This window comes from Aethalodelphis obliquidens, unplaced genomic scaffold (genome assembly GCF_003676395.1).
Source record: "Aethalodelphis obliquidens isolate GAN/ISIS:26980383/991018 unplaced genomic scaffold, ASM367639v1 scaffold40, whole genome shotgun sequence".
Taxonomy (NCBI): domain Eukaryota; kingdom Metazoa; phylum Chordata; class Mammalia; order Artiodactyla; family Delphinidae; genus Aethalodelphis; species Aethalodelphis obliquidens.
Window position 1 is genome coordinate 15,585,298 of NW_020837984.1, and position 142,679 is coordinate 15,727,976.

The window sequence follows — 142,679 nt, forward strand, 5'->3', positions numbered from 1 at the left end:
TACTTTAAGTTTGTTGAGCTTCTTAAATGTGTAGATTAATCTTTTTCAACCATTACTTCTTCAAGTATTTTTTCTGCTCCTTTCTCTCACTTCTCATCCTGGTACTCCCACTATGTGTATGTTGGTGTGCCTAATGATGTCCCATATGTATTTTTCTTTTTTTTTGAGGATCTGTTCATTTTTCTTCACTCTTTTTTTAATCTCTGTTCTTTGAATTGCATAATCTCTATCCACTTATCTTCAAGTTTGCTGATTCTTTTTTCTGCAAGTTCAAATCTACTCTTGAGAATTCCTAGTAAACTTTTCATTTCAGTTATTGTATTTTTCAATTTCAGAATTTTCATTTGGCTCTTTTTTTAAAAAATAATTTCTCTTTATTGATATTCCTTATTTGATGAGACACTGTCATACTTTCTTTTAATTCTTTTTAGTATGGTTTCCTTTAGTTCTTTGAAAATACTTATAATAACTGTTTTGAAATCTTGGTTTGTTAAGTCTGATATCTGTGCCCTTTCAGAGACAATTTCTGTTGTATGCTTCTTTTTTTCCCCTGCTTATGGGTCGTACTTTTTCTGTTTCTTTGTATGTCTCATAATTTTTTGTTGAGAACTGGACTTTTTAAGTAATATATTGTAGCAACTGTGGATACTGATTTTCCCGCCCCCTTCTCCAAGGTTTGTTTGTTGTTGTTTTCTTGTTTATTCATTTAGTGACTCGGATGGAATATTTTAGTGACGTATTTTTCCCCATCAACGTGAAGCCTCTGATATGACTGCTAAGAGGATGCAGCTCTGGATATATGCAGGTAACTCTGGGATGGCAGTAGTTTTAGCAGGACTCTCTCAGACTGTCTCTTTCCGAGTCCTCTGTTAAACTGGCTGTCTCTGCTGGTATCATACCCGACTTTTAGGCTCCACTAATTGTCAGCTTATTGCTCTATTGTCAACAATGCCCTAGGACATAAATTGCTCTAGGGTCCGATTCAATTAAACTTGGGTCCCTTTGTGAAGGTAGTTTTTAAAGCCATTCTTTGAGGTTTGTTCTGACCCCAGGAGGGCTCTTCTAAGATTTCTTTTTCCCTGGTTCTCTCTGGTAAACTAGCTGGCCTACAGCTTGTTGTTTTTAATTGCTTACCACCAGAATCTCCATTGTTTTCAGAGCACTCTTAAGTTTGAATGTCCCCATGCTCTGTTCCAAATAAAGTCAGTGATTTTTTTTTTTGTGGGTTTGTGGCTTGTGGGATCTTAGTTCCCGGAGCAGGGATCGAACCTGTGCCCCCTGCAGTGGAAGCATGGAGCCCTAACCACTGGACTGCCAAGGAATTCCCTAAAGTCAGTGGTTTAGGGAAGAGCTTCAGAGCTCTTAGTTTTTATGGATTGACTGGGCATAATCTCTGAGTCTCTGTTGAGGAGCTGAGGGCAAGGACAGTGGCTCATATCTCTCAGAATGACATCCGGCTTTGAGAGCAGGGTTCTGGGCACTGGTGGTAGCCTCTGATCCTGTTGATGGACATTTAGGTTGCCAGTAAGCCTCTCACAACACAGAACCCCTGCCCCATGAGCATGTAAGCTGGGACAAGGGTGATCAGTATTCTCAGACTGCCATGCCTGAAATGAAGCCTCTGCCCTGTTGGTGAGGGCTGGGTGAAGGAAGGGAGCCCCAATCTTTTGGCTACACTCACCAGGAATTTAGCCTCTACAACTTGGAGCAGAGAAAGGAGGCATTGGTGAGATGCCGGCAGCCTGCTCCTCTCAGTGAGATACCATATCTCTTGACTGGGAGCTGAGGGGAAAAGGAACCCCATTTTCTTGGCCACACTCATCTGGATCAGAGCTTCAGTCATTGCTCTGAGATGGAGAGAGAGGAGGGAGGGAGCAGGTTGTAGCTTAAGTGCCACAGACTCTCACTGTTCTCGCTGAGATTTAGTAGATTTTCTTGAATAAGTTTCTTCATTTGCTGTATGCCCTTAGGAAAATTTCCAGAGACTTTTACAATTGATTTGTAAAATAATCTTTACCAGTTACGGTAGGACAGTGGGTCAACAGAGCGCCTCATGCTACCATTCCAGAAGTGGAAGCTGGGCATAGGGATTTGAGACAAACTCACTCTAGCTCTCAGCAGTTCAAGAGACATTAGAATTACATTTTAGATCCCTTCTGGGGTTATTAGACTTAAGCATGATACGCAGGTGCTAGCCTGATTAAATCATCTCCCTGTTACTGAAAGCTTCATGATAACCTCCAATCTCTGAGACACTCGGTGGTGGGTTGAAAACACCAGCCCAGCTATGGTTCTGCTGATCCTTTGGAATTGCTCTGAGGCTGAAGCAAAGGATTCATTCAGATTTGACGCCTTCATTGAGAGTACTAGGGAGAACAGATAAGAAAATGGGCACACAAATCTGAAAGAGGCCTCACTCTGTGACCATCTTTCCTCAGGGGTTCCTGTCCTGAACAGACTCTACCTCCATGCTCACAATGTAATAGGCACCCAGATTCCTGTCTTTCTCCAAATCTGGTCTCAAGAGGCAGGCATTCCCTCTCCTACCTCTTAGGACCTGTCTTCCAAGCTTCCTTTCTACTGCAGATGGGAGTGTTTACCCCATCGAGGTAGCGTTATTCCTCCCTCCCACAACTACAGCTCAAACTACCTCAAAATCAGTCAGCCCTGTTTCCTATGCCATTACCACCATAGCCAGAAACCAGACCCATCACTCGAGGACTTCAAGTGCTTGCAGCCAAGATCCCCTGTCCTACGACCATTCTCAGACAATGTGCTAGCACCGGCCAGGCACAGTGAGAGTGCCAGCCTCCCCCGCCCTAGCCCAAGTGAGTGTGCCGCTGCTCAAACCCACCAGTCCTGGCGTCCAAAGCACACCCACCCCTTAGGAACTGGTCCCAACGTCCTCTGGGGTTCCACAGTGCCCTGGCCCACACAGCATCCTCCAGGGACCACCCCACTGGTCCCAATAACTTGTTCCTATGGAGAATTTAACCTCAGGAAGTTTTTACTAGTCGGGCTTCAGTTAAAAGCGATAGAAACAACCCGAACTAGCTTAAGCTTCGGAAGGATCTCGGAGCGGCTTCGGGAGCAACGAGGCGCGGGCCTTGGGCATGGGACCGGGGTGCGGAGACGGCAGGCTCTGAGGTCCTGCCTCCGCTTCTCTCTGGGTTTGCCTCTTCCCTCTGCCTTCCATCACCCTTGCCTGGAGGCTGTCAAACCAGTTGTTCAGGAGATATACCCTCATCATCCCCTTCCAGAGAGGAAATCCACCCGCTCTGGGCACTTTCTGCCCTCTGCCCTCCCCGTGGTCTGGCTTCTGTTTTTCCATCAGGCACTGTCTGCCCAGCCGCATGGCTCTAGCTCTGGCCAAGGGGTCTTTAGGGTAAAAGCCATCCTCTCCTCCCATCTCCTCCTGCCTCACTCTGTGACCTTCTTTCCTCAGGATCATCTGTAGCCTCTGGCCTCCTCAGGAAGAGGACTGAGGCAGGAACGCCTCAAAGTCCTTCTCAACCCTGGCCGCATGTGACAGTCACCTAGAGAAATTTACAAAACGCCAACTGCTCAGGCTCTAAACCAGATCAATTAGTTGACCCTTGAACGACGTGGGGGTCAATCCTCACCTAACGTAGAGTTGGCCTTGCATAAACGCGGTTCCTCCTTATCTGCAGATTCAACCAACCAGGGACCATGTAGCATTTACTATTGAAAAATATGCACGTATGAATGAACCCACGTTGCGCAGTTAAAACCCGCGTTGTTCTAGGGTCAACTTGTAATTTGAATCGCTAGGCACAAGTCCCCCACATTGATATGCACCCCCCCACCGCCAGGTGATTCCAATGTACAGCCAGGGTTGCAACCACCGCTATAGAGACCGCAAGATACCCCAGGTGAAGATAAAGAGCGTTTACTTGAAGAGGTCCTGAGATACACCCTCCGACCCCTAACACAGACATAAGGTCTTGCTGCCATTGTTTGGATCCTCATATTCCAAAAGCAACAGCCCAAAGAATCCCTCAGCTTCCAGGAAATCCTCAAAATCTGTCCCTGCAAAGCACTGTCACTTTACCTTACTTTGAAGCCAGTTGCTAAGGCCCCACCTGGGGCAAATATCCAGTAGGAGTTGCTGGTTTTCAAGGTGCTCAGGAGAGGTGCTGACTCCTTCTGACCACTGGGATTGGAAGGCAAGTGGGCTACAAAAGGAGGTTTCCCTGGAAAGGGGGAGAGGTCCTTCTGGTTGGAGAATCTGCATTTTTGTCTCTCCTTGCAGGTCACTGTGGTCATAAGAGACCCTCTCCCCTCCATCACAGACCTTCCCAGTGCAAACACTGGGAAGTCCGGTGCAGAAGGAAGAAGGTCGTTAGAAGTGGGTCGTGTGGCCAGATAAGCCTAGAGTCGACCCTGGGGCCTCAGTAGCCCTCTAATAAGCTTGGGGTCTGTTTCCCCTGAGAAGGGGTGAAAATGTGGATGGTTCAGTAACACTAACACTGATTCAAGCAACACTTATTGCTTGGCTACTTGACCAAAGTCTCGCGGCTGATTTACAGTGCACCTGTTTCGCTTCAGGTGGAGTGTAAGGGCATAGAAAACCTTGCTGGAGGGCAGTTTGGAAACGTATATCAACAGCTAAAAAATGTTCATTCTCTTTCACTTAGTAATTCTACTCCCAGGAATCCATCCCAAGAAAACAACCAGAAGTGAGCCATTTAGTTTTCCGCAGCACATGTGAAATTGACAGCGCACCCATCACGATGTCGGGCTCTGGTTGCGTCATAATACACGTTTAGTACGTGGACTGACAATGGAAGCTGGCTCATAATTCAGCGATGAAAGAAAAGAGGCACAAAAACGTATACAATATGCATACGCATAGAGTAATAGACCGTGATTTCTGTGGGTGGTGGGATTGATTTTTAATATCTTCATTGTCCTTTCTGTTTGGTACAATCAGCACTTAACCAATTTTATAATCATAAACAAGAGGTACGCGTCTTTCAGTGTGCGGTGTGTGCGATGTCGGGTCTCCAGGACGACTGGGCCGCGGGGGTGGGGTGGCAAGCTGGGCGGCGCCGGGGCCGAGGAGGCGAGCGGGACCGACACCGCGACCCTCGCCCGAAAGCGCCCGCCCGATCCCCGGAGCGCGAGCTGGAACCTCGGCGGGCGGGCGGCACCCCGCAGGCGGCGGCGCCTCTCAGGGGTCGTCCCCATGCAGCTGGCGGAGAAGGTGTCAGCCAGGTGCGGCGACTCGGCGGCCCGGCGGCCCAGGTGGGCCTGGGAGCGGGTGTGCGGGCGTCGGGGCGCGGGAAACCGCTCGGGCCTCCCGGAGCGGCCGGGCGTGGAGCGGCGGGGGTCGGCCGGATCACGCTCGCCTCCTGAGCGGTGCCCGGGGCCTTCGACGACGGTCGCGTCCCCATTGCCCTGCCGCGCAGCGCGCCCTGGCCCGGCCTCCAGAAAGGCCTTCGTGCACGTGGGGGCCTGGCCCGCGCGGGCCCCGCAGGCCGCCGCTGCCCGGCTCACTCCCGCCTTCCTCCCCGCGCCTGCTCTAGCTCCGTGAGTCTCGCCGAGGTGTGGGACCAGAGGGCGATCGGGAGCTACCACGAGCTGTTCGCGGCCTCGTTGGGCAACCTGGAATGGTTGCGGTTCTGTCTAAATCGGCACCGGGGGAAAATCCCGGCCGATGACAAGGTAAGGCCTCGGAGCTCAGGGGCGGGGACCGAAGTCGTCTCCACCCCACAGAGAGCTCCGTACGTAGTAGTTACCTGGCGAAGAGTGACAGTGGAGCATCCGGAGATGTCCTTTTCTGGGTAGATGGTCCTAATTCACCTTCCGACCGTCTGGAAGGCCATCTTGGGGGAGCGAGGAAGGGTGAGCGATATGGGAGTGGGAAAGGGGTACGTGCGATTCCCCGGGGGCACAGAGAAGAGGGGGAGGGTAACCCCAAGAAATTGCTCTCTAGGTTAGGTTGTGGGCCCTGGGTGCCAGTCCTGCTCAGCCTCTTCCCGCCTCCTCTGGCCCCCACAGGGTTTCACTGCCATCCACTTTGCAGCCCAGAGCGGCAAGCTTGCATGCCTGCGGGTCTTGGTAGAGGAGTACAAGTTTCCCGCGGACCTGCCCACCAACAATGGCCAGACACCTCTACACCTTGTCATCCGCAGTGACAACAAGACCACGGCCCTGCCCTGCATTCACTATCTGATTAAGCAAGGGGCGGCCCTCAACACGTGAGTCCAGCCTATGAGGGGAGAGTGGCTTGGAGCCTGGGCAGATAAGAACCCCACTTCCAGGCAGGCAGATCCAAGCAGGACAGGCAGAGGGGCTGTGGGGTGACAAGGATTGATTCCCACATGAACAGTCAGAGAGCCCACATGGTGTCATGGTTAAGAGATTTTGGGAGAGGACAGACCTAGTTCGTGTCCCAGCTTTGCTACCTGCTACCAGACAGAAAAACCTCAGGCAAGTCACTCAACCCTAAGCCTCAGTGCTCTGGTTCCCAAACCTGTCTGGACACTGGAATCACCTGGGGACCTTCAAAAATACCAATGCCTGTGTTCCAATCCAAAGGCTGTCATTTAATTGGTCTGAGGTGTGGCCTGGACTCTGGAAGGCTCAAAAGATCCCCAGCTATTTCCCATTTGCAGCAGTTTGGGAACTACTTGCCTCAGTGTCTTCAACTGAAATTTGGGGGGGATGACAGTGCCTATCACGTGAGACTATTGTGATAATTGAGAAAATGCATGGAAAGTGCATGGATGGCATATAGGAGACTGCATTCATTCAAAATACTTATTCAGCATGTAATGTGCTAAGCGCTGGGCCAGAGCTGAGGAATACAATGGTGAACATACAGCAATGGTCCCTGCCCTCGTAAAGCTGATATACTAGCGCAGGAGCAGACAGCCAATTAACAAACTAATGAATGAACAAAATGACAGAGTGTGGTAAGTGGTTATGAAGGGTATAAACAGGGTGGTGGGGTGGTGAGTAAAGAGGGCAGGGAGAAGATCTATCTGGGAAGAGCAGTTACCTCTAAGGAGAGAATGGAGAGGTGAGCCAGCCTAGCAAAGCCAAGGAAAAGTGTTCCAGGCAGAGGTGTAAAGGCCATGCTGGGAGAGAGTGGGGCAAGGTCAGAGGGCAAAGTTGGGGAGGAAGCAGGGCCCCGGCCATGCAGGCCTTGTGGGCCATGGCTAGGTGTGGGGAAGGGGCAGGAGGGCTGAGTGGTTTAAGAGGAGATGAGGTTAGTGGTCTCTGAGCTCCAGCCAACCAGCTCTCCTTCTAGCATTTCCTCACGGTCACACACCCCATAATCAGACTTTTGCTGTTCATTTAGTACAAACCCTCCTTCTACAGTTGAAGAAACTGAGGTACAGAGAGGAGAAGGGACATGCCAGGGTCACCCAGTGGACTGGTGGCAGAGCAGGCCTGGAAGCTGGTTGGCTCACCTATCTGACAGGCAGATGCCCTTGGTCCTTCCTTTCTGCCCTCCTCCCACCCCCACCCCGGCGGGGCCCTCCACAGTCAGACATGCAACGGCTCCACACCCCTGCACCTGGCAGCCCGCGAGGGCCTGCTGAGCTGTGTGAAGGTCCTGGTGCAGAAAGGTGCCAATGTTCATGCCCAAGATGCCATGGGCTGCAAGCCCATCGACTACTGCAAAATATGGAACCACCGCATCTGTGCCCGGTGAGGCTGTGAGAACCAGCCCTGCCTGTCACCCTTCCCCAGGGCCCTCACCCAGAGCTGAGCATGTAAGAGGAGGGTCTGGGGATGAGCCTGCAGAGGGCGCCTCTCCCCAAGATGCTATTCCCAGGGCTGTCCACAGGGCCTCACCCCTGGGGTTTAGCACTGCCGTGAGGCCCCAGCTCCTCGGCAGGGGGGTGGTGATCCATCAGACGCTTTAGCCAGAGGGGCCTCGGGCAGTGGGGATGGGTCATGTTGCTCATCTCACCTCTGGCAGCTCTGCCCACTCCCACCCAGGCCCTCGGCAGCAGCCAGTCTTCCCTGCCCAGGGCGAAGCTCAGTCACTGGGGAATGACACGCCCCCGCCTCGACACCAGGTTCTTGAAGGATGCCATGTGGAAACAGGACAAGAAGGACTTTGCCCATGAGATGGGGAAACTGAAGAGGCTCAAGAACCAGCTGGCCCTCATGGAGGAGGACTACCTGACTGAGTATCAAGTAAGGGGTAGGGCCAGTAGGACGGGCAGCGGCACCGGCCATCCAGGCATGTGAGCAGGGGAGGCAGGGACCCACATGCACAGTTGGTTAGAAGAGTGGCTAGAAGTGGTCCCACCCAGAAGGAGCCTCCCTCACCCCCTCCTCTGAGGAGGAGGGCTCCAGGAGGGTGCCGAAGGGATGATGCTCAAGAGGACGCTTTAAAGGTGGGCAGCAGTTGGCCACATGAAGAATCGGGAAAGGACTAACCTGGTAGAAGGAACAGAGAGCCCTGCATAGGGGCATAGGGGCACATGAGAGCGTGGAGTTTGTCAAGAAGTGCAAATTCAGTACAGCCAGGGGATCAGATGTGAGCTGGAGACTGACAAGCGAGAGACCCGGCAGGGGCCCAGATCAATGTCAGACCTCAGCTGGGACAGACAAGGAGAATAAAGGATTTTAAGCAGGTATAACGACACAGGATGTAAGAACCAGAAAACCTCAAAAGAAGATGCTGGGACTCCTAAGCGGATCCGGGAGTTGGGAGGGCTTCGGTGCTGGCAAAATCCGGTACTCCAGCTCTGTTCCAGCTGCATTCCTCGCCAAGCTGCCCTGTCCTACCCTCCGTTGTCAGTGTCACCCAGCCTTCACAGTCATGTATGTATCCAGAGGAGGCAAAGCCCATCTGTTCCCGTGGCTCTAAGATTTCCCAGAAGCCCCTTGAAGATCTCCCCTTATCTCTTATTGGCCTCAACTGGACCACGTGTCCATTCTTTTTCCAATCCCTAGAGCTAAAAGAAAGCCATGTGTTGACTGACTTAGGTCTGGGGCGAGGCTGATGGAATTACTATGATTGGCTTGGCCTAATCAGAGCCTACATCTGAAGCTGGGTCAATCTCCAAACCACCTGGCTGCTTAGCAACAGTCTGGCAAGTGAGACACTGAGATGGGGGGGGGAGGGATCGGTTCTGTGACAAGGAGTTGAAGGTTCAGCTCTAGTGGAGGCAAGGACAGAGAGCATCACCACCCAGCCTGGAGAGACAGCCAAAACTGTCTCTCTCCCTACACTGACCACTCAAGGCCCACCACTTCCAAGAAGCCTGCCCAGATTAGCTCCATCCAGTTCCTAGCCTTCCAAACTTTTCTGCTTTCTCCTTCCAGGGTCAAGGATAACCCTACATCACTCATTTGCCTTTTTCCCCATCAACCCAGAGACTCTCTTAGGGCAGGCATGTCTCCACCACCAGACTGGGAACTCCTTTAGTGGGGGTGGAGGCTGGTCTCCCCCATTAAGACTCAAGTTTTTCCATAGGGCAGGGACTGTGTCTCCGCCCTCAAGTTGGAGACCTCACCTAGGGCAGAGGCTGTGTCTCCATCAGATTGGAGGTCTCTCCTATGGGAAAGGCTCTGTCTGTCCCATGAGCCCAGGGGCCCCCTCCAGGCAGTGGCTGTCTCCCCAACAGAACAAGGGCTCCCACAGGCAGGGGTTTCTCTCATCAGACTCCGGGCTCCCCGGAGGCAGGAAGGTATCTACTCAGTCAGGAACCTGAGGTTTCCAGGGCTGCAGCCACAGGGCCCCCTTCCACAGAAGCACACGGGGGTAGCCCTCCAGAACTATCTTGTGCCTTCTGATGTTGCAGAAAGAGCACCAAATTCTGAGAGAAGCTGCCTTCAAGAAGTGGCTCCATCGCAAGCTGCCGCCCCAAGGCCCATCCCTGAGCCGCGACACTCAGGGAGAGCCCCATCCTCCACCCCAGGCCACCGTGCTCTCCAAGACCCCCAGGCACGGGGCACTGCGGCCTCCCAAGAGTTTCTACCCCTCCCAAGAGGCGCGCCTGCAGCAGGCACTGCAGCCCAGTCAGCCCTCGGTGATGCCTATACCCACCTGCAAGCAGCTCATGGTCAGGCGGCCCAAGGTGTGGAATCTCAGCAACAGCCCTGTCAGGTCCCCCGCCGCCCAGATTGGCTACCCGCAGGGCACCCGCCTGGGCGTGCATCCCGACCCCAGGCCGGAGCACGACTTCCGCTGCTTCCTCGAGGTGAGGTCCGACGGGCACGGCGGTGCGCTCCTGCGCACGGTGGCCGGCAACCAGGTGGCGCCTGTGCCCCGGCTGCCTTTAGAGGTGATAATCCGTGAGCTGTACCCGTCGCTGCAGCCGTGCAGGATGAAGGTACCCCAGGGCTTCTGTTCTGTCACCATAAGAGAGGTGCCCCGGAAGCGGCGCCTGGGCGATGGCACCTTCTGGACCGACACTCTGAGCATGAACCTGCGAGAGACGTTTGACGAAGGCTTCCTGGCAGCCGTGCGAGCCCATCAAGGGCTCCCCACTCTGCCCTCCCCCAAACTACCCCCCACTTAAACTTATTTTGGTAGCCTCCCGACTGGAGGCTGCCCAGTGAAGGCTGAGGTGTGGTGATTCTGTATGGATGGGGAGGAAGGGGAGTGCCCACAGGCTGCCCACCCCCAAGCTCAAGGATCGGAGCCCCCTCCCTGACAAAACCCAGCTCCCAGGTCTCCCTTCTCTCCACAAAGGAATCTCTTGGACCCCCCAGGAGATCCAAGTTAGGGCAGTAGCCCAAGGCTCAGAGTGGGGATCCTCCTCTATCCTGGGCCTTACCATTGTAAAAGTGACACCTTGGTGTCCCCATTTCCCTTCCTCACACCCAACAGCTCACCAGGGACAAGGATTCCAGGATGAGGGACCACTGGGAAATTCTGCCTCTTGTTCATATTAAGTCCTTCCTGCTGCAGGTTCTAAGCCTCACTCTGCACCTCCAGAACAGGGAGGAAGACAGCTAATGTGTCACCCTGCCATTGGCTTCCCTGCCACTATGGGCTGCCATCCTTCATACCCAGCTGCCACTGGGGTTTCTGCAGCACAGGGAGGCACAGGCAGCCTTTCTGGAGAAGGGAGGGAGGACCTATGGCTTCAGTTTGAGACTGAAAGCACTTGTACTTTCTCCAGGAAGCTATCCTGGGTCCCCTGCTATCCCCTGTACACACCACTACAAATCATTCATTAAACAAACATTTATTGAGTACTTTCTATGTGCCAGGTGCCAAGCTAGGCACGGTTGATACAAAAACTGAAGGACGATTCCTGCCCTCGAGGAGCTTACAGTCTAATGGGGAGATAAACCAGTAAGCAGGCAAATAAGCCCAGAGTGATCTGTGTGGTGTGCTGGAGGGAGAGGGGACATTCAAAGTTCCTTGGAGGAAGTGAAATGTAAGTTGAGAACTGACAGAGAAGGTACTCAGGCGAGCAGAAGAAAGGGAATTAAAGGGCATCTCTGGATACAGGAGGCTGAAAATCAGAATGCAAGGTGGCAAGTGACGAGGCCAGAGAGGCGAGCGAGAGCCGGGACACCGCGAGCCTCACGAGCCATGCTCAGGGGTCTGGACTTTATCCTGACGGGGGGAGCCGTGGAAGGTTGTAAGCCAGGGAGTGACTAGAACAACCATGCATTAGAAAGACAACTCTGGCTGTGGGATAGAGAAGCAGAAGGAGGCTGTCACAATAATCCAGGTGAAAGGTGCTGACAGAGGGACTGGCTCAAATCAAGAGATGTTAAGAAGGTAAACTTGACAGTTGTTAGAGATTGGATGTCAGGGCAGAAGGAGAAAGCAGGTTTCTGGTCGGGCTCCTGAGTGATCTTGGGGCCAAGGCAGGTACCCAGAAAAGGCAGGTTGCAAAGGGTGGCACCCAGTGCAGCGGAACTGTGGTTCAGAGGACCGAGAGGGATGCTGGGGCTGGCTGTCGGCTCTCAATTCCTTGAAACCATCAGCACGGATGGGCTCCTCCAGGGAACACACGACCGAACCCTGAGAAACCCCACTGCGCGGGGGGTGAGTGGAGGGGCCTGCACAGGACCCGGAAAGGAGCAGCCAGAGGGAGAACCAGCCACAGAAGTGCTTGGGACGCTGGGGGCGACGAGCCCTGCCCGATGCTGCACAAATCCAGAAAGAGGAGATAGGAAGAGGGTCCGCTGGACTTAGCACAAGGCCACTGGCAGCCCCCAGAACACTGGCAGTGGAGTGAATGGAGGGCAAAGCCCCACCATTGGGGTGAGAAACAAAGACATGGACAGCAACGGAGGGCAAGGCCAGCTGCTGGCCAGCAGTCAGGACACTGGCCTCCAGTGTCCTCCACCTTGTCCTCCCTTGTCTGCATAGGACAAAAGGGCCTGGCAATCTCAGTGCCACTGAGAGAAGGCCCAAATGTACTGCTCCTCCCCAGGAAAGGGGAAGGCTGGTATTTTTAAGAGAACGGGAATGCTAGACCCAAGGAAATGAAGGGCTACGGTGGGACTTGAGGCAGGATGTAGAGGTAAGATTTTCAAGCACAGAGGTCTTCCCTGTGGCTGAAAGGTACCACATGCGTGCAGTCCATCTCTGCACCTGTCTGCTTTGCTGTGAGGTACAGGACATGTCCGGTGATGGCTCTCGTGGGGACCTCATTCGCATAGGTACTGCTGAGTACTTGTAAGGCACTGTAGTTGGAACGCAAGGTCAACAAATGCGGGCCTGTGCCCAGGACCTGGCCTGCCTTTTTAGAAGACTGATCACCTCCCCAGGAGCCAAGAGCACTCAGAAGAGAGGGCCAGCCCTTGTGTGCTCTTAGAGTGACAAACAGCTTCTCTCACCAGCCCTGTTTCTTACAAACAGGCTGTAGCCCGGGCTGCCAAGAAGCCAATTTTTAATGTTTCTCCTCGAGCTTGAGATAGAATTCAGCCAGAAACCACTCTCTTCCCTAGGCGAAGACTTATAAATAGGACACTGTACATGTTCTCCTGAAAGATCTAACCCAGGCCCACACCATCCCCTCTCTGCCCCCAGTCTGACAGTCACGGAGCCCTGAGGAAAGAAGAGATGCAAGGAGAGAGAAGGGCGTTAAGAAAGGCCGCATCCATCCCCACTCCCCCGCCTTCCACTCCAGGCTCGGCTCCTCATCTCTGTCCCCTTCCCACTAAGGGCCACAAGAACAGTCCCTTCGGAAAGGCAAGACCCAAACCCAGAAAAGGAGCCCCTGGCGCAGAAAAGCCAGTCCAGGCGGAAGGTCAGCAGAAGAAAGGAAGATGAACTTTCAGGGTATTAAGGCAAACAGGGCCACCTAGAATCTTTATTCAAACGGGAATCAGCACTTGGACAGAAATCACAGTTCAACAGCAAAACTTTCTCTTGCAAGTGCTAAGCCACGGCCCCTCCCCACGGCCATCTGCCCATAGCAGTTATCACTGTCTGCTCTCCAGCTTCACGGCCCCTGCCCTGCCTGCCCTGGGAGAGCCAGAACTCCGGACCCATCACAGGAAGCGGCGGGAGGGCCACAGGAGCTCAGCTCTGCACACCCAGGTGGGCCACGGCCTCCTGGCTAAGCAGGCACCGCATCCTCCCTGGCGCCCTCTGAGGTCTCAGCCTCCGGCAGCATCACATCTGAGCCAAGCTGAGCCTCCTGAGGACGGTGGGGATAGGGGCTTCCGGGGGAGTCGAGGGAAGGAGGGCCAGCGCTGGGGGAAGGTGCCTTCCAGCTCCCGGCACCCACCTACTGCAGAGGCCCAGGGGCCTGACTCTCCTGATCTTGCCCCAGCATCCCCTCCGCAGAAGTTCAGTACATCTTCTGCCGACTGGGTAGAATGGCCTCTTTGATGAAGGAGAAGACAACCAGGATCCCTAAGCGTTTGCCCCGCTTGCCTTTGGTGAAGTAATTGGAGACCACGTCATCTGTGGAGACACAGGCAGGGAGATGAGAGTGTGTGTGTGTGTGCAGGGAGATGAGAGTGTGTGTGTGTGTGTGTGTGTGTGTGTGTGTGTGCAGGGAGAGAGTGTGTGTGTGTGTGTGTGTGTGTGCGCGCGTGTGTGTGAACACAGCTCTGCCCACCCAGAGTCCAAGTGTCTCCATCACAGGGCGGGCTCCAGCTCCCCCAGCAACTCAGGCCTTGCTGGCGTCCTCCCACCATGCCTCCCACCTTACAAACCCCTTCTCACCTCCAGGCTGCATGGTGGAGGGCAGGACGTTCTCCCCAGCCGACAGTGACACAAAGAACGCAAACGGGATTATCCACAGACAGAAAGTGAAATAGGCCAGGACCTGGCAACAGAGACACTGAGATGAGGGTACCCCTGGAGATGCCAAGGCTGGGCCAGGTGTGCTCACCATGTATCTTAGAGAGGCGGTCAAGCGTACCCCACACTTGATCTCTGAAGGGGACCAGGGCCCGGGAAGCAGAGACAGGACACCCCCAGACATGGAGAAAATTCAGTGGGGAAAGGTGGAGACCAAAGATGACTGTGTGGCCACCATCCCCAAATCGTGGTCACTAGGACAAGCAACTCCTCTGAACCAAAGGAGGCAAATGGAGGGCAAAACCATGAATGACCCATGTTCCCTAGAGAAGCGACCTTGTTCTTCCCCAGGGGTTCAAACTGGAGTAGCAGGGTTCAGGGTTGTGGCCCACCCCTGCCCTGTGAGGTCTGCGTCAGACCAGGCCACCCCACCGCCCCTTCATGACCTTAGGATGCTAGGCTGGGATGCTGGCATCCCCAAAGGACTCACTGGGAGACAGCAGTGTCCTCCCCACCGCAGCCAAAGGGGTCCCTGCTTCTCATCCTCACTGCTTTCTAAAATCACCTATACCATTTTTTTAAAAAATGTGTCATCCCTGAATAAACTCAGTTTCAAATCATAGTCAAGTTCACAAAGGAATCACGCAAGTCCCTTTTACTCGCTCTGTCCCGGTTAGTAGTTTGATGACGTACTGAATACTTCTTACCTCTGAGAAGGGATAATATTCCTCTGCAAAAAACTGAAACGCTAGGTAATGATTCACCACCACTAGCCCTGTTGAGGGAATGAAGAGTCATTTATTCTGGGGTGGATAACATAAAGCAGACTTTCAAGCTTCACAAGGCCCCGGAGGTTGGAAGCCGACGCTTAGTCCTGACCTCACACCCAGCTCAGAGGACGGCTCCGTGCCAAGCGCACTACTCTCCAGAACCCAGTTTCCCGTCTGTCAGAACGGAAGAACCAGCCCCCACCCCACCTGCCCGCTGCAGAGGGCACTCATGAATCCAATTAGAAGTAGGTAAAACACTCTTTGAATATTATAAAAATGAGACTCCAGCGCTACACACTCCAAAGCATGGTGCCAGTTGACCTGGCCTTTAGCAGCCATGAGTCCTGAAGAGAGCTCCGCAGGGCTGTGTGGAAGGGTGTCACGGGCGTGCAGAGCACACGCTCCCAAGGAGTCCACTCCACTCAGGGCAGCAGGGAGGAGGCTCTCACTCCTCAGGAATGAAAGGGCACAGTTTGCTAGACGGTTTGCAGTGCAATCTTAGGGTTCCTCAAAATTCTGGGGGAGGGGTCCGTCCTCAGAATAAGGTTCACTGGTGTGAACTGGTATGTTCTGGATCCCACCACCTCCTTAGCATGAGCCAAATTCAGAGAGAGATCCCGGGGACTCGCTGCTCCGAGACAGGCATTCCTGCCGGTTCCCACGGTGAGGTGAAGGGCAGGCACCAGAACAAGGCATTCCCTCACACCCAACACCCCTCACATACACCTCACAGCCAACTGCCACGAATCTTTCCTCTTTTCTCCTCTCTTGCCTCTCCCCTTCTAAGGCAGACAACCACAGCTCTGCCGCTCCTAGCCGCGCTCTAGGGCGAGGGCATACTGGAAGATAGGATGGTACCTGACACCCACAGATCTTCAGAAAAACTCTCCCAGGCATCTTGAGGGCAAGTCAGGGGAGTGACAAAGGGAAGCCAAGGGAGCTCCCCAAGGGGTGGGGGGATTGGGGAGCACCCTCCCCCCTGGGAAGACGCAAGAGGAGCCTGGTCTCCAGGGAAGGACTCCTCACACCAATCCCCGCAGAACAAATCCTTTGGTGGAATCACACCAAGGCACTCAGTCCTGGCTTTAACACTGTGCCCTCCTTGTGAGTAACAGTCCCTTTCCAGATTCTCTCACAGAAACAGAAAAGCAGCTCTAAGAAACCCCAATCAATCTGATATCTTGACCAAAGGCTACGATGACCAGTAATGACTAAAGGGAGAAAAGGCAATCCCGGTAACCAGACACTGTCTAGAACCTTTTCCGAGAATAACTATAGCATCTATGTGCCAAATGAGTCTCCTAAACATCACTGAACAGATGGAGAAGCTAAGGCCAGAGAGGGGAAATGACTCCCTGGGGTCAGAAACTGGTGGCAGAGCAAAGGCAGGAAGGCCAGGGTCCTCCAAACTGGGTCTGTCAACCCCAAGGCAGCTGTCTGCAGGGACCCCCAGAGCCCCAGGAGGCTCGTCTTAATCACGACTTTGGGCCAGAGGACTGGATGGGGAGCTGCCTGCAGGCCAGGGAAAGGCTTTGGGCTTTTCCTGGCCAAGTGGTTTCTTAGGGGCTACAACTGCTCAGCCAACCCACCTCTTTTCCCTTCTCAAACCCTTTGTCAAACTTACCTCCCTAGGAAAGCCCTCCCTTTCTGAGTATCCCAGCCCCCCAAATTCTAGTCATTAGAGCCAACGCGGGCTCTAGGCTCCTCATGTGTGAGAACCCCAACCTCCAATCAGCCTGGCCTCCTGGAGGACCTCAGTGGTTTGCCTCTTTTCTTTATATCCCCTTCAGTGCCCTAGACTGAGCTGGGCACATCCAACCAACTCAGTTGCCTCCCCAACTATGTCCCCTCTCACCGCACGACAGGATGAAGTTAGGCGAGGTCAGCATGATGAAGGGGAAGGTCTGGAGGAGGCCAAAGTAGACAAGGTTGGTGAAGAGGCCCACACCAATCATGTAGGTGGGGAAGCGCTCAAAAACGTAGAGGCCAATCAGCACAGCTGTGGAGAACTGAAAACAACCAGAGGCACACAGTGCGGGGAGCTTCTTCCAGGCAGCCTTTCTGGACTCACTGACCCCCAGCCTACTCAGGGCAACACTCTGTTCATGTTTCAGTCTCTCCTTGTTTCACAGCCACAGTTCTGACCTCCCCAACTAGTCTCTCAGCTCCCAAAGGGCAGCACTTTTCAATCTCAAAGTTTGTTTGACAGCAACCCACAGTAAGAAAAATAGTTTACACTGTGACCCCAACACATGTACATATACGTGATCAAAGTTCAGATTTCAATTCTAGTCTTTCCCATTCCTTTTTTTTTTTTTTTTTTTTTTTTTTTTTTTTTTGCGTTACGCGGGCCTCTCACGGTTGTGGCCTCTCCCGTTGCGGAGCACAGGCTTCGGACGCGCAGGCTCAGCAGCCATGGCTCACGGGCCCAGCCGCTCCGCGGCATGTGGGATCTTCCCAGACCGGGGCACGAACCTATGTCCCCTGCATCGGCAGGCAGACTCCCAACCACTGCGCCACCAGGGAAGCCCTCCTTTTTTTTTTTTTTAATGCTGATAATGATCTACTGAATTGATTGCACAACCCAATAACGAATCCTTCCTGCAGTTTGAAAAACATTGTTCTGAAGGACTTATAGCTGTCAGTGCTCAACAAAAGGCAGGCAGTTGGTTGAATGAAGGTCTAATTCCTGTACCAACACTCATGAGCTGGGCCTCTGAACCCAGAGCTGAGAGCTATGGTCTTGTCTCCACCACTAACTCCCTACCCCAGGCCATGCCCAAAGTGGAAGTGGCTTTTGACAGCAGGTGACTTGAGAGGCACTGGGCTCGTCCTGTCCAAACGTGCCCCCAGACCCCCCCCCCGCCTTTCCTGCAGCTGCAGAAATCTATCCGCCAGCAGTCACTCCTGTGGCTTGGACATCAACGGCAAGGATTGTGTCTTCAGGAAGAGAAGCCTTCCACAAGCCCTGAGCAGGCAGGGCCTGGGGCAGGGAAGGTGTCTCCCTCTTAGACCAAGTCACTTGATCCAGTTAGAAAGAGGGCAAAGAACAAGTACTCAAAACTGTCCTTAAGGTTCCTCTCAGTTCTAAATGCTGTAAGCAGAGCAAGGGGCTAAGACCACTGAAGGTGGTCAAACAAAGGCAAAGCCACGGTCCTGTCAACAGAGAATGGGCACTCAGCTCTCGCCTTAAGGAACCAAGAACGAGGCCTGCAGTGAAGCGATGCCACTTGGGGAAGGAGGCCAGGGAAGACATAGGCCCAGGAGAGCAGACCCAGGGGGACAAGGTACAGGGCAGGGAGGTAGGGGGTGGTACCCTCAGGAAACAGCAAGGACACAGGTCTCATCACCCAGGCCAAACTTTCCCCACTTCCTCCTTCTGAGGCAGGGCAAGAGTGAGGGGGATCCTGGGGAAAACTGCCACTTACCCAGATCATGTATTTTATGATCCTGCTGGTGGCCACTGTGTATTCTTCTATCAATTCTGCCAGGTAATAGAGTCCGGCCGCTGGCGGGGGGAAGCAAGCAGGGAGAACATTAGCCAGTGTCACTCCCACCATGCTGATCACCCCTCTCTCTGCAGCTGGATTCCACTCAACCTTTCATGATTCCATTAGGTAAGAAACAAACCAAACAATCCGCGTGTTACCCTCCCAAGTCGGAAGTAAAACTTTGTCAGGGCAACTAAGGAGAGATTTCATAAAAGTGAATGGAAACCTGTATCTGATGCCTCCGCACAAACCTAACCTCTGGCCCATAAAAGGGAATTTCTTTCGCTCATTCAGTAAATATTCGCTGGCATTTAGTATGCGCCAGCTGCTGGGCTGAGAGCTGAGTACAGCACGAGACAGACGAGGTCCCTTCCCTGACCAGCTTTGCGGGGGTGCGGGGGTGTTGAGTGGGAAGGGGAGTCAGACGACCCCAGTAGAACAAGTCAAACCCCATAAGGAGTGCTTCCCGGAGGAGGTGAAGTCTCAGCTGAGATCAAGAGTAGGAACTAGCCAAAAAGGGAGAGGCCGTCAAAGTCAGAGTGGGAAGCACCAAGGGCCCGAGGTGCAAGGGCGGGGGTAGGTGTCTGGGAAAAGTTCGGTGCGGCCAGCCCCGCGACGGAGGGCCGGCCCCGCGACGGAGGGCGCGGCAGCGGTTGGCCATGCGCGGGCAAGGGGCACTTGAGTCAACCTCCCCTGGGCACCGCTGGGGCGGACTCTGTGACTCCTGGAAGGACCCGAGGTCAGGCTAGGCTACTGGAGTCAGGAGGAGGGACAGGACCAGGCGGGGCAGGAAGGGGGATGCGAAGGCCGGAAGGAACGGGCGGGGGTCTCCCGGCTCTCTCCGGCGCCCTCGTGATGCGACCCCCGGCGAGCACAGATGCCGGAGCTGGAGCCCGCGCGGCCCGGGGTCGCGCACTCTCACCGACGGCCAGCGTGATGAAGGCCACCTGGATGAAAAGCGACAGCCAGCTCAGCACATACATGAACCACATGGCGCCCCCGCCCCGGCCGCCCGCCAGCCCGCCGGGACGGGCCTGCGCGCTCGGGCTCCGGCAACACGGAGTCGCCGCCACCGCCGCCGCGTCCCCGCCCCGCGGACGGTCGTGCGCCGCCGCCGAGAGCAGCCCGGCCCGAGCACCGCCCCCAGCCGGGTCCGGACTAGCGCCGCCCGCCGGCGCGGAGGGCCAACCGCCGCTGCCCAGACCGGCGCGCGACCGCGGTCCGCCGGGCTCCCGAGGATGCAAAGAGGGGGCCGGTCGGCAATGCAACCACGGGGAGGCGGGACGGTCCTGAGGCGCGGGGACGCAGCGCTAGTACCGGAGCTTGGAACGTAGCCACCGGCCCCTCCCTGTGCACTCCTGCGCCAGCCTGGAGTTGACCAGGGCTTTCTTTTGCTCCCGCAGGTAACAGGAACAAAACTGTTGAGTGCCTAACGAGTGCCAGGCACTATGCTAAAAGCTAGGCTGTAGGTTCATGATGGAAATTAATCCGATGATGTAGATCAATTTATGGATGGGAAGCCAGGGCCTAGGAAGGTTACTTTGCCTCAGGTTATTGTACATCTAGGAAGAGGCACAGGTAGGAATTGGGGCACCTTTGATTAGTCATCCTCAAGCCTAACTCTCCCTCTCTGTTGACTTCGCCCATTAGGCGCTGAATGCATTTACTACACCTCTGGAAGAGCTAACTGAGGGGCCCCAAGGAGCAGGGCAGCCCTCGTCAAGAAGTTCCCCATCTGGTGGCCGAGACAGGCATGCCAAAATAATGTATAACGGGCCCCTGGTATGTTTCTTATCTCAGAATTTTTTCATGTATAAAAATAAATAAATATTCCTCAGAAAAATTAAACATAGGATTACCATGCTATCAAGAAATAAAGAAGCCCTTATGTATTTTTTAATCGTGGTAAACTATACATAACATAAAATTTACCATTTGAACCATTTAAAATGTACAGATCAGGGCTTCCCTGGTGGCGCAGTGGTTGAGAGTCTGCCTGCCGATGCAGGGGACACGGGTTCGTGCCCCGGTCTGGGAAGATCCCACGTGCCGCGGAGCGGCTGGGCCCGTGAGCCATGGCCGCTGGGCCTGCGCGTCCGGAGCCTGTGCTCCGCAATGGGAGAGGCCACAACAGTGAGAGGCCCGCGTACGGCAAAAAACAAAAAACAAAAAAAACCACATAAGATTACAAAGCAAAGAAATTACACTGAAATACAGATACCAAGAAGTTTTTTAGAAAACTGTGTGATATAATAATATATATGTTTCTTTATTAAAGCGTAACATAACCCAATCTAACAGAAAGTCTAATAACTACCTCCCAGTGACATAATAAGAAACATATATTTGGTCTCTGCCCCCAGTTCCTGACACAGAACTCCTAAATTCCTCGGAATTTCCTGGGTGATAGGAGCATCTTCTGTTCTAATGAGGTGACTCTTGGTGGGTCCTGGTTAGCTTCAGTAAGGGGGCCGGTCACCAGATTGGAAGCTTGGAACGGTTTCTTCTTTGGCCACACTGCGTGACTCGTGGGATTTTAGTTCCCCGACCAGGGACCGAACCTGGGCCATCAGCAGTGAGAGCGAGGATTCCTAATCACTGGACCATCAGGGAATGCCCTAGAAGCTTGGAACTCTCAATCCTACCCTCCATCCTCCAGGTAGGGGAGAGGCACTGGAGATTGACTTAATAATCATGAGGAAGCCTCCATGAAAACCTCGAAACCATAGGGTTCGGAATGGTGAATACATCCACATGCTGGGAGGGTGGTGCACCCCACCTCCACGAGGACGGAAGTTCCTGAGCTCAACCCTTCCAGACCTCACCTCTTCTCTGGCTGTTCATCTATGTCCTTTATAATATCCTTTACGATAAACTGGTGAACTCAGTAAATATTTCTGAGTTTGGTGAGCCATGGTAGCAAATTATCGAACCTGAGGGGAGGTATGTGGGAACCCCCAATTTTGTAGCCAAGTCAGACAGAAGTATGGTACCACAGGGGCCCATGACTGTGACTGGAATCTGAATTGAAGGCAGTGTTGTGGGACTGGGGTCTTAAAGCTGTGGAGTCTGACGATACCTCCAGGTAGATAGTCTCAGAATTGAATAAAATTATAGGACACCCAGGTGGTGCCCAGAGAGTCGGAAAATTGATTGATGTAGGGGAAAAAACCACACATTTGGTGTCCGAATTGTGGTGAGTAAAGACACAGTTTTCCTTTACTACCACAATGACAAAGGAGGGGTGAGTGTAAATATTTTCAAAATATCTTCAATCATATAAGAAGAGAGAGTCACAGATACTGCCAACTACTGAGTTTGTTGCCTGCATTCATAATGGAAGGAAATGTTAAATTTCAGTTAGACCCTAGTGTAAATAAAGAGGGGAACTTTTTCCCTTCCAACTTTCTAGAGTCCTTCAGTTTGTCTCCCTGAATTTTATATCTGCTGACTTCTTAGGGGTCCCCACACCCCTGGTTAAGAATTTCTGAGGGTTGTGTATAAGGAGAAGTGGGACCTTAAATGACTGTGTGCTTGGACTTCCCTAGTGGTCCAGTGGTTAAGACTCCACACTTCCACTGCAGGGGGTGCAGTGGGCGCGGGTTCAATCCCTGGTCAGAGAAGGGGAAGTTCCTTGTGCCGCCATGCGATGCGGCCAAAAAAAAAAAGACTGTGTGCTTACTTACAAGGCTCTTCATTACAGCACCGGGAGAGACTGAAAACAAGCTAAATGTTCATTATTAGGAAACTGGACAAGTACGTTTTGGTACATTATAAAGCAGAGCTGTAAAAACAATTGAGGAGGGCTTCCCTGGTGGCGCAGTGGTTGAGAGTCCGCCTGCCGATGCAGGGGACGCGGGTTCGTGCCCCGGTCCAGGAAGATCCCACATGCCGCGGAGCGGCTGGGCCCGTGAGCCATGGCCTGCGCATCCAGAGCCTGTGCTCCGCAACAGAAGAGGCCAAAAAAAAAAAAAAAAAAAAAAGAACAATTGAGGATGTTCTTTAGGTACCCATAGAGGAGGATCCTCTTTTGAAAAAAGCAAAAGAATCTGCATAGATATTTCTTTATATGGAATATCTCTGGAAGAGTCCATTAAAAAATGGTAACTTTGCTTGCCTCTTAGGAAGAGAAAGAGTGGGGTTCAAGAGTAAGAGGGCATTTCCTCCATATTCCTTTTTATATCCTTAAAGCATTGAACTATGTAAATATATGTAAATGTATTACCTATTCGTGAATTAAGTTTAAAATTTAAATGTTTGTAGTATGCTGGACCTGCCAGGATGTCTCAAGTTGTCTGTCGTGATAATCAGTCCCTTTGTGAGAAAAGCATGTGGCGCCTTACAGGTGAGTCAGCTAACCTTGGATCACGTGACCTGGCCACCAATGATTGGCCCAATAGGGGAGCTTCATGGTTAGGTCTTTTCTGTTGGGGAGTTTGTATTTGAGACACAGAAGCATCAGTGAGTAGAAGCACAATAAAATCTCAATTCGTCTTAGTTTTTCCTAAACATTATCCTCCCAAGGAGGAAGGAAAATATAAAAGTATTCTCCCACGCCTCCCCAGAATTGTCGATAAGGGAAAGTTGAGGCTGGAAAATGTTAAGGGCATTCAGATGGCTGACCCAGGACGGTTATTCCAGAGCTGGGCATTTTTACTTCCCCACAGTCTCAGAGCCAAAACTGGCCCCAGGTACCAAGGCTGAGGATTCATGTTTCCTCTGGACAGCAGGAAGAAGCCATGATTTCCCAAGAAGGGGGGGCAGGGCTCATGAAGGCTCTTTGGGACCTGTGCTTAGGCAGGAGGTCACCAGGATGAAAAAAAAACCACCTCTCTTGAAGGAGGGATGGGGTGAAGCGGAAGGGCTCCCATGCTCAATTCAAGGAACTCAAGAGTGAAAAGATTTGTAGATTCAAAGGTTTGTTGATTTACATATTGACAGACCTCAGTAACTACATACACTTATACCAGTGTTACACATACTCCTTTAACTTGTACTGATTCACGAGCTCATACGTTACCGTTTGATTTCCACGTGTGTGGGGGTCAGTTCCCATACATCTCATGATGATGTTCTAGGGAAACTAGCTCTTTCAGCATCACGTGGATCTCTTCCTCACAAGACAATCATTTCCTTTTGTTTCTTTTCATAGTTTCTATAAGTGCACTCTAGTGCGCATATAGTGTTCTTACTCTGCGCCAGACACTGTTCTGAGTGATTTGTATGTTTTAACCCATTTAACGCTCACATCTAGCATAGGACATAATGCTATTACTGTCTCCATTTCACAGATGAGAAACCGAGGCTCAGAGAGGTTCAATACCTTCTCTAAGGTCACACAGCTAGTACTTGGAGGAGCTGGGGCTTGAATCTGGACAGTCTGGCTCCAGACCCACGTGGTTTTCTCTGGCCTCTTTAACTAACCTGCTGTCAGGGTGATTCTGCCTGCCTGGTCGTGGGCTGGGCCCCGCTTTATCTCCCTGAAGGCTGCCTGGTCCCCTGGCTCTTCCTTGTATCCCTCTGCCTTTATCCTTATAGGAGCTAATGAATACACATCAGGGTTCTGGCTTTGGCCACCTCTGTTCACCTCTGGTCCCCATCAGCATCTTCCCTAGCTAACCTTCTCACATTCTCACACACTTACACCTTCACTGCACCCAAGGCTGGGGACTGGCTTTAGTTTGTTCTGTGATCTCAGTGGTTATATGGCCGGGGCCTGAGCATCTCTAGGTGCTCAGAAGGGCGGGGAAGCGTGGAATGAAGAGGCTGGGCAGTGCGGGACCCTGCAGCTCCAGTTCCCCTGACCTGGCTATGTTCGCTGCCGCCCTCTAGTGGCGACCAGAGGACCGGAAGAGGACCAAAGCCAGGGCCGGTTAAAGAGAGAGCGAGCGCACACGTGCACACTTACACCACACACAGTTGGAGACAGGGTCTACCTCAGCATCCGGGCCTCTGCTGCCCCTGCCTGGATTGGCTACAGACAGTGATTGTTGTGTGAGAGACACCATGGAGTCAGAGACAGGCAGGGACAGGCCTGGAGATCCAGGCCCCTCTTCCGTCCTCTTCCTCTCCTCCCGCTGTGTAGCTCTTGCCCCTTTCCTGGCCAGCTCCCCGGTGCCAACAGAAGCACAGTGTTGGGGTAGGTACCTGTCGCCCCCCTCCCACTCTATCCCTAACACGTACAAAGTCCCCTCTCTAAGGAGCCCACACCGTAGAGGAACACCTTTCCTGTGACAGTCCATGTAGTCAGCAGGTTTCTCGTTTGGAAGCTCACCTCTTAGGCCTTGGTTCTGCAGCAGGTCAGCCAGAGGAAAATTCTAGGAAGAGACGAACCAGAAACAGTGAAAAACAATGGCCACTCCTATGTCCCCATAATCCACAGGCCTCCTGACCCTGTTTCTCTGCTATGCCTCTGCCCCCACCCAGGCAGCTGCCCTGGTGTTCCTTGCACCCCTCCCCCATCCCTGTCACAGGCCTGGGGCCCCAATTCAGGTGGCTGAGTTAAAGAGCTTTCTAGTGACAAGTCCTCAAAAGGCTCTGTTAATTGCCTCAGCATTGTCTTCAGCTAAGCTGCCGGGCCTGCGAGCTGAGAGGACCGGATTGGGGGTGGGGAAGGGTGTGTGTGTGGGGGGGTGTGTGTGTGTGGGGGTGTGTGTGTGTGTGTGTGGGTGTGGGTGTGTGTGGGGGTGTGTGTGGGTGTGTGTGTGTGTGGGTGTGTGTGTGGGTGTGTGGGTGTGTGTGTGGGTGTGTGTGGGTGTGTGTGTGGGTGGGTGTGGGTGTGGGTGTGGGGGGGTGTGGGTGTGGGTGTGTGTGTGGGTGGGTGTGGGTGTGGGTGTGGGTGTGTGTGTGTGTGTGGGTGGGTGTGTGGGTGGGTGTGGGTGGGTGGGTGTGTGTGTGGGTGTGTGTGTGTGTGTGTGTGGGTGTGTGTGTGTGTGGGTGTGGGTGTGGGTGTGGGTGTGGGTGTGGGTGTGTGTGGGTGTGGGTCTGGAGAATGACAGGAAAGAACAAGGCAGGGGAAGGCAATACTCTGGGATTCGGCACATAGCAACTGAGACCCTTGCAGATGTCTCCCTCTCCCTCTCCCTCTCTCTCTCTCTCATACAAACACACACACACACACACACACACACACACGCACAGAAGAGCCCCTGAGCAGGGTTGTGGGACCTCCTCTGATGGAAGTCCAGCCAGAGCTGCGAGCTCCTCTCCAAGGAGAGGAGGTGGCCCCAGGAGCCCGGACAGCAGCCAGCCATTCACATTCACTCCACCTTTACCCACACAGATAGCTGGAGTGCCTCCCTGTCTTGATTCAAGCAGCTCTGAGTGGTCCCCCGTGACAGGAAATCCTGATTAGAAGAAGAGGGACAGCTGTCTCTGACGAGCTAACTCCCCTCGTGGGGGGAAGGAGGAGGCTGAGATGAATATATCAAAGGACTAAGAAGGGCCAGGGCCAGGAGGAAGTTCTACCTCCCACTTCACAAAGCAGGCCCAACATGTGCCTTTATTTGAACACCTTAAAAATTCACTACCCCATGATCTGTGAGGAAATATTTCTTTGTACTGAAGAGAGTGGTCCAGTTTTCCCCTTTGGGACTACCCAGAAAAAGTCTATACACCTGCTGTGATATTGTTATTAATGGCTAAGATTTGTTGAACATGTCTTTGTGCCAGGCATCAAGCTAGGTCCTTTATACAAACTCTCTTGTTTAATCCTCACGAAAAGTCTTTAAAGTAGGTATTATTTTTATACCCATTTTACGGAGGAGGAACCCAGGGCACAGAGAGGTTAGGTAACTTTATCAAGGTCACACAGCTAAGAAGCCCCAGATTGGGTGGCCAACCATGCTGCTGCCCAGGACACAGGACTTTCTGGGCCACAACCAGGAAAGTCACGGGCTAACTGGACTGAGTTGGTCACCCCCAGTCCCTCGTCTTCCTGGCACCAGTACCCGCGTGCTTAACCCCAGAACATCTTGTACCCGTAACCAGTGCCAGAGGAGGACTCCAACTATGGGGATCATCACAAAGGTCATCACAGCGTCAGCCACTGGAACAAAAGTCCAAACACTTCTGCCCGCTGCATCTGGGTGTTGGAGTTGCCAAGGAAAACACAGCGCGGTCAAGCACTGAACGCCCAATGCTTTCTTTACTCGTGTGAAGACAGAGCAAGGGCAGCTTCAGCCGTGGGCCTTGGTTCCTCGTGGCCAGCGGGTGGCCCTGATGGCAGGTGCAGCCACCACGGGGCAGCTGGCCTCTGTGCACCCCTCTTGTGCTGAAGCAGAAGCATCCCAACCCCTCCTTCCTGGAGTCTGGAATCCTGAAAGCTGGGGGCGTGCCGGAGGGGCACTGATGTGCACGTATAAGTGGGACAAAGGAGCACACGCTGAGCTTGAAACGGGGAAGGATATTCCCACACGAGGCGATAAGCCCCGCACAGGCTGTATGAGCTCATTATCTCTTGGGGAGGAAATGTTCCAGGCCCAAGGCCTGTCCTTAGGCCCAGTTAGGGTAGAAAGACTGCACACAGGAGAATGCCTTTCCCAACAGATACACTGCCTCCGAATAGCCACTCTTCAGATATTTCACACACACACACACACACACACACACTCCCTCCAGCCCTCTCCTTCCAGTCGTTCTCACATGGAACACTTTCGCCTCCTATGCCAGCCTCCTCCGCTTCCGCAGGCTTTTCGTATCACCTCCTGTGATGGGCAGAGTCAGGTGCTTACCGTACAAGGGAACGAGGATGTGTAGACTGAAGGGCTGCTGCCCGATCGCCCTCTTTTCCTTTTTCCTTCCTAACAGAACATCTATTTTGCTTAGGGCGGCGATGTGTCCTGCTTTTCAAACAAAACAAAACAAAGCTCTCTGCTATCAACTTCAGCCCAACCATTGGGGGATTGGGTGGTAGCAGTAGGCAGGGGAAATACGGTGCATATCAAACCCAAACTGCACCTTAGCGCGGTGCCCCATTAAGGGTCCCTCCTTGCGCAGGCGTCTCTCTCTGTTCACACAGAGTTAAGGGAGTTGGAGGTTCCTTCTCTTTCTGTGGTGTTCTTGCCTGAGACGCAGACTCCCCAGCCTCACCCGTTACACCCTGTCCCACCTTTCCACCTGGCAAACTCCTACTCATTCTTCAAGACCCAGCTCAAATGTTTCCTGAGACGGCGATGAGCATGTGCTCATTTCCTTGTCCCCAGTGCCCAGCACAGGGCCTGGCACGCAAGAACCATCCTGCCTACAGGGCTGGCCCCTGCAGCAATATTTAGCCAGATCACACTACAGATCACACTAGGGGTGGATCCTTAAGGACAGCCAGATTCTCTTTCCCAGAAGTGGAAAGGCGGCCTGAGAGAAAGCGGGGCCAGCCTGTGTGTAGCACGTGGCACTTAGCCAATAAGATGTCAACCTGAGAGCCCGCTATGTGGGTGACAACAAAGGAAGCTAGGCTGTGGTGAGAAGGCCCCGGGCTGATGTGTGAGAAGATATGGTCAGTGGGGTGTGGCTTAGTCTTTCCGGATCCCAGTTCCAATCCCTTCCCATCCCAGCTTCCTCTTCTCGAAGTTTCTGTTTCTTGCAACTCAAGAGTCCTAACTGCCCCAGGGGAAGAGGTTACCAGGGCTCAAAAGACACTGATGCGAAGTTTGCCCCCCCCGCCCCCCCGCCTTCTCCGATGTCAGCTGCATCTACTCCCCCCTCGTTGTTTAACCCTGAGTCAGGGGGTTCTTGGTCCGGCTGCACAGCATAATGACTTCAGACCAAGTGGGATCAGACTCTGGGCTGGGGCCCCGGCTGCAGCAGTTTTTCAAATGCCCCCTTTGCACCGGATACCCCACTGTTTGCACAGGGCTTCCACAGGGCAGCCAGGATGGGATCCACTGCCCTGGGGGAGAGAAGTACACAGGGCACCAGAGTCTGGAGTACCCACCCCCCTCAGGTAAGACAGCAGTAACGTTGGCTGTGGAGGGGCCTGCCTGTGTGGCCAGCCGTGCCCAGCCTCCCCTTCTTCTCCCTCCCCTTCCTTCCAGCCCCTACTCAGCAAAGGGCAATCCCTGAAGCTTTCCCGGCTCTATCCCCCAGCCCTACATGACACTGAGTCATGGCCCTGGAGCCCTAAAGGACCTTGCTCCTCCTGGCTGCCTGCCCTGCACAGACCCTCCTCGCCCCACTCACAGTGCTCTTCCTGCCCTTTCTCTCTGCCCATCCAGTCCCTACCAGTTTTTCAAGACCCACTTAATATTCCTCCTCCAGGAAGTCTTCCTGAGTGTTCCAGCCCATTCTAGCCCCCATCTTCTCTGGCCTCCTGTTTGCATCCAGAGTCCACGGTCCTCACCGGGCTCATTTACTGCCTCCTTGTGACTTTTCCAGGAGCTGACATTTTACCTCCGCAGCCAGCGTGTGAGACCCACGCCTGCCCTCCCCCAGTCTGGCCAAACCCCGGGGAAAGCACGTGGACAGGCTCAGAAGCCAGGGCCCTGGTTGCCGCCCCCAGCCCCTCCCTCTCGCCTCCTCACTCCTGAGTTTCAGTGAGGGCCCACCCTTAGGAGGGTCCAGAGAGAGTCAGGTTGGAGGGGAGTACACAAAGATGGAACTGTGCCGCTGCGTGGATACACTGGGGAGGGGCTCGATTCCCTCTGAATTGCCTCCCAAATCTGATATCTCTGAGCCCCGCCCACCAGCTGTCGTCCAACCAACCCACCTCCTCTCCTCGCCGCCACACTCCCGTGCCCCTTCAGGGTCGGCGGTGGCAGTGACGAGAGTCTGAAACCACAGCCAGAGGTTAGTAAGAGGCCACGATCAGTGCGGGACTGGTTTGGGGGCCGCCGGTCTGGCCAGCCATGCAGCGGCGGGTGACAGTGACAGCAAAGGCAGAGCTAGGTGCGGGCCTGTGCCCACCAGCCCAGCACTGCCGCATCCCCCAAGAGCTGCTTGTCTCCCACCACCCAGGCCACCGCCTGGACCAGAACGCAGGAGGCGGCTTCTCCCCGAGAGCTTCGGGGTCATGCTAGGGAGCAGGGTGTTACAGCTTCAGAGGCTGACAGGCGACATACCGCAAGACCCCTCACACACTCACACCCAGAAAGGTACGTACCCAGAGAGGCCCCCACACAGCTGGCACGTGCGGGGGCCACGGAGGTGCTCATGGGCGCAGAGGCACGGGTACTCGCCCACAGACACACAAACAACCAGGAAGGACCCAGACTGACCCAGACACCCGATGCGCACCTGTACACACACACACAAACAGACCCGCAGACGCAGCTTCCCAGCAAGACACACGGACACGGGCCCCCCGCCTGCCGTCATCCCGAGACACCCCAATCCGTCTGCCCCCCTGGAAGGAAGCCTTTGGCTGGTTTGATGGGGTGACAACAGTTTTCCCACCTAACAACCTCCCTTTCCTTTCATCCACCCAACCTCTGCCGGAGGCCTTCTGCAGCGGGCCCGCTAAGCTTCCCCTCCTGGGCCTGCGAGGCTCTCTGGCCAGGGCTGCGGGGTTTGGGAAATGGAGGACAAGGTCCGAAAGCAGCTTCTGGAACCTTTGCTGGGGTCTAGAGCCTGCCCTTCCCACGGAGCGGCGGGGTGAGGGGCAGTGAGGCCTCCAGCTTTCCCAAGGTCCAGCCCTGGTTGCTGTACCCGCCAGGCCTCCCAAGGGAAAGTCTGGGCTGAGAGAGCCTGGTCCAGGGTCTCCAGCGTCCCCAGCAGCCTCTTAGCAGTCCCATCACGCCATCTGCCAGTGGGCTCCACACATCAGGGCACCCACAAGCAGCCTTGCCTGGTCACTAGGATGCAGCTTCAAGGCCAGTGTTGAGCCCGGCTGTGAGAGCCCTGTTCTCTTTCCCTGGGCACTGGCTTCTCCTGTTGCTGGTCACCATGCAAACACATCGGCAGAGCTGAGGGGCCTGCCTGGGGATGGTGCCTCGCTGTGCTGGACAGTGGGATCGGAATTAGGGAGGGTGTCAGAGCCGCCCCTCAGAGCCGAGTCGGGCAGGTAGGTTCTCGCTGAGGGAGGTCCCCAGGCCTGGTCCATCAGATGTCATCCCAGCCGTGCAGTCTCCCTTTTCCTCCCATCCACACCACGCCCACTGGCCACGTGGTGGAATTCCAGCTCCCTCACTCTGGCTCCCCCTCTGCCCTCTGTCTAAGGCCCTCCTCCAGATATTCACAGGATGCCTCCTCCGCACTAGGTCAAGGTCACGTCCACAGGGGGCCCTCCCTGACCCCAGTGCAAAATAGGAACCCCATCCCATTTCCTGCTTTGCCTCTCCTCGCAGCACTTTCCACTCCACGTCAATATAGTAGGTGTTTACTTGGTTCTTTTCTGTCTCTCCCACTGAAATGTAAGCCCCGTGAGGACAGGGACATTGGCTGGCTCAGTCCTCGAGTTCCCAGCTTTTGCCAGGTAGGCCCACAAAGCACGCACTAAACATGCTGAAGGAATGTGAGCAGGTGCACACACGCACACTGACACACGAGCCCTGGGTGACGCATGTGTCACACGCACCACGTGCATGTACACACACAGGCAGAGGCACACGTGCTCATGCACCTCACTTGGCCCAGCTCCTCTGAGCCCAGGAGAAGTGTTACCACCCACACTCCCGCATGCAGGCAGCCTCCAGCCAGATTCCACTCAGCCCTCCTGGTGCTAACTTGGCCTGACGTGCCAGTTGCACGTGGGGGTTCTCGTGGAAGCCGGGGCAAGCCCACTACCACTGTGGTGGCTGCTAACTGGCTCTGTGTTGGGCCCTGGGTCACCGCTCGGTCAGCCATGGCTGATACCTTCTTCCCACTTGTCTCAGGAAAGGCGCTGCTGTCCCCTCTGCTTAGGCCTCAGACAGTCACTGAACCGCACATGCCCGGCCGTGTGGGACTTCTGATGGTGGGCCCTGCCCCTCTCACTCTTGGGAGAGAGCAGAGATGGCTCAGCACACAGGACTGCCCTGGGGAGGGGTGAGGTGTGATGACAAGGGTATGAGGAAGGCCCCGAGCCCAAATATCTATGTAGGATGACCTGTTAACAGTGACCTGTTACAGGACTTCCAGGGAAGTCCCTCTTCCAGAGTTTTTCAAGCTGGAATTAAGAGAAAACCTGGGGACTTCCCTGGTGGCTCAATGGTTAAGAATTTGCCTGCTAAGGCAGGGGACACGGGTTCGAGCCCTGGTCCAGGAAGATTCCACATGCCGCGTAGAAACTAAGCCCGGGTGCCACAACTACTGAGCCTGCGCTCTAGACCCATGAGCCACAACTACCGAAGCCCGTACATCTAGAGCCCGTGCTCTGCAACAAGAGAAGCCACTGCAGTGAGAGGCCCTACAGCAAGGAGGGGTAGCCCCCGCTCGCCATAACTAGAGAAAGCCCATGTGCAGCAACGAAGACCCGATGCAGCCACAAATAATTTTGTTTAAAAAAGAGAGAGAAAATCTATGTGTGTGTGTGTGTGTGTGTGTGCGCGCGCGCGCGTGTGTTGGCAGGGGCAGATGTATTAGGGGCTTAAAACCTCTTGTGAGAAAAGACTCCCTTGTTGCCACCTTGTTTATCGAGCCATTAAACAGGACAAAACAGGTTTCTCTCCTTTGGGGCTTTTCTGAGCCTTAATGTACTGATGGGCAGCCGGACTCTCCAAGAAGGGTGGAGCAGGAAGACTGAAGAGGACTCAGCCCAGGGCACAGGAACCCTTTGTTCTGGAAGCACCAATTAAACCTTCCAGGAAACACCATTTGGGAAACAATGCAGAACTGATCTGTGGAACAATACCTCATTCTGTTATCTGCAGTGACAGGTAAATCCCGCTCAGAAATTATTGGAGGACAGTTTTATAGAACTGAAAACCAAACACTTCTCCTTCTAAAGACACTTGAGCCATATAACCTGTCATGGGTCATTGGGGCGACTGACAGAGTTGCCCTAGGACTCCTCTCCAGAAGTGATTTTTTTTTTTTTGCGGTACGCGGGCCTCTCACTGTTGTGGCCTCTCCCGTTGCGGAGCACAGGCTCCAGACACGCAGGCCCAGCGGCCATGGCTCACGGGCCCAGCCGCTCCTCGGCATGTGGGATCTTCCCGGACCGGGGCACAAACCCGTGTCCTCTGCATCGGCAGGCAGACTCTCAACCACTGCGCCACCAGGGAAGCCCCCAGAAGTGATTTTTTGATAGAGCAACCAATTCATCCCATTTTTAAAGCTGAAAGTCCCATGTCACAGGAACTCCGTCAGTCCTGAGCAAACCAGACCATTGGTCTCCCTATTTCTTAGCAGGTATTGAAATAGGGGGGATTGGCTCCAAAGAGCCCTTGGAGACCTGCAGGACACCATGAAAGGGACTGTTTTAACTGATTAAGCTGTTGCAGGAAAGAACGTCAGGGGAGAGAAGACGGTGGGAGAGAAGACGGTGGTGTCCCAGGTCTCAGGGCCTGGGACGGCCGCCACATGTGAGTTCTTGGCTTCTTGCAGGAAAGAATTCAAGAGTGAGCCATAAAGTACAAGAAGTTTTATTCAGGGAGATACACACTCTACAGACAGAGTGTGAGCCATCTCAGAAGGCGAGAGAGGCCCCCCAGATCTGAAGTGGTTAGTTTTTATAGGCTGGGTAATTTCATAGGCTAACCGAGTGGGAGAATTATTCCAACTATTTTGGGGAAGGGGTGGAGATTTCCAGGAATTGGGTCACCGCCCACCTTTTGGCCTTTTATGGTCGGCCTCGGAACCGTCATAGCGCCTGTGGATGTGTCGTTTATCGTGCTGATGTATTACAATGAGCGTATACTAAGGTTCAAGATCTAGCGGAAGTCGACTTGTCCACCATCTTGGACTTAGTTGGTTCTAACCCGTTTATGTCGTGTCCTCAACAGCTATGTCATTCTTTTAAAGGTTGTGCCCTGCCCTCTTCCTGTCTCAAAGCTACCAGCCGGCCCTTCCTCTTCCATCTGTCCAGTCTCCCACCCTGCCGGTCACACTGGCCGGGTCTCCTGGGCAGGTGGAGAAGAAAAGGAAAGCTGCCTGGCTCTACCCCTTGCCCCCGCACGTGACACTCTGAGTCATGGCTCTGGAGCCCTAAAGGACCTTGCTCCTCCTGGCTCCCTGCCCTGCACAGACCCTCCTACCCCCAATCACAGTGCTCTTCCTGCCCTTTCTCTCTGCCCAGGCTTTCAAGACCTACTTAACATCCCTCCTCCAGGAAGCCTTCCTGGGTGCTCCAGCCCATTCTCACCCCTGTCTTCTCTGGCCTCCTGTTTGCACCCGGAGTCCACGATACTCACTGGACTCCCTGACCACCTCCCTGTGACTTCCTGGTGAAACCGAGCAGGACCATGTGGGGCTCCCGGGCATAAAAGTCTCTCTGTGTCCCCCATTTCTTGTTTGTAGGAAGTAGGCTTCGGCCTCCATGACCTTCCCTGAGTTCCAAAGGGCAATTTTAAATGGTTGCTAATCAGGGAAGGGAGGGGACGCAGAGACAAGGGAGGGGCAGTCAACAAACAATAGTGCAGCCTTGGGGCAGGGTCCTGGTTCCCCCTCAAGGGATATATATCACTGTATCTTTAAAACCACCTGACTCTGGGTGATCTCTGGATTGAAGAAATGCAGGCCCTGCAGGTACCCTGATCCTTATCAGCAACCCATCCCCTTGACTATAAAACTCCTCACAGCACCAGGAATTCCCTGGTGGTCCAGTGGTTAGGACTTTGCGCTTCCACTGCAGGGGCTGAGGGTTCAATCCCTGGTGGGGAAACTAAGACCCCCCCATGCCGCACAGCACGGCCAAAAAGCAAAACAAAACTCCTCACAACACCTCCCCATATCCCCCCCCGTCAGGACACACAGTTTTGTTTTAATATTTATTTATTTGGCCGCACCGGGTCTTTGTTGAGGCGTGCAGGATCTTCAGTTGAGGCATGCGAGCCCTTAGTTACAGCATGGGGGATCTAGTTCCCTGACCAGGGATCAAATCCGGGCCCCCTGCATTGGGAGCATGGAGTCTTAACCAATGGACCACCAGGGAAGTCTCGGGACACACAGTTTTGTGGGCATTAGCCCACCATGGCCCCCTTTGCCTGACAAAGCAATAAAGCTGTTCTCTTCTACTTCACCCAAACTCTGTCTCTGAGATTCAATTCCGTGCTGGTATACAGAGGCCGATTTTTGGTATCACTGGCTTATTGAACTCTCCAGGGGTTGACTCCTTGCCTCCCCAGCCCGTCTGGGAGACCCATGTCTGTCTTCCCCCAGGCCTGGCCAAACCCTGAACGAGGCACCTGGAAAGGCTCAGAAGCCAGTGCCCTGGTTGCCCCTCCCAGCCCCTCTCTCTCACGTCCCTGAGTTTCAGTGAGGGTCCACCCTATGGAGGGTCCAGAGAGAGTCAGGTTGGATGAGAGCACACAAAGATGGAATTGTGCCACCGGGATGGATAAGTTGGGAAGTGGTTTGCAAGCCCTCAGGATTCTGGGAGGAAGGCACTCAGCCTGGAAGGAGAGTCTTTGGGGCATGTGGTAGGGAGTGGCAGAGCCAGTCGGGACAGCGGTGCCCTGAGCAAGTCTCCCAGCCTCTGATTTCCTCACACACTTTTTCTCCCGCAGGCTCCAGGTCCCTTCTCTCAGCTGGGATCTCCCTGGGGCCCTGACCAGTCCAAGACTCCAGCTGCCTGCATATACCCAAAGCAGAGACTTAGTGCTTGCTAAGGAAGTCCTAGCCAGGATCAGCTCCAGGAGCTGAGGATAAAACTTCAGAGGTGTCTCTCCTGATTTCCCACCTCCTCCAGGGAACCCTCCTGGCAGAGGTCTGTCTGATCCTGGCACTGCCTCTGTGCTCATCTTGCCCCTGGTAACAGATGGTGCTGGAACAGGTGGTGACCTGCGCTGAGAAGAGTCTCTGCCCAGCCCCCACCAGCAGCTGTCTGCTCCAGCCTCTTCCCACCACAGGTCTGAGCATAAAGGGAGGCCCTACTCTAGGCAGGCACTAGTCTGGCCCCAGGCCCGGTTTGCCTCCTCTTTTCATCCTGAGGCTCTCATCAGCCCCCTCTCCCTACAGACAGTCCCTCCAGACCCAAGGAGGGATTCTCACATGCAAGGGCTCGAAGGTTGGTACCGAAAGAGAGCTGCTCCTCATTTCCCAGGTTCTTCTGTGAGGCTCAAGAGTTTGCAGATAAGGATCCATGACTTTATAACCTTTATGTACATTGCATAGATTTTTGTATTAGTGAAATATTTAACTAAAAGGAAAGACAGCAGCACTATTTACAATAGCCAAGACATGGAAGCAACAATAGTGTCCATCAACAGATGAATGGATAAAGAAGATGTGGTGTATATATACAACGGAATATTACTCAACCATAAAAAAGAAACAATGCCATTTGCAGCAACATGAATGGACATAGATACTATCATACAAAGTGAAGTAAGTCAGACAGAGAAAGACAAATATCATATGATATCACTTATATGTGGAATCTTAAAAAATGATACAAATGCACTTATTTACACAACAGAAATTGACTCACAGACATTGAAAACAAAGTTATGGTTACCAAAAGGGAAAGGAGGGGGGATAAATTAGGAGTTTGGGATCAACAGATACACACCACTATATATAAAATAGATAAACAGCAAGGACCTACCATATAGCACAAGGAACTATTTTAATACCTTGTAATAACCCATATATATATATATATATATATATATATATATATATATAACTGAATAACTTTGCTATAGAATCACCTGAAACCAACACGACATTGTAAATCAACTATACTTCAATTAAAAAATAAATAAGAGGGCTTCCCTGGTGGCACAGTGGTTAAGAATCCGCCTGCCAATGCAGGGAACACGGGTTCGAGCCCTGGTCTGGGAAGATCCCACATGATGCGAAGCAACCAATCCCGTGTGCCACAAATACTGAGCCTGCGCTCTAGAGCCCGCGAGCCACAACCACTGAGCCCACGTGCCACAACTACTGAAGCCCACGTGCCTAGAGCCCATGCTCCGCAACAAGAGAAGCCACCGCAATGAGAAGTCTGCGCACCTAGACGAAGAGTAGCCCCTGTTCGCCACGAATAAGGAAAGCCCATGTGCAGCAATGAAGACCCAATGCAGCCAAAAATCAATGAATAAAATAATAAATAAATTAAAAAAAAATATATATATAACAACAACAACAAAAAAGAAATATACAATATCCACACCATGGAATACTACTCAGCAATGAAAAGGAACTATGGGACATGCCACAGCTTGGATGAACCTCCAGGGAATTATGCTGCATGAGAAAAGGTTGCGCACTGCCTGGTTCTATTTACATCCCCTTCTTGAAATTATAACATTTTGAAAATGGAGAACAAATTATTGGTTGCCAGGAGTCAGGGGCGGGGGTGGGGGAAGGGAGGGCAGGTATCAAAGGGTGACTTGAGGCATCCTTTGCAGATGGAACTGTTGTGTCTCATGACTGAGGTGGTAGATACACGAACCTATACATGTGATAAAACTGCAGAACTAAACACACACACAAATACTTGTGAAAACGGGTACAGGTGAAACAGGAGAAATTGGAAAGACTGATGGATGGAATCTGTCAACATGCGGGTTGTGATATTGTACTATAGTTGTGCCAGATGTTACCTCTGAGGGAAATTGGGACCTCTCTGCAGTATTCCTTACAACTTCATGTGAATCTACAATTATCTCAATAAAAACAATTATTTATTAAAAAAGAATAAATTTTATAAAAGGGGAGCTCTGGTTTCCTCACACTTGCCAAGGGGCAAGACAGGAGCCTGGGAGAGATGAGGCTCCTCCTCTACATGTCTGTCCAACCTCCCTTGCAGGGGGACCTCTTCCAGAGGAGGATTCTGGGAGAATCCGGCCTCCGTTCTGGTCCACATAACCCACCCCACCTTGAGTCTTTGGGCCCTCTTTCTTAGGACATAGACTGTTAGTAGCTCAGAAAGTTCTGTGTCCAGGGCTCCAGCTAGGCACCAAAAACAAATCCTGATAAAGGAGCGGGACAAGCTGGGTAGGAGAAGTTGGTGAAACTTACGCCACTGGCTTTACATGTGACAGACTTCCTAGAGGAGGTTCAGCTCACAGCCCTCCCTCCACACACACTTATTTCTGGCATTCCCGTTGTACCGCAGTGTCGGGAGCAGTACCTGCTGCTACAGGGTCAAACGATGGAATTGGGAATTCTATGATTACTTAAGTACCAGTGGCCTAACCCATCATGATCAAAAGCTTGTACCAACTGCCCCTAATCCACGGAGAACTGGGGAAGTCTGGTAGAGTGGAAAAAGCTTTGGAGTCAGAGAGAATTGAGTTCAAATCCCAGCTTGGCCCCTGACCTCTGGGAATTTCAGCCTCTATAAGATTTATCTTATAGGGTACTGTGCTGTGAGGGGATGTGACACTGCTTCTCTTCTTCTGTGACTCCTGGAGGCGGCAGACTGGAGGGAGTTCAGGAAGAGGGAACCAAAATCTGCCCTGACACCTGCCAAGACTACAGGTTTCAAAAATGGCAACGTGCACTGGGAAACTGGATTCTTCACAGGGCCGAGGGAATCTCAGGAGATGTCCGGAGACTGGATGCGAATAGGCAAAGGCCTGGATGGGAAAACCGCACCGTCTCAGCAGATGCCTGGAGCCGCCCCTCCTCACTGCTGCTGCAGTGCCCTTTACACCTGGCCCTCAGACACAAACACAGGGAACCAAGAGGCGGACGAGTGTTCGATCTAAATTGAACCTGAAATGCCCGAGTTCCCCTATAAGTGACTAGATTAAGAGCAGAGGGTTGAGACAGAAATTACTTTTAGTTGTGGGAAAATACTTAGTTGCATTTTTGCACCCCTGAGTCTGTGGTCTATAAAAAAATTGGACACATTACACAAGACACGCTTTCGTATACGTACTTCTGCACTGATATACACAGATCACCGACATTCTCACACATGACAAACATCTATCCAGTGTGTGCTGGTAAATGTTTAACAGTCAGCTTTCTGGGAAACAAAAATAACAACAATGTGATTGGTACCAGTTGCTGATTTCTATGGTATAAATACTCACACCATGGTAAGTTAGAGCTACCAACACCATACCACTGAACAGAAGTTAGAAAGATGTGCACAATTAGCTCTCTGTGAGCTAGTGCAGGCCAGCTCCAGCACAACCTGCAAAGTTACACTTGTACATCTGTGCATCTGCTCAAAGGTGCCTAGCTATGCAGGTTGCTTAGGTTCCTTTAAGAATTAAAATGCTGGTACTTCCCTGGTGGCTCAGTGGTTGGGAATCCGCCTCCCAATGCAGGGGACACGGGTTTGAGCCCCAGTCCGGGAGGATCCCACCTGCCACGGAGCAACTAAGCCCGTGCGCCACAATTACTGAGCCTGCGTGCCACAACTACTGAAGCCAGCGCACCTAGAGCCTGTGCTCTGCTACAAGAGAAACCACAGCACTGAGAAGTCGGCGCACCACAACGGAGAGTAGCCAAGTGGCCCCCGCTCGCAGCGACCAGAGAGAGCCCGCGAACAGCAACCAAGACCCAATGTGGCCCAAAATAAATAAATTTATATAAAAAAGAATTGAAATGCTAATTCTAATTCTGTACATACACTAGTACAAAAGTGCATAAAGATATTATCTCAGGGTCCTCCCTGGCGATCCAGTTGTAAGACTCCACGCTTCCACTGCAGGGGCACGGGTTCCATCCCTGGTTGGGGAACTAAGATCCCACATGCCTCCAGGGGTGGCCAAAAAAAAAGATATTATCTCAAATCATGCACTTGTAGACACGTGTAGTCACTTAGAAACATATACAAAGACGAGTTCAAATATATAAATAAATGTACACACATCTACATATAGCTGACACAGCCAAAACATGCGTATAAACACATACATAAACACCCACATGCCCAGTAAGAGGGAGAAAACCAACAGGATTTTCTGGGGTAGCTGCCTTGGCCCAAAGCCCCCCTTTCAGAACCACTTCAGATCAAGGCAGAGGAGACTTGAAGGGCAGACTGTGTATAGCCAGGTATCCACACCTGCTTCTGTGTGCACCCCGCCCCTTCTGGATTGTTCCTGGGGGACCTGCAGGTCTGGAAGAGCTCTTGCCTTACATCAACCAGCCTCAGAGTCCCACCTCCACCCTTAGCAAGGCAGCCCCTCACCTCTCTCTCTTTCACTGTAAGAAAGCCAACTCCAGCCTCTGTCCCTGCCCTCATCCTCGGTCAACAGAGGACGAGGTCAGTATGATCCGCACCCCAACTTCAATCCCTTCCCATGACCTCTGCCCTGTCCCTTATCACTTCCTTGTTCATCTCTTGCCTGGGCCATTGCCCCAGCCTTCTAAGCGTCTCCCTGCTCCAGGCTCTTCCCTCCCCGTTGTCCTGCTACAAGGAACCTGCCAGATTAATTAGCCTAAAGTGCAGTGCTGAGGTCACACATGTACTGGCACTTTCCCAATGCAGGACAGATTAGGGCGAGATCCCTCTGAGGCCCCCTGACCACTTGTCCAGCTCCCACTTCCCCAATTCGCAGTTTCATTTCTATTTTCTCCAAACGTCTTTCTCTTCCCCAGTCTGTTCTGCAAATTGGCTCTGCCGTAGAATCTGCTTGCTTCGTTCTTTAGTTCACAGTAGCATTGACTAGCTCTCATGTTTGCGGTACAGTGCTTTATAAGTACTCTCAAAACCATTCATGGACCTCCTATCTTGTGCCCGATAGTGAGGTTAGCCCTGGAAATACAGTGCTGAGTAAAAACAGATGTGGTTGTGCTTCCATGAACCAAGTCAACACAACCTGTTGAGGATCTTGGGTCACTAAATCCTCTGTCCCAAAATCGTTAAGTGGATTTGGGAGGGGAGATATTTTTCCCTCCTCTCCCTCTTACCTGACCCCTCCAACCCCCAGGAAATAGGGCCTCTCTGGAGTCGTGGGGACACACTAGAGAAGACAGAAAATGAAACTGTGGCTTGCAGATACTTAGAGGACTTTACCAACCTCGTGAGCTTCACAGGAGCAGCTGTCAGGATGCTGCAAGTCCAGTACAAAGGGGCATTAAACTTTTACAAGCTATACAGTGGTGAACACTTGTCTGCCTTGCAACATCTTTATTTCCTTCCCATTACGGGAACTACCCACACACATTTTAAGCAACATCTCTTATTGTGTGAGCCTAGGCTAATAACTTTGATTTCAGAGTTTCCTCACTTGTAATATGTGGTTAGAAATCTGATATTTTCATGGGGTTGTTAGAATGATCAAATGAGATAAATGTACCTAAAAGAGCTTTATATAGAACTTTAATGTACAACACAAATGTACAGTCATTTATTCAATGCAGTTTTCTTCTTTAAATCAATCATAGTTCATAAACAGGTACTTAATGACCGAAATATTCTGGCCCAGACGTCTAGGAGACAGGATATAAAATAGCACCGTGCAATAGAAATGTGTGAGCCACATGTATAATTTTAAATTTTCTAGTAACTATATTAAAAAAGATAAAATAGACTGGCAAAATTGATTTTAATAATATATCATTTTAACCCATGATCTCCAAAATAATATCATTTCAACATGTAACTTGTGTAAAAGTTATTGGAGATATTTTACATTCTGTCTTGGTACGAAATCTTTGCCATCCTGTATTTTACACTCACAGTGCATCTCATTTTGGACCAGCCACACTTCAAGTGCTTGATAGTCACATGTGGCTACTGTGTTGGATAGCAGACGCTGATTAGTAATGCCAATAAAAATTAGTTAAGATCTATGTAGTACTTTACAGTTTTCAAAACTCTTTTGATGGTTAAATCCTGTGTTAGCCTGAGTAGGCGGCTGTTTATCATCTCCATTTTGTAGAGGAGAAGCAGCAGCAATTATGTGTAATTCACCCGAGGTCATCCACTAGTAAATGGTGAAAATGCTTATCTTCACACCTTTCTCTTTTACTTCCTTTTCTAACAAGAAATACAAAGGGAAACTTTAATATTATCGTACACATTGATCCCAAGACTCATTGCACTAGTGCATGGAAAGGTACAGTCTTTTCAAAATCCACCTACATCTCCTTTCCTTCAAAAATCCTCCCTGTTTTGGGACTTCCCTGGTGGCGCAGTGGATGGGACTCCACGCTTCCAGTGCAGGGGGCCCAGGTTCGATCCCTGGTCAGGGAACTAGATCCCACATGCTGCTGCGGCTGAGAGTTAACATGCCACAATTAAGGAGCCTGCGAGCCGCAGCTAGGGAGCCCATGTGCCTCAACTAAGGAGCCGGCGAGCTGCAACTAAGGAGTCCACCTGCCGCAACTAAGGAGTCCACCTGCCGCAACTAAGACCCAGTGCAACCCAATAAATAAATAAATATTAAAAAAAAATCCTGCCAGTTTAATTTCACCAGAATCGATTACTTCCATTATTCTAAAAATATGTGTTTGTTGGATTAAGCACCTTCCAGGTCTGATGTGCTATGGATGTAAATGATATAGTGGGCATTAAAAAAAAAATCCTACTCCTCTCTCCAATATTCCCTATGATGCAGTGCTTTACTTTTTAATTATTCTTGGGGCTTAAACTGAAGTGTTTCAGTGTCCCAAATATGTAAGAACTGAAAAGACTCCTCTCTTCTAGTTTAAAAAGTACATATACACCAAATGTTCACACCAAAGCATAACCAGACCCAGCTGGCTATCAGGGAAAGAGGATCCTAGTGCAGGGTTTCTCTTTAAGAAGATGGGAGTCCCATCCACTGCACCACCAGGGAAGTCCCCAAACTGGCAGTTTTGAAGGAAAGGAGATATAGGTGGATTTTGAAAAGTCTGTACCTTTCCATGCACTAGTGCAATGAGCCTTGGGATCTCTGTGTACGACAATATGAAAGTTTCCCTTTGTATTTCTTGTTAGAAAAGGAAGCAAAAGAGAAAGGTGTGAAGATAAGCATTTTCACCATTTACTAGTGGATGACCTCGGGTGAATTACACATAATTGCTGCTGCTTCTCCTCTACAAAATGGAGATGATAAACAGTCACCTACTCAGGCTAACACAGGATTTAACTATTAAAAGAGTTTTGAAAACCATAAAGTACTACATAGATCTTAACTAATTTTTATTGGGCAGGTTGATGGGGGTGGGGAGTGGGGACAGGCCAGCTTGAGAATGGCCCTGCTAAGGACCCCTCCCTAGCCTGATGTTCCAGAAGAGACACCAAGGGCAGCTGACTGTCCTTCCAGCATGAGTTGCTGCCCTTTACGGGCCCAGACCGCCTAGAGGAGCCCGCAGAGGCACGCAGGAGCCCCAGCTTGACTCCCAGACCTGGCGTCTTTCCCCTTTGTCCTCCCTTTCCCTGTCACGACCCCGTGTAAGGAAGGAGAGTGCAGTGGTGGCTGGAGGGCAACAAAAGGCTTGTAAAACCTGTCAACAAAAAAGTAATCAGTTGATCTAAGAAAGAAATGGAAAGTTTTATTCCAGCCAAATTTGAGGATTATAACCCAAGAAGAGCATCTCAGAAAGCTCTCAGCACTGTTCCACCTGTTAGAAGTCAAAGCACAGTAATAACAAGTTTTTTGAGAAAGATGGCTGTACATTAAATGATGTATTATTGACAGTTTACATAATCCAGATCTAAGTGCCACGTGACCGCTTATCAAGAAGGACTGTTATCTTTAAGGAGTTGTCTTACCGATGTTAGGAGAACGTTGCTCTTTATGATTAAGCTGGTAATTCTGCCGACGGAGGTTTTGTTAGGGGAACCACTGACCGAAACCACCCACACTGGCCAGCCTCCAAAGTAACCATTTGCACAAGTAGTTTTATGGCAGGAGGTCCTGGTAAGGAACACGGAACTAACAAGCCACCACCAAACCAAAGAATTTGGTAAAGGTCAAAAAGAGACTCCAGTCCATATTGTCCTACCAACCTTCCAGAATCCTCCTCACTGGAATCCATCTTGGATGAGCGATGCGTGCACCACCACGAAGGACCCTGAGTCAGAATGATGGGCCAGAGACAACCTGGAAACCAATCCCATCACCATAAAACCCGAGACCACAAGCCACGTGGCAGAGAAGTCCTCCTGGGTTCCCTTACCCTCCTGCTCTCCACCTGGGCGCCCCTTCCCAATAAAGTCTCTTGCTTTGTCAGCACGTGTGTCTCCTCGAACAATTCATTTCTGAGCGTTAGACAAGAGCCCACTCTCCGGCCCCGGAAGGGGTCCCCTTCCTGCAAGAGTTTGAGGAGGCTTGGTCGATCCATAATGCAGATACACAATGCACAATAGGGGGGAGAGAGGAAGCCAAAGGGGAGATAAAACTTTTCATGTTTAAATTTTTGTCTTGCCATAAAATATGAATTTTATTTCACAAACTGTATCTGCTAGTTCGCCTGGCAGTCTACAGCCCCCAAATACCCTCTACAAAGAACCCAACTTTCTTTGGAAAGTAGTGAAAGCTGAACTCTTTCATCTCTAGGCTTACAAGGACAGCCTGGGGAGCTTTCTCCTTTCCCAGCCTGCTTCTGGTTACTCCTGGTTACACATATTCACACAAGTCCAGTGTAAAGTCTTAGTGGGTGCTCGTGTGCCCACGGTGTGACTCTGCCATCGCCAGGCAGGTGTTGGGTTGAACAGTGCACTTTTTTAGGACTCCCAGTGGTCCCCTGGCTTCGTGCAGCTCCCCGATCCCACAACCCAGTGGGGGTCTGGCCAGGTGTACCTCACTGTCCTGTTTCACCCAGTCTACGTGGCTCCCACGCATTGCGCACGCGCGAGGCGGAGCTGCCAGCAACTTCCGGGCACTGAGGGGAGAGCAGGGCAACGGGTCTAGGGGATCCGGCCCAAACACCCCTTCCTGGCTCCTCCGCTTGGGATCCCGTATCCATCTCCAGAAGCAGGGCTCAGGAGGCGGGGAGGCGATCTGCAGGAGCCGCTGAGGACCGCACTCACCCAGCCCGGTGCCATAGCCAGACCAGCAGCCCTGAGGCTTGGGGCGGGCCACGGTGCCACGCCCCGCGCACGCGCACTGGGAGTCGGCTGGACCGCACGGACGTTCACGTGACGCGGGGCGGTGCCCAGCGGGCTGGAGGTCCGGGATCGCCGACAGGAGGAAAGCAAACGGCGGGATCCGCGGTGGCGGTAGCAGCAGCATGGCCGCGCTCTATGGGGGTGTAGAGGGGTGAGTGCGGTCCGGAGGAGGGAGTCCGGAAGGGGCGGCCTGGGCCGCTCTCTAGCCCGAGGGCGGGGCGGAAGGCCGTGGCCAGGTCGGCAGGCTGGTGACCTCCCACCTCAGTCAGGGTCCGGCCACTTTGGGCTTTTGGGCTGCGGGGTCTTGTGGAGGAGGAGTGTGTGCCCGCGCGACGGTGCCCTTGCGCGCGCGCTCGTGTGCTTTGTAGGCACTGTGTGCCACAGCCACACCCCGGGGCAGGTCCTTTGTGTTTAGCGGCGGAACCACAGCCCTTTCTCCCAGGAAAGACCCACTCCACAGTGCTCCGTTGGAGAAGCTTCTTTTTTCCATTCCCGCTCCGGAGAGAGTTTTGCAGAACAGGTGTCGGGTGTGAAGTTGCTGGACTGGGGGTCGGGAGCGGGGGTGTGGTGGAATCCCGGACAGCGATCTTTGCCGGAAAGTATCTGGGACCTAAAGCTGGGGGAGGCTGAAACCCCTCCATTCTTGGTACTCCAGGCTACTCACTCTAGATCCAACCCTCTGTTATTCTTGCTTATTTCCTGTTCGGAAGCTTGTCTGCAGGACTTTTTGTAATAGCTGTTCCCCTCGGTGTGACTATGGGCAAGAGTTTTGCCCTGTCTGGGCTTCAGTTACCACGTGTGTGAAGTGATAAGAGGGATGAACCGAATGATCGCTAAGTCCCCTGCATGTGGGTGTGGGTCCCCTGGGTGTGTCAAATCAGGGCACAGTAGAGGGTCTGAGCCAGGGCACTTACTTATGAATCTGACATTGCATTACTTCAGTGGCAGTCACATTTCACTGCTGACTCATGGACCCCAAAGCCTTTTTTTTCACATGCATTGTTATGATTGATCTCCCCTGCCCTGTATGTATTGCACTGTTTTTTTAAAAAAAAACTACAGAAATTTGCGTTCATCCCTGTTATATTCATGTGTAACATATGACCCATTTTTCCAGTTTGTCAAGAGGTTCTTTGGGACGATAATCTGCCGCCTCATGCATTAACTACCCCTTGAAACTTCTTGTCATCTTTGAGTTTGATCAGCAGGTCTTCAGTGTCCTTTTGTGATATTCCTAAAAGTACTGATCAGTAAAGAAACACACATCGCACCACCACAGACCTCCCTCCAAACTACCATTTCTCCCAGTAATGAGCATTTGACCCTTTAGTTGCTTAAGCAGGTATTAACTCTTCCTGTCATCTGGCCAGCATTTCTCACAAGGGTGTCTTGAAAATCTTGGCAGCTGGAGCTGCTAAAAGCAGCCTTTAGCTATTGTGAGAGAAGCAGAGAGACGTGCCATTCTTTTTAGTCACGTTTACTGAGTGTTACCTGTGCCTGGAATGAGGGTAAATAAATGATCCAGAGCTTGACCCAGTGGAACTTGTAGTCTAGTGAGAGGCAGACAGGAAAACAGCTTAACGCACTTCTAATACAGAGGAGTCCGTGGGGGCACTGACATGGCTGAACTAATGGAGCTGTAGTGGTGGGCCACACATCGGAGGTTTCAAGGACGAGGTGCTATATGAGTAGGGTCTTGCAGGATCAGTAGGATACCCCCAAGGGAAGCTGAGCGGGAACTATGTTTTGGAAGTCCAAGAGCCCAGCAAACACCCAGCCACAGAGGAGGGTTTGGGAATGGTGATTGGGCTTGCAGAAGCTGTCCCCCTCACTCTGGGCTCTGCCTGTGACAAGGACTGCACAAGTTTAGCTGTATCTGCAGGTTTTTCTGAGCAAGACTGAGTGCCCCCTTGTGTTCTGTAGGGGAGGCACACGATCCAAGGTCCTTTTACTCTCAGAGGATGGGCAGGTCCTGGCAGAAGCGGATGGACTCAGCACAAACCACTGGGTAAAGGCCACACTGAGGGGACCAGTGGGCTTGACTGTGGTTTTATTCTCTGTAACTCCTGTTAAGGTGGGGGCTGGGGGCTCACTTGGCAGCCTGTAGGGGCGACAGAGGTCATGCGGGCCTTTGTAACTCCTCCTTCCCTTGACTGGGGCCAGCTGATCGGGACAGACAAGTGCGTGGAGAGGATCAACGAGATGGTGAACAGGGCCAAACGGAAAGCAGGGGTGGATCCTCTTGTTCCTCTACGAAGCCTGGTGAGTCTGGGTAGAGTTTGGGAATTAGGTCACAGCAACACTGAGACAGCGAGTTTGAACTAGATGAGTCTGATGACTGCAAAGGGAAAGGCCTTGAGGGCTTAGTCTCTGGTCTAGAAACTCACCTGATCACATCCACTCTTGTGGCTGCGTTGTCACCTACAAGCCACAAGGATTGGAAGGGCACAGGGCTTTGGAGAGCCATGAGACCTCGGTTTGAATCCCAGCTTTGTCACTCAGCATCTGTGCTGTGTGACCCTAAGCAGGTTACTTACCTGCTCGAAGCCTCAGTTTCCTCGTTTGGAAAATACGGGAAACAGTAGCTACCTCAGAGTTGCTGGGATGGTGAAATGGCATGATACATCCCAAAGTGGTTTGCACAGAGCCTGACCCATAAGGTCTGATTAAATGTTACCTGTTATTCCTGGCTCAGCTTTCTCCCGAGTTGCCGTAGCTCCGGCTACTTCCTGGACGTATCCTCAGGGAGATGTCCTGCAGGCACAGCCAAACCCCACGCACTCTGAACCAAGCTTACCTCTCCTCGACTTGCTCCTCTGCCTGATTTTTTCTGTTAAGGGCACTGTTGTCCTCCCCAGCTCCTGACCTGGCATTGTTGAATCCTTCGTCTTGGCAGGGCTCAGTCCAGGTTCTTCTTGCAGCCGCAGCCTTCGATGAGGCACTGTGTGTGGCAGAGGGAGGACTGGGGCTGCATGAACAGGGTATGCCCAGCGGTAGCAAGCAGGGAGCAGATGTAGGAGGGGAGGGGGTCAAGAAAGGAGCTGGGTCTGGGGCGCTGCTTGCTCGTTCACCTCCCGCGTGGCCTAGGGCCTATCCCTGAGCGGTGGGGATCAGGAGGACGCGGTGAGGATCCTGATGGAGGAGCTGAGGGACCGATTTCCCTACCTGAGTGAAAGCTACTTAATCACCACTGACGCCGCCGGCTCCATCGCCACAGCTACGCCGGATGGTGAGGAGGTGGAGGGCGGGGTGAGGTTGAGAACCGGTTTTCCTGGGGAAGCCCCTTAGATTTAGCTGGCAGAGTTGACTAGTAAATACCTGGGAGGCAGCCTTCATCACAGCCCCTGCTCCCTTCATTAGCTGAGGTTTGCCAGAGCAGGCACTGGACAGAAGGAGGGAGGGCAGGAAGGGTGTCTTGATGGGAAGCAAGAAAGGAGTCCAACGTGAGACTCCGTTGCAGAGGAGGGAGCCCCTGGGCAGTGCAGCGACGAAGCAGGCTGGAGAAAGCAACAAGTGCTGGAAAGACAATGGGAGGAACTCTGTGACGGGAGTATAAAAAGTGATGGTATCGTGAGATTGGTATTTGAATCTCAGTTCCTGTTTTGCCAGCTATACCAGCTTGGAGAAGTTATGGAACGCTCTGAGTTTCAATTTCCTTATCTATAAAATGGGGGTAATTGTATTCATAAGGTGGTTTAGGGTACTGAATGAGTATCACTGTGTGAATAGGGTCTGACACAATCCCTGGCACATGGTAGGGACTCAGTAAAGCAGGTAGTCACTTGAAGGCTGGCTGGGCAAGGAGACCCAGACTCGTGTGCCTCTCTGTTCCCTAGAGAAGGGCACTATGTGATTGGAGTTTCTCTGAGACCCAGGCCCTCCACCTTCAGGCAGGAAACTAGCTGGGCTCGGTTTTCTCTACAAAACTGGGTGGTGATCCCTTTGCTTGGGGCTGGTTTCTGTCCTTTCTTTCCCCAGTCAGAAGCTGTGTGCTCTGTGCAGGGCCTCGGCCACACTGAGCCTCCTGTGCCCTTTCCCCAGGTGGGATCGTGCTCATCTCTGGGACAGGTTCCAACTGCAGGCTCATCAACCCCGATGGCTCTGAGAGCGGCTGCGGTGGCTGGGGCCACATGATGGGAGATGAGGGCTCAGGTGAGCTCACGCCGACTGGGCCTGGCTCAGGGTCCTGGACCGTTCACTTCCTGCAGCTCCCCATCTTCCTCTTCCCTCCCCTCAGCCTGCTGACCCCCTGGGGCTCTCTGGGGAGAGCGCCTGAATCTGAGTCCAAGATAATGACTAAGAGATCTAGAGATGCAAATGCTGGACTACTGGCTGGCCGTGCTCTTCAGCAGTGATTTGCACCCAGGACTCAGATTCATGCCTCAGCATAATAGCCATTGCCTACCTGTGTTGACTTTTGGAGTCCTTAGGAGGGAATTGACACTGTGAAGGTTAAGGCCATAGATGTCAGGAAATGCTGTACCAGTCTGCTAGTGGGACGGGGGTCTAGAAGCTCCTCCCACCATCACCTCTTCATAGGTAGCAGGTGGACATTTTCATAAGGGCCCTTAGGGTCCAGCTCCTGGCAGTGACTCTCGTGGTTTGGGTGGCAGCTGACTGACCTGGTCTTTACGTGGGGATGGGAGCTGATGTGACGCAGCTTCGCCTGTTCAGTCTTCCCCCTCCAGCTTTCCCTTACGTGGGTCAGTCAGATACGGTTTAATTAGAGGACCCCAGGCTGGGAATTGGGGCACCTGATTCTCTGTAATACTCAACCCTGTCTAGGTGTGAGTTTCCTTCCCTGTGACCTCGGGGAGATTGCCCCATCTTCTTAGCCCTTTCTGCTCTCTGCAGCCTACTGGATTGCACACCAGGCAGTGAAAATAGTGTTTGACTCCATCGACAACCTAGAGGCGGCTCCTCATGACATTGGCTATGTCAAACAGGCCATGTTCAACTATTTCCAGGTACTCCCCCTGCCCCTGGTAAACATGCATACCTGGGATAGGGCAGCGGGAGACCGAGCAGGAGTGAATTCAGGAGAGGGACTGGGTGGGCCCGGGGAAGTCGGGGGGAATTGTTTGTCAGAGCTGGAGGATGGAGAAGTCGTCTGTGAGGACCGGATTCAGAATGAGGGGGGCATGCATTCCCCGCATGAGGAGAGGGTAGGCTGCGGACAGGCTGGACTTCATCCTTGGGCAGCTGGACTCTGCGGCGAGTTGAAGGCAGAGGCCATTTAGGCTGAAGTGAGAGGTGCAGGGTGAGATCAGGAGACAGTGCACACAGACACAGGGACAGCAGGTGAAGTCTGAACAGGTATGTTGGCCAGTGAGCTGCCTCTGGCTGTATGGGGCAGGGAGGAGAGCCTGTTAAAGAGGGGCAGGGAGAGTTCTTGGGAGGGTACAGCTTCCCACCCAGGGAGGGCATCAGGGATTGACTGCCCTCCTTGTCTGGGCTGTGCTCATTTGTAGTGGGTTAGGAAACAGCAGCCTTTAGCTGCACCAGAGGTGGAGGCTGAGAGAGGAGAAGGCAAGTAAGTTTATTTGAGAGACATCTCTCTGGCTGAGGGCCACTTAGGCGAGCTGACTCAGCAGATTGGTTCTGAACACCACTAATATGTCTACTACTCCCTCTCTTATTGTTTAGTCATTAAGACATTAGAAAGATTAAATGACAATGTATGTATGACATGCTTAATACGTTGCCACAGATGCTCAAATTTTAGCCCCCCAGCCCCTCTTCCATTTTAGTAACGTATTCTAGGGAATCTGGTTCTTGGAACCTTCAGAGGCGTTACAGGTGTGTAAGGTAGTTGAGGTAGAAGATGGACTTTATGTGGTGAAATAAGTGTGGGAGAAACAAATCAATTTTGACTTCTCAGAGCCTTTGATCTGCATTGTGACTCTTAAGGGAGAGGTGCAATGAGCAGTAGTGGTTAGGTTCCTTCGACCAAAGAAATCTTTTCAAGAGCACCTCAAGGAACTGCAGAAGACTCTTTGGTGAGCGCAGGTCTCTGCTCTGTTGCGTCCAGGCTAACCTCTAAAGAGCAGTAGAGCCATGCTGGGGAAAACAAATAACTTTTCTCAAATGAGAAATCTCAAATCCTTGTACTCTAGAGCTTAAACAAATATTATTCCAGCTTTTCAAACAGTAGAGACATCAGGAAGGCCAACTGGGTGGGCAGACTGGGAATTTTCCTTTGCTTCTGATGACTATCTTGTGCCTTTTCTCTGTCTCTCAGGTGCCAGATCGGCTAGGAATCCTCACCCACCTGTATAGGGACTTTGATAAATGCAGGTTTGCTGGGTTTTGCCGGAAAGTTGCAGAAGGTACTGGAGATGGGGTAGGGTTTTATCTGACTTTGTTCTGCAAAAACCTCCCTAATTGGAGGGTGGAGCAGGGTTCAGATGGGGATTGGAAGCCAATTTCCCTTTGACCAAGTGCCGTCAGTTTTCTGCCACCGTGGGCCTTGGTACTGGTGAGCATTGAGGTGGAGACAGAAGGACACGCAGGTTGTACTGCCAGTCGTTTTATATTACCTGTTTCTCTTCGTGACAGCTGTCACGGCTTGTGCAGGCTGTATGTCTATTTCTGAGAAATTTATGAAGCAGTTATCCTTTGGGCAGATCTATAACTTTCTTTTTTAACGAGTGATACCCAGAGGCCTAGGGAATCACGGAGCGGTTAGGCGTATTTGGTTGGGTATCAGGAGGAGCTGAACCATAGGGCTTGTTTGCACGTTGCTCTTGCCCCAGTGTGTGGTCCATGCTCCCTTAATTTGGATTCCTGAAGCCTCAGGGCATTGTAGGGCCCTCTTAGCTCCTGCTGGTCTGAGGCCCTTTCAGAGCAGAGCTAGGAAGGGGCTGGGCTGACTAACAGCAGACTGTTGGAGGCGGGTGGGCAGCCCCGAGAGGAGTACCAGCCAGCTGTTCAAGTAGGGTCCTGGGTCCCCAGAGCAGAGAGACCTTCGGGGACAGACTGAATAACTCAGTGTAAGTTGGAGTACAGACCAGGTGCCAGTGTTTTCCCCAGTGGGGCTGCCCTTCTTGAGTGCCTGGAGTGAGCCACCTCTGTCCAGGACACCCTTCCTAGGGTGAAAGTAGCTGGTGGGGGCCGGTGGGTAAGGACGAGAGGCAGCTCTGGAGGCTGGCTTACCCACACGCCGTGAGGTGAGCATCTGTTCCTGATTGAGACCTCTGCTAGCCATCGTACTCGCACTGCACTGTTGCTGCCCTGAGACAGAGAGAGAAAGAGAGTCACTGAGGACCGGAGCCTCCCTGGGTATTCACCCACTCCATTCCTTCCTCCCTACCCCAGGTGCTCAGCAGGGAGATCCCCTTTCCCGTTACATCTTCAGGAAGGCTGGGGAGATGCTGGGCAGACACGTTGTGGCAGTGTTGCCTGAGATTGACCCGGTGAGTTGAAGGGGGGAAATGGAGGCTGGGGAGCTGCTGGGCCAGACTCGGCCCTTTCCCATTAGAATGAGACTGTCCCACCAAACTGTGTAAACTGGATACGATTTTAAAGGAACTTAGGGTATGAGAAAAATTCTGCAGGAAGTCTATAACACAAAGAAGTTCTTTGGGTCAGTGCCCTCCCTCGTCCGTGTTTATATATAGCAGATTGGCTTACTGTGGTGTATGTGCTGTCCCCCTTCTTTCAGTCCTGCTTCTGTCCATTTCCCTCCCTTCTCTTTTCTTCCTCTGTGTTGCTGCTTAACTCTTTTTTCCCTTCCGTCCTCTACCTTGCCTTTATGAATCTCTCTATTTTTCTCCCTTTTTTTTTCTTTTGAGTCCACCTTCTGGTTCTCAGCTAGAGGGAGAGCGACTGAGATCGGTTGGGCTAGTTTTAAGAAACGTCCCCCTCTGGCACTGGGGAGGCTTGGTTGCCCCCAGTATCCATTTCTGCTCTCCTCCAGGTCTTGTTCCAAGGGGAGATTGGCCTCCCCATCCTGTGTGTGGGCTCTGTGTGGAAGAGCTGGGAGCTGCTGAAGGAAGGTGAGTATAGGGTGGGGGGCAGGTTGAGACAGGCAAGGGCAAGAGATGGGGCTGGAAAGGGGGTGGTCTGGGGAGGACTTGGGACCTGGGCCCTGAGGCCTGGACAGGCCACGGATGTCTCAGACCAAGACCCTCATCCTTCACTCTTCCAGGGAGCCCTTTTACAATGTCCCATCCAGCTTCCTTGAACTCTTAGAAAGACATTCTCTTCCAGAGGATTTATTAAATAGGCACCACCTTTTAAAAATTAAAGACAAATCTGACTTGAAATTGGAGCTTCTGACCAGCATGTGGTGACATCCCAGTCACCATAAGCCTAGCTAGAAGGAAAGAAATGTGCCTTTTGCAACCTTGCAGCTTGTTTCAGGTGGCTGTGTGGTTTCCATTAGATACTCTGAAGTAGCTCCAGGATCCCTGATGCTACCTAGGAACCCCTGGGAGGCATCGGGGCCTGGGGGCCTCGGGCTCCAGTGCCCCACAGCCGTTGCTGGACTCACGCACCCTGGTGCAGCCATCTGTTAGGGATTTGGCATGTGGGACCTCCACAGGATGCCTCAGGGCCTGGGCCTCTTCTTTCCCTCCCTCTGTCCCCACCTTCTCCCTGGTCTCTCATCTGCATCCTCTACGTTCTTTCCTCCAGGTTTCCTTTTGGCGCTGACCCAGGGCAGAGAGATCCAGGCTCAGAACTCCTTCTCCAGCTTCACCCTGTTGAAGCTACGGCACTCCTCTGCCCTGGGCGGGGCCAGCCTAGGGGCTAGGCACATCGGGCACCTCCTCCCCATGGACTACAGCGTCAACGCCATTGCCTTCTACTCCTACACCTTCTCCTAGGGGGCTGGCCCTGGTTCCACCCCCTCCAAGCCCGGTGGACATTGGGTGCTGGAAGGCAGGAGGCTTTTTCTCCTTTTCCTTTTCTTTTTTTTGAAAAAGAAACATACAGAAGAAAATAAACGCACTTTACCCACTCCCCAGTTGGATTGTGTTATCAAGCACGTTTGCTGTGTACATCCTCAGCTCACCTGCCAGCAGGTATCCCAGAGGGCTCAGAGATGGTTTTAGCCCAGGGGTTAAAGCCCCACCCCCAGATGCTTGACCTGTGGTCTGCAATCTGCTCGCCACACGGTTAGGCAGGTAACCTGTGTGCTGCCCCTGCCCACCACGTTAGATACTTATGCCGTGTGGCTGCCAGTTAACCTGTGATCTCAGTTTTCTCCAGTCAAAGGCAAGGGTCAAGATTGCTGCCTATTTTTAGTGGAACTAAGTGTTGTCCATGGAGAACATCACCAGCAATAACCTTAGCTATATCACACCCTCTCTTGATAGTCCCAGTAGGATTTAGGGGACAGGGTACAATTCTAATCTGGGAGAATTTTTACCTCACTGGATTTGGTACTTACAGGTGAACAGCACATTTTGCAGTTTTTCTGCATGAATGAGCTCTTAAGAAGTTGTGCGGATGGCTGATATCCAAGAAGGCCAACTAGGCACAACTAGGCAGCCTACGTGTTCCTGGTGACTGCTGGCCTGGCTCTGGTTACAGGATGACACTGTTGTGTGGCAGCGGGAATGATGAACATCAGTGAGGAGCAGACATGATTTCCTGTCCTCTGGATACTGCAGGTTGATTGGTCAAGACAAGCCCAGAGCTTCCTGTTCTGCCCGTGTTGCTTGGCGAAGACTGAAGCCAGAGTCTCGATCCACAGTGGCTGCCTCTCCAGGTGTCTGGAGTGTAAGCTGTTAGAGGCATGGGTCATGTCCTAAACGTCAGTTCTCAAACTGCTGTGCATCAGTTATTCACGAGCTTGTTTTAAACTCAGGTTTCTATTTTTTCCCCCTTCCATAAGGTGTCTGATTCATTAGGTCAAGGATGAGATGAGATGGGGAATTTTCATTTCTACCAAATACCTTGGGTAATTTCTGCTGCAGAGGTCCGGGATCTGCACTTGAGGGAGCTCTACCCAATAATTTTGGAGCTCTGATTAGGCTCTCAACGGGGTCGTGAATACTTGTTTCCCAAGTCAGATGACATTTATTTCACTGTCTAGAACACAACGGTAGCGGCTCTTGTCCCATCAGCTCTAGCTCAACACAACAATAACTCAAGACAAGTCCCTTCTGAAGGGACAGCCAGCCCTCTTCACATCTAGGTATGGCCCAGACCACTGGGGTCAGCTCTCAGCAAGTCACCAGTACATCATCAGCTAAAAAGCTTGCAAGGAGTCAGGGACACAGCAGAGTGCCTTTGCTCCATCTCAGTCCTAATAACGCTTACTGATGAGTGGTGAACTTTGGAGAAGTCTTTTCACATGATCTCAGGACCAGGATCAAGCAGTGTTTCGGATTTATAATCTAAAACTATTGGTGAAGAGTTTAAAAAGAGATATTTATGTTCTTCAGGGTACAGCCATCACTTCCTTACCATTGTCCAGGCTCTACTATTCCAGATGGACAGTGGAGGGCTTAGAGCACAGCTTGACTGACTTTCTAGTGCCAGCTCATAAGTATTCACTAAATATTAGTTGAAAAAATGAAGGCAATGTTAAACTGCACAAGGTCACTTTGTGTTCCTTTTTCCATTGGTCAAAGGAGATGTGATGGGGTAGCTTATTCTCCAGTTAGGCTCTGTTACACAGAGGTTGCAGTGCAGGTCATAAGTGATTTTTGATGAGATTCTCCCCCTTTAATTTTAAACTTATAATCTCCTTCACTAATAAGATACCAGGAGCAATTAATGGGATTCCGCAGTGCCAAGGCATTGAATATGTATGTATTCATCTCATCTGAGCTTATAACAGCCAAACAAGAGAGCTGGGAACAAGAAATGGACTTGAAGAGGCCGGCACTGCCTTAATCTACCTGTGTGATGTCGTGGACAGCATGGCCTCATCTGCGCCATCCATTCAGCAAATGTTCACTGAATGTCTTCTAGCTGTGATGAGTGCTCTAAGGATTTTTAATATAAGGATTAAAAATGAGTATACCGTTACACCTTATACCAACAGAAAGTTGGTAAAAATTTATGGACTATACTGCTTACAATATCTGCACTTCTCTTTAATGTACTTAGTTTAATGAAAATTTTAAGTGAATGAATACACCATTCACGTCTGTAAGGCTGTGAATAGTTAGGCCCTGTATAGACATAACTATCTCAAAAAGCTGTAAATAGGCAAGTCAGCTCAGATTTTTTTAAACCTGATTGTAGGAAGGAGGCAAATAAAAGCACTCAAAACAAAACCCATTGGCTGTGGTCTGGTCCCATGATCTTTTTACTATAAAGCCCCTCGGAGAATCATTGGGAGATTCAAGCTAGGTGTAAACCGAGTAAGAGTTACCAGACTAACCTCCACAAGAGCAAGGGTGATGTCTGCTTGTTAACTCCAGCAGCCCTGGTACCCAGGACAATGCTTGGTACCTAGCAGGTTCTCAAACTTGTTCAGTAGTTGAAAGGCAGATACAGAAGCCCTTTACTTGTTTTCTAGATGAGGCAGTTTTCCCCAGGAACAGGAAAATATCAGCTATCCAATTGACCTTCAAACCCAAGGATTTCCTGTTACCGCCTCTGTTCAAAGCCACACACATTATTGCCACTATCACTACCATGTATTAAGTGCCTATCATATCCCAGGCAGTATTTTGAAATTAAATTTGGTCTAATTTTCACAATAGCCCCCAGGAGGAAGGTGTTACACCTTTACGAATAAACAGGTTCAGGCCAAAGGCACAAAGTGGTGGAGGTGGGATTCACTCAGGTCTGTGACTTCCAACACAATGCTTGTACTACTTTGTAACACCATTTAGAATGGAAAATTGGGCAACTACAACTGTGAGCCATGTTGAGACAAAATCAAACACATGCCATGCATACGCCCCCTTGTAATATGATATAATGACCCAACTGTAGGAAAAAGGGTACCACTGCCAGCAAATGCATTTTATTCTCATTTTAATGAGATTTTCAACAGCTGCCATTTGGTTTGTATAGCAAATTTTTAAAAAAAGTAACTTTTTTTCCATTTTTGATATTTTTATGAAAAGTATTTTCTTCAGTTTTAAAGCCCTGCCCCTCCCCCAAAGTATTAATAACTACCATGTGATGTGTATTTAGAGGAAAAAAAGGAACAAAAACAGCTTTTAAAACACTTGAGAAATAGGGATAAAGGTCCAAAGTCCAGGCCTGGGCCTGCTGGAGGTGGTATGCTGCCCTGGCACGCTCGGCGCTTCACCGTCCACAACAGCAGATGCGTGGGCCGTGCACAGACCCGCTGGGATGTACCGCAAAGTCCACTCCCTTTCTCCTCCTGACCGCCTCTGCTGGCTGGCCTCTTTCCTTCCAAATCGGTCTAACAAAGGCAGCACGATCTTTAACACATGTTCCGCTTTGTAATGGAGACGACGCTATTGAGCAAGTTCAGAGATTCCTCCATTTTGTCGGGGAGGAAAAAATATTCAACACAGTATTGATGGTTTCACTTTCTTGTCCACTCAAACACATGCTCATTAACTTATTAAGCTAATTATCAGATGCTTCAGAAGCCCCATGTGTAGACAGCACATAAGTTTCATGTAAAAAGGAAGTTGAAAAATTATAAAAGTTTCTGCAGCAGATCGGGATCCTCGCGGAGCTTCTGATGACGAAGCTGGTTCTGATGGGCCGTCCCTTTGACATGCGCAGCAGCCCCGCCAGGAGCCCTATGTTCTCAGGATTCCATTTAGACCACAGGAGGTTGAAATCCATGTTTAAAAGACCCCCTGCTGACGAAACATACACCCATCGATGGAATATTATTTAGCAATAAAAAAGGAACAAACTACTAACACAAGTTATGTCATGGGTGAACCTCGAAAATATATGTAAATGAAAAAAGCCAGATACAAGAGACTACATTTTGTGTGATTTCATTGAGATGATGTCCAGAAAAGGCAAATTTATAGCGACAGAAAGATTGGTGATTCCCTAGAGCTAGGAACAGGTATTATCATGTAAATAGGCATGAAGGATCTTATTGAGGGGGATGAAAATGTTCTAAAACTGAGAACTGTATGGCTGTGCCACTGAGGAAAGTTACTAAAATCACTGAATTGTACACTTGAAATGGGTGAATTTTATGTTATGTAAAATATGCCTCAATAAAGTTGTTTAAAAAAAAAAGTCCCTGTCTCGCAAACCACCCGTCAAGCATTAAACATTTCTGAAGGCTCACCATCAACAGTACAGGATTATCAGTTAGTGTTGAGTTACAGAGTGAAAACATTGTACTCTTTTATAGTACATAGCCTAGAATGTTTCTTTACTATTTATAATATTAAAAGGTAGCCAGTAGGAAGGTAGGATTGGGGAAGAAAACTCAGCAGACCTCACAAATGAGACTCCTAGTAACAAAATCTAAAGGGGCTTTTTCTTTTAAAATAAAGATGGTGCATCTGTCCCTTTGTAGATTTCTCTTCTGTCCCCTGGGGGTAGGGTGGTGAATCACTTGGCTAACGCCCCATAGAGATCAGTGTACTCAGCTGTCCTATTTGTATGACCCCCCCTAAAATCTCGACTGGGGACAGCAGTGGGGGGCTGGGCAGTGAGGGCAGAGACCAAGTAACAAGCAGGAAACTTGAGTGTTTCCTTGGGTCAGCCTCCTATTCCCCTGTCCTTTGTCACTAATTGCAGATTCAAGATGGGAGAAATAAAGACAGAAGATTAAAAACAAATGGGGAAAAAAAAACCTTACAAAATTGTGATGAAATTCACAAGGCAGCAGAGCAATGGCTGCAGAAAAGTACTCTGCGTACTACCCAGGGACCAGGAGAACTAATGATCTCTGAGAGGGGAAACGATTCACATGGGTAACCGTGGGCAGAGGTAGGAGGAGACCAAGGTTCCTGATGCTCACCAGATCCCAGTCAACCCTCCTGTTCTCTCCATCAACTTCCCAAACTAACGAGGTCTACATTTATCCCGGAGGAGAGTAGCTAGGAATACACAGTCTTTCCCAAAAGGTGCACGTCTCCAAATCTTGGTCAAATTTGTCAGGTCTCTGCCTGAACCCATACATCAGCATAACCTAACCAAGCAACATTATTAACCCGTGATGCCAGGACCCTTACTGAAGAACACTTGCCCCCTCCCATCTCAGGAGTGTAGATTCCTGGGCTCCTGATGTTTATACATGGGCTTTGCAGCAGCACCAACGCAAGAAGATTCAGTCAAGCTGTTTCCTTTGGCTACTTCTTCACACAACTTTCCCGACATATATTAATTTCTACTCTGAAGTCAGAGTGTTTGACTCACCTCCTTACTTCCCAGCATCTTCAAAATCAAGCCAGAACTTTGACATTATAGCAATCCACAATTTGAAAAATGCTGATTACCTCTAAAAACATTTTAAAGTTATAATTAGCATTGTAACCTTAATTAAAGGGACCCCAGCTGTTTTGACTTTGGAAACTAAAGGTGCTGCAAAGGTCCAGCCTTTTCCTTGCAATCTTTTTGGGTTTGACCTTATGTGATCCCCGAAAGTCAACTGCCGCAGTCAGAAACTGCTCCAAAGACCCAAAGGTGCAGGTGCTCAGGCCTAGGCTGTATCTATCAAGTTTTCTGCTGTTCAAAGGGCAGGAGAAAATAAAAGGTATTTCTTTTGTTTTTTACCCCTTGAAGAGCAGGAGATAAAATCATTTTCATTTTGGAGTTTTAGAGTCCAATAATCACAAAATCAGTCACTAATAAACTAACACTGGGACCAGCCAGAAATGGCAATTGTTGAAAATACATATTCTGTTTCTATACTTAAACTTCTAGTTGCCAATTAAAAAAACTTAGAGTAGTGGCTTAAGTTCAATATCAAAATCATCACTTATAATACCAGCCTCATCCTCAAAAGGTAAAGGTGTCTAGTTTGGCTTGCACCCAGAACCTCTCCTACGAGGAAAAGTCTCAGATAGAGGTTCCCAGCCTTTCCCCAGTGAAGATCCAATAAGACCCACACGCATTTCCTGTTAAGGAGTTGGCAAACTCTGACTATAGCTGGGCCTGTGGTCTGGGTGACAATTGTGCTCCCACCTCACAACATAAAATAGATGGAGAAAAAGGTCACGCTGCAAGAGGAACCGCTGGAAGCACAAACCTACACATTAAGAAGGGGGTCACACTGCTAGCTGCTTCCTGATCTTGAGTCAGCGCACTGTCTGAGTGGGACTGGAATGGCCAGCCCTCAGGTTCCACTGCTTGGCTGGAAGGAAGCTTTCTTAGTCCTGACCAAATATGCCTTGTGCAACCACGCTGACATCCTAGATGAAACCCCACAGCAGATGGGAAAACAAGCCCTTTGAACTACACCTAATACCTTAGCCTATCCTGGTGTCAGAAGGGCAAGCCTGCTTCAGGATGAAGAAACGGCTCGATCTGGATCCCTGTAGGACTTCCCAGACCAGGAGCCACACAAGAATCCATGGTGCTCTTTGTGATGGAGACACCACGGTCTAGACAATGGCTCTTTCTGCAATCCCAACACATTTCCAGCAGCCTTCAGAATTCTGAGCTTGGACAAGTTAATGCAGATTGAAGGAGGAAAAGCGGCCTGGAAGAAAGAGACCTCTATTTCCACACTTCCTAGGTCCTGTCCTTATTAGAGGCAACAATTCCAGCTGAAAGCTGAAGCTGGAATTGAGACATTTCTTTATTCGTAGCCCTGCCTGAAAACGAGTTAAGAGTTCCATTCTCCCGAGGTAGAGACTTTGGGAATTCATGAGCACATCTGACAATACGAGCTCCCTAAACTACTCTCCTATGACATGTGACCTAACAAGGAAGGGCATTTTTCAAATGATGCCATCCTAAAGACTCAAACGAGGAAAAGATGTGGGTTCATATTTTCAATCTGACATAAACCTGTGGCTGTTCAAAAAAGTCAACAAGGGACCTCATAAGAAAAAGGAGAAATTCTTAAATTTTCCAAACCCTAGTCCGTTCCTTCCAACCTCTGTCCCACATCCACATACTGAATTTACACAGACTTTATTTCAAGTTACATGATGTTTTCCTGACAGGCCTATCACACAAGACAGTGGCAGTCATACAGAAGCCACTGTCCTCCTCAGGCCCCTGCAAGTCCTTGCCCGTCCTGGGAGAACAGCCAGGACTGGACATGCTCTCTTGTAGACCTGACTCTCCCACCGACTTCTCTAGCACACAAAGGCAGCTCCTGGGCCAAGTTTAGTTCCTTATGAGTATCAACGACAACAAAAACCCCTGTGACTTGTGGGCAGGAAAGGAACACACCCAGAAAGTCCAACCTAGAAAACTCAAAAACCTGGGTATGGGGGAACAGCAAAATTTTATAACTGCCGCAACTGTCCTGGTGGGTCACACAGTCACAGGGTCAAACAGGACTCGCTCTCCTAGGCTTTTTTGGAGTTCTTCTGCATAATTCTGTAAGGTGGGAAGAAGCATCCAAACTGTGAACTGAGCTTCTTGCTAGTGTCCTGAAAAATACATTGACTTGTGAAAGTGCACAAACCTTTCTAAGGAAAGTAAGGTACCAGGTGGACCAAGTCCTCATGGGGCTGGAAAAAAACTGTCAAAATAAATTTAAGACATAACTAAGAGGATTCAAGGATGACTTCCCCAGGCTGACGCTGATGGCCAGCACCGCATGCCTCTCGTACACCTTTGGTAACATTACCTTTTCTCAAAAACAGAGTAGGGTTGGGGTGGAGGGGAGACAGGGGACTAGACACCATGAGACGAAATGGCAAATCCACTCTAGTGCTCTTTTACCTTGTAAATTTTGAGTCTGATGGTAGCTGTAAACAGAGGCTTAAGAGTAGGCCAACAGTAACTGAACGGCTCAGGTGACAATCACCATCCCAGTCCTCTCCTGCTTTACAACTTTCATGAACCAGATGGCTGATGAAAGTTGCTCCTGTTGGTTTCCAGTACTTTAAGCCTGTGTTTCCTTGAATGGGGTTCAGGCAGGGAGACATGGGCTCAGCAGGCCACTGGTAATCCCAGCTCATCACAGGAAACTCCCAGGGATCACGGAGCTGTGCATTCTGGTTTACAATACCTGCTTCTTCCACTCATCCCTCTTCCCATCCAGCTTAACAGACTGAGTAAGTAGTGCTCCAGGTGTTCACTGCCCTTGGTAAGTATACAGCAGAGCGGGAAGGGCATTCTTAAACACCCAGATTTTCTTGGTCAGCTTATTTTGTTTAAACACATACAGCAGAACATTCCTGATGGGGGGGGGCGGGAATTGCAATTTCCCTAAATCAAAAAGCTAATAATAATAGGAAATTGCTCCAAATGAAAGTCAGTAGAACAAAAGAGAAATACTCAGAGGCTTGTAGAGAAAGACTGAGCACATTAGTGACTCCAATCACAGTGTCGAGTTAAACCACTGTCCCCTTTCCCCGCTGTGCACCCCTTGCCCGTCCCGCCCCCCTCTTCAGCTCCGCCTTTTTGTGCAGCGTCGTCCCCAGATGTGGGGACGTCCAAGTTCTCCTCAAAGCTTTCTGTCAGCTCAGTACTTCACTCCTGGAATAAATTCCTTGGCATCCGGGTTCAGGTTACTTTTGCTCTGAAATAAGAACCAAGAGATAATAAATGCCAAGGCAAGCTGTACTTTAAAACGTATTTTCTCCTTGCTTCCGTTATTACCAGTACCTTCCTCTCAGCCTCAAGGAGAGAAAAAATAGAATTCCTTGCAACTCAAGCTGTTGTTGAGTTGTTTCTTGCTGGGCTGCTCTCAATGTTCTGATGTACTAAGCCCCGCTAACCTCATTTTCTCCTTCCTACTTTAGACTCCTGTTTCCTTCATGATGCTTTCATTTAAATTTCATTTAAATTTGACTCCAAAAATACTTTTTCAATTTATTAGTACCTTAACTTGATGAAAATCAGAGTACTCCATCAAAGTAGTTTGGTTACCACAATCCCTATTTTTTTTTTTTTTTCATCTTTCTGTACTCTCTGGTTATCTACTCTCTTGTGAATATCTAAAACCTCATCAAACTGCAGGGCACAATCATTCAGAAAGTGAGTTGTGTGAGAACAATATCACTTACAGAATTCTGACATTAGGCCAACATGGAATGCAAGGAATTAATTTATCTGGGCTTCTAATTATAAGTGGAAGATGGTCTCTTAAGAGTATATTCCTTCCAAAGTGAACAGGCAATTTTTATAACAGCATCATTCAAAATTATAAATACAGATTTGAGGGATAGCAAAAGAAAAGGACAGCAGCAAATGATAATTTGAAACCAAACCTCTTCCATGTTCAAATTTTTATCCTTATTCCCAGTTCTGCTTTGAAAAGCCCATGGGAGAAAATGAAAGTTGGTGATGCTGCAACCATCACATTTGCACAGTGCTTTAAGAGGTGCAGTGCATCTTCAACGCACCCCCTTATTAATGCCCAGGTGATGAGTGAAGAATCAGCGGCTCAGAGGGCTCCAGGGCTTGCCCAAGGTTGTAGGGCCAAAAAGAGAGTCTGTGACTCTAAATCCTACCTTCTTTTCACTATGTCACATGTGGAACTACATATGCTCTTACCAAAATATCTTCAGAATCATGACCATCACTGACTGACAGTCCATTTAACTGTTGTTGCAACTGTCCCATGGCCTGAGGCAGGTCTCGCGATGGAATAAACCAGTCCTGGTCCTCCTCATCCAGCATCTCCTGGAAGCAGCGGTCCAAGAATTCTTGCTCCTGCAGCTCCTCTTCCACCTAGCAAGCAAAGGGGAAGAGCTCAGACGTACTGTCCCAGTGGGACTCACACCTTCCAGTTTTTTCTCTACCTCTTTCTTTCAGAGGTTGTTACTATGCAGTTAAGAATGATCTTGTGGGGGGGCTTCCCTGGTGGCGCAGTGGTTGAGAGTCCGCCTGCTGATGCAGGGGACACGGGTTCGTGTCCCGGTCCGGGAAGATCCCACATGCTGTGGAGCGGCTGGGCCCGTGAGCCATGGCCGCTGAGCCTGCGCGTCCGGAGCCTGTGCTCCGCAACGGGAGAGGCCACAACAGTGAGAGGCCCACGTACCGCAAAAAAAAAAAAAAAGAATGATCTTGTGGACTTCCCTGGTGGCACAGTGGTTAAGAATCCACCTGCCAATTCAGGTGTCACGGGTTCGAGCCCTGGTCCGGGAAGATCCCACATGCCACGGAGCACCTAAGCCCGTGCGCCACAACTACTAAGTGGGCCACCATTATTGAAGCCCATGTGCCCAGAGCCCGTGCTCTGCAACAAGGGAAGCCACCACAGTGAGAAGCCCGCACACCGCAACGAAGAGTAGCCCCCGCTCACCGCCAACTAGAGAAAGCCCGCGCGCAGCAACGAAGACCCAACGCAGCCAAAAATAAATATTAATTAATTAAAAAAAAGAATGATCTTGTATGAGATCTACTAAGAATTATGATGCTTCTAATGACAGGCTAGAGAAAATATAATTTTTAATTTTTCAACCAAATTCCATCAAAAATAAGGCTGAGGAAATAGTCAAAATAGCAGAAATTCCAGGTATTCACAGATCTTCTAATATGTGATACAGATATTTTCCACTCATATGGCACTTACAGAAAATCATTTTAAAGCTTGAAATTCTTTTCTCAATCTTGTTGAGAAGCGATTCTTCTTAAATTCCCCATCTTTCAGATATGAAAAGGGTACAGGAACTATGTAACTAGACCACTACCTGGATAGTGGAGATTAAATCAAAACCAACCCCCAGCTTCTGGCCCACTTTTCTGGTATTGAGGCCCCTACATGAGAAAAAATACTTTCATAACCTTAGAAAGATATAAAGAACACTTTTTTGCATAGCAATAGAAAATGATGTCATCAATGTAGTATACTTTCAAAACAAGAAGAAATAATATGAGTATTTACACAACTGCATATTTCTTTTTTTAAATTAATTAATTTATATATATATATACATTTTTAAAACATCTTTATTGGGGTATAATTGCTTTACAATGGTGTGTTAGTTTCTGCTTTATAACAAAGTGAATCAGTTATACATATACATATGTTCCCATATCTCTTCCCTCTTGCATCTCCCTCCCTCCCACCCTCCCTAGCCCACCCCTCGAGGTGGTCACAAAGCACTGAGCTGATCTCCCTATGCTATGCGGCTGCTTCCCACTAGCTATCTACCTTACCTTTGGTAGGGTATATATGTCCATCTGTCCATCTCTCTCTCTCTCTCTCTCTCTCTCTCTCTCTCTCTCTCTCTCTCGCTCGCTCGCTTTGTCACAGCTCACCCTTCCCCCTCCCCATATCCTCAAGTCCGTTCTCCAGTAGGTCTGTGTCTTTATTCCTGTCTTACCCCTAGCGTCTTCATGACATTTTTTTTCTTAAATTCCATATATATATATATATTTTATTTTTGGCTGAGTTGGGTTTTCGTTGCTGCGCACGGGCTTTCTCTAGTTGAGGTGAGTGGGGCTACTCTTCATTGTGAAGTGCGGGCTTCTCATTGCGGTGGCTCCTGTTGTGGAGCATGGACTCTAGGTACACGGGCTTCAGTAGTTGTGGCTCACGGGCTCTAGAGCGCAGGTTCAGTAGTTGTGGCAGACAGGCTTAGCTGCTCTGCAGCATGAGGGATCTTCCCAGACCGGGGCTCAAACCTGTGTCCCTTGCAATGGCAGGCGGATTAGTAACCACTGTACCACTAGGAAGTCCCCAACTGCATGTTTCTTAAAGACTGTCTTAATCTAAAGCAATATATAGCTAGGATATTTTACACTTTTTTGCAGACACTGTTAACTCTTAATAAAGAGTATGCTTCACTCTGGAGATTAAGTGTGATTTTAACAGGCTTCCCGCTTCTTGTTTGGCCATGACTTTCCTGCAGGAAGCCTGGTAACAGATTCACAGTTCACTTGAGCCACCACCGGAGGGCCGGTCAAGCAAAAATAGTCACCCAAGCCAGCCAATACAGTTAACCTCATGAATTCAAAGGAAAAGTCACTGGTAGCAAGACTTAAACATACTATTTCAACATTACAATTAGCCACACTTTTCTTTTTTTAAATATCAAGTACTTAAAATAACAACTAGAAAATATTTCCAAGCTACAAGATTTAACATGACTGCTCAAGATGTGCCCTTCCTCTCCCCAAGAGCATAACAACATGCTCCCTGGTATTAAATCTACCCTTATTCACAGGCACAACCCACAAAAATAGTTACCTGGGCCCAGAGGTGTGACAGGAAGCATGGTCTATGTACTATTCACACAGATCATACCACAATGGGCCACATGGGGTGGTAACTCCTGGCTGCCCCCCTAAACTTGTTTCCTTCTCCCCAAAGCACCAGGCTATTCAGTTAAAATCACATTTCCTGTCTCTCATGCTGGATATGGCCATGTAACTATTAATCATGTCATGTCCCCAGAAGGGATGTGAGCATTTTGGCATCACTTGGTTAAAAAGAGATCTTTGCTTTGACATTTGGCTCTCTGCCTTTCCTTGTGGCTTGACTTCCAGTTATCCTGCATCTGATAAAATGCCCTGGGCGTGGCAGAGCAACATCATGGAGGGCACCGTGTAGTTGAAGAGTCACCTGTCTACCTGGAATGCTTACCTTGGGCTGTTAACGCCACAGAGATGTAAGACCATGAATTACTGCTGGATCTTTGTGGAAGCAGTCTAGCCTTCCCCCACCTAATACACTCCCTATCTCAGAATTGCATTCTGCCAGTCTCTGAGTTCCTATGTGTGGCATGCCAAGCTGGCCTGTCTGCACACAGCTGCTGTTTCCCAGAAGTCTACACCAGAACACCACGGTATTTGATCCTCTTTTAATTAGCATGGTAGAAACATTTCAATATCATCCTCCAAAGTATCTTCAATCTGGTCTCAGCAGCTGAAGTTGCTTCTTGGTCAGCCCAGACCAGGCTTCTACATATTTTCAAGTTGTTCTAAAGCCAATGAACCCATTTCTCTTGTAACAGACTGACGGTAAAATACTATAGCTGTTGAATTACACATCTCATTAGCCTTTCACTTCTTTACCTGCCTGTTGAAATCCTCTTCATTCTCCATCCACATGTACTCTGCAAATGGGTTTTCCTTCTCATCATGCCCATTTAACCCTTGGTCCTCTTTGGATTTTATATTGGGTGAAGTATTCGCCACACTGGATCCATTCATTATGATAGAACCTAAACAGGAGCAAAAGAAAGGATAAAATGATCCAAAAAGCAAAAAAAAAGGATAAAAAGGATAAAAGGATCAAGGAAATGAAAAGATTCTTCCAGATGCTTTTGAAGTTCTAAATCAAAGTTTTTAACTATAGATGAATAGAAACTGCTAGTCTATAACTGTTACAAAACTAGCCATATCCTCTTACCAACTATACAGATGTACAACGCTTTAAGAGTTAAAAGAAAAAAACATCTAGGCTCAGTTAGCCTTTCTAGGCAAGTGGGTTGGGAGCCGAGGGTGGGGAGTATTTTTTCAAGCCAAATTTCTGTAGGTTCTAGAATGTAACCAAGATCACACAGCTTCCTTATTAACATTTAACTAGGTAGAGAAAATGCATTCTTAATAAACACTGTAAACAACTGCCCCTTATTCTGATTCTTAAGATGTGTTTTTCTTTAAAACATATTTCAAAAATAATACATGTTAATTGTATTGAAAAGCAAAAAGGAGAAAAGTTAAGGTCACCAGTCGTCTAACCATCCAGAGTTAAAAATGTTTAACAATGTGGTGGATATAAGCTTCCTGACCTCCCCTACGTGTGTACATATACACACAACCATTCTCCAAGGATCCATTCGTACAGTAACAGCATGATGCGCCATCATTTTCTTTTTCTTATTTCTATGTTAATACAGCCACACTGTCGTTTGGTGTATATCCTGTATTTCTGTATTATAAAGGTTGGATGAACTTCTTGTGTTCATTTTTTCTAATGATTTCCTTAGGATAACTCCTAGAAATAGAACTGCTGTATAGGAAAGAAGGTTTGTTTTTTTTAAGGCTCTTGATCTATTGCCATGCTGCCATAAGAATTTAAATTCCCACTGGTATTATGTAAATGCTGTTTCTCTGCACTCATGAGTATTATTATTTTTTAAACTATTGCCAATTTCATACAAGAAAACTCGCAAGTTATTGTTTACATTTCTTTGATTTTTACTGAGGCTAAGTATTTTGAGATAAGCTTACTAGCCATTTATATTTCTTATATTGTAATTTTTCTGCTAAAGTACTTCACCCATTTTTCTCTCAGGGTATATATATCGTTTCCTTAACTTTTGTAAGAATTTTTATTACATTTGTCATAATTTTTATTTCTCATAAACTAATTTATAAATAAAAATTATTTTTCGATTAATTTTTTGGTGGCAGTTTTTACTGGCTTTAATTTTTGTCTGCAGTTTGTGTGAGTGTCTGTCTATGGCTTTTCAAATGCGTACATATTTTAAAAAATTGTTTACTTTGGCTTCCAAATCCATTTTGATGTGTTCACTATCATCTGAAATATGTCTTTTTTCTGTACTTTATTTAAATCTTAACGACTCTTTAAAAACCACTGCAGTCTTTACTCACTCTATACCACCTCCCCTAAGCTCTTGTATGTAATGAGCATGGTGTTAATACTACTTAATTGTTCTGTTTCATATGTTTAATTTTTCTCTTTCCAATTATAAACTCATGAAACACAAGATGTAGGTTTCTGTATTTTGTAACCTACCTCAGCATTAGGAACTCCATATCTACTGTGGATCATGGTGTTTAGGCAACTTTCCCTTTCCAGCCTGTCTCCTTCCAGTCTCAACTCAATCCCCTCCCAACCAACCCTGGGGCATTTTTAAGTTTTAACAAATTATTTCCTCACTCATTTCTATCTTGGCAACACTCATGAAAAAGTCCTTCTCTGCTTCTGGGTACACTAAAAAAAATTACTGCTTACTCCCCTTTAAAATTTTTGCAATTTTCTAACCTGTTATGAACATTAGAAAATCTCATCTTCTTAAAAGACAAAGTAGAATTGTGAAGAGTAATAAGACTAGATGGAAAAACAACTCAGTGATAGCTCAAAAAGAATTTAAGACAGAACCCATTTAATTCACTGTTGGTTTAAATAGGGCACCTAGTATGAAATATATCAGTTTAACACATTTCAGATAGAGACAAACGAAATCAATGATTATTCCAAATACTGCTCCAGAATAATAATTCCATAAGGCTATAAAAGGGAGGAAACCAGCTCTTGACTTTCACCACTTCCATTTGCAGCATAACAATGATAGAATTAAGTCTGCTCTAAATGCCAGGGCAACTGCATAAGTAAGTATTCCTAGTCAGAGACCTTTTTTTCCTTTTTGGCTGCGTTGGGTCTTCGTTGCCGTGCATGGGCTTTCTCTAGTTGCTGCAGGGGGGGTTACTCTTCTTTGTGGTGCGTGGGCTTCTCATTGCAGTGGCTTCTCTTGTTGCAGAGCACGGGCTCTAGGTGCACCAGCTTCAGTAGTTGCAGCATGCAGGCTCAGTAGTTGCGGCACGCAGGCCCTAGAGAGTGCGGGCTTCAGTAGTTGTGGCGCGTGGGCTCAGTAGTTACAGCATGTGGGCTCTAGGGCACACGGGCTTCAGTAGTTGTGGCGTGTGGGCTCAGTAGTTGTGGCGCACGGGCTTAGTGGCTCTGCAGCATGTGGAATCTTCCCAGACCAGGGACCAAACCTGTGTACCCTGCATTGGCAGGTGGATTCTTAACCACTGCGCCACCAGGGATGTCCCAAATCAGAGACTCTTAAAGGTCTTGAACCTTGCTGGGTAGCATATTACATTCAGTATATAGTATTTTCAAAGATTCACTTGGCAGTTGTTTACCACCAACACTGATTTTTCCCCACATTACGGAAATCACCCACAGAGAATCAGAGTTCAGTTCTCTAAAACATCTGCCTTTGCCCAAAAAATAAATCCTGAGTGCACATGACCATAAGGAAAAAGGGAAGACAGAGGAAGAAAGAACAGAATAACCCTGCTAATTCAAGAGCAAGGCAGAGCACAGAGAACAAACTGCAGGATACACCTTCATGAGAAAGGGAACGGAAAATTACCACAAACTCAACATGGGGATTATCCAATTTAACACAAACACTTTAGAGAAGCTGAAAGCACTGAGATATGAGACTGTCAGTACTAGGAAAGTGGTTCTCTCCACAGTCGGTTATACAGTATTGATTCGTATTTTATACCATTCCACCTGTGTTCTCCACACAATTGGGAAGTTTGGTTTCTCTAAATAGCAGCAATCCAACAACTTAATTTGTGCAGTGTTTTAACAATTTATAAAGTACTTTCATATCTATGCTGTAACTTAAGGCACATCATCTGTCCAACCTCACTTTTAAAAAACCACCCAGACAGTGCTAAAGGAAGACCAAAGAAGGTACTGGTTCAGGGGTTAAGCAAACTGGGCTGCTGGGTTAGTTCAATAACAACACTGGTTTGTGGGCCTTCTGGGTGACAGCGAATTGGTGCTTAATGTGCCCCTCGACTTTAGAAGTGGGGTGGGAATGGGGAGATTTTGCTGGAGAATGGTAACTCCTAGGTAAGACACTTGGGGAATGCCTTCCAACTTGAGGAAGACACCAGGTAAGATACCACCATTGCCTGTAACTTCCCTGACTTTCCTGCTTCCGAAGTTGCATGTTAACATTCTCTGTTTCCAGCCCCTCTCCAGCTCACCATCCATCATGCATGCCCTCCAACAGCACAGTGTTTCTCTAATCAGCTTATTTTGACTTTTTATGTTCATTATTTCACTTGATCCTCCCACACCAAAGCATATCCTTGTGAAATTCTAGTGTAGTGGAGACAAAGGAAATACCCCCAAAGCGTCCAGAGATGGGGGGAAATGCTTGGTTACATAAGCAGATCACAAATCAGAATAGCTGCTACGTTGTCAGCTACACTACAGAGAGGCGCATGTGAAAAGGAATTCGATCTTATAACAACCATGTGATTGAATTTAGAAGTTCATCTTTCCCGAGTCAAGCCCTCAGATGAGAGAGCCATTCCAGTTGACAGCTTGACTGTAACTTCATGAGATACTCGGAGATAGAGGCACCCAGCTAAGCTGTTCCCAGATTACTGACCCACAGGAACTGTGAGATAATAAATGTTTGTTGTTTTAACCTGCTAATCTTTGGGGTAAGTTGTTATATAGTAATAAATAACTAACACAGGTATTCAATGAACACTGACAACTATCTCTGCCACACAGACCACCAGTTGCCACATCTTTCCAATTATCTATCAAGAAGTCAAATGTGCAGTCTGAAGCAGGTCATTACTTGAGAAGTTCTTCAAGCATTAGACCTCAGCAGTACATAAAGGAGTTGGTGTCTGGTCTGTGTCTATACTGCATTATGAAATCTAAGAACTACTTGAAACTTCTTCCCCCTCTATCTCACTTTCCCTCTTATAGACACGACAAACATGCTGAAAATGGAAAATAACGATTGTCATTTGGCTGAAGATGGGAAAGCATGTAGCCCTGTTCATAGTCAAAACAGGAGTGCTGAGCTCCTGCCAAGCATCTGATTTAGCACTTTACCATGGTCAAGGGTTTGTGTTTAAGATATCTGGCTTGAAACAGAGGCCTTGGCTCTCAGCCACGAAGAACGTCAGGGCTTTTAATATATCTAGGATATTTCTAGAATACATACTTCATCAGTTCAACACTTTGAAAAACCACAAATTTCAGATACAACATGCTCACACAAAAAACTGACTGTTTTTTTTAAACCTAAATGAGATTTTTTCAGAAGGTATAAACCTAGATCGTGCCCAGGATAACAGTCTGACTGTCAAGAACACTTGGAACTTTTGACTCAATTGCTGGGAAAAAGTCAATTGAGTAGCTGATATAAAAACTGGTCTCTACTATTCTGTTTCCTACAGTTTTGTTAACTTCATTCAGTCTGGTTAATACTGGTTAATAAAAATTAAACATTATAGACAACAATTTTACATTTTACTTCAAACATGCTGCCACTAGATTCAGGTTTTGTCTTTTCCCAGTTACTTCTTAGCAGCTCAGGTAATTAGATGCACTCACTCACTAATATCTGTGTGCCTATCTACCCTTGGCACTGTGCTTGACTGCTGCTTTGACAGGGGACACAGTCCTTTCCCTGTTGGTATTTACACTCGCTCGGGAGACAAGCAAATAATTAAGAATAATTACTATTAAATTAAAAGGAGAAGTAAAAGCGAGTATGAGAAGACAACAGGAAGACCCAATCTAGTCCAGGAGTGGGGGATGGTTCGGAAAGGTTTCCCTGAACAAGCAACATTTAGACTGATACCTGAAGAACTTAAGTTAGCTAGCAATAGGGAGGAGAGGGTAAAGCATATGCAAAGACTCAGAGGCAGGAGGGGACTTTCAGGAACTACAAGCAGGTAGGTATGTATATAGTTGGAAGGTCAAAGGAGAACCAGGGGGGAGAATTGCCAAGGAAGAGAGATGAGGTTGAGAGGCAGATGGGGCCAGATCATACAGGACATCAGAGGCTACATGAAGGATTTTGGATATCATCCCTAAAAGCAATGAAAGACATTAAAGAGTGTTCTCAGTAGCATAGTGACGACTCAATTCATATTTTGAGATCACTCAGGCTGCCACATGGAAAATGGATTGGAGAGACTGAGAGTGGATAATGGGAGACCAGTAAGGCAGCTAATGCACTAAACCAGATGAAAAAAAAAAAAAAAAAAAAGAGGTAGCTACTTGGACTAAAATAATGGCAGTAAGAAGAGAGTAGGTAGATTCCAAAACTATTTTAGGTTGTTCTGGTGAGGAACTGGATGTGGGGAGACAGGGTGAGGGAAACATCAAGGATAACTTCGGCACAAGCAACTGGGTGGGTGGTAATGTTACCCACTGAGCTAAGGAACTCTGTGGGAAGGGCAAATTTTTCTTGGGTGGTGATGGGGAGTCGAGGTCTAAAGGGTGATGAGTTCTATTTTGGACACATTAAATGTGTAATGCCTCTGAAACACTCAAATGGTGACACAGGTAGGTTGTTTATATGCATCAGTAGGTGAGGTGTGGCTAACTATAGAAATCTGGACTCGTTGCTTACATAAATGATAACAGAAGTCATGGGACTAGAAGATATTGCCTAGGGAAAAAGGGCAAAGTGAGATGAGAAGAGGGTCCAGGACCCAGACCTGACAAGTGTGAATATTTTAAAAAGTCAGTTATAGGAGGAGATAGTATAGAAAAGGAGACAGAGAAGGAAACCAGAAGAGTGTGCCATCACAGAAATCAAGGGAGGACAGAACCCCCGTGTAGTGAGTTGAATGGTAGCTCCCCAAAAGATATGTTCATATCCTAATCCCTAGAACCTGTGAAGGCTACATTGTTTAGAATAGGGGTCTTTGCGGATGCAACTAAATTAAGGACCTTGAGATACGTAGATCATTCTGGATTACCCCAGTAGGCCCTAAATCCAATGATGTGTCCTTATAAGAGAAAAGCAGAGGGAGATTTGAGACAGAGAGAAGGTGGCAGTGTGACCAGGGAGGCAGAGATTGGAGTGATGTGGCCACAAGCCAAGGAATGCCTATAGGCACCAGAAGTTAAAGAGGCAAAGAACAGATTCTCCCCGACAGCCTCCAGAGAGAGAGCCCAGCCCTCCCAACACCTTGGTTTTTGACTTCTGGGCTCCAGAACTGCAAGAGAATAAATTTATGTTGTTTTAAGCCACCAGTTTGTGGTAATCTGTTACACAGGGGACTGACACACCCAGTAAGGCAGGTGTGTTGAAGGCTGATGCAAGGTCAAAAGGAAGACTGAAGAGTGTCCATAGAATTTAGGACCATGGAGGTCTCTGATGACCTTAATGAAAGCAGTATCCATAAAGAGAAATGAGGGAGAAAGTCAAATGGATGAGGTATGAATTGCAGGGACAGGAAGTATTAGATACTCTCTCAAGGAGGCCAGCTGCCAAGGAAAGGAATAGGAATGAACAGGAACTGGAGTGGTGAGAGGTCCCTGGAAACTTTAAAGACTGGACAGTCTAGAACATGTTTAAATGTTCACAGAAAGAGTCTAGTAGAGACAGAGAGGCTACAAATAAAGGAGAAGGAAGGAATAACTGATAGTCTAGGCCATCGGAAGGTAGGAAGGGATACTTCCCTACCTTATTTTATCCTTCCAAAACTCTTGAGAGGTAAATAGGCCATAGCAAAAGCACTGAGTTCACTGAAACACTTCAAGGTTGAATTAACTGTTTGTGATCACACGATCAATAAATGGTGATGCAGGGAATTCAACACACATCTTCTCTGTCCTCCTTTCCTCCTTCCCTGCTTCCCACTTGCTGACTCTATTCCAGCCACATTATTTACTAACTCTTCCCTGAGGACACTGGCATCCTTCCTCTGGGCCTTGCAGAGTTTATTCCCATGATCTGGAATGCTTTTCCCTCAGATGTCTGACTCACCTGCCTCCCTCTAGACTGTTCAAATTCCACCTTCCCAGTAAGACTTATCCTGTCTACCGTTTAAGTTGAAAGCCTTGCTTCCCTCTGCCCACAATCTCAACCCACCATATACTGCTTAATCTCCATAGCATTTATTACTGGCTAACCTACTAGATAATTTACATGGGTTTCTGTTCTCCCCTCCAACTGGAAGATAGGCTGCATAGACTCAGGAATTTTGCCATTATTAAACCTAGTGGAGGCCCAGCAGAACTCTAGGGTCAGCCAGAACTGGGCACAATTATAACTCTTGTGATTTGATATTTCAGCGGTTTAGCTCAGAGCCAAGCCAGTTATTAAAGAGGATCTTTTCTGCTATTTTAAGCAGCATGGTAAATTTGAGGTAAACTTAAATTTTCAATAATTACAGAGCAGGTATGAACTCTTCCTTTGTTTCTCCAGACACATGAACCTGGATGCCAAATCCATCCTCTCTGGGTGGAGTGGGAATGTATGAAGATAGCCTAAGTCTCAACTGAATAAAAAGATGCCCCGAAAGACATGTAAACATTTTCAAAAACTAAAATCTTAAAGTGTGGTTCCTTATCACACATCAGGGATTATCTAGCCTCCAGTGTGGTCGGAGTGGTGAGGGGACAGAGAGACATATAGAGAAGGCAGGGTGAGTCACCCCATCTCTCCCTCCTCTGGACCTTAGTTCCTCCTGATTGTCACTCGTTACACTGAGAACAGATTTCAGGACTCAGCACATGCAGCCATAACGTGTGCCTAATTCCACATCCCAGTCACTGGGACACAAAATTTGGGGGCCTTAAGTCTGGCTCACACATCAACATTCACATATGTCAGTTCTTCCTCTACAGCTGAGTCAGTGAGTAAAGACACATGAACAGAAGCAGATTAATACGAACAAGATTTTATTGACATATATATACATATGTACATAAAGCTGGGAAAGAGAAGGGCCCATTGGGGCAAATGCATAGGGGAGAGAAAGCATCTGAAAACAGCAGTGGGCATCCTGCCAGTTCCAAGTCTAGGGAAAACTGGCTGGGAGCTTGGGTGGCCAAGTTAACAGTCAAACCATAGGGATGGCACAGTGGATGATACAGGCAGCTCTCTTCCATTCTCCTAACTGGAACTTCTCAAGTCTGGTGTAGTTCTGAAGTAGGCTCATATGCTCCTCACCCTCCCACACACACACACACACACACACACACATACATACACACACGCACGCACGCACACACACACGCGCGCACGCACACACACGCACACCCCTGAGGTGTGGTCCTCTGGCTTGCTGTAGGAAGAGGTTAAGTTTCACCTAAAGGGGCTGAGCCGCTTTCCAGTGAGGCAAAGTCCATTCATGGTTACACAGTTTGCAGAATAAGATCTGCTCTTCATTTGCTGAGTTTCTTCACAGAAGAAAGGAATTAGCTGATGGCTCCTATGAAGCCCTGGGCAGGTTATGAGGCTGCCAGACTCCTATGAGCACAGGCACAGCTGCCCTGACCAGGAGCCTCCAAACACAATGCTGGCTCGTCTAAGTCAGAGGGGTATCCTGACTTGGGGACCCCAGTGTTCCGAGAGTAGAGGTTCCTCTCTAAATATGGATGGTGCTATCCCCCATGGCGCCACCTGGGTTTTGGCTGGGGGGGGCAGGTGCTTTGTATGAATGAGGCACCAGAAGTGTATGCAGTCACAGCAGGTGTGGTGCTGTCCCCCATGGCCCCCCGTTCTCTGCACAGATGGGTTCCAAGTCTGATGGCAGTTAATACACAGGGCCTCCGGGCACCCGTGAGATGTTGTTCCCTCCATCCGCACCACCTGTGTATTGGCCAGGTGGGCCCCAGTTGTAAGCGGGAATACCAGGCCCTCCAATCATGGGCATGATGCTGTGCCCTCCTATACGACCACCACCTGGACTGTGGGCAGGTGGGCCCCTTGTATTTGGAAATAAGGTAGAACTAGAAGTGTGTTGAAACCCACGGGTGGTACCCACGCTTGCAGCTCCAGCAGATGTGGTGTGCTCTGATGGAAGGTGGAAACTGACACGTCCCTTGACAGATTTCTTCTCCTTGGGGATGGAACTTTTAAATGTAGGTTTTCTACATCCAGATGGGCCCTGGGTGCAGTGATGGAAAGTGGCCTCCAGTCGTGCGGATGGTGTTATCCCCTGCCATCACCATACCACCTGTATTCAGCCCAGGTAGGCCCCAGGTATTTGGATTTAAGGTGGAATCAGGTATGCTCCCAAATGCTGGGATGGTGCCTGTCCCTCCTACTGCAGCGGCCTTGCCGTGGTCAGGTAGATCGCAGGTTGTCTGGCCCAAAGTAGGAACAGAAGCAGTGCTGGGTGCCCCACTTAGTCCTGCCCCAAAGTTAAGTGGTCTGGATGCCTCTGAATGAGCGAGCCCTGGGGCTGACACACTGACTCCAAGGCTCCCACCAGCTGTAGGGGCTGCAGGTCCCATGAACAGTAGGCCCGGTGTGGTATCGGCAAAGAGCGAGCTACTGTCCCCAGTACTGGGCATCCTGGTGGCAACTCCAAAGCCAGTAGTAATGGATACAGCCCTGGGGAGAATGCCTGGGTTGTCGCCAAAGGCAGGCTGCGTGCTGCTGGTGGTGGCGAATAGGGAAGCTGGCAAAGCTGACTGCATGATGCTGACTCGCAGTGGCTGGGCTGCGGGAGAGGTTAGGACTTTATCTTGTGCTGGGTTTACTGGGTTTCCCAATAGAAAATAATCGTTAGGCCTCTGCGCATCGTTGGCCCCAAATGTGGCCTGAGACGGGAGACCTGGGTCCAAGAGAAGCTTGAAGTGTTGGTCTGTCTGTTGGCCGAGGCTGCAGGTAAATGAGTCAAGGCATGGGCTGAGGCATTGCTACCACTGGGTGGTGTGTTCTCCGCAATAGGAACAGCCGTGTGAAATGCGTATTGGTTCTGCCTGGAGACAGGGGCAGACTGGAAAATGACAGCCTAAGAAGGAGGTGTGGTGTCCATAGTTTCGGTGTCAGAGGTGCTGCCTGCTGAAGCACCGATAACGGCCGAAGCCATAAACGAGGGGCTGGGGAAAACAGGAGCCGAAGCCGTAAATGGGGGGCTGGGGAAAACAGGAGCACCAGGGAGAGAGGCTCTCTGCTGCCCATAGAGGTCCCAAATATGGGCTGAGGGTTGGCTTGGGGGCCAAAGGGATGGTTAAAAATTGAGGTGGCGCAGGGGACCATCGGCACAGGTCGGGTGATGGACACTGGTACCCCTGCAGGGTGCCTCTGCTCCACCCTGAAACCTGGGAGAGACCTAAAAATGACAGCTTGGGAAGGGGCAGTAGTGTCCATGTCAGTGACATCAGGATCTATAGTAGGCTGGAAGGTCAAACTTCTAGATGCCGTGACCATGCTGGTGGAAGGGATTGCCAGAGAAGTCATGGGCTGCCCAGTTAAAACAGGGGGATTGATGGTAGGGACTGGAAGAGGAGTAGCTTAGTAATAGAGAAGGGGTAGAATCTACAAAACTGGGTGTTGGGGGTTCCTTTTCATGGGACGGTGGCTGGACCTTCCTTATATTATTCAGGATATTGTTCCACTGACACTCAGTGTTCTTCTCCAAGGTGCCTGGGTTTTCGGCAAGAGCTAAGCACGGAAGCTTAGGAGGAGGGGGTCACTCACCTTGATCCCTTGTCAGTGGTAGGGGCGACCTCAGCCCTGGCGGGGGCGACCTCAGCCTCAGCAGCAGCAGAAAAAGCGGCAGGGGAATCTTCCACTTGCAGGGCCTACTGCTGGTAGATACCAGGGAAGGGGAGCTTCTTGATGGGACGTCTGAAGATTTTTCACGCTGCAGCTCCTTCCCAGACATCAGTGAGCCTGGTGAGTTGGGCCGGTGGTCTTCACCCAGCACTTCTTTTTTTGGCCTCTCCAGCAGCAGGGAGCAGCATGTGGTTGGGGCAAAGAACACTATGGCATGGGATTCAGGCTTCCAAGGAGGCAGGACATTTCCAGGATCTCCATCTGAGCAGATGACATGGCTTTCTGAGGAGAAGTTCACTGGAGACATCTGGGCATTCTCACTCAAGTTGTCTTCTGGGTGCTCGGGAAGGAGGTCCAGAGGCTCAGGATCGCACTTGAGGGAAGTGAGGACTCCACTGGTCTCCTGGGGCCTAGATGTCAATGGTAGATCCCCATTGTTACGGTGGCCCCTCTTCCAATCGTCCTCTCCTTCGGTCTCTGGGTGATCCTCCATCTTTGCCATGCCTCTTCGGGGTTCTTCTTGGACCTTCACCTTACTCTCCTTTGGGCAAGGAAGTGGAAGGTGACTGGATGGTACCTAGCCATCTGGATGGCTTCCTAACCTTGACTACCTGCTCAGGTGGTGAATGCAGGAGGGTAAATTTGCGCCCCAGTGGAGGAATCTTGATGGCTGAGTGGCCGAACCTGATGGAATTATGAGCAGACAACACGGGCTTCTTCGGCGAGTCCCTCCAGTTCACCAAGGGAAGAATCCCCAGACGGGAGTACCTGGCCTGCTGGATGGGATACTGTCTTTTTGGTGCGATGTAAAAGCCAGGCGATAAAGGTACTCGGTCCTGTGGGACAGCCTGCTACCAGGGCAGAAGGCAGGCACTGGAGCAGGGTGCTCCCGGTCAGATATGGCTGCCTCCTGGGAGGGCAAAACCAGCGGGTGACAGCCCACCGGGGCCCGCAGCGGGGCCAGCGGCGGTGGAGCCAGGTACGAAATGTACAAATTGCCCACGTAGAAGCGGTTGTGCGCCAAGCAATCCGAGAATAGAGTGTGAAACTCGGAGAGCTTCTCCCTAGCTTCTTACTCCTCTCGATGTCTAGCATGCACTGGACGCTGGATGGCTCAACCTGGCGCTGTGACATGTCCATTTTACCTGTCACAGAGAAAGGGCGGTGGGGCAGGGGGTGGGGCGGGGGTGCGCACGCAAGTCCAGCCCGTGGAGAAACCCAGCCCAAGGGCAAAAAGCGGGGCCCCAGAGCGCGACTCCTTATGGACTTTCTAGCGGCTGGGACTTCTCGCTGTGGGTAGCAGGGGTTTGGCACCGGATGGGCCACCATGTGGAGACTGTTCAGGACTGTGGAAGCCTTCTCCTCCAGAGCTCACCCTGCCTGGGCACCGGCTCTGCAGGCCCCTCAACCCTGCGTATGTATTGGCCAGCCCTTCCCCGCAACGCGGCCCAGAGGCCAGAGCCTGCTCAGAGCTGAGTGCAGGAGGCACCCAGAGCTTGCCAGGCTGTGGCCAGCCTCCTCCGTGGACCTCCCCAGCTTGTCTGCGAGCCCTGGAGACAGGAGCGCCTTCTCCAGGGCTGCTGAGCTGCCAGCATCACCATGAGCCAGGCGGTGAAGGTTTCTGAGCAGGGGATGCAGAGCCCTGACGCGACTGGATGCTGCACCCCACGATGTCCCTTCCTGGCAGGTAGGTTCTTTCTTCTTTTTCGAAATTTGGTAAAAGAACATTTAAACCTTCGACTGTTCTTCAGCGTATACAGATGGCAGTGGCTTAGCCGGGATTTGAACCAAGCCTGTGTGATTCCAGAGCTCGTGCTCTGGACTGTGGTGCCTCCTTATCATATATGCCTCATGTGTTACTGTTTTTTTTTTTTCTTGTAGTCCTTACGGTACTTGGCCCTAAGTACCATACCTGTAATGAACACATACACTGCAACAAGAGAAGCCACCACAATGAGAAGCCCACACACCGCAATGAAGAGTAGTCCCCACTTGCTGCAACCAGAGAAAAGCCTGTGCGCAGTAACAAAGACCCAAGGCAGCCATAAATAAATAAATAAATAAAATACATTAAAAAAAATAAAAGCAGCAAGGGAAAAGCAATGAGTTACATACAAGGGAACTCCCATAAGAATGTCAGCTGACTTTTCAGCAGAAACTCTACAGACCAGAAAGGAGTGGCACAATATATTTAAAGTGATGAAAGGGAAAAACCTACAACCAAGAATACGCCACCTGGCAAGGCTTTCATCTGATGGAGAGATCAAAAGTTTCACAGAGAAGCAAAAGCTAAAAGATTTCAGCACCACCAAACCAGCCTTACAAGAAATGTTAAAGGGACTTCTCTAAGCAAAAAAGAAAAGACCACAACTAGAAGCATAAAAATTATGAAAGGAAAAAGCTCATTGATAAAGTTAAATATACAGTAAAGGTAGTAAATTAACCACACACAGAGCTAGTAGGAAGATTAAAAAAGGATCCAGTTAAAGGATTTACAAAACAAAAGATGTAAAATATGATGACAAAAACAGTAATTGTGAGGGGAAGGGAGTAAAAATGCAGAGTTGTTAAAATGCGTTTGAAATTAAGAGATCAGCAACTTAAAATAAATATATAGGGCTTCCCTGGTGGCACAGTGGTTGAGAGTCTGCCTGCCGATGCAGGGGACACAGGTTCGTGCCCCGGTTGGGGAAGATCCCACATGCCGTGGATAAGCTAGGCCTGTGAGCCATGGCCGCTGAGCCTGCACGTCCAGAGCCTGTGCTCCACAACGGGAGAGGCCACAACAGTGAGAGGCCCCCATACCGAAAATAAATAAATAAATAAATAAATATTGCTATAGATAAACCTCATTGTAACCACACCCAAAAACCTATCATTGTAACCACAACGCCAAAACCTATAATAGATACACACACAAGAAAGAGAAAGACTCCAAATATAACACCAAAGATCGTCATCAAATCACAAGGGAAGAGAACAATACAGGAATAAAAAAGAACCACAAAAGCAATTAACAAAATGACAATGAACACATACCTATCAATAATTACTTTAAATGTAAAGAGACTATAGGCGCCAATCAAAAGACACAGAGTGGCTGAATGGATACAAAAACAAGACCTATATTTATGCTGCCTACAAGAGACTCACTTCACATCTAAAGAGACACACAGACTGAAAGGAAAGGGATGGAAAAAGGTATTCCATGCAAATGGAAATAAGAAAGCTGGGGTAGCAATACTTATACCAGACAAAACAGACTTTAAAACAAAGACTGTAACAAGAGACAAAGAAGGATATTACACAGTGATCAAGGGATCAATCCAAGAAGAAGATATAACAAATATAAATATATATGTACCCAACATAGGAGCACCTAAATACATACAGCAAATATTAACAGATATAAAGGGAGAAATCAACAGTAATGCAATAAGAGTAGGGGACTTCACCACCCCACTTACATCAATGGACAGATCACCCAGAGAGAAAACCAATAAGGAAACATTGGCCATAAATGACACATTAGATCAACTGGACTTATTAACAGATATACATAGAACATTCCATCCAAAAGCAGCAGAATACACATTCTTTTCAAGTGCACAGGGAACATCCTCCAGGATAGCTCACATGCTAAGCCACGAAACAAGCCTCAGTAAAATCAAGAAAATTGAAATTATATCAAGCATTTTTCCAACCACAACACTATGAGACCAGTAAGTCAACTACAAGAAAAAAACTGCAAAAAACACAAACATGTGGAGGATAAATAATATGCTACTAAACAACCAATGGATCACTGAAGAAATCAAAGAAGAAATTTAAAAAATACCTGGAGACAAATGAAAACAAGAACACAATGATCCAGAATCTATGGGATGCAGCATGAACAGGTAAGTTTATAGTGATATAAGCCAACCTCAGGAAATAAGAAAAAAATCTCAAATAAACAACCTAAACTTACACTAGAGGAACTAGAAAAAGAAGAACAAAATCCAAAGTTAGTAGAAGGAAAGACATCATAAAGATCAGAGTAGAAATAAATGAAATAGAGACAAAAAAAGAAAAGAAAAAGAAAAAAAAAGAAAAGATCAAGGAAACTAAGAACTGGTTCTTTGAAAAGATAAATAAAATCAATAAACCTTTAGCCAGACTCATCAAGAAAAAAAAGAGGGCCCAAATAAATAAAATCAGAAATGGAAAAGGGGAAGTTACTACCAACACCACAGAAATATAAAGGATCATAAGAGATTACCACAAGCAACTGTATGCAAATAAAATGGTCAACCTAGAAGAAATGGACAAATTCCTAGAGATATACAATCTCCCAAGACTGAACAAGGAAGAAATGGAAAACATGAACAGACTAATTACCAGTACTGAAATTAAATCAGTAACAAAAAAACTCGCAAGCAACAGAAGTCCAGGACTAGATGACTTCACAGGTGAATTCTACCACACATTTAGAGAAGAGTTAACACCTTTCCTTCTCAAACTATTCCAAAAAATTGCAGAGGAAGAAATGCTTGCAAACTCATTCTATGAACCAGCATCGCCCTAATACCAAGAAACCAACAAAGGTACCACAAAAAAGTAAAATTACAGGCCAATATCACTGATAAACATAGAGGCAAAAATCCTCAATAAAATATTACCAAACTGAATCCAACAAAACATTAAAGGGATCATACACCATGATCAAGTGGGATCTATCCCACAGATACAAGGATGGTTCAATATCTGCAAATCAATCAATGTGGTACACCACATTAATTAATAAATTGAAAATAAAAATCATCTGATCATCTCACTAGATGCAGAGAAAGCTTCTGACAAAATTCAACATCCATGTTTAATAAAAACTCTCCACAAAGTGGGTATAGAGGGAACATACCTCAACATAATAAAGGCCACATATAATAAGCCCACAGCTAACATCATGTTCAACGGTGAAAAGCTGAAAGCATTTCCTCTAAGATCAGGAACAAGACAGGGATGCCCACTCTTGCCACTTTTATTCAACATAGTATTGGAAGTTCTAGCCATAGCAATTAGATAAAAGGAATCCAAACTGAAAAGGAAGAAGTAAAACTGTCACTATCTGCAGATGACATGATACTATACATAAATAAATCCTAAAGATGTCACCAAAAAACTACCAGAGCTCATCAATGAATTTGGTAAAGTTGGAGAATACAAAATTAATATACAGAAATCTGGTCCATTTCCATACACTAACAACAAACTATCAGAAAGAGAAATTAAGGAAGCAATCTCATTTACAATTGCTTCCAAAAGAATAAAATACCTATGAATAAATCTAAAGGTAAAAGGCTTGTACTTGGAAAACTATAAGACACCAGTGAAAGAAGTTAAAGATGACACAAACAGATGGAAACACATTCCATGTTCATGGATCAGAAGAATTAATATTGTTAAAATGACCATACCACCCAAGGGAATCTATAGATTCAATGCAATCCCTATGAAAATACCAAGAGCATTTTTCACAGAACTAGAATAATTCGAAAATTTGTATGGAAACACAAGAGACCCCAAATAGCCAAAACAATCTTGAGAAAGAAGAGAGCAAGAGGTATCATGCTCTGTGACTTCAGACTATACTACAAAGCCACAGTAATCAAAACAGTATGATACAGGCACAAAAACAGACACATAGATCAATGGAACAGAATGGAGAGCCCAAAAATAAACCCACACACTTATAGTCGATTAATCTATGACAAAGGAGACATGAATACACAATGGGGAAAAGACAGTCTTTTCAATAAGTGGTGCTGGGAAAACTGTACAGCTACATGTAAAAGAATGAAATTAGGACATTTTCTCATACCATATACAAAAATAAACTCAAAATGGATTAAAGACCTAAATGTAAGACCAGAAAGCATAAGATTACTAGGAGAAAACATAGGCAGAACACTCTTTGTTGCTGTTGTTGGTTTTTGTTTTGTTTTTTTGGCCGCGCCACATGGCTGTGGGATTAGTTCCCTGACCAGGGATCGAACCCATGCCTCCTGCGATGGAAACGCGGAGTCTGAACAACTGGACCTCCAGGGAAGTCCTGGCAGAACACTCTTTAACGTAAATTGTAGAAATATTTTTTTGGATCTGTATATAATGGATATATATAGTGGAATACTATTCAGCCATAAAAAAGAATGAAATTTTGCCATTTGCAACAACATGGATGGAGCTGGAGGGCATTATGCTTGGTGAAATATATCAGACAGAGAAAGATGAATACTGTATGTTATTACTTATATATATGGAATCTAAAAAATAAAACAAATGACTACAACAAAGTAGAAACAGACTCACAGATATAGAGAAGAACTAGTGGTTACCACTGGGGAGAGGGAAGGACGGAGGGGCAAGATAGGGGTAGAGGATTAAGAGGTACAAACCATTATGTATAAAATTGTATAAAATAAATAAGCTACAAGAATATATTTTGCAACACAGGGAATATAGCAACTCTTTTATAATAACTTTAAATAGAGTATAATCTATTAAAATTTTGATTCACTATGTTGTATACCTGAAACTAATATAGTATTATTAAGTCAACTACACCTCAATTTAAAAAAATTAAGTGTTCAGAACAGTGCCTTGTATATCGTAAGTAATCAGTGTTAACTTTTATTTGATTGTAATTAATAGTCCCGATTTTACTATTTAACAGCTCACCGCCATAATTATGCATACATGTTTGCCTTTAATGGTGATTGTTGCTAAATTACCGTGTTACTGCTACTTAATGGAGCGCCCAGTTCTCTTCTATTGGCTCCAGAGATTTCTCTACTATTCCAATAAGATCGATGTCTGCATTACATTTGTTACCTGTAGATTAATAAAAGAATATTATAGGCTTCACTTTGGGAAAAAAAATGCCTGGTGAGAACTGTGACTGACTCTGACACTAATCAGAAAATATTTGTCCTTAAGGCACAAGTTGTTTCAGGGTAGGGGTCCGGTAAGTAGATAGACTGTTACAGTTATTTTAGGGCAAGGGTCCAATAAGTATCCTGAGTTTCTGGCAGATGTTCTGGATGACTTCATCAGGTCAAAAGGTTAGATTCCATCCAGGCTGAGATGACACTTCACTAATGGCCTCCCAGCTCCATTTTAAAGAGCTCTCTTAGCAATACTGACTCCATTTTGAATTTCTTTCCACAATGTGGAACATATTTTGCACTAAAGTAATTTATCTGTCTCCTTGTTTTACAAAGTCTTCTTTTTTTTTTTTTTTTTGGCGGTACGCAAGTCTCTCGCTGCTGTGGCCTCTCCCGTTGTGGAGCACAGGCTCCGGACGCACAGGCTCATGGGCCCAGCCACTCCGCGGCATGTGGGATCTTCCCGGACAGGGGCACGAACCCACATCCCCTGCATCGGCAGGCGGACTCTCACTGCGCCACCAGGAAAGCCCTACAAAGTCTTCTTTTACTGAGTAAATAAACCCAGCAAATTTTCTCCATCATTTGGTGGAAGATCAAGGTGCAAAGGAGGCAGAATGAGTAGCTCAACTTTTTTGGGGGGTGGGGAAAGTATAGGGAGAACAGGTAGGATATGTATATGGAGATTTTAAAAACAAGTTCTGGGTCAGTCTCCAATTAGAATGACCTTATCCCCTCTGTTTCCACTTCATTTGTTCTCGGAGAAGCTGCATTGCCTTTAACAGAAAACAAGGAAGTAATCACTCTGCTAAGCGTTCCTATACTGACCTCAATACACAAATGTTCCATCCTTTCATTGGATGCAAGAAAAGGGCTTGCAAATAGAATGTTAACACGCTTGTTAAGCAATGTGACTTGTTAGGCCTGAGCCAGGGCCCAAAATCTGTATTTTTGCCTATTAACTGCTATAGGTGATTCTGATATACAGAAAGACTAAAGACTGAGAACAGTTCCTCTAATACAGTGGCAAACACTACGTGGAATAGTACAAATCCCAATTTCCCTAATTCTTACATCAGTACAGTAGTTCGCAAATCGGTGTTTTACAAAACATCAGTCTTGTGAATGCCTTCTGCAAAAAACTGAAAAAACAAACAAAAAAAAACCGGTGGTTTCCAGTGGTTAGGGCTCTGTGCTTCCACTGCAGGGGGCACAGGTTTGATCCCTGGTCAGGGAACTAAGATCCCACATGCCGCATGGGCATGGCCAAAAAAAAGAATCCATGGCCAAGTAAATTAACTGCTCTGAGAAGTCTTAACTACCAAGCACTTTCCTAATTAATTAATTGCCTTATTTATTCATTACATTTTTATTCTAACAACTCACAAACTTTTAGAAACAATGCCTAGAATGTTCTGTGATATTACTATTATCCTACTGGAAATGTACAAAACAGACATAAAATGCTCTCCATAAAGCATTTAAAGGGACTTTCAAAGGTAGAATCAACACTTGACTACAGTCAGTGGCAAGTTCTACTTCCGCAGGTAAAGTCCATCAATTGTCCTCTCAGGATAACATCAAGTGGTGGTTATCATAGGGACCTTGACTTCTCCATATACAGCTCCAAGAAGGTATTATATACTATTAACAGAGAAAATATTGCAAACTGAAACTTTAGCAGATAACATTAAAACATTCCTATGGGCAAATTATTACATATGAAATATGTGTAACTTTTCTGAATAACAAAGGAAAGGCTTTTAAATGTCTTAGACTGATCTGAGGACAGTTTAGCTTGTTTTTTAAACGCGTAATAGTATTAGAAATGCCATGGGACTTCCCTGGTGGCACAGTGGTTAAGACTCCGCGCTCCCAATGCAGGGGGCCCGGGTTTGATCCCAGGTCCGGGAACTAGATCCTACATGCATGCTGCAACAAAGGAGCCAGCGAGCCACAATTAAGGACCCCTTGAGCCACAACTAAGGAGCTCGCCTGCTGCAACTAAGACCCAATGCAACCAAATAAATATTTTTTTAAAATTTTTTAATTAAAAAAAAATGCCACTATAGAAACCTAAATACAATCTCTGCCTAAGGTCTACCCCACCTCCATCACCATTTCACATTTGATTATACCTACATTCGAGTGAGCATTACTTGTTATTTGTTTTGGGAACAGTCCATTTATAACCTTAGACGTTTCTCGAGGGCAAGAATCAAGTCTTTTACACTTTCTAATATGCTTTTATGTGCCCACTAGGTCTTCAATAAATAATTTGCTGACAAACTGCCATTTCTAGAATGCTGTATGCTAAATCTCATTTGCTAGGAAGGGAAGTCCATGCCTTCAGGGGCCTGGATATAGGCTGAGCATTCTTCACTGAGTATCAACAATTATTCCCCTCAGCCAGTGACAATATCACTCAGGAATCTGTTTTTGACAGGTTAAACTACTCTTGAGGGGAAAAAAAATTCTAATTCTATTCTTCAAAAATACTTTACATGTTCTTATTTACTATTTGAGTGTTTAATAACACCAGGTGGCTACAACATTCTCTTCACGAGCTGCAGGCTAGGTATAAAATCTTGCCATAGAGGATTATGTAAACTGGAAGAAATCCATACTATGGATCTCAACAAAAGTCACCAAAAAGGACCACATGCTCATTTTATTTGATATATTTCTAGAGAAAAGAATTGTCTTCCACAGCAAAGTGGGGAAAAAGGAGCTAAGTAGTCCAAATACATGTGTAATAAGGTAGAGAAAACTGTATTCACTGGAAGTCTTTTTAGGAAAGGTACCATTCAGGGTGGTAGAAACTCCTTGAAAATTAATTTGGGGTAGAAGGTGAGTCCTTGAGGGGCTAGGGTAAGAGCAGAATTGTTTCATGGGAGAAAGGGAAAGGTTTCCCTGGTTAGTGGGAGCACAGTACTGGAACAAAGTAAAGATGAAAAAAATAAGAGTGATACATTTCAGGTAGTGAAAGGCCTCATACTGTGTAATGTGGACTCTACCCTAAGACGTTCAAATTTGGGTAAAACTACTAGGCCCATATAAAGCTTAGGAGCTTGTGGATTTTTTGGTGTGGAAATCATTGATGAGGCAGGATTTGAAGTTTTAGTTGCAAGAATGGAACAGAAGCAGATCATGAATTGGGAAAATGTTTGAAGCGAGCTTATCCAGAACCTCTAAGGCAGTGGTCCCCAACCTTTCTGGCACCAGGGTTTCATGGAAGGCAATTTTTTCACGGACTGGGGCGTGTGGTGGGGGGGTATGGTCAGGCGGTGATGCGAGCAAATGGGGAGCGGCAGATGAAGCTTCACTCGCTCACCCTCCGCTCACCTCCTGCTGTGCGGCCCGCTTCCTAACAGGCTGCGGACCGGTATCAGTCTGCCGTCGGGGTTGGGGACTCCTGCTCTAAGGGAAAGAGAGGCTAGCATGGGACAATTAAGTTACACAGAGGAAGCAAGTAATCTACCCAAATACCAGGGGAAAAAGATGAGAATAGAATAACAGCTCTTCCAAGTACTTCACTGACATTCTCTCTTAACCTTCACAGCAATACTGTTGATATAGATGCTATTATTATCCCGGTTTTTCAGATAAATTCTCTGACATTCAGATATTTGTTAAAGCAAGGTACAACCTAGTGAGTGCCAGAATTGGGGCTTAAGGTTAGGTCTTTCTGTCTTCAAAGCCCATGTTCCTACCCACTACCCTACACTCTCACTCTTCCCACTTTAGTTCTAGAATGGCTCTGATATAAAACTCTGAATTTTCTCAGATACTACAAATGGGAGTAGGGGAAGCAGGCTGAAGAAAAACGCTATTCAACAAAGGACGAGGTCTTTGGAAGGAAACTACAAATAAGAATACATCACACACTAGTGTGTTAAATCAAAATAAATTATTCTCTACCATAAACATACAAAGCTCCATTTAATTTGAAGCTTGCTGGCACTTTTAGGATGAGAAAGCAGACCTCAAATAGGTCTATCCTATCCCTTATGTACAATTCCAAAATCCAAAAAGCTCTAAAAACTAAACATTTTCCATACACTTCATGTCAAAACTCAGTTGACAGTAAAACTTGGCCTGAACTGATGTGAAGCTATATATCGCCTTAATTTACCTTACTTAGTGTGAATACTCTTGTTTTGCTCAGAAATATTAATGTGTGCAACTAAGGGTTCTGCACCAGACCCCCTCAGGCATTACATATCATACAGAGAAAGGATCTCTCTAAAATCTGAAAATTTCTGAATTCTAAAACTTATCTGGGGCTTCCCTGGTGGTGCAGTGGTTAAGAATCCCCTGCCAATGCAGGGGACACAGGTTCGAGCCCTGGTCTGGGACGATCCCACATGCCATAGAGCAACTAAGCCTGTGCGTTACAACTACTGAGCCTGCGCTCTAGAGCCCGCGAGCCACAACTACTGAAGCCCACGCTGCGCAACAAGAGAAGCCAGCACACCACAACAAAAAGTAGGCCCCGCTCGCCGCAACTAGAGAAAGCCTGAGCACAGCAACGAAGACCCAACGCAGCCAAAAATAAATAAAAAATTAAATTAAATTAAAAAAAAAAACTTATCTAGCCAAAGATTTTGGACCCTCTATGGACCTGTATTCCAAAGTATTTTAAAAAACGATTTCCAAAAAATGAGATCAGAGATACTCAATCTTTAGGATTTCACAGACTAGGAAATTTTCACAAGTATTTTGCGGAGAACATAAGATTGCAATTTGTTTTAACTAAATAAGGGTAATAGAAAACATCCTTATCAACATAATTTTACAAAGGGATATTGTAACATCCAAAAACATACTAAGGCCTTAATTCAATGCAAAAACCAATTCTTTGTATTAATAAATGCAATTTTATGAAAAACACTATGTGGTCCTAATTTTTTTACTTTTACCATGGCTGGCGAAAATTCACCTAGGACCAGAACTGGTCTGGTCTGAGGCATAGAGCCCAGCTGGCTACATAAAATTACTTCAGGCAGTTGTTAAAAATGCAGCCCCCAGGCTCTGTTCTAGCAGATCATGATTCAGAAGGTCTCAGGGTGGGGCCCCCAAATCTATATTGTGCATTAGAACGCTAGTGGCTTGTTTCTGCTGTGCAACAAGCTTCAGAACCACTGGCCTGGTCTGTAGGATCTAGTTCTACTCTCCTTTTTCTCCTCCTAATTCTCCTCTGTGGGGGTGGGAGCAAAACAGGAATGTTTCCATTTAGGGAGTCTGCCCAACCTGCTGTGTATGATACCAGTTATTCCTCCAACAGTTGATGTTGAACCAGCTGGTCAACTTTAAAACCCAGGGTGTCAGCAGTGGAACAAAAGAAATTAGGTAGCAGACAAGTGAGAGAAACTTGATGAAGCAAAATTCCTTCATGAAAAGGTGTGGCTTCCAGAGCTGAGGCCTAAGTTCAGCACAGGTATCTTTGTCTCAGTTAAAATAGTAACAATAATAACCATTAAAAAAATATATATGTGTATGTATGTGTATTTTATGTGTGTGTGTGTGTGTGTGTGTGTGTGTGTAAATGTGTGTGTATATCTATCTATTCCTTCATAGCTGTCTCCTGTATCCAGCTTCTGTGCCAGCTATGATTTTGGCCTTCATTTTTCATCTTCAGAGGGATTATAAGAATTACTAGTATTACCTCAAACAATATGATGACAAATCACTAAAAAAAAAAAAGAAAACCCATAGTATGCTTGATGTTTTATGAAGCAGACGATATTCTCCAACATATAAAATAATTTCAGTGAGTTATCTCTTTTTTAAAAAGTTTCTCTTATTCTCTTAAATTACTGTTTAAAAAATGTTAAGACTAAATAGCTAATATCTTTAAAAACACAAAAACCTTCAATTTAATAGGCACTCAAAGTTCTTTCCCAGTTAAAAAAAATATATCAGGCCCTTCTAAAGCAAGGCTAAATGTTAAGTGGGAAAGACAAAAGAGACATATAAATAACCCCCATTCTCATGGGATTAATCACTTAATCCTATTTGACCAGAATCTCTTGGTCTCTAAGCTCTGCAAATGAAACAAAATTTCTCACTTGATATTTGGCTAGGACTTCCAATCATGAAACAAGAATTGTGTCATATCCCTGTATACGGCTCATTACCTGAACTCAAACACTTTGCTGAGCAGCAGCAGAGAGTTAAATCTTTCATGATCTGCCCCATAACCTGTGCACTTCTTATACTCCCAGATTTCTAGAATTTACAGTTAGTATACAGCAACTGGTCACAAAATTTAGTCCCTGGCCCAGCAGCATCAATTATCACCTGGCAACTTGTTAGAAATGCAAATTATCAGGCCCCAGCCCAGACCTGTGGAATCAGAAACTCTGGGTGGGGCCCAGCAATGTGATTGTGAAGCACCACTGGTGTACAGCAAGTAGAAAAACGTGTTTCCTTCTATAGGTCCAAAGCCAGGGGTACTGTATATCCTATCTTGATATGAAATAAAGACATCCGATTAAAAGACATACTCTCCTCACAACTCCCACCCTCAACCCAATATGTATTATTTTAAATGAGTTAGATAACAACACAAGCAGCAATCAGAGATTTAGTCTGAAATAGATACTAACCAGGCATCAGTTCCCACCCAGCCTGATTTCATGCAATACCATTTACATCCTCTTACACCTAAAGTTCTAAAACAGGATCTTCAAATATGCGCCTAATACACTTCAGTGATTCTATAATAAAACATCAACTAGGTCTGAAGATATCAAACTTACTAAAGAAGACAAGTGGAATTATTTGCTACGTATTAGAACTGCATTCAACAGGGAGTTAAAATTCAGGATTTTTTTCACCTTTATATTTCCAAAGTTAATAGAATTAAACCAGAATGCCCCATTCTTCAAAATCTTCTAGCTACGTTGATTTTTACTGCATTACTTCTTGCTTTCTGTGGGGATAAAGCAGAGCCCTGGTAGGCACATTTAGTATATGTGCAACACCTCAGAACTAGAGTTACATCTGGTAAACCCTCAGATGGTGAGTGTAACCTCAGCACTAGCCTTGGTAGCAAAAATACACGGAGAACACCACTATCAAACAAAAGTTCTCATTAGATAATTACACTGTTTTGCTTCTGTTTACACTGCAATCACTATGTTAAAACTTCACTTCCCCTGATTTTAACGCATTTTATTTTACGTATTTATTTTTGACTGCGCCACGCGGCTTTCGGGATATCTTAGTTCCCCGACCAGGGATAGAACCTGTGCCCCCTGCAGTGGAAGCACGGAGTCCTAACCAGTGGACAGCTAGAGAATTCCCTTAATGCATTTTAAAGGGTGGGCAAGACCAGTCTATAGTCCACAAAGTACCTACTTTCAAAAAGCAGGTAATCCCCATGCAACTGTTTCAGAACACAGACAAATGGAGAACCTTCTAATGATTAGTATACAGGTAGCTCAACACATTAAACAGAACAAAAATAACACAAAAGAAAATCACAGGCCAATTTCCATGTTACAAACATATAATTTCAAATAAAACAGGATCAAATAAAGTCAAGCAATTTATTTAAAAATTTATTTAAAAATAAACAAAAAAGTTCTGATCAAATAGGGTTCAGCCCAGAAATGCAAGGATGGTCTAAAATTAAGAAATACGAAAATGTATTTTACCATATTAACAGGCAAAGGAAAAAAAACTACATGAGCATCTCAATAGTTGGGAGAAATATATATATAATTTTTAAAAAAATTTTATATGCATAAAAAAGGTCCAAAAAGCAGAAAACAGAATGTTTTGGGTGGAAAATTTAAGACATTTTTCTTTATATTTTGTTTTCTGAATTATTATAAAAAAAGTGTTTTCTTTTATCATCAAGGAGAAATGCTATTTTCATTGATACATATTCAAATCTTTTCCTTTTCTTATTTTTCCTCATGTATGTATGTCACATATAAACTAGAGGGCATGAATTTCCTGCCCCTTGAGGTAGATTAGACCACTTTGGGGACGTGCACTAGATAAAACTGCCCTACCTTCATTTTTTTAAAGGTCCTCCTATAGCAACATGGAAAAAATACAATTAGATAAGTTTAGAAATATTAAAAGTGTAAATACAATTAAAAATAATATGTATGCATATGAAAAAATACTATAAGTGAACATGAAAAAGAAAGCAATGCAGCTATTGAAGCAATGCCATTTGACAGTTTCAAATCATTTCATTGTTCTCAAAATATTTTTTAAATATACAAAACTGAGTAAAAGAAGAAAAACAAGGCTGCCACTCCTTCCTAGGGCCTCTCTTCCAATCTCTTCTACTGTTGCTATGTATTCACCTAGTACCAAAGAGATGGGCAGCAGCTCAGATCCCTTTTTCTTCTTTTTCTTAACTCCATTTCATTCATTCATTCACTCATTTTTTGAAAAGGTAATACAAAAACATGACTCAAAAATTTTTTAATATATAAAATATAAATGAAGGCATATGGCAAAATCCCATTCCCACTCCTATTTCTTCCATTGGTTTCTTATATATCATTTCAGAATTTCTTTTGCAATTATAAGCAATGTATATTCTTATTCTACCCTTCTTTCTCTCTTCCTCATTCTTTTCACAACTATACAATATTCCATGATTTGGATGTTTCAAGGTTTATTTAACCAGCTCCTGTTGACACACTGGAGTCATCCTTTTCATGCTATTACAAACAATACCAAGCATAACTGTGTACATACATCAAGTTCATTTCTGAATGTGCCTTGCATGAAGCTTCTGGAGTGGTGCAGGATATTAGATTACCACAAGGTCCTACGTTCACCAGCCTGAGAAGTCAGCTCCTTTTCTTATTATAGTTCTCATTATATAAAGCAATATGTAGCAAAAGACTTAACAATTCCTTGAACCAAGCAAATGTACTCTTCGGGGACTTATAAAAGTAAAGTGACTAAACAAAACACCCAAGATGAACCCATTTCTTTTAAATAATGCAGACACACACAACCATCAAATATATCCATCGAAATGTTAATCATCTCAGTATGGTAGATCTATGACGTGCTTTGTAGCTTTTCCCTCCTTTTGCCTATCAATGCTTTCTAATTTTACAATGGTAAATACGTATTATTTCTATAATACAAAATTAAAAACTAAAAATAAAATGTTAATGAAAATTAAGTTGGATACATTCCATTCCTTCAGTCTGTCTTTTATTTGCATAGTGCCTCAGAGTTCATAAGGTATGTTTATATGCATCATTTAATTCTTATACTAACCCTATGTACTTTCATTTTGTCAAAATGGGAAAGGAAGAAAAAAGTAAAAGGAGGCCACAGATGGTTAGACAGCTGTGCCCAAGGTCATTCAAATAGAAAGCTGGCAGTGACAAATCTCAAACATAGATCTTCTGACTTCAAATTCAGTGCGCTATCAAAAACATGATCATTGTTTCCTTAATTTTAACAACACCTTGAGAGTTAATCACATAATCAGAATTTGACAGATGAATTAAAATTACACAGCAGGGTCATTAATTAATGCTCATATAACCAAATCTTACTGAAAAGAGAACATTGGCATACAACCCCAAAAATTCCAGAGTCAGAAGAGGGTGTGGATTTTCAGTATCCTCTTAAATAAATTACCCATCTGGCAAAATATGTCTAACATGGCCTAAAGTGAATGCATAATAAAAGAAGCATTCTCTCAAGGTGGAAGAGTACCACTTCCAAAATGACCTCTGCCTTTGCCACCACCATGGACTCCTGCTCTAGTTCTGCAACACCCCAGGGTGTCTCTGATCACCTTAGAGAATTTTAAAATATGAATAAGCCATACTTTTCAAGGGAGGGTGTGATCATATAACAATGTTTTTTAAGTTTGGGACTTATTGACCAAGATGATGATATTTTGGCTAGAATGTATTCTTTCTCTCCAAATGTCTCTCCTTCTTTTCTATAAGATTATAGAATTATACATTATTTTACAATGGACATGGAGACTACCGATAAATCTTGGTTTGGTAAAAATATATTTTAATTCATCATTCCTCAAACTATGTCTCATGTAATCCTGTTCCAAAAGATGTATAGGTATGCTGCAGGGGTGGGGATGGGGAGAGAAGCCATGGTTAAATACAACGTAGCCCTTTTGGAGAGCCATGCTTCACAAAAGACATTAATATAACAAAGGCTCTAGAGATGTTCTGCATTTCAGAAACCTTTGTTTAACCCAGTTTATTTTCACACAAAATTCTACTATGGCATAACTATTCACATCTTATGCTCAGAGAAACTGCTTGAATAAATGTAACTACTACCTGAACGCCCAAAACAGATATGGCAAATATGGATTATCCTTAAATCTTTCCTACCACAAATTATCTTCATAAAGTCCCTATTTTCAGTACAGTGCACCCCTACTTCTTTACCTACCAAGGCCCAACTCAAATACCACCTCATTTGGGACGTCCCTGGCGGGCCAGTGGTTAAGACTTCGCCTTCCAATGTCGGGGATGCGGGTTCGATCCCTGGTCAGGGAGCTAAGATCCCATATACCTCGTGGCCAAAAAACCAAAACATAAAACAGAAGCAATATTGTAACAAATTCAATAAAGACTTAAAAAAAAATACCACCTCATTTGGGAAATCTTCCCCCAGTGTTCCATATCACGAAATACTCCTTTCTCCTGGTTTAGATAGCATTTTATTCATATCTCTATTACTTCACTTACATAATAAATCAGTTCATCCATCTGTCTCCTTGTTAGCTTGTGAGCCACTTGAGAATAAGTTTGATTACATTTTCAGCACCTTGAACAGTGCAGGACACATATGAACTTCATGCTGAAGTAAACAATTTCACTACACTGTAATAGTTCCCAAAAGTCAATATTTGTATTTTTAAACTGTTACTGATACCCTGCCAACAACTTGAGAATATTACACTTTCTCCCTAAAATTTGCATCCATTACTGAGCAGCTGTGGTCATAGTTAATTCAGGTGTGAATTAACTGATAGTTTTTTCCTGAGGTGATTTTTGTTTGTTTGCTTTTTGTTTGTTGTCTTAATCTACCAGGAGCATACAGTAAACTTCATTATCTTTTTATACCTCTGCCTTTGCACCTGCTAGTCCCTACTTGGATTGCTGCCTCAAGGTTTTATTCACCTGGAAAACATTCCTACTCATTCTTTAAGAATGAGCTTAAACAATACCTTCTCTGGGAAGCTTTCCTATCCTTCCATCCTTTTAGGAAGAGTGAGGGAATTCCTCAAGTTAGACATTTGTACATTTATTACCATGTATCAGGCACTGAACTAAGTGCCAAAGATAGAGGATGAAGATGTTAACCCTCCCTGGTGGAGCACAGTCTAGTAAGGAAGACAGCCATGTGAACAAATAACCACACTATAATAATGTTAAATGCAATACCAAAAGGAATATCTATGCAATATTTGACACGTGTCAGGTACTTTGTTAGGTGCTTTATTAGACACTGTCTATGACCATGTTAGATAGGTACCTGAATTGGACAGAAGTCCATGAAAAACTCTAAGGACCACTCTATATTCAGTTGTTTTCTGAAGAAACTGTCTCCAAGAGGTTCTTTTTATATATGCTACAGTCTGTGTCATAGATAATACATGAAACTAATCCTACTTCTTTGGCCACAAACTCCTGGACCAGACTCAGAGCTCTAACTAAGAACAATCTACAGGTTGAAATTGAGGGAGATCACCTAGGCCATGGCCTGGTTCAAAATTCTTCTCAACAGGGGTTCTCCATTTTAGAAGGTGACAAACCAATCCAATCAGATACTCTCTCTTAGGAAACACAAATGTTGGGTGAACAAAGTAAAAGAAGGTAGGTCTCCAGAGCTTAAAACCTATCCTAAATACTGCTAAGTTACTGTCCTATAAGGTTGTGAAAGCACTAGGGCCAAGGGACAATATGGTGGCTAAGATGATATCCCATTCTAGTTTACATTAAACCCTCATCATCAAAAGTAATATGTGTGTCTCTTCCTTGCAACCCACAAGGGCCTAGCACATCAGATCACCACTTCTGAAATTAGGAAACAGGCTTTAAAAGTTCAACAGCTTGACTTAAGTCACTCAGTTGGCAGGTGGCAAAGGCAGAAATGAAAGACCAGATCAGTATGATTCTTCTAGAATATCCTGCCAGTTACGTGGGTAAATGGCCTCAAAATCAACTAATAACAAGTAGAGAGGCTCAAAAGAATGTACGCACAGAGTAGAACAGAAATGTTCTGGAAATCAGTATGCTAGGGGATGTGAAGTGGGAGGGACCATAAAGGGTTTCACCTTGGTCAAGTTAATCTCTAATTCCAAACTAGACCTCTCTCCTGAGCTCCAGACTGTTAGCTGTCTGTCTTTCTTATTCAAATTTAACATCTGTAAGGGCATCAGCTTTTTTTAAAAAAAAAATTTATTTATTTATTTGGCTGCGTCAGGTCTTAGTTGCAGCACGCGGGATCTTCGTTGCCGGTGCGGGATCTTTAGTTGTGGCACATGGAATCTTTAATTGTGTCACGTGGGACCTTTAGTTGCGGCATGTGGGATCTTTAGTTGTAGTATGTGGGATCTAGTTCCCTGAACAGGGATCCAACCCAGGTCCCCTGCATTGGGAGTGTGGAGTCTTAGCCACTGGACCAGCAGAGAAGTCCCAGGCAGCAGCTTAATCTCTAGTTTGTTCACCACAGTCTAAAACAGAGTCTGGCTTATAGTAAATGCTTAATAAATATTTGTTGAACAAATGAATAAGAGAATGAACTCTCAAAGAAGCTAAAGGCACATTCTACAGTGGATTGCAGGGAAAGTTACCAAGAAATAGATTCCAGGGCTTATTTACAAGTACAGCTGATACTCATTATTTGTGGATCCTGTATTTGCAAATTTGCCTACTTGCTAAAATTTATTTGTAACCCCCAAATCAGTACTGATGATGCTTTCGGAGTCACTCATGGACATGCACAGAGTGTCAAAAATTTTGAGTCACTCCTGAGCACGTTCCCAGCTAAGGTCGAACTAGGCAGTGCTCTGCTTTTTAGTTTCAGCTCTCATGGGGATGACTGAGGACACAGACAGTAGAGGGCAGTGCAGTGTAGTGCAGGAAGCTCTGGCTTGTGGGCCAGTAGGGTCTGAATCCTAACTCTGGCACTTATTAGGGGTTGGCCTCAGGCAAGTCACTTAACATTTCTGCACTTCATTTTCTCTTTTGTAAAATAAAGAAATAGAATCTACCAGGATGAGTTGTATTTAGGATTTAAGATTAAATCTATGTGAGAAATGTACATATTTTCCCTAGGAGCAATGGTTCAATATTCACTAATTTAGTGTTCTGCGTGATTTTATAGATCATAATCACCATGAATAATGAGAATCAACTGTAATTACTTATAACAAGGTAACAAAAAAATACAGAAAATAATTCTTTGGATGGAGGGTAGGCAGTGGGAGGCTTCAAGAAGATTTTGAAATAGAACCTCACCAGGCACATAAGACGTGGAAGAGGCTTTCAAGAAGAGAGAACAGTACCTACAGAGAAAGGCCCAGGTATGTGAAATAAACAGGTAGTTTGGGAAATGGCACTTTAGAAAGTCTAGAGCAGTAGGAGATGAGGACAGAACACCAGACCACAGTGCTTCTCTTTGCCCTGTACACATCTTATACTGCAGAAGCTTTCCCTCTGCATTTAATTTTTGGTTTTCAGGTCTCTCTTCCATCAAACTATGAGCTCCTTAAAGACAAGGTCTCTAGAAGAAATCATAACTATAGTACTCTACATTTGCAAACGAGTAATTACTAAGCACAAACACACCTGAAAAGATTGAACTTTGGTTTTCAACTGCAGCCTTATACCAACTCACAATAGTGACCAACTCATAGGACTTCTAGTTGATGACTGCTAATAATTCTGTCATAATTTTTTTGTTGTTGTTCTAGACATCTGGACATTTGTTAGTTTTAAGATCTTCCTCTTTCCAGTGAGATTTTCTGTATTAACAGGGCTCAAACATATGGTCCTTTAGACAATGCTGCCTCTCCAGAGTAAAGACTCCTTTTAATTCACTCTATTAGACTTATTTCTTTATATACAAGATACAGTCTTAACATAATAAAATACAAGGAGGCATATTGATATATATGTCACAAATAGGATAAGGAAAACAATAAGAATTTTTCACAAAAGCTTGCAAAATTCTGGCCAAAACACAGTGGATGTGATATTAAACTCACTGCTTACATTTCCCCACTAAGAAGTAGGAAAAACAACTGCGATTTATGTAAAGTCATGAAACTAAGCACAGTTAGAATCTACTAGGCTTTGTACACGTGTGTTTTCTTTCTTCCCTCTTCCCCCCCTGCACACAGGGTAAAGGACCTGTCAGGCTTATCCTAGTACTTCCATTTCCTCCATCCCCTCAAACAAAATCCTCACTGTCCAACATCTAAATTCATATTTTCAAAACTTTAGGTCTCAATCAAAACTGAATATGATGTTACTTCTTCCCCATAAAATTCTTGGCATATTTTATTTAGGCACAACATAATTTATACTTTTATCTAGAAACATATGGCTACAACCAACACTATTGAAACCCAAACTGATATACTATGAAGGTGAATACAAATTCTCTGTGAAAGGGGAATAGAGAATACTGTTTTTAAACAGATTTAATGCTATATTATCCACAGGCTGGGTGTGATCAAATCACATAGCACCATACAGCTACTTGACAAAGTAGGGTGGTCAAGCCCTTACCTACACTGCACACTCTCGGACACCCCAGTTAAGTTGTTTAAAGTATAATCCAATTCTATCTACTTAAAAAATAATAATGATACATTTTAAAATTTCTTGCTTCCAGTAAACCCTTCTCATTTGCATTTTCAAAAATTATCACCGAAACAACTATAATGGGACAGATTCTGGAAAAGATATAATGATCAATGCCATTTTCAGGAAGGGAAGAATGGGTTACCATTAACAAAATTGATTAAAGTCCCCAACCTTGAAAAGCTCCCTGTACAGTGTATTCTGCCTCTCTTGCGTTCACCTTCCAGGAGCCTGGAAGGGGCAAGTAGAAAATGTTAGTTTCCATGAGAGATGAAGATGAAATGTAAGGGATGGGAGGGAGTAAAGGGCTCACTCGCTTAAGGGAAGGATGAAGACAAGTGGCCAAGGTCCCTAACTCAAATCAGGTGTTGGTGGGAATGTAAATTGATACAGCCACTATGGAGAACAGTATGGAGGTTCCTTAAAAAACTACAAATAGAACTACCATACGACTCAGCAGTCCCACTACTGGGCATATACCCTGAGAAAACCATAATTCAAAAAGAGTCATGTACCAATATGTTCACTGCAGCTCTATTTACAATAGCCAGGACATGGAAGCAACCTAAGTGTCCATCAACAGATGAATGGATAAAGAAAATGTGACACATATATACAATGGAATATTACTCACCCATGAAAAGAAACGAAATTGAGTTATTTGTGGTGAGGTGGATGGACCTAGAGTCTGTCATACAGAGTGAAGTCAGAAAGAGAAAAACAAATACCGTATGCTAACACATATATATGGAATCTAAGAAAAAAAAAAAGTCATGAAGAACCTAGGGGTAAGACGGGAATAAAGACACAGACCTACTAGAGCATGGACTTGAGGATATGGGGAGGGGGAAGGGTAAGCTGTGACAAAGTGAGAGAGTGGCATGGACATATATACACTACCAAACGTAAAATAGCTAGCTAGTGGGAAGCAGCTGCATAGCACAGGGAGATCAGCTCGGTGCTTTGTGACCACCTAGAGCGGTGGGATAGGGAGGGTGGGAGGGAGGGAGACGCAAGAGGGAAGAGATATGGGAACATATGTATATGTATAACTGATTCACTTTGTTACAAAGCAGAAGCTAACACACCATTGTAAAGCAATTACACTCCAATAAACATGTTAAAAAAAAGACAGCCAAAAAAAAAAGAAGAATGAGGGTTTGAGTAACGTGGGAACGCAGGGAGTTTAAGAAACGCAAATAATGCAGGGGGACCCGCGAATGGGGGAGGGGCGAAAATGCGCAACTCCTACCCCTTCCCATCTCCGGGAGGGGGACGGCAGGAGGCAGCACTCGTCAATTTGCCTGGCAGTGTCGCACCCGGGCAGTAAAGGGACTCGCAAGCCAGAGACTTCAGTCCGAGTATTAGAAGGGGGCTGAGTCGGGAGGGGTCAGGGAAGTTGGGGGCGGGGGAAGAATAGCGCGCCGGTGCGGGGAGAAAGGGACTAAAGACCGCCTAGCACCCCCGAGGGGCAGGGACTGACGCCGGCGGATGCCCCTTCTCGCCGAGGGCCACGATGTGGGACCTGCCGGCTTACCTCCTCACTGGAGCTCGGGAAGGCGCGCCCCGCCCCTCACAGCCCCGACGGCAGCGGAAAGGGAGGCGCAGTGTGCCCCCAGAGCCGGGAGAGCGGCGCTTCCCGCGCGTCCCCTCCCCGGCAGCCCGGGCGCCCGTGCCCACCTGGGCTGACCAGAAGCCCCTCCTCCAGACCGTACTCTGCTACTCCTCCGAGAACCTGAGCCGTCGCCGCAGAGGTCGCCGTCGCCAGAACAGTCTCGGCCTGTAGTACCAAAGCGTGAGCCACGGCACCCAAGGAGCGCGGCTATCACTCGCTAGGTTACCTCTTACTGCACACTGGTCCTCACCCCGCCCCCGAACCCAAGCCATTGGTTGTTGGGCACCGCCCCATTCGTCTATTGGACCAAAGAGGATGCCGCTCAGTCACCTAGAAGGGCACGTGTGCTTCTTATTGGTCTAAATGTGAAGCAGTTCCCGCCCACTCCCTCAGAAGTTCCAGCTTCTGATTGGTGTTAATGGCTGTCTTTTCGCTCCCTGAGTTCTTTCCCTCGGGGTGGAGCACCTCCTTGAGAGAGCTCAGATTGGCTGAAAGGACTCTACGTTAGTCCAGTAGAGGCATTGGGCCAAGGAGCCTTCAGGTCCCCACGTGGGGGAGGAGCCCAAGGCGCAGCACCTCTGGGTTTGTTTACACAGGCCCTTGCTCCCGTTTCCTTCCATTGGCTGAGCCAGCAGCCACTCCCACTGGGTTGCGCCACTCAGTCTAGCACGGAGGGGCGTGGAGGCGGGCCTCAGGGGGTTTCCCCCCAGCTGTCAATTACCAAGGGAGGAGCTTTGAGCAAGGCTGACTGGGACATGGTGCGGCCCTCCATTGAGGAAATTTGGGGAGTTGGGCTCCTTGGAGGGGCTGGAGGGAAGCAGAGGCACTCTTCACATTTCTAGAGACAAATCTAGCTTTCTGAATGTTAAAAAATATATAAAACCTTACTATCCCTTTGGATTTACGGCGTCCAATCTTTGCTTGCGAAGGACTTTGAATTTTATCCTTCAGGAAGTGGGGATTTCTTTATGGAAATCCTTACACATCTTTGTCTCTCCCCACCTCTCCTGTTAACTGTGTACATAACACGAAGTAGAGGCTTAGTAAGTGATTGCAAAATGAGTGGATACATGATAAAAATGACAAGAACAGCTAAGTAAGCTCATTAAATAATACAGTAATTAGATAAATATATGTAATATATTAAATATAATAATTAAGTAAATACATAAATAATTAAATAAATTCTTTCATTTAACAAACATTATTGAGCATATGCTACGATGTTCCAGGCTCTGATCTAAGCTCTGGGTATATGATATGAACAAGACAATGAAGATGCACCCAGGGTGCTTATTCTCTAGCTGAGGAAACTGACAATAAACAAGTAACCAATAAATAATAAAATGTCCCAGTCAGAATGACCATCATCAAAAAGTCTACAAACAATAAATGCTGGAGAGGGTGTGGAGAAAAGGGAACCCTCCTACACTCTTGGTGGGAATGTAAATTGGTACAGCCACTATGGAGAACAGTATGGAGGTTCCTTTAAAAAATAAAAATAGAGCTACCATATGAACCAGCAATCCCACTCCTGGGCATATACCCTGAGAAAAACATAATTCAAAAAGATACATGCACCTGAATGTTCACTGCAGCACTATTTACAATAGCCAAGACATGGAAGCAACCTAAATGTTCATCAACAGAGGAATGGATAAAGAAGATGTGGTACATATATACAATGGAATGTTACTCAGCCATAAAAAAAGAGTGCAATAATGCCATTTGCAGCAACATGGATAGACCTAGAGATTATCATACTGAGTGAAGTAAGTCAGACAAGGACAAATATCATATGATATTACTATATGTGGAATCTAAAAAAATGGTATAAATGAACTATTTACAAAACAGACTCACAGATTAAGAAAACAAACTTATGGTTACCAAAGCGGAAAGGTGGGGGGGTGTAAATTAGGAGTTTGGGATTAACATGTACACACTACTATATATAAAATATATGATCAACAAGGACCTACTGTATAGTACAGGGAATTCTACTCAATATTCTGTAATAACCTAAATAGGAAAAGAATTTGAAAAAGAATAGATATATGTATATGATGTATAACTGAATCACTATGCTGTACACCTGAAACTAACACAACATTGTAAATCAATTATACTCCAATATAAAATTTAAAAAAAATTTTTAACAATAAAATATGCTTTGACTAAGCACTACAAAGAAAAATAAAGCAGGGTTAAGAAATGGTTAAGGGAATGCCTGTTTTAGGTTTAATAGTTTAAGAGCTGTTTGAGGAAGGAGCATTGAACAGAGACATGAATAATGTGAAGAATGGGAAGAGGGTACCATTCCCAGGGCCATTAGGCTACACAACTCTAGAATCACTAGTCATATTGCTTCTTGCATTTCCAACTTGGGTTATTAGGTATATATCCTTTTAGGATTGTCTACTCTGGTTTTAAGCTTTATCTGATTAAATAAATAGATCTTACAAGAAACACGTCTCTTTTAGAAAAAAAATCTGTCTCCAAGATGACTTCCCCATACCCTCCACTGCTTATTTTCCTAAGGCGGCTTCAGGTGTATAGTGAGCGAGGGACTTACATGATCCACAGCTTTGAAAAACAGAGTCTTCAGGTCAGTATGGTGTCCTTGCACAATCAGAAATACTCTTCAAGGATGAAGATTTATTGCCAGGATAGCAATGGGATGTGGGGAAGAGTTGGTGGGCTCTTGTTGCTTCCCTCCATACTACTGACACTGTCTCTTATAACTTCATGACTGGATATCACTAACAATAAAGAGAAAGTCTTAAAAGCAGTTAAAGAAAAAAGGTACATCACATGGTGGAGGTGAGGAGGGGGAGACAAGAACTACATCAGACTTACCAGAAACTATGGAAGCCAAAAGACAAGGGGGGAGGTAGCTTTGTGGATATATGGTGGTAGTATACAGACTAGATAGGAGTCCATAGGGACAGAAAGGAGACAATAACCAGTCATGTAGTTATAGGGGATGGTGTCAGCTGGAGAAAGGGAGAAAACAGGAGTCCATCAACCCTTCACCACATCCCACTGCTGTCCTAGTGATAAATCTTCATTCTTTAAGGGTATTTCTTTTATTTTTACTGTGGTAAAATACACATAACAAATTTTTTACTATTTTAACCATTTTAAGACTTCCCTGGTGGCGCAGTGGTTAAGAATCCACCTGCCAATGGAGGGGACACGGGTTCGATCCCTAGTCCAGGAAGATTCCTCATGCTGCAGAACAACTAACCCCGTGCACCACAACTACTGAGCCTGCACTCTAGAGCCCACGAACCACAACTACTGAGCCCACGCGCTGCAACTACTGAAGCCCTCGTGCCTAGAGCTCCTGCTCCACAACAAGAGAAGCCACCGCAATGAAAAGCCCACACACCGCAACGAAGGGTATTCCCTGCTCACCGCAACTAGAGAAAGCCCGTGTGCAGCAGCGAAGACCCAATGCAGCCAAAAATAAAATAAATAAAAATTTAAAAAGTATACAGCTCAGTGGCATTAAGTATATTCACATTGTTGTGAAACCATCGCCACTGTCCATCTTCAGAATGATTTTATCATCCCAAATTGAAATTCTGTACCCATTGACCACTAACTTCCCATCCTCCCCTTCCCTCATTTCCTGGAAATCACCATTCTATTTTCTGCTCTATGAATTTGACTACTATGGATAGATACCTCATGTAAGTGGAATCAAACAATATCTGTCCTTTTGTGTCTGGCTTATTTCAGTAGGCATAATGTCTTCAAGGTTCACCCATGTTGTATAGCATTATAGCATGCATCAGAATTTCATTCCTTTTTAAAACTAAATAGTATCTGATTGCATGCATAGATATGCAACCTTTGTTGATCCATTCATCTGCCAATAGAATTTGAGTATTGTGAGTAATGCTAATATGATTGTACAAATATCTGTTCAAGTCCTTTCATTCTTTAAATTCTTTTGGGTATATACTCAGAAGCAGAATTGTTGGATCATATGATAATTCTATGTTTACTTTTTGGAGGAACTGCTGTTTTCCACAGAGGTTACTCCATTTTACATTCCCACCAGCCGTGCATAAGGGTTCCAATTTCTCCACATCCTTGCCAGCACTTTCTATTTTCTGTTTCTTTTTCATATAATAGCTATCCTAATGAATGTGAAGTGGTATCTCATTGTGGTTTTGGCTTGCATTGTCCTAATTATTAGTGATGTTGAGCATCTTTTCATGTGCTTTTTGGACATTTGTATACCTCTGGAGAAATATCTATACAAGTTCTTTGCATATTTTAAGGTTAGGTTGGTTTTGTTGTTGTTGTTGTTTGCTTTTGAATTGTACGAGTTCTGTATGTATCTGGACAGTAATCTGTTATCAGATATATGATCTGCAAATATTTTCTTCCATTCTGTGGGTTGCCTTTTCTCTGTTGATAGTGTTCTTTCAATGCTTGAAAGTGTGTTTCTGGAGGGTATGGTGGAGGCTAGTAGGCAGACAAGTAATTTTTTTTCTGAAGGAGCTAAGCATTCCTTGTAGGCTCTGTTTAAACTACTTAATCAGACGAAGCTTTAAACCAGAGTGGTTTAAACTACTCTGAAGCCTGCGTGCCTAGAGCCCGTGCTCCGCAACAAGAGAAGCCACGACAATGAGAAACCCACGCACCGCAACGAAGAGTAGCCCCTACTTACAGCAGCTAGAGAAAGCCCGCGCACAGCAACGAAGACCCAACACAGCCATAAATAAATAAATAACATAAGAAGAAGAAGAAAGAGGAAGACACAAAACCAAGGAAAGCGGGAGATCTAACAGAAGACAAAAATGAAGGGAATCCCCAGAAAGACAATGAAGGGGCAGTAGCTGTGCAACAGTCCTAGAGAGCAACCTGCTTGCAGTGGAGAAGAGAACTTGGGACTCCAGGAGTGATGTCTCCCAGAAAAAAATGGAATGGATATGTCAGCTATATGTATGGCCATATCAACAGGCAATTTTATAGCTGCGGATTAGTTAGTGATAAATTCATAGAAGACTAAGAGGGAATTATAAGTGTGAGAAAAAGACAAAAGAAAAGGCACATAATTATACTACTCTTGGTGGCTTAGCTACAAACGATAATAGCAAATACACACATAGTGCTTACTACGTGCCAGGCGCTATTCTAAATATTTTACATTTATTAACTCATTTAATCCTCACAGTAGCTCATTTTGCTGATCAGAAATCTTTGACAAAGAGGTTAAATACCTTGTCACACAGTGTGTTCATTTCCTCTTGTTGCTGTAACAAATTACCACAAACTTAATTGTTTAAAACAATACACATTTATTATCTTACAGTTCTGGAGTCTAGAAGTCCAAAATAAGTTTCAATGAGCTAAAATCAAGGTGTCTGCAGGCTGCGTTCTATCTGGAGGCTCTAAGGGAGAGCCCATGTCCTTGCTTTTTCCATCTTCTGGAGGCCACCTACATTCCTTGGCTCGTGGCCCCTTCCTCCATCTTCAAAGCCAGCAGTGTAGCATTTTCTCTCCCTCTGACTTTTGCTTCCATCCTCACCTCTTCTCTCTCTGACTCTGATTCTTCTGCCTTCCTCTTAATAAGACCCTGGTGATTACACTGGGCACACCTGGTAATCCAGGATAATTGCTCCATCTCAAAATCCTTAACTTAATCACAACTGCAAAGTCCCTTTTACCATGTAAAGTAAAATATTCACAGGTTCTGGAAATTAGAGCATCAGCGTCTTTGAGGAGACATTATTTAGCCTATCACACACAGCTAAAGGTGGAGGCAGGATTCAAATCCAGATACTGTTATCTCCAGAGTTCTTACTCTTATTATGCCCTGTTGCCTCTATGACAATATTTGCATGGTCAGAATCATGTTGGCCCTGAATATGGATTCACACTGGGAAGACAGGGAGAGGGAAAGTATGTAGTGAGTGGCGTAAGAGAGCTAATTCCCCTTATTTCACAGTGGAAAGGCATTAGATAGACTAAATAGATAGTCTAAAAAAATCCAAGAATAAATATATAACCAAATTATTAATACATGAGGATACATCAAAAGAAAACGTAAGGGGCTTCCCTGGTGGCGCAGTGGTTGAGAGTCCGCCTGCCGATGCAGGGGACGCAGGTTCGTGTCCCGGTCCGGGAGGATCCCACATGCCGCGGAGCGGCTGGGCCCGTGAGCCATGGCCGCTGAGCCTGCGCGTCCGGAGCCTGTGCTCCACAAGGGGAGAGGCCACAACAGTGAGAGGCCCGCGTACCGCAAAAAAAAAAAAAAAAAAAAAAGGTTATCAAAAGAAAAGGTAAAAAGGTTGAAAAAGTTGCCTCAAGGATGGAGGAGGGGACTGGTGATTTTCATTGGAAGTCTTGGAAAACCAACTGATTTTGTAAAACATGCATAGGCATTAGTTTGATTAAAGAGATTTAATTAGAAAACCATAAAGTGTGAATATGGGACCCTGTTTACGGAGTTTCTATTTTCAGTGTTCACCCTGCTGGTTTTTGCTCTCATGTTCCCCGGCTCCCTGACCTTGTCTCAGGATCCTGTTTCTTGGCTCTGGCTCCTTGCACGATGGCTAGATTTGGCCAAGTTCCTCAGCCCTGGCACCCTTCCTTGGACACAGCTTTGGTATTTGTCCTCTAGCTGCAAGTCTGGGCCTCTGAGTATCTAAACCTCCACTATCAGAAGGGGGACAGACAAGGACTAATCTAGCTTTGGTGGGTTCCAGGCATGACATGTGGGCAGAGCAAGTCTTTCTGATTTTTATGTGGGCTGAAGCCAAAAGGTAGAGACCAGAATGAGAGGCAAAAGTAGGGATCCTATACCTGGGTGCTCATTTTAGGGGAAACGCAGAGAGCAGGAGCCAGGTTGTAGAGCCAATGTAGGATGAGTGAATAGGGGTGAAAGAATGGAAATTTCTTCCAAGAACAAAGAGAGACAGAGGGGCCTGGGGCACTGGATGGGCATTGACTAGGGGTGACAACCAAATGGGCCATAGCAAATAGGTCCTGGGCCTCTCGTTAAGATCATTAACAAATACTCCAGTATTTTTTTCTAGACTCATGGTAGACTGTACTTTTCCTTCCCTTTTAAAGTTAGGCATGAACATGTGGTTTGCTTTGGCCAATGAAATGTAAATGGAAGCAATATGTGTTATTTCTGGACAGGCCAGGTGCAAGGCCTCTGCATGCGGCACCCTCTGAGCAAGTGAAACTAGACTAACCACAAAGGCAAAGAAAAATGCTGCCTAAAGTCGTACTAAGCTCACAGCCACCCTGAAACACACCTCTTGACATTGCCCTGCCCACCAGAGGGACAAGACTCAGCTCCACCTACCAGAGGGCAGGCATCAGCCCCTCCCACCAGGAAGCCTACACAAGCCCTTGGACCCACCAGGGGACAGACACCAGAATCAAGAGGAACTGTGATCCTGCAGCCTGTGGAAAGGAGAACACAAACACAGTAAGTGAGACAAAATGAGATGACAGAGAAATATGTTGCAGATGAAGGAGCAAGATAAAAACCTACAAGAACAACTAAACGAAGAGGAGATAGGCAATCTACCTGAAAAAGAATTCAGAGTAATGATAGTAAAGATGATCCAAAATCTCAGAGAAAGAATGGAGGCACAGGGCTTCCCTGGTGGTGCAGTGGTTGAGAGTCCGCCTGCCGATGCAGGGTACACGGGTTCATGCCTTGGTCCGGGAAGATCCCACATACCGCAGAGTGGCTGGGCCCGTGAGCCATGGCCGCTGAGCCTGCACATCCGGAGCCTGTGCTCCGCAATGTGAGAGGCCCGCGTACTGCAAAAAAAAGAAAAAAAAAAAGAAAAAAGAATGGAGGCACAAACCAAGAAGATACAAGAAATGTTTAACAAAGAGGTACAGGATAAGCCCAAGGAGGAACAGGCTGAGACACATATTAATCAAACTAACACAAATTAAGAATACAAGTGATGGGCTTCCCTGGTGGCGCAGTGGTTGAGAGTCCGCCTGCCGATGCAGGGGACACGGGTTTGTGCCCTGGTCCAGGAAGATCCCACATGCCGCGGAGCGGCTGGGTCCGTGGGCCATGGCCGCTGAGCCTGCAGTTCCGGAGCCTATGCTCCGCAATGGGAGAAGCCACAACAGTGAGAGGCCCGCGTACTGCAAAAAAAAGAAAAAAAAAAAAGAAGGCTAAAACATTAGCTTTTATAAATGGATCAATCAGAAACTAAAATACAACTATGTAATAAATGATTATACTAATGAGAAATCAAGACTATAGGGGTGAACATGTTATCAATTATTCGTGTTGACCAGAAACTTTTGGCCACAGGTCTTTAACATAAAGAGACTTTGCAGAATAAACTTGAGGTTAGAGCTGGCTGATAAAATATTGATAGTTTCCGAATTTCTCCACAAGTTTCTTAGGTCTATACTGATTTCAATGATCTAAATATTCATTTGCAAATTCATCTATTTTAAGGACATTGGGAGTAATGATTTTTTTCTTCTCCTTAGTGCTTGCATCTATTATGTGATCCTTATTTTTTGCCTGGCATTTTTAATTACATGTTGTGACTGCCTGATTTATTCCTCAATAAAATTGCCACCTCTTTAATGGTCATGTTTTAGAATTCTTGATTTCTCTACCTCACATACACATGTCCAGCAAGTATCTATTTATGGATGAACTTTAAAGATTCATGTTGTGAATATGAGCCCATAAGCACCACCACTACCCAATTTGTCTTTCACAAGCCTTTATGTTTATGTAGGAACTTGCGTTCTGAAAGCAAAGCTCGTCCACATTGCCAATGATGAGAAGGGTTCCACTGTACTTTGTGAACCAAAATTCCAAGAATGCCTCCAGGTTCCAAATTTACCCCTCCTGTAATAGAAAATCCAGGGCTGACCTCTTCTGCTGAGGTGGTAGTTTCTGATTACACAATAGCGTGTTCCCTTCCTGGGGTTGCAGGAGCCCAAATACTCTTTCGAGAACCTCTCGCCTACATAGAAACACAGACTGTTCATTTAGCAATTATAGCTGTCAGCACAGCAAGCTGGCAAGAGAGAGAGCAGCTTCTGGCCCTGGGCAGGGAGCCCTCGCCAGAGCCAGGACTTCAGGGCCTAGGGAAATAGGTAGGACAAGTGACTCTAATTTGTTACTTCCCCAGCACCTATTCGCATCTTGTATCCTGGCAAACAACATATATATTACGCATACTTATATGGTGGAGAGGAAAGTTAAACAGGAAATGTAGGAAGGAGGTAAGAACAGGAATGGTCTGTGGGTCTCCAAGAGCTCAGATCTAGGTGATGCTGCCTCATCCATTCATCCCTCCATTCAACATCTACCTACTGGCCATTTATTCTATACCAGCTACAAACTGGATGCTGGGGACTCACTGGTGAACGTGACCTGGTTCTTGTCTTTGAAGAGCACACAGTGAGTGGAAAAGACCAAAATATAAATAAGAACAGCAACAGGTTTCAGACTTTATGGGGCATAGAGAGGACATACAAATAGGAATGGAATAAACTGTGGTTTCCACAATTTCCACCTGTCCCTTTGCCCAAAGGAGCAAAATTTCCTGTTTCAGCTAATGCTAATGCTGGAAAAAAAAAAAAAGCTAATGCTTTCCAAGACTCTTCTTTGAGGTTTTCCATCATCTGAACAGAAAATCCTGAAATTCCTCAAATTTTTACGGTACATGCTACCAGGTGTATTTTATTTTGGCCTGTAAATTGTGTTAAGCCTGGGATGGCTATTTAGGTATTACATGTGTATAAATCTTGTCACCCTGAGATCCCTTACTTGATGGTGGTGATTATCTTGTACTCTCACATAATGGCAAGCATAACACTAATTATATAATAGCTACTCAATATGTATTTTGAATTGACTAGTTACTGAATTATCAGAAGGCCCCTCATCTCTCTTTCTAACTCTCAGATACTCCATATGAAATATTAAGAGAATTGCCCCACCCTCTTTACCCTCTCCTAAAATTGATGATCAAGGCCTCTGAAGAATGATTATATTTTGTCTGGATAAGGGTGAATAATTAGCATTCTCCCTTTCACAGAATTCAAGATATAGACATCAGGGAAGGATAAAGGTAGTGCCCTTTGCTAGTCAAGACTCGTTAGATGCAACTGACAGAAACCCAGCTTGAAATTCCCTTAAGCAAAAAGGGAAATTATTGGTTCATCTTACTGAAAAGTCTCAGGATTATTATTAGAATCAGCACTGCTGGATCTAGGTGTTCAAACGTCGTTAGGCCCTATTTCTCTTTCTCTTTCTCTCTCTCCACACTGTTCTCTTCTGTGGTAGTTTCATTGTTAAGCAGGTTCTCTAACTCTGGTAGGAAAGATGGACACATGCAGCTTTTGACTTTATGATTCTCGTAACATTCAGTTCCAGAAAAGGACAGAGCCTTGCTCCCCAACCATGATCCTAGCACATCTCATGTAGTGACTCCAAATGGCTATAATTGTGTCACATGCACACTCATTTGACTGACTACTGGGAACAGTAGGAGGAAGCACCACAATTGTCTAGGCCTAGGTCACCTTTCCACCCCTGCACCAGGAGGTAGGTAAGGCACCATGATCGATAATGTTGCTAGAACCATTAAGGATGGGGAAGGGAAAGTTCTCCAATAGAAAAAGGGATATTGGGCAGGCAAAAAACAGATATCCACAGGTTCCTTGATTATTCTTACCTAACCCAGAAGCCGGGAGAATTCAGGTGTATGTAGGGCAGTGGAACATACTGAGGGACCATTATTTATCCTTTGGAGGATGACTGCATCTTGACTTCCCTTTCAAACACTGATGGCATCTAACTGGTAGAAAGGGAGCTAACTGCTCGAACTTGCTCCTTACTAGTTCTCCTTTCCCATGCACAGTAGATGAGGTAAGTGGGCTCCAAGTAGGCTGTACTCATTTTCCCAACTTGTGGGAAGTTGTGGTTTATTTCATAGGTGGATCAAGGTCCCACATAGCCGGGTCACCCAGAGCAAAGAACAAGGTAAGAGGTATGAAACAGATAGCACAATCCAGTCTACTTGGAGCTGTAGTGCACGGTGCCTGTCTCAAAGCCCAGTCATAGATTAGACCCATCATGGATGCAATTTGATGGGCACATGGGTTCAGTTCAGGGGCTTATCAGAGACCAACCCTATGAACAAAATAAATGCCCCACCTCAAAAACTGGTGGTATGGGGTTATTAATAATCTCCTGGCCCTCCTAACTATGCCATCTCCTCACTAGGAAAGAGAAAGTACTGTTAATCGTATTGTAAAACGTTAATTGGGTCCTGTTCCTTAGTGATCAAAGTCATGGTGGGTTGGAAGATGCTCACTCACATGTCTGGTAGTTGATGCAGGCTCAGTTGGAGCTAGCAGCTGAAGTGTCTTGGCTCTATTCCACATGACTTCTCCATGTGGCTTGTGTTTCTTTCAGCATAGTAACTGGACTCAGAGAAGACGTACTCGCAAAAAGGGAAGCAGAAGTTACTCATTCTATTAGGCTTTGTTTCAGAAGTCCCAGAAACATCATATCCACCTCATTCTATTGAAAAAAGCAGTCACAGGCCAGCCCAAATTCAGTAGGGGAGAAAGTAAACTTCACCTCTTGATGTGAGGAGCACCATGCATAGAGGGAAAGGAGGAATTTTATTTTTGTTGGAGGCCATCTTTGGACACAAGCTACCACACAGTTTGGGCTTTACTGTAATACAATAACATCACATATTTTTTAAATATTTTATTTCTATACCTTATTTTTCATTAAAACTGATGTTCTCTCCAGAAAAAAATGGATACATGAAGATTATGACATATTTGTTACGGTTATCAAAATATGAATAGCAATGATAATATTTAGCAGTGCATAAGGCTATTACTTTTAAATGTTTATTTGGGATGAGGGGGGTAGAAATAACATGTTCTTTATAAGTTGTAGACATCATGTAATTTATGGCATTGGATTGTGGGTGATCTGTGTCATAGTATTACAACATTTTGTTTATAGATAATAAAATATACACAGGGATGCTAGAAACAGAGGCCAGTTCTGCTATGGCAGAATCCCTGTACAGACCATTCCTCCCACTGCCTACAATAAAAACTCTGAACCAAATAATAATACAAAATAATAATAACTAGTTGAGGACTCTCTGCAGGGGAATCAGTTTTGGAGAGATGACTTACAAGGGGAAATAAAGGCCAAATTAAGACATTCCGTGATTAAAGAAATCTAAGAAGTCCTTTTATTTTGCTTTGTTTTGTTTATTACCAGACACAGTCTAGATGAAGGGCTATAAAGAAAATTCCTTAGGCTGGAGGGAAATTACACCAGATGGAAATTCAGATGCTCAGAAGGAAATGAAGTGTTAACAACCATAATAGTAAATACCTAGATAAATGTAACATATTATTTTCACATTTAGATTGTTTAAAATATGTTTGACTGTTTAAAGCTCAAGTTATAAAAGTGTCTGGTGACCTTTTCAACACATGTAGATGCAATTTATATGACAACTTAGACAAACATCAACTGGGGAAGGGATTAAAGTGCCTATGTGATTACAAGTAACATCACATATTTTTAATCTTTAAAAATTTTCCCATTTGATAGCCAAACAATATTATCTTATTCAAATTTACATATCCTTAATTACTAGTGAGGTTCTGAGATACATACATACACATATATGTTTTTAGGCCACTTATATTTTTTTTCTAGGAACAGTCTTTGCATCTTTGGTCATTTTCTCCCTCATGATATCTTATTGATTTATAGGAGCTGTTTATATGTCATGGATGTTAATCCTTTGATATTTGTTGCAAATATTTCCTTCCCATTTGTCTTTTAACTTTATTCTTTTTGCTATTTGCTATTTCAAAAATTTTTTGTAGTCAAATCTACCAATGTTTCCCTTTAGGTATTCTGGGTTTAATGTACTCCTTGGGAAAGCCTTCCCTATCTTAATATCATAAAACTACTTTCCAGAATTGAGGTGTTGGTGCAGCCATTTCACACTAGTAACTCGCGTCTTAAGTGCTAGGTGCAAGGCCACTGCATGTGGCGCCCTCTGAGCAAGTGAAACTAGACTAACCACAAAGGCAAAGAAAAAGGCTGCCTAAAGTCGTACTAAGCTCACAGCCACCCTGAAACACACCTCTTGACATTGCCCTGCCCACCAGAGGGACAAGACTCAGCTCCACCTACCAGAGGGCAGGCATCAGCCCCTCCCACCAGGAAGCCTACACAAGCCCTTGGACCCACCAGGGGACAGACACCAGAATCAAGAGGAACTGTGATCCTGCAGTCTGTGGAAAGGAGAACACAAACACAGTAAGTGAGACAAAATGAGATGACAGAGAAATATGTTGCAGATGAAGGAGCAAGATAAAAACCTACAAGAACAACTAAACGAAGAGGAGATAGGCAATCTACCTGAAAAAGAATTCAGAGTAATGATAGTAAAGATGATCCAAAATCTCAGAAAAATAATGGAGGCACAAACCAAGAAGATACAAGAAATGTTTAACAAAGAGGTACAGGATAAGCCCAAGGAGGAACAGGCTGAGACACATATTAATCAAACTAACACAAATTAAATACAAAGAAAATATATTAAAAGCAACAAGGGGAAAGCAATAAATAACACACAAGGGAATCCGCATAAGGTTATCAGCTGCTTTTTCAGCAGAAACTCTGCAGGCCAGAAGGGAGTGGAAAGATATATTTAAAGTGATGAAAGAAAAATACCTACATCAAGAATACTCTACTAGGGAAGGCTCTCATTCAGTTTGACGGAGAAATCAAAAGCTCTACAGACAAGCTAAAGCTAAGAGAATTCAACACCACCAAACCAGCTTTGAATCAAATGCTAAAGAAACTTCTCTAGGTGGTGGGGGTGGGGGGTGCACAACTAGAAACAAGAAAATCACAAATGGGTAAGCTCACTAGTAAAGGCAAACTTAGAGTAAAAGTAGGAAATCAATCAGACACAAATATGATATCAAAACCAGCAACCAGGAGAAGAGGAGAGTACAAATGCAGGAAATAGGAATTGCATTTGAAATTAAGAGGCCAGCAACTTAAAACAACCGTGTGTGTGTGTGTGTGTGTGTGTGTGTATAACTATATATATATATATATATATATATATATATATATATAGTTATATCAAAACCTCATGGGAAATGCAAACCAAAAAACTACAACAAATACACACACAGGAAAGAGAAAGCAACCCAAACACAACACTAAAGATGGTCATCAAGCCTAAGGAGAAGAGAACAAAAGAAGAAGGGAAACCCTACAAAAACAAACCCAAAACAATTAAGAAAATGGCAATAGGAACATACATATTGATAATTACCTTAAATATAAATGGATTAAATGCTCCAACCAAAAGACATAGACTGTCTGAATGGATACAACAACAAGACCCATATATATGCTGTCTACAAAATACCAACTTCAGACCTAGAGACACAACTGACTGAAAGTGAGGGGAAGGAAAAAGATACTCCATGGAAATGGATATCAAGAGAAAGCTGGAGTAGCAATACTTATATCAGACAAAATAGCTTTTAAAATAAAGACAGTTACAAGAGACAAGGAAGGACACTACATAATGATCAAGGGATCAATCCAAGAAGATATAACAATTGTAAGTATATATGCACCCAACATAGGAGCACCTCAATATATAAGGCAAATGCTAACAGCCATAAAAGTGGAAATCAACAGTAACACAATAATAGAGGGGGATCTTAACACCTCACTTACACCAATGGACAGATCATCCAGACAGAAATTCAATAAGGAAACACAAACCTTAAATGACACGTTAGAACAGGTAGACTTAATTGATATTTATAGGACATTCTATCCAAAAGCAGCACAATATACTTTTTTCTCAAGTGCACATGGATGATTCTCCAGGATAGATCACATGTTGGGCCACAAATCAAGCCTTAGTAAATTTAAGAAAATTGAAATCATATCAAGCATCTTTTCTGACCACAACGCTATGAGATTAGAAATCAATTACAGGAAAAAAACTGTAAAACACACAAACACATGGAGCCTAAATAATATGTTACTAAACAACAAATGGATCACTGAAGAAATCAAAGAGGAAATTGAAAATTACATAGAGGCAAATGACAATGAAAACACGATAGTCCAAAACCTATGGGATGCAGCAAAAGCAGTTCTAAGAGGGAAGTTTATAGCAGCACAATCTTACCTCAGGAAACAAGAAAAATCTCAAATAAACAACCTACCCTCATTCTACAAGGCCACCATCAACCTGATGCCAAAACTAGACAAAGATATCACTAAAAAAGCAAATTACAGGCCAATATCACTGATGAACATGGATGCAAAAATCCTCAACAAGATACTAGCAAACAAAATCCAAGAACACATTAAAAGGATCATGCACCATGATCAAGTGGGATTTATCCCAGGGATGCAAGGATTCTTCAATATACGCAAATCAATCAATGTGATACACCACATTAACAAACTGAAGAATAAACCACATGATCATCTCAGTAGATGCAGAAAAAGCTTTTGACAAAATTCAACACCGATTTATAATAAAACTCTCCAGAAAGTGGGCAAAGAGGGAACCTACTTCAACATAATAAAGTTCATATATGACAAACCAACAGCCAACATCATTCTCAACTGTGAAAAGCTGCAAATATTTCCTCTAAGATCAGGAACAAGACAAGGATATCCACTCTCACTGCTTTTATTCAACATAGTTTTGGAAGTCTTAGCCACGGCAATCAGAGAAGAAAAAGAAATAAAAGAATACAAATTGGAAAAGAAGAAGTAAAACTGTCACTGTTTGCAGATGACATGATACTGTACATAGAACATCCTAAAGATGCTACCAGAAAACTACTAGAGCTCATCAGTGAATTCAGTAAAATTTCAGGATACAAAATTAATGCACAGAAATCTCTTGCATTCCCATACACTAACAATGAAAGATCAGAAAGAGAAATTGAAGAAACACTCCCATTTACCATCACAACAAAAAGCATAAAATACCTAGGAATAAACCTACCTAAGGAGGTAAAAGACTGTACACAGAAAACTATAAGATACTAATGAAAGAAAGCAAAGATGACACAAACAGATGGAGAGATATACCATGTTCTTGGATTGGAAGAATCAATATTGTCAAAATGACTATACCACCCAAAGCAATCTGCAGATTCAAAGCAATCCCTATCAAATTACCAATGGCATTTTTCACAGAATTAGAACAAAATAATTTACAATTTGTATGGAAACACAAAAGACAATGAATAGCCAAGACAATCTTGAGAAAGAAAAACAGCTGGAGGAATCAGGCTCCTGGACTTCAGAATATACTACAAAACTACAGTAATCAAAGCAGTATGGTACTGACACATAAAACAGAAATATAGATCAATGGAACAGAATAGAAAGTCCAGAGATAAACCCACACACCTCTGGTCACCTAATCTATGACAAAGAGGCAAAAATATACAATGGTGAATAGACAGTCTCTTCAATAAGTGGTGCTGGGAAAACTGGACAGTTACATGTAAAAGAATGAAATTAGAACACTCCCTAACACCATACACAAAAATAAACTCAAAATGGATTAAAGACCTAAATGTAAGGCCGGATACTATAAAACTCTTAGAGTAAAACATAGGCAAAACACTCTCTGACATAAATTGCAGCAATATCTTTTTTGATCACCTCCTAGAGTAATGAAAATAAAAACAAGAATAAACAAATGGTACCTAATGAAACTTAAAAGCTTTTGCACAGCAAATGAAACCAGAAACAAAATGAAAAGACAACACTCAGAATGAGAGAAAATATTTGCAAATAAAGCGACCGACAAGGGATTAATCTCCAAAATATACAAACAGCTCAGGACTCCCCTGGTGGCGCAGTGGTTAAGAATCCACCTGCTGGACTTCCCTGCTAGCACAGTGGTTAAGAGTCCACCTGCCGACGCAGGGGACACGGGCTCGATCCCTGGTCCAGGAAGATCCCATGTCCCATGGAGCAACTAAGCCCGTGTGCCACAACTACTGAGCCTGTGCTCTAGAGCCTGTGAGCCACAACTACTGAGCCCGTGTGCCACAACTACTGAAGCCCACGTGCTTAGAGCCTGTGCTCCGCAACAAGAGAAGCCATTGCAATGAGAAGGCCCCGCTTGCTGCAACTAGAAAAAGCCCACGTACAGCAACAAAGACCCAACGCAGCCAAAAATAAATAAATTAAAAAAAAAAAAAAAGAATCCACCTGCCAATGCAGGGGACACAGGTTCTATCCATGGTTCGGGAAGATCCCACATGCTGCGGAGCAACTAAGCCTGTGGGCCACAACTACTGAGCCTGCGCTCTACAGCCCATAAGCCACAACTGCTGAGCCCACATGCCACAACTACTGAAGTGTGCATACCCTAGAGCCTGTGTGCTGCAACTACTAAGCCCATGCACTGCAACTACTGAAGCCCCGGAGCTCTAGGGCCCGTGTGCCGCAACTACTGAGCCCACGTGCCACAACTACTGAAGCCTGCGTGCTTAGAGCCCGTGTGCTGCAACAAGAGAAGCCACCACAATGAGAAGCCCATGCACCGCAATGAAGAGTAGCCCCCACTTGCTGCAACTAGAGAAAGCCCGAGTGCAGCAACAAAGACCTAATGCAGCCAAAAATAAATAATTTAAAAAAATATACAAACAGTTCATACAGCTCAATATCAAAAAAACAAACAAACAACAAAACTGGGCAGAAGATCTAAATAGAAATTTCTCCAAAGAAGACATACACATGGCCAAAAATCACACGAAAATAGGCTCAGCAACACTAATTATTAGAGAAGTGCAAATCAAAACTACAATGAGGTATCACCTCACACCGGTCAGAATGGCCATCACCAAAAAATCTACAAATAGGGACTTCCCTGGTGGTGCAGTGGTTAAGAATCCACCTGCCAATGCAGGGGACACGTGTTTGAGCCCTGGTCTGGGAAGATCCCACGTGCCGTGGAGCAACTAAACCCGTGTGCCACAACTACTGAGTCTGCGCTCTAGAGTCCGCAAGGCACAACTACTGAGCCCACATGCCACAACTACTGAAGCCTGTGCACCTATAGCCCGTGCTCTGCAGCAAGAGAAGCCATCGCAATGAGAAGCCTGCACATCGCAACAAAGAGCATCCCCCGCTCACTGCGACTAGGGAAAGCCCGCGTGCAGCAATGAAGATCCAGTGCAGCCAAAACAAAATAAATAAAATAAATAAATTTTTGAAAATCTACAAATAATAAATGCTGGAGAGGGTGTGGAGGAAAGGCAACTACACTGTTGGTGAGAATGTAAATTGGTAGAGCCATTATGGAGAACACTATGGGGGTTCCTTAAAAAACTAAAAAAAGAGCTACAATATGATCCAGCAATCCCACTCCTGGGCATATATCCAGAGAAAACCATAATTCGAAAAGATACATGCACCCCAGTGTTCATTTCAGCACTATTTTTTAAAATAAATTTATTTATTTTATTTATTTAGTTTTGGCTGCATTGGGTCTTTGTTGCTGTCCGTGGGCTTTCTCTAGTCATGGTGAGTGGGGACTACTCTTCATTGCGGTGCATGGGCCTGTCATTGCAGTGGCTTCTCTTGTTGCAGAGCACAGGCTCTAAGTGTGCAGGCTTCATTAGTTGTGGCATGTGGGCTCAGTAGTTGTGGCTTGCAGGCTCTAGCGCGCAGGCTCAGTAACTATGGCACACGGGCTTAGTTGCTCTGCGGCATGTGGGATCTTCCTGGACAAGGGATTGAACCATGTCCCCTGCACTGGCAGGTGGATTCTTAACCACTGTGCCACCAGGGAAGTTCCTGAAGCACTATTTACAATAGCCAAGACATGGAAGCAAGCTAAATGTCCATCGACAGAGGAATGGATAGAGGAGGTGTGGTGCATATATATACAGTGGAATATTACTCAGCCATAAAAAAGAATGAAATAATGCCATTTGCAGTAACATGGATGGACCTAGAGATTGTCATACTGAGCGAAGTAAGTCAGACAGAGAAAGACAAATATTATATGATATCGCTTGTATGTGGAATCTAAAAAAATGGTACAAAGGGAATTATTTACAAAACAGAAATAGAGTCACAGATGTAGAAAACAAACATGGTTACCAGAGGGGAAGGGGAGGAGGGATAAATTGGGAGACTGGGATTGACATATACTCACTACTATACTATATACTACATATACTACTACTATAAAATAGATAACTAATAAGGACCTACTGTATAGCACAGGGAACTCTACTCAATACGCTGCAATGGCTTATATGGGAAAATAATAAAAAAGAGTGGATATATGTATACGTATAACTGATTCACTTTGCTGTATACCTGAAACAAACACAACATTGTAAATCAACTATACTCCAATAAAAATTTAAAAAAATCTTTCCTTCATCTTTTCACTGTGTATAGTTTTTAAAATATTTATCTATAGAGGTGTTAAGGTTTTGATGTATTTAATATATACCCAATGATATGACTGGTGTACATATTAACTCCTTATTAGTCATATTTGCTACACATATATTTCAAGTACAGCAATTTAGTAATATCATTCTGCACTGAGTGAAATTTTTTTAATTTCATAGAGTTGATTGGCTGGCCAGATTTATTCTATTGCATCAATGCTTACAAGGATTTTCCTTCCAGGATCTGATGCGAATTTCTCTTTTATTTCATTGCTTTTTAATATATTTTACTACTTTTTTGTATTTCACTCTTTCATTCATCTGGAAGTTACTCTGGGCTATAAACCACTTACCATGATAACATTTATTAAGCAATCCTCATTCAGTTATTTCAGTGATGTCTCTTTTTGTTATGTACTAAATTTTGACATACTTCTGTTCCATTCATCACAGTCCAATTTACAGAAGGATACTGTGTTATTTTGACTATAGCTGCTCTATTGTACATTTTAACATTTAGTAGGGTTAGACTCCCTTCTGTGCTATTCTCTATGTTTTATTTTTATTGTTTCTTTTTTTTTTTTTTTTTTTGCAGTACGCGGGCCTCTCACTGCTGGGGCCTCTCCCGTTGCAGAGCACAGGCTCCGGACGCGCAGGCCCAGCGGCCATGGCTCACGGGCCTAGCCGCTCCGCGGCATGTGGGATCTTCTCGGACCAGGGCACAAACCCGTGTCCCCTGCATCGGCAGGAGGACTCTCAACCACTGCGCCACCAGGGAAGCCGTATTTTTATTGTTCTGAATTTTATTTTATTCTTTTATACAGAAGGTTCTTATTAGTTATCCATTTTATACATATTAGTGTATGTATGTCAATCTCAATCTCCCAGTTCAACCCGCCACCACCCCACCCCACGCCCCTCCCCGCTTTCCCCCATTGGTGTCCATATGTTTGTTCCCTACATCTGTGTCTCTATTTCTGCCTTGCAAACTGGTTCATCTGTATCATTTTTCTAGATTCCACATATATGCATTAATATACTACATTTGTTTTTCTCTTTCTGATTACTTCACTCTGTATGACAGTCTCTAGTTCCATCAATGTCTCTACAAATGACCCAATTTTGTTCCTTTTTATGGCTGAGTAATATTCTCTATGTTTTAGAATAATTTGTTTCTTTCACCCAATTATTCTTTCTGATGCAAAAATTGGGCAGTATGCCCTGAGTCCAGCCAACTGGGGTTTTCAGAATGGCTCTAGTTATGGGGCAGGAAATTATGTAGTTCTACCAGAAGAAACAAGATGCAACACAGTGGCCCAAACTTACAAGTGTGTGTTTGGGAGGGTGGGGGTGGGCAGCATGGGTTCAAGGTAGAGAACGAGAAAAGTGAAGGGAGTGCTACGTTTCTCGGGCTATATGAAATCCTGGGTGGACAGGAATGAGATATATTTAATTATTTTTTAATTAATGAAAATATTATTTTAATATTTTTCAAATTTTAAAAACTGTTACTGAGAAAATTGTATGTTATGTTAATAAACATCCAATGATTCAGAAAACTAAGAAAATGAAGCCAAATGTATCCAGAAATACCAAGGATAAACACTATTAATAGTTCCTTCTAAATACCTCTCTCTCAGTTTTACTACATGCACACTTACACACACACACACACACACACACACACAGATGGGACCACTGTACACATGATGTTCTCTAATTTCCTTTTTTCATTTGAAAAAATATTGTGGGCATCTTTTCACGTTAATATATCTAGACTAACATCATCTTTAATATATGTGTTTGTATGTATGTCATAATTTACTTAATCAGTTCCCTATTAATGAACTTTTGTGTGTTATTTCCGATATAAAAATACTGGTATTAACACTCTTGCAAATATATCTTTAGAAATTTGTATTGTTCATTCCAAAGGATAATTTATAGAAACAAAGTTGCTGGGTAACTTTCTCCCCAAAGGTAATCATCATATAGAATTTTGTGCTAATCATTCTCTTATTTTACTTTATAATCTACCTCACCTGTATTTATTCCTAAATGCCCACATAGAAGCTTTTTAAAATCCAGTGTAAGTCAAACATATCTATTCTCCTTTATGATTTATGAGTTTTGCTGTATGCTTAGAAACATCTCTCTCATCTATATATTCACTGTATTTTCTTTTTTACTAGTTTCAATTTTTTACATTTAAGTGCAAAAATAACCTGGAATTTATCCATTTGATTTAGGAATAGAGGTAGGAAATCCAACAAATTTTTTTTCCAGATGGCTAACCAGTTGACCCAATAGCATGGTTTAGAATAATCTTGTTTCTTAGCAAGGATAATACAATCCCTTTTCCTGCTCCTTTGTAGAAACCAAAGAAGATGCAGTGGGGTTTTGGGGGAGATTTTTGGTGTTTTTTTTTTTGCGGTACGCGGGCCTCTCACTGTTGTGGCCTCTCACATTGCGGAGCACAGGCTCTGGATGCGCAGGCTCAGCAGCCATGGTTCACGGGCCCAGCCGCTCCGCGGCATGTGGGATCTTCCCGGACCGGGGCACGAACCCGTGTCCCCTGCATCGGCAGGCAGACTCTCAACCACTGCACCACCAGGGAAGCCTGAAGATGTGGTTTTGAGTTAAGAATATAATTCAATCATTAAGAGTGTTAGAGTAATCTCCACAGCCTTAGTCAAGGCTTTGTGCAACTGAGGAAAGGCCATAAAGAGGCACCGGGCTTCTTTTTCTCAGCAAGCCAGAACGAGCACAATCTGTAAGCCAAATAAGGGGAGAGAAACCAACAGAGCTCTGCATAATAATGGGAGGCCCTGACACCATGAGAAGGTGCTCTAGATGAAGTTAAGAATTGGCCCTTCCTCCTTAAGGATATATACTGAATTAGGAGTCATATGTGTCTGATTTAATAGTTTGTTCTTTTGTTCATTCATCCATTTATTCAACAAATATTTATTGAGTGCCTCCTGTGTATCATGTACTGAGGCTGGATTTTAGGACCTATTTGTCCCTTTGGCCAGAGCCCAACTATATGCAGTGGCCCTGGACAGGGAGGCTATCACTCGAAAGGTGACATGAGCAAATATCTGAAGGAAGTGAAAGATAATTGGGGAGAGAGCATTCTAACTAGGAGGAACAGAAAGTACAAAAGTCCTGAGATGGAAAAACGCCTGGCACATTTCAGGAAGGTAATAAAGGCCCACATGGCTGGAAAGCAGTAGAGGAGCGAGAGTAGTAAGCGATGAGGTGAGGGTGGTAAGTGGAAATGTAGATCGTGTAGCACCTTGTAGGCCATTGTAAGAACTTTGGCTTTTACTCCGAGGTGATTTGACCTCGTTTTAAAAGGATTTCTTCAGTTGCTGGGTGGGAAATAAATTGTAGGAGGAGCAAGAGGCATGCAAGGGAGACTAGTAAGACAAGGGATGATGGTGGCCTGAACCAGGTAGCAGCACTGAAGATGCTGAGAAGTAACTGGATTCTGGATATATTTTTAAGGCAGAACTGGCAGGATCCACCGCTGGATCGGATGTGTGAGGTGAATGAGATGAGTCAATGAAGTGACTGGGCTTGTGGGCAGCTTTTGGTGTAGTTTGTGTGGCAGATTGTATTTTCTACCGACGGCCACAATATCTCCCATCTCACACGCTCATCTACACTGTGACCTGACATTCTTCCAGTTGAGTGGTGATGTCTATGTCCTCTCCCCTTGAATCTGGACTAGTTTGCTTATAAGCAACAGAATGTAGTAGAAGTGACACCGTGTGAATTCAGAGGCTGCCATGAATGGCTGTGTACCTTCCACCTTGTGGAAGCACTTGCACTTGGAACTCTGAAATGATGTAAGAAATCTTCCTACCCTGAGACTGCCAAGCTAAGAGGAAACCAAAGCACGAGGCAAGGCTGGGCTTAGATGCTCTAGTCATCAGTCCTAATCTTCTTCCCCAGCCCAAGCACCATACACGTGAATGAATGAGCCCAGTCACTGCCCATGGAGACACCCCCAGGTAAGGCCCTAGACATCAAGATGCAGAGACAAACTGTTCCTCCTTTCCAAAATCTCTGACCCACAGAATCCACAAGTCTAACAAAATGGTTATTGTTTTACACCAGTAAGTTTAATAACTGGACACTGTCGGGGTTTGGGCTTTAATCTGAAGGCAACAGGGAATCATGGGAGTGGTTTCAGGCTATTGAGTAACATGGTCACACCTGGGATTTAGAAGGCACATTCCAACAGTATCGCATACAACGCCTCAGTGCTGCACGACTCCAACCAGCCCCAATAATAGAGCTTGCGATGGAGTGATGGTACCTCGAGCCACGTGGAGCAGCAACTCTGGCTGCTGTGGATGAACTGCCCACAGCAGAACTAGAAGAAAGTGAGGTCAGTATAATTATCCAGGAGGGAGAAGAGGAGAGGCTGGGCTAGAACGTTTCAGAATTGTTTCAGGACCTACTGGACCCTGAGGCAGATCCTAAGGGTGAGGTAAAAGAAGATTTTCAAAAATAAAAAAGAATGCCACTCTTCTCACTTATTTTTGTTGTGTTGTGGAAAATATAGTTAATTTTCATAAAAATATGCTACTTATGTTAATATATTTTTATTGTCATTTTAGATCATTTGGCTCACGGAAGATGGTGGTGTAACTCCCCAGGTCGGAGACCACAGGGGAAGCAGCCAGTTTGAAGGGAGAGATAATGGTTAGGATTTGGATGGGTTAAGTTTGAGATGTCTGAGGAATGTCTAGGCATCATTTGGACATATGACAGAGGGCTGGGCTGTAAATAATGTCTTTGGGTGTCAACAGTATATATTTAGTAATTAAAGCCATGGAGGTGAATGAGGTGGCAGTTGGAGAAGTTGTACAATGAGAAGAAAGAAGGGCCAAGGACCGAACACTGAGGAATGAAGATATTTACAGTTCAGGCCAAGAAAGAGGACCTTGTAGTGGGAGGGAGGGAGATGCAAGAGGGAAGACATATGGGAACATATGTTTATGTATGACTGATTCACTTTGTTATAAAGCAGAAACTAACACACCATTGTAAAGCAATTATACCCCAATAAAGATGTTAAAAAAAAAAAAAAGAAAGAGGACCTTGTAAAGAATATTTTTAAAAATTCTTTATTATATAAGTGGTAAAAGAAATAGAAGTGTCTGGTGTCAGAATAACCAATAGAGGGGAACATTTTAATATAAAAGAAAATGGTCAATAATATCCCAGGGCTTCCCTGGTGGCGCATTGGTTGAGAGTCCGCCTGCCGACGCAGGGGACACGGGTTCATGCCCCAGTCCGGGAAGATCCCACATGCCACGGAGCGGCTGGGCCCGTGAGCCCCGCTGAGCCTGCACATCCGGAGCCTGTGTTCCGCAATGGGAGAGGCCACAACAGTGAGAGGCCCGCGTACCGCAAAAATAATAATAATAAAAAAAATAAAATAAAATAATATCCCATATCTTAAAGAGCAAGGAGGATGAAGACTGAAAATTGGCCACTGAATCTGGTAATTATAAGGTCGATGGTACCTCAAGAGAGAGCAGTTTCTGTGGAGTTGTGGGAATAATGAACAACAGGAAATGGATAAGGACTTACTGCAGAATGAAAAGAAACAAGAGTTCCCTAAACAGGCAGGGAAAGAGAAAAGAGCATTGAAATCGAAAATGGCAGGGAGAGGAGGGAGAAGGGGTGGATGAACGGGATGACTCAACCCTTTGTCATTTCACTGCAGGCCTTTGTCCGTTACAGAGGCAGGATTGTGCAGTGGTTAGGGTAGGCTTTGGAGCCAGGGCTGCCTGCATTTGTATCCCAGCTTCACCACCATTTACTAGCTATATAAACTTGGGCAAGTTACTTAACTTCTTTGCCCTTAGTTTCCATATGTGGAAAGTATGATGGTAACCACTTCTTAGGTTTTTGTGAGTGCTTAGAATAACACATAGTAAAGCACCCAATAAATGTTAGCTATCGGTAATATTACTATTATCATCATTATTCCTATATTTGTAAATTCTGGCTTTTTCTCTCAGGAAAAGCTCTAGGGCAGTGATTTTCAAAGTGTGGCCCAGGGACCTCTGTGGGTCCCTCAAACTCTTTCAGAGAGTCTGGGAGATCAAAACTATTTTCATAATACAAAAACATGATTTGCCTTTTTCACTCTCATTCTCTCACAGTTTTCCAGAGGCAATGTGATGTGTGATATTGTAACAGATTGATGCAGAAACAAATATGAAAACCCAGCTGTCATCTATTAAGGCAGACATTCAAAAGATATTCAAAAATAAAAAAGAATGCCACTCTTCTCACTTGTTTTTGTCGTGTTGTGGAAAATATAGTCAATTTTCGTAAAAATATGCTACTTATGTTAACATATTTTTATTGTTATTTTAGATAATTTCAAACTAAACACTTAAAAATTTATCCATTTAAATTTCTAATACAGTAAATATTCAAAAGGTGTTATCCACATAGACAAAAGCTCTTTGAAGTCACCAATAATTTTTTTTTTAGCCACACAATGCAGCATGCAGGATCTTAGTTCCCCGACCAGGGATCGAACCCACACCCCCTGCAGTGGAAGCCAGAGTCTTAACCACTGGACTGCTGGGGAAGTCCCCAAGGTCACCAATAATTTTTGAGTGTAAAGGGAAACTGACACAAAAAGTTTGAGAATCATTGCTCTAGGGACTAAATCAGAATCAGAGTAGGAAATATTAACTAGTTTGTACTCCTGTCCTGTCACACAAGACTACTTGCTTTCCCCTAAGAAATGATTTATGTTCAGAGCTCTGAATTGTTCCTTGTACTGTTCTCTCAGTTTAGAATGTCTGTTTACTTTTCTTTGCCTGTCAGAACTCTGCTCGTCCTTTATTACACCTATAACCCAAATTTCATTGGCTTAAGGTGGTACAGGTCCTCAGCTGCCCTTCTCAGAAGCTGCCCAGAATCAAGTGTGCTTATACTCCTTCCCCAGTCTCTCTCTTTTTATTTTTTTTAAAGAAGATGTTGGGGGTAAGAGTTTATTAATTTTTATTTATTTATTTTTGCTGTGTTGGGTCTTCATTTCTGTGCGAGGGCTTTCTCTAGTTGTGGCAAGTGGGGGCCACTCTTCATCGCGGTGCACGGGCCTCTCACTATCGCGGCCTCTCTTGTTGGGGAGCACAGGCTCCAGACGCACAGGCTCAGTAGTTGTGGCTCACGGGCCTAGTTGCTCCGCGGCATGTGGGATCCTCCCAGACCAGGGCCCAAACCCGTGTCCCCTGCATTAGCAGGCAGATTCTCAACCACTGCGCCACCAGGGAAGCCCCCAGTCTCTTTCTTATTGTTCACAAACACAGAAATAGCTATGCACCAATCTCAGCAGAGGTTGGAGGGCCTTGTCACCTCCACTGTGGCCAGTGTCCTCCATGAGAACCCTTCCTGCCTGCCAAGGGTGCTGCTCCGCCATGCTCCCAAGGCAGGAAATCCTTGAGTCAAACAACTGCACTATCCCTTCAGTTCTCACTTTACAGCTGGAGCCGCAGTCCAATCTAAGCAGGAGCAGGAGAATGACCCTCTCCGCAATTCCTCGCTAAACTGTGTCACCTGGGCCCCCAAGCACCATTTCTTGTTTGCCCACTCCCACAAACCTGCCATTTTAGTTTTTTCACAAGCCCCTTTCTCTCAGAGTCAGACACAGTCTGGGTCTGAATGAGAAACATGATACCCTGATCTCCATACCTTTCATCTCTCTTGTACTCCTCAGGGGCTCAAGCACTAAAAATATCTTCTTCACATTAGTAGCATTCCGGTCAGGTTCTGAATCTTCATTTCGGCTCAGTTTGGATCCCCTCTTGTCGTCATCATCATCATCATCAAGATTTGTGGTAACAAATTACCCCAAAAACTTAGTGGCTTTCAACAACATTTATTGTCTCATAGTTTCTGTGGGTTAGGAGTCTGGGCGGGCTTAGCTGAGTCCCCTGCTTCACAGGCTGCAGTCAAGGTATCGAATAGGGCTACGGTCATCACAAGCATCAAGAGGGAAATGATTTGCTTCCAGGCTGACTCACATGGTTGTTGGCTGGATTTAGTTCCTCACTGGCTTTTGGCTGGAGGCCTCCCTTAGTTCTCTGCCACGTGGGGCTCTCTGACGTGGAAGCTTGGCTTCATTAAAGCATGCAAGCTAAGGAGGCAATAGAGAAAAATCCAGTAAGATGAAAGTCTGTTTTTTGAATCCCCATCATGGAAAAAATGTTTGCAGTATTCTATTTGTTAGAAGCAAGTCACTAGGTCCAGCTTTCATTCAAGAGAAGGAGATACACAAGGGCATGAATAGCAGGATCACTGAGGGCTGTCTTCAGACATAGCTGCCTCACTCATTTTCCCAGATAATGCAACTGAAACTCAATGAGGTTCAATAACAATAATCAAGGTCACTCAGTTCGTAAATGGCAGAGCTGGATGTGAACTTAAGTCTTTCTGACCCCACAGCTTACCTCTAGCACTTATTTCATATATTCTTTTTTTTTGCTTCTTCTTTTCAGGCAGCCCCTGCTGCAGCAGCGGGGAGCAACAACAAACAACAGGTTCCCCTGAGGCGGGGGTGGGGTGGGGGGTGAGCTTATTCCTTACATGGGGTGAGGATAGGAGTGTGTCCAGGGGTCAGGCCGGAGGGGTGGCTTAGGTGTTTTCCCCACCTCTTAGGTGGTGTTGTGTGCAGGGGGCACGCCGAGTTCCCTGCTTTTTCTCCCGGCTCTTCAAAAGCAGTAGTTGGGTTTTTGATCTCTTTGTATCTTTTGTCCAGAATTTGCTCCAACTGCACATGCATGCAGGTGTTTTTAGTCCCATACAGTTTCTTTGTATTCTGTTGCTCGAGGACAGCACGTGCAAGCATTGCAGCACTGCAGCAAAGGGTCCCGGGTCCCAGCCTGTCTCACTCCCTGCTGAGAGGCTCTACACGCTTATTCTTTTTCTTTTAAAGTATTTATTTATTTATTTATCTATTGATTTATTTATTATTTGGCTGTACTGGGTCTTACTTGCGGCATGGGGGATCTAGCTCCCTGACCAGGGATCGAACCCGGGCCGCCTGCATTGGGAGCGTGGAGTCTTAACCACTGGACCACCAGGGAAGTTCCTACACACTTATTCTTTTTTTTTTTTTTTAACATCTTTATTGGAGTATAATTGTTTTACAGTGGTGTGTTAGTTTCTGCTTTATAACAAAGTGAATCAGTTATACATATACATATGTCCACATATTCCCTCCCTCTTGCATCTCCCTTCCACCCTCCCTATCCCACCCCTCTAGGTGGTCACAAAGCACCGAGCTGATCTCCCTGTGCTATGCGGCTGCTTCCCACTAGCTATCTATTTTACGTTTGGTAGTGTATATATGTCCATGCCACTCTCTCACTTTGTCACAGTTTACCCTTCCCCCTCCCTGTATCCTCAAGTCCATTCTCTAGTAGGTCTGTGTCTTTATTCCCGTCACATTTATTCTTAAGGGGTAAAGGCTGAAGGTCTCTTCTGAAACTTCTTCCTGCTGGACAGGGGCCACAGATCCTAGCCTACCCTGGAGGTGTAGAAGTCCCTTGCTGACTGTTCCAAGGACCTGTAGGGACCTGGGTTGAACTCCTTGAGCCATCATGAGCCTTACTTCAAACTGTTGGAGTCTAAAAGACACGAACTTAATCAAAAGGTTAAACAAACGGGCTAAAAAGGAGAACAACAACAATAGCTATTAAAGGGCCTAGAAAGGGAAGCAACCAGGTTAACTCTGGGAGGGCTTCCTTTTTTTTTTTTTTTTTTTTTTTTTTTTTGCGGTATGCGGGCCTCTCACTGCTGTGGCCCCTCCCGTTGTGGAGCACAGGCTCCGGACGCGCAGGCTCGGCGGCCATGGCTCACGGGCCCAGCCGCTCCGCGGCATGTGGGATCTTCCCGAACCGGGGCACGAACCCATGTCCCCTGCATCGGCAGGCGGACTCCCAACCACTGCGCCACCAGGGAAGCCCTGGGAGGGCTTCCTTAATTGTTGACCAGACAGGGGGCGATGTTGCCCCTGCCAAAAAGCCATTCTGCTTGGGTGTATATTTTTGTTAACCTCGGGGCTAAAGTTTCACATGTTTCTCAATTTTTAGAACGGACGGTCTGGACCTGTTGGTCCCAGGTCTCCTTCTTGGACCGAAAAGTCTTACTCACAGGTTTACAACAGTAGGAAAGACAGTGGAGTACTAGGTGAAATATGGCGTAAATCAGTATGACTGAAAAGAAAAGGGTTAGAAGAAAATGAAAACCTCCTGCCTGAAAGTTTTTATACCTTGTGGTATCCAAGAGAACAAACTGGAGAACGAGTTTTCAATTTCCCCGCCCATATTGAATAGCAAGAATTGGTGGTTACTTGTCTGCTGAAGCCAAGTGGCTTGCTGTTGAATTTTCTCAATGTTGGTTTCTACTTGGTATGGGCATAAGGGCTGCTTTCTTTACCTCCCGATCTGCCCTGTTGTTCCCTTGGGTAATTTGAGAATTTTCCTTTTGATGCCCGTGGTAGTAAATGACTGCTACTAGTTTTGGTTTTTGAGCCGCTTCTATGCGATGTAAACTCTTAGCCCCATATTTTACAGGGGACTTTTTTGGATTTAAAAGTCCTCTTTCTGGGCTTCCCTGGTGGCGCAGTGGTTGAGAGTCTGCCTGCCAATGCAGGGGACACGGGTTCGTGCCCCAGTCCGGGAAGATCCCACATGCTGCGGAGCAGCTGGGCCCATGAGCCATGGCCGCTGAGCCTGCGCGTCCGGAGCCTGCGCTCCACAACGGGAGAGGCCACGACAGTGAGAGGCCCGCGTACCGCAAAAAAAAAAAAAAAAAAGAGGGTTGGATTTTCTTTTACTTCTTGGGTTACTCCTTTAACCTTTTCATAGTTAACTGGCTTTTTGATACACTTTCTCATCCCTTCTAATACACATTGGATCATGTGCTTCCTGACTTCTGTTCCCTCTCAGGAATTATAATTCCAACAGGGCTTCTGATTTGGGACTGCATCTCCACCCATAACAAAATGTTGGGATTGGTCCCTGGCAAGCTGGTCCCATATAATTATATATATAGTGTCCCATACAATTTAACATACCAAATGAACCCAGTTAGGTTAGGGTCTCTCTTTGGGATATTCCAGGGGCCCCTTGAAGCACCCCAAATTTAGCTGGAAGTCAAAAGAATTTCAATTAGAATTTGATATTTGGGAAGTCTGTCAAAAATCTCAAAAAGTTTTAAAACACCTGGTCAGAATCATAAGTCGCTGTGAAGCAATTATTCCTTGAGCTAAGGTGAAAAAAAAAAAAGATTTCAAAAATAAAAACAGATCACTTAAAGGTACAGAAACTCGCACAATCTGATATCAAAAGCGGCATTCCAGGAAAACTTTGTTCTCTTATGAGAGAGAGAAACCAAATCCCGTCTTGCATCAGCCTACTCTTAATAAAATCCATTTACCTAATTAAATTTAATCCAACCTTAGAAAATCCTGACCACATACAAAATTCACATACAAAATTTCTCAATGTTCCTTTTCTGCAAACTTTCTGCAACTTTCTGTCGCCATACTTTATCCCTCATTCTTTCCATTTAGAAACAGCCAGCTTTTGGACAAAATCACCTTTTTTTTCCCTTCAACAAAATATATTTCCATTCCTCATACCTTCTTTTCTGACACATCCTACTTTCCTTAAGCAACCATGAACTGTCTTTTTCATTAGCATTCTATAGATCGGTAGAGAACATCTCAAGGTGGCAACAAAGAGCTTTAGTTTCCCTCTCACAAGAAGACAAAAGTAGGTAAATTTAGACCTGTTTAGCAATTAATGTTCTCAACATCTTATCTTATTTGAAATGGTCTGGATATTCAATGACTTCCTATCATTTAACTTAATTTAAAGTTACAAAAATTTGGAGGGACTGTTTTAGATGGACGTTTCCAAAATATAATTATTCCTATAGAGTTTACCAAAAAGTTTTATCCCAGTTACATTTACTTAATAAGTTAATCATATCAGGTAATTTCCCTTGTTGACAAATTTCATAACAAAAACAATATGCACTTACTGACTTCAGTAACCCTAGGTACAATAAAAGTATTATACTTAATGTTGATGGCTCTAAAGACAGGTCTGTATTAATTAAACCCACAAGCTTAAGTTAGCTTTAATACCAGGTATTAATTCAATATTGAGTATTTCCCAGATCACATGAACCCGAAATGTATTCTGGTGAGCCTCTTTTATGTTTCTGAGAATGTATATAAGTGCTTGATTTCCTTTAAGCAAATTAAATACAGCTCATTTACAAGTTAATTTTATATGAAGATAGACAGAACCAGAGACCTCATAGTTTTCCTGCTTGAATTTAAAATGGCTCTTTTTTTTTTTCTTCAGTCTGGGGGACTACAGATGAATCAGGTAGCTCCTGAGAGCCCAGGCAGAATAGTTACACTGCAAAGGCAGAGAAGAGAGATGCAAGCTCTTCCAACCCAGGCACAATAGTTACATTGCAAAAGCAGAGGAAAGAGATGCAAGCCCCTCGAGCCCAGGTAGCATAGTTATATTGCAAAAGCAGAGGAGGGAAAAATGCAAGCTCCTGTCTTTTTTTGTTTGTTCAAGCGCAGGCTCAGCGGCCATGGCTCATGGGCCCAGCCGCTCCGCAGCATGTAGGAATCTTTCCAGACCGGGACACGAACCCACGTCTCCTGCATCGGCAGGCAGACTCTCAACCACTGCACCACCAGGAAATCCCTTGTTTGTTCTTTAAAATCCCACCAAGTAACTCAAGGTTGGAGCTTCAGGCAGTGTGGGCTACATTTATATTTCAAGGTTTAAATACTCCACCATGCCCACCATTTTGGCAGAGACTTGCAGGAGCAGTTGGACAGACAAAACTACCTAAAACAAAGATACCAACCACAAAAACTTAAAGACACAAACAAGAAGTTTTCAGGATAAAGGGGATGGCAGTGCAGGTATAAGGATCAAGGGAGGGCTTCCCTGGTGGCTCAGTGATTAAGAATCATCCTGCCAATGCAGGGGACACGGGTTCGAGCCCTGGTCCTGGAAGATCCCACATGCTGTGGAGCAACTAAGCCCGTGTGCCACTACTGAGGCTGCGCTCTAGAGCCCGCGAGCCACAACAACTGACTCCACGTGCCATAACTACTGAAGCCCACGTGCCTAGAGCCCGTGCTCTGCAACAAGAGAAGCCACTGCAATGAGAAGCCCGCGCACCACAACGAAGAGTAGCCCTGCTCACTGCAACCAGAGAAAGCCCGCACACAGCAACGAAGACCCAACGCAGCCAAAAATAAAAATAAAAAATAAATAAAAAATTTTTAAAAAAAGGATCAAGGGAGAGGTAAAGGGAGGAGGGACAGATAAGACTGAAAAAGAGAAAGAGACAGCAGGAAAATAAAGGTGAGGCTACTGGGACGATAGGACTTCCAGCCACTACAAGATATGAGGTTTAAACCTCTATCACTCTCATAAATCTCCTATCAGGGAGAGCCTGCTGGACCAGGGTCTGCATGGTATGAGGCGAGCCTCTCCCAGCTCTGCCTGTCACCCGTCAAGGTGAGCCATTGCTGGCCAGAGGGAGCATGGTCTCACAAGCTGAGAGGAGTGATGCTGTAGCTGCACGATGTCCACTCTCCCGGAAGGAGAGGGCAGAAGTAGGAGAGGATAGAGAGAGGAGAAGCAGAGAGATATCAGGAGAGGGAAAAGGACAAAGGAGAGGGGAAAAGCATTGCCTGAATGAGGGTACTGAGGCCCCCAGGGGCCAGGAAGGCAGACTAACCAAACGCGGTGATGCTGAAACAAGAGGCTCAGGCTGCCGCTTGTCACCCTTGGGGAAGCTGCATTCAGTGGTCCTGGAGATGCCCAGATCCTCTCCCCAAAAGGGGACAACAGCCCCACATTAGGCACCATAAATCTGATACCGACAAGGGTTCTTGGCCTTCCCCAATCAATAGAAATTGACCAGAGGCCAGACAAGAAATTCAGGCAAGGCTTTATTGGGGCCCCTGTTGCAGCAGCGGGGAGCGAGAACAAACAACAGGTTCCCTTGGTTGCTCGGTCCATTTCACATATTCTTACCTTGTCATTTGGCTATCTCCCTTATTCAACTGAAGCCTTATTAAGGGCAGGGAATGCTTATGTTCCTTAAAGTGACAAAACTGTTGGTGAATAGATGGATGGACGAATACGTGAATCAATTAAAATAGTCCATATGTTGGAACTGTGCAGACAGAAATTGCTGAACCAGGGTTCAAAATAAAACAGGACTGTAAAACAGCATGGGTCAAAGTGGGAAGGGAGGAGTGGAAATGAGCAGAGGAGCAACCCAGACACACTGCTGACCCCTTGGAGTTTCTCACATTTTTTACCTTCTTTGTGAAACAGAGCCTATGTTTTGGTGAACAGAGGCAAATCCTGAATATTGCCAGAATTCAGACAGAATGGCTGAGAATGCTCAAAAGCATTCTGAATTAAGCTAGATCTACTTCCCACCCCAAATGTACTTAACCTGTGTATTTATATGTATTTAACTCAGAAATGTCCTAACCTATGTCACTGTGCTGCTTAAAAGGGGAAAAAATGGTAGCAGCCAAAATATTTATGCTAAAAGAGGCTGAAGGAGCAAAAAACTTCATGCAAACCTGAATGTCTGGATTATTTCTTCACCTCACAATAATTGAGTTATTAACCTATTAATAAAATATTGCCTGCAAAAGGTAACATTTCTAATAACCCTGATTTTATTGGTGGATATTTTGATATATATTTTATCCATGTAGTTCCATTGTTCCTGCTTTTTTTTTTTTTTTTGCATTACGCGGGCCTCTCACTGTTGTGGCCTCTCCCATTGCGGAGCACAGGCTCCGGACGCGCAGGCTCAGCAGCCATGGCTCACGGGCCCAGCCGCTCCGCGGCATGTGGGATCCTCCCTGGCCGGGGCCCGAACCCGCGTCCCCTGCATCGGCAGGCGGACTCTCAACCACTGCGCCATCAGGTAAGCCCCTGTTCCTGTTTTTTATGGAGCCTCTGTAAGATGCTTTCAAATATGACGCTATGCTATTGAAAGGGGATTGGCTTCCGCCACGCTTACCAGTGAAGTGAGAGCTCTCTGAGAAATAGTTGCTGGACCTATCACTTCCTTTCTTCTACTGTACGCTGCGATTTTATGTTTCTTCTGGTCAGGGTCTTGTAGAAGGTACAACTGAAGAACTGAGCAGAAGCAGTAATAGCGCAGCCTCTTATATGAAGGGGAAGAAACTAGCAGTCAAGAAATCCATAGTCTGGGACTGTTTGTGACATTGGCACTTAGAGCTGGACCGAAAGTATTAACCCACTTTACACAGCAATCATCACAAAGAACTCTTTCTGAAAAGTGGGAGTGGGATTAACAACACTCCTGAAACATAAATTTTTGAAGTTTTCTGGTGACTAGATCAGTGCAATATAAGAATCTACCCTAGAGAACAGTCACCTAACCAGTGGTACCAGCTTTTGTTGTTTGCCTAGAAATATGAGCATGGCAGCTAGCTGAGCAATTCCTCCATGGCCTGAGTATCTAGAGACATAAACTTAATGGCTGAGCCTTGGAGCTCTAACTATCTGACTGTCCCATTCTAATTTCCAGTTCTGTTAATTCAGTAAGTAAACTTACAGCAAGTTATCTGTCTCCAGACAATCCTACGCTTATGAAAATGTTTACACTCTTTCGCAAGATCCCGTAAGCTTGCTGGTATTACAGTGCTGAGAGTCGTTATTTGGAAGTTTAGTCTTGAGAGGAGGATCAAAGGTGACGGTCTCTGCAGTTTAAGCATTGTACAAGTGGCGGCTTCCTGATGGTGGAGCTGTGCATTCAAAAAATTTTGCAATCGTCAGAGAGAAAATTTTTTTTTTCCTGAAATTTTTACTTAAGTGCTCAGGTTGTTACTGTTTATAGGATTAGGTAGGTCATTCACCATTGTCAAGTTACATTTGCAATTGTTGAGCAAGACTCCTTTAGCCATAAAACTATGCTAACCTCGCCAGGACATTCATTCCTTAACTCTTTGCTGACAGTACACAAGTTATCATATAGCTTGCATGGGAGCGTGAGGTACAGTTCTATTTTCAGCTCACCCTCTGGCTTGCTCTATAACCTTGGCAAAATCACTTCTAGGCCTTGTGCCACAGACCTGCCATCTAGCTGTCAATTTGGGCTGGTTAGTAACCCTCCTCTGGCTAAGTCAGTGGAAACGATGAATTCTGGAGTTGGGCAATTAAGAACGTCAATGTGCTCACTGACAGTCATTTACAATATTAATTCTTTTCTCCGTGAACTTTTCTCACAGACCAGTTCTTGAACATTTGATCATGTTTTTGCTCTAATAGCACTTCAACAAACACACAGAACAATTTTTCTAAAATTGGACAGCCCAACTACATTCCTTCCAGTCCTGCTGCCAAGAGAGAATGGATGTTCATTTTTCCATCTTACCTATTCATTTCCATTCCCCCCAGCCATTATCCACAGTGTACCTGAACGTCACTTCCACTGGATTTTGCCGTGGCAGGGGCTTAGCCATGATCCATTCATTCTGTTTTAGTCAGTGGATGAGGATCAATATTGTTAGAACAGATGAGAATTTTTTCTTTTTAAATTCATACATTTAAGCCTCTCCTAAACGTAAAACACCTACATTTACTTCATGTTATCTTCTCATCCTTATGTAAGGCACATGTCAGGTAGAGCTTCCCTTCCCTCTGTAATCTAAATAAGGTCTTCCCAAACATCCAATCTGGGCATGTAGAGCCATTCCCAAGATTACCGATAATTTCCGAGAGACTCACTTTCTTCTACCTTCCCTGGCCCTGAGCCCCTGTATCCAATGGTGCTGTCCTTTCACTGTTCCAACTGCCTCAAAGTCAGTCTCTTCCTCAGTTTCTACAAAACTCCATTCACACAGAGCTTTAGTGAGGTTTTCAGATTTGAGAAAACAACTTAAAATTTATATATTAGACACTCCTATTCCTTTAAAAGTCCCATTTCCCACCCAGTCACCAGAGGCTTCCCACCAACCTTTAGTCAATGCAGCAATCCAGACTTTTCCTCCTCTCAAATCCTCTCTCCCATCCCTCCCTTGCTTGGCCCATCTCTTCTCCCTCCTCTCTCGCTCTCTCACAGGAGCAAAAATAAATTCCCCCCATGTTTCCAGGCAGAGCAGCTTTTCTTGTGTTGCTAGGGCTTCTGCCCATACCCATGTTTTCAGAGTCTCACCTTATACCAGAAACAGCTTATCAGGATATTTTCCCAAACACAGTTTTGTTTTGTTTTTTCCTAAGAAGAATTCTGGTCCCATTTATTACTAAATTTCCTCCTCTTTATACTCAACAGTGTACATGTATTTATGTACAGTCATTAGAGTTTAGAAACTAATTTGTATTCTACTTTCCCATTATTTTGCATGTACTTTTTCCCATTTTATAATGCAGTCCATGTTTGCTACTTTACTAAACATTCCAAATATCATGTATTTGCGTTATTTCCAGTTTTATTTTGTCTTGCATCATGAATAGTATTGCTATAAACATTTAGTGAAAATTGATTTTTCTCATTTGGATTATTTTGAGGTATCCCCAAATGGGGATTATGGAACAAATATGAATAATTTCATAGGTCTTGTGTTTTGCCTCAGTACTTTCAAAAACAGTTGTCCTAGTAAATAATTTTATCAGTTTAGGAGTTTAGCCATTTTTCTTAGCTCTGCCAATATTCTCCTTTGTATTTTCAATTAGCCTTGCAGTAAGGCTAATCATTTCCCCAAGATTAACTTCTCTGAGTTTCTTCATGTATGAAATATTTGGTCACATACTGTGACCTCTTGTTTAGTGAAGTCTGTGTATTGGTTCTGTTTTTAACACTTTTTTTGAGATATAATTCACATACCGTATAATTCATCCATTCAAAGTATATAATTCAATGAATTTTAGTATATTCAAATAGAGCTATGAAACCATCACCACAATAAATTTTAGAACATTTCATTACCCCACAAAGAAACCCTGTACCTCTGGCCATTATCCCCAATCCCTTCATGCACCTCCAGCCCTGGGCAACCACTAATCTTTCTGTTTCTATAGATTTGTCTATTTTTGGATATTTCATATAAATGGAATCATATAATATGTGGTCCTTAGTGACTGGCTTCTTTCACTTAACATAATGTTCTCAAGGTGTTTCCATGTTGTAGCATGTATTAGTCCTTCATTTATCGAAGAATAATATTCCATTACATGAACATATCATATTTCTTTATCCATTCACCAATTGACAGGCATGTGGGTTGTCTCTACTTTTTGTCTACTATGAATAATGTTGCTATAAACATTCATGTACAAGTTTTTGTGCGTACATTTATTTGGGAGTATATACACAGGAGTGCAATTGCTGGTAACTCTATGTTTAACTCTTTGACTGTTTTCCAAAGTGGATGCACCATTTTACATTCCCACCAGCAGTGTAAAAAGGTTCTAGGGAACTTCCCTGGTGGCACAGTGGTTAAGAATCTGCCTGCCAATGCAGGGGACACGGGTTCGAGCCCTGGTCCGGGAAGATCCCACATGCTGCAGAGCAACTAAGCCCGTGCGCCACAACTACTGAGCCTGTGCTCTAGAACCCATGAGCCACAACTACTGAGCCCACGTACCACAAGTACTGTAGCCCGTGCGCCTAGAGCCCGTGCTCCACAACAAGAGAAGCCACCGCAATGAGAAGCCTGTGCACCGCAGCGAAGAGTAGCCCCCACTCACCACAACTACAGAAAGCCCACGCACAGCAACGAAGACCCAATGCAGCCAAAAAAAAAAAAAAAAAAAATCAAATCCAGTATGTGTAAAAAAAATAATAAATTAAAATAAATAAATAAAAGGGTTCTAGTTTCTCCACATTCTTGCTGTATTAGTTTACTAGGGCTGCCAAAACAAAACGTCACAGACAGGGTGGCTGAAACAACAGAAACTTACTTTCTCACAGTTCTGGAGGCTGGAAGTCCCAGAACAAGGTATCAGCAGGTTTGGTTTATCCTGTAGTCTCTCTCCTTGGCTTGGAAATGGTCACATTCTTGCTGTGTCCTCACATGACCTATTCTGTTTACATGCATATCCCTGGTGTCTCCTCCTCTTTTTACAAGGACACCAGGGTTTGGTTAGGTTAGGTCCCCACCCTCATGACCTCATGTCACCTTAGTTACCTCTCTAAAGGCCCTATCTCCAAATATATATATTTCCAACAATTAAGAAAGAAGACTAACATTATTGAATAGAAAAACGGGCAAAGGATACAAACAGAATGTTTACAGAAAGGAAATTTCAAAAAATTAAGTTTGATAAATACTGTACAAAGAGATGTGATGAAACAGGTGCCCTGATAAATTGCTGTAGGAGCATAATTGAAACAACAATTTGATGGAATACTGTGCAATCATTAAAAACAATGAAAGTTGTCCAAGATATAGTGGTAAGTGAAGAAAAAGCAAGGTGGCAAAACTGTGTAGAGTACAGTGTGTGTGTGTATGTGTGTGTGTGTGTGAGAGAGAGAGAGAGAGAGGGAGAAAGACTGAGGGAAGAGTAATGAGTATATGTGTATATATATATATATATATATATATATATCACAGAGTGTCTCTGAAAAGATGGAAACTTTCCTTTCATTGCATATCATATATTTTTGACGCTATTGAAAAATTAACTGTCACATATACTATCTAGTCGTCTTTAAGGAATAAAGAAAAAGAAAATGATGCGTGGACTGTTCTCCACTGTGAATCATGGCCACTAGAATTCCAGGGTATCATGCCCTTTAGCTCTCACCTGGCCTAAATCTCCCCATGCTCTCTTCTCCTCCATTGCAAAACATGACTTTTGATATTGGAATGCACCCCATGCGGGCTCCCCTAGTTGCCTGTTTCCTTCTGCACCCGACTGCCTGGGAGACCCTCTAACGTAGGGGCTGTTTCCCATTGTCATGCGTCCGCAAGCACTGGGGCTGGGCCTCGACAGGTGTTCTATAAACAGCACATGAAGAAATGTTTATCTAAAAAGGGAAAGAAAGAGACCCCGCAAAATCAGAAACGTGTCCCGCACTTCTTAGACATTCACAGATCTAAAACCCACTATTCCAAGCCGGGTCAAGTGGAAACCTGGACGCCTCTTGGCCGGCAGGGAAAACCTCGGAGCCCGCGGTGTCGCTGGGAAGCCTGGGCCGCTCTGCCCCGCCCCTGGCTTCCTGCGCTCCGCGCCCATTGGGCGCCCTCGGGGGTGAGCGGCTCCGCCGCGCGGTTCCCTGCGCCCTGTGGCCAAAGGGGAGGCGTGCGCGGAGCGCGGAGAGCTGCGCGGACGCTGCAGGAGCGCCTCCGGCAATGCCCCGGCACAGCGTTCCTGCCGGGGCTACAACCCGGGCGGCAGCTGGGGCCGCGGTGCCCAGCTACGTCTCCGCTACTGCTGAGGCGCCGCCGGTCGCGGACTCGCTGAAGCGGTGAGCTCTTCCTGGGATCCCCGCCCCTTTCTGTGCTCAGGCTCAATTGGCAGTGGGTGGGTAGGCAGGGGCGGGCGGGTCGGCAGGGTCCGAGCCATCGTCGCGTCGCGGGGTTTGGACCCCGCACCCCACTCCACCCGGTGACTGTCACTCTCCAGTCGTCTCGTCTTTAGCGCTAAGCAAGTTGTGTTTGCGGAGGCGCCCAGCCAGTCGGCTAGCAGTGGAACGCCTCACGGGCACTTGTCACTCGACTTCGCTATCCCAGTAACTCTTCTCGGATCTGGACAGGCTCCGTGGACGCGGCGCGGCCCGGGCGGGTCTTAGGAGATCCCGATTATGTAAATAATCGTTGCACTGCGGGGTATTGGGGTGGGGGTGGGGTGAGGAGGGGTCGCCAGAGAGCTTAAGTTTCGCTTTAAGTCAATGAAATAGCTCGGATGAACTCAAGCTCTTTCTAAAGATTTCTCTTTTAAAAAATTACACCGTAGAATTGCATAATATGCCGTATTTCAGCCAAAATTAGTGTTTGATATCAAGGTAGTCGTTTGAAGGCAACACTGACACTTTTGTTTTCTAAGTAATACGTTTTGAGCTTTCTTTTTTTAGAGTAATACGTTTCTTTCATTAAAGGAATTTCTCAAAGTACAAAAAAATAAAGGAAAGAAGCCATGCGTCTCAAAGTACAGAAAAATAAAAGAAAGAAACCATGCGTACCGTTTTGAGTCATCAATTTTTTTTTTTTTTTTTTTTTTTGGAGCCATCATTTTTGAGGGATTTTCCCTCTAGTTTGCTTAGGCTTGTTTTCACCCGCAACCGCATACCCAGGCTCCAGGGTATGGAGGGATGGGGTAAAAAGAGCGTGCGCCCCCTCCCGGCTCCCACTGGATAGCGGAGGGAAATCGGCCACGCCCCGCAGCCCCCCTCGGCTGCGGACTCGGGTCTGTCCCCCAGGAGCGGACGGCCGCCCGGCTGTTGATCGCAGCGGTCTGCGTTTTCCAAGAGTCCCCGGGAAGCCGAACTGCACACCTGTTTTACTACACTGCTCAAGTTTCAGTCTGGGGGTCACTTCGTAGCAGTATCTGCTCTTTCTTTTTACCTTTGTGGCCTGAGTCTGTCTCCGGTCCTTAGAGCAATTAAGTTAATTGCTCTGACAATCCAATACCAGTACTGTACTGCCCTCTCCCAATCTCTGTGGCTTTTGTTGCGAGTTGATGGGGGCCGGCAGTGAAGAGAATGAAACACATTTTGCAGAACGCAACGCTGTGGTATTGTCTCGTGCTTCTCGGCGCTCGTTTCCGGGTCCAAGTTCTGGTGGCATTGTTTCAGTCGGCTTTGCCCTTTTCCAAGCCCCCGTGGGTTAGTTTGAATCAAAAAAGAATGCTTATTTCTTAGCCTGTAAGGATGAGGAAAAGGGATTGCTGGCTTGAGAAAAAGGTGCTGGAATTTAGACTGCCTCCTTCCGAGATTCAGATTGTGGATTTTAAAAAATGAGGGCCTGTTGGAGATTGTCGAA

At 46.0% G+C, this 142,679-nt stretch overlaps 5 protein-coding genes and 1 pseudogene across 10 annotated transcripts; 3 read left to right on the forward strand and 3 right to left on the reverse strand.

The window, feature by feature from the left end:
• The first annotated feature begins 5,016 nt into the window (after positions 1-5,016).
• On the forward strand, positions 5,017-11,165 carry ANKRD53 (ankyrin repeat domain 53). The gene is made up of 6 exons (XM_027131640.1): positions 5,017-5,284; positions 5,381-5,688; positions 6,025-6,224; positions 7,519-7,683; positions 8,058-8,178; positions 9,795-11,165. Exons 1-6 carry the CDS (start codon positions 5,017-5,019, stop codon positions 10,512-10,514), a joined length of 1,782 nt encoding a protein of 593 aa, XP_026987441.1. The 3' UTR covers positions 10,515-11,165.
• Positions 11,166-11,170: 5 nt separating this feature from the next.
• Positions 11,171-19,560, reverse strand: TEX261 (testis expressed 261). 4 transcript variants are annotated; one of them, XR_003438283.1, is made up of 7 exons: positions 19,399-19,560; positions 18,414-18,493; positions 16,841-16,994; positions 14,923-14,990; positions 14,138-14,240; positions 13,695-13,873; positions 11,171-12,645 (listed from the first exon to the last, which is right to left on the reverse strand). XR_003438283.1 is itself a non-coding variant. In XM_027131948.1 (6 exons), the coding sequence occupies exons 1-6, from the start codon at positions 19,466-19,468 to the stop codon at positions 13,758-13,760; spliced, it is 591 nt and encodes a 196-aa protein (XP_026987749.1). In that variant the 5' UTR covers positions 19,469-19,560; the 3' UTR covers positions 11,171-13,757. The 4 variants fall into 4 exon arrangements, 2 of the variants coding, with proteins under 2 accessions (XP_026987749.1, XP_026987750.1); XR_003438282.1 differs by having other exon boundaries at positions 11,171-13,009; XM_027131948.1 differs by having other exon boundaries at positions 11,171-13,873.
• Positions 19,561-44,236: 24,676 nt separating this feature from the next.
• Positions 44,237-53,461, forward strand: NAGK (N-acetylglucosamine kinase). 2 transcript variants are annotated; one of them, XM_027131950.1, is made up of 10 exons: positions 44,237-44,644; positions 46,417-46,501; positions 46,657-46,755; positions 47,581-47,722; positions 48,535-48,645; positions 49,348-49,460; positions 50,735-50,822; positions 51,811-51,908; positions 52,412-52,490; positions 53,131-53,461. In XM_027131950.1, the coding sequence occupies exons 1-10, from the start codon at positions 44,616-44,618 to the stop codon at positions 53,319-53,321; spliced, it is 1,035 nt and encodes a 344-aa protein (XP_026987751.1). In that variant the 5' UTR covers positions 44,237-44,615; the 3' UTR covers positions 53,322-53,461. The 2 variants fall into 2 exon arrangements, with proteins under 2 accessions (XP_026987751.1, XP_026987752.1); XM_027131951.1 differs by lacking the exon at positions 46,417-46,501 and having other exon boundaries at positions 44,238-44,644.
• Positions 53,462-58,535: 5,074 nt separating this feature from the next.
• PAIP2B (poly(A) binding protein interacting protein 2B) lies at positions 58,536-101,318 on the reverse strand. 2 transcript variants are annotated; one of them, XM_027131953.1, is made up of 4 exons: positions 101,161-101,318; positions 66,505-66,653; positions 63,037-63,213; positions 58,536-62,059 (listed from the first exon to the last, which is right to left on the reverse strand). In XM_027131953.1, exons 2-4 carry the CDS (start codon positions 66,640-66,642, stop codon positions 62,003-62,005), a joined length of 372 nt encoding a protein of 123 aa, XP_026987754.1. In that variant the 5' UTR covers positions 66,643-66,653; positions 101,161-101,318; the 3' UTR covers positions 58,536-62,002. The 2 variants fall into 2 exon arrangements, with proteins under 2 accessions (XP_026987754.1, XP_026987755.1); XM_027131954.1 differs by having other exon boundaries at positions 101,196-101,310.
• Positions 74,865-79,722, reverse strand: LOC113633641 (putative UPF0607 protein FLJ37424). Its single transcript, XM_027131952.1, has 2 exons — positions 77,628-79,722; positions 74,865-76,805 (listed from the first exon to the last, which is right to left on the reverse strand). The coding sequence occupies exons 1-2, from the start codon at positions 78,205-78,207 to the stop codon at positions 76,681-76,683; spliced, it is 705 nt and encodes a 234-aa protein (XP_026987753.1). The 5' UTR covers positions 78,208-79,722; the 3' UTR covers positions 74,865-76,680.
• A 39,732-nt stretch (positions 101,319-141,050) lies between the features above and the next one.
• The window catches only part of LOC113633487 (ATP synthase F(0) complex subunit C3, mitochondrial-like), a 51,905-nt pseudogene continuing 50,276 nt past the window's right edge, over positions 141,051-142,679 (forward strand).

Excerpts from the sequence above, each read along its gene's own strand:
- ANKRD53 (XM_027131640.1), top strand. The coding sequence starts at position 5,017 with ATGTCGGGTCTCCAGGACGACTGGGCCGCGGGGGTGGGGTGGCAAGCT. Across the intron at positions 5,285-5,380 it reads CCAGGTGGGCCTGGGAGCGG|CGGTGCCCGGGGCCTTCGAC; the intron begins GTGTGCGGGCGT and ends TCGCCTCCTGAG. Across the intron at positions 5,689-6,024 it reads AAATCCCGGCCGATGACAAG|GGTTTCACTGCCATCCACTT; the intron begins GTAAGGCCTCGG and ends TGGCCCCCACAG.
- PAIP2B (XM_027131953.1), bottom strand. The coding sequence starts at position 66,642 with ATGAATGGATCCAGTGTGGCGAATACTTCACCCAATATAAAATCCAAA. Across the intron at positions 63,214-66,504 it reads AAGAGGATTTCAACAGGCAG|GTGGAAGAGGAGCTGCAGGA; the intron begins GTAAAGAAGTGA and ends TTTGCTTGCTAG. Across the intron at positions 62,060-63,036 it reads ATGATTCTGAAGATATTTTG|AGCAAAAGTAACCTGAACCC; the intron begins GTAAGAGCATAT and ends TTCTTATTTCAG.
- NAGK (XM_027131950.1), top strand. The coding sequence starts at position 44,616 with ATGGCCGCGCTCTATGGGGGTGTAGAGGG. Across the intron at positions 46,756-47,580 it reads TTGTTCCTCTACGAAGCCTG|GGCCTATCCCTGAGCGGTGG; the intron begins GTGAGTCTGGGT and ends CGCGTGGCCTAG. Across the intron at positions 49,461-50,734 it reads CCATGTTCAACTATTTCCAG|GTGCCAGATCGGCTAGGAAT; the intron begins GTACTCCCCCTG and ends TCTGTCTCTCAG.
- TEX261 (XM_027131948.1), bottom strand. The coding sequence starts at position 19,468 with ATGTGGTTCATGTATGTGCTGAGCTGGCTGTCGCTTTTCATCCAGGTG. Across the intron at positions 18,494-19,398 it reads CTTCATCACGCTGGCCGTCG|CGGCCGGACTCTATTACCTG; the intron begins GTGAGAGTGCGC and ends TCCCCCCGCCAG. Across the intron at positions 14,991-16,840 it reads TAACTTCATCCTGTCGTGCG|GGCTAGTGGTGGTGAATCAT; the intron begins GTGAGAGGGGAC and ends TTCCCTCAACAG.
- LOC113633641 (XM_027131952.1), bottom strand. The coding sequence starts at position 78,207 with ATGGCAAAGATGGAGGATCACCCAGAGACCGAAGGAGAGGACGATTGG. Across the intron at positions 76,806-77,627 it reads ACCACTGACAAGGGATCAAG|CCTCGGCCAACAGACAGACC; the intron begins GTGAGTGACCCC and ends ATTTACCTGCAG.